Below are 144,179 nucleotides of genomic sequence, written 5' to 3' on the forward strand. Positions count from 1 at the left end.
CGAGGTAGGGGACTTTCCCCATATCTTCTTGAAGACCCTCAATTAGCTACTCACTAGGCTAGTTGAGACAAAAATAAATAAAAAGATAAAAAAATAAAAGTATATTATGTCCTCTTTGTGTGTAAATATTTCATTGTATATAGGGCCTAAATATAAAGCTTTTTTTCATAATTATTTTGGTATTTATTTAATGTTTCTACCTAGGTGTGCGTTATTTATGCTATGTATATTGACTCACCACTACCATAATTTTTCTTACCATTTTGCATACTCTTTATTCCATACAGAAAAAATTTCATGCAAGATTCTCTTATTTTTTTGGTAACTCCACTCCAATAAAAATCCAAAAAAACTAGTTTTATTTATATGTATATTTTTTCACTATTGTGATATTTTTCCTTTCTACATCTATTCTTTTCTACTCTCATAAACTAGAACACCAAAAATATTCATCTTTTTATGGTAGCCTCATAATGAGAAATTTACTTTTAAAGTTGATCCCTTTATATTTTTCCACCTATATTATTTATATTTTGACATGTACATATTTTCATGAGTACTCAATATTTGATTTCTTTAGTTGTACTATTCACTTATATCATGATCTCAACAATATCTTCAATTATAGAATTAAAAAATAAGGTCAAGGATATGTGGCATGCATGCATGCTTTATGGACGACTCACTCTTGGAGGCATTCAAAAGAAACATCCAAACATTAGGAAAAATATGGACTCTCCATGGGCCTTGTAAGAATCCCTAATTTCAAGGAAGCCTGCCAAGATTAAGGGGAACAAAGGCTTTGAATGGGGCTGCTTTGGTAGGGTCTCCTCTGTTGAGAGAGAAAGAGAGAGCACAAAAATAGAACCCCAAAGTGTGTGTAGAATACACACATGAGATGATATATATATAGAGGGGACCTGGGTGCCATATGTAGAGAAACCATATATTGAGTAGCTTCACATATAAGCTCAACACCCCAGCTCAAATAAGGGTCCCTAAATTTGGATGAAAAAACCCTTGGGGGATCAAGGGAAAAACCCAGAGCTCTATACACACCCACCGTTATATTATAAAAATTATTGAATGTACAAATATTCATAAGGAGCTACATCACTCCTTTTACAATGAATATTTTATGAGGAACTATATCACTCCTTTTACAATGAATGTTTTATGAAGAGTTACATTACTCCTATCCTATCAATTACAATAATGAATACAAAGGTTCAATAAAGAGGTGTAAAGGCTATCGATTAGCTCGTAATCAGAAGTGTCTCCGTGAATCTGTTGTGTAGCTTGTCATCAATATGGAATCACCAAACATGTCTTCATGTTGTCATAAATATGGCACATCAAACATGTCTTCATAAATCTTTTATTGTCACCAAGTTTGTCTTCATGAAATCAATTGTTTGATCAATTCTACATAGATCATAGACTCAAAAAATATAGTCATGAAAATTATTAACATCGTTATTGAAATAATTACATTCACAATGCCGTAAGAGATAGTTAGCGATGCCACTCTTTTGACGCATTTTACTTTTAAAATAATATTTATCTCGTCGATATCTGCACCCATTTTTGTGTGACGTGTTGTAGTGACCGAGCAAAGAACTCGCTTTTCTCCACTCTAGGACGATGTTGGGGGAAATCGTAGCATAACCTAATCAACCAAGAACAACAAGATTATCAATCCTAGGATCGCCAACCTGGCTAGGGCAAGCATCATTGGATGTATCGAATCAGAGTAATCAAGAGAATTCTCTTCCAATGCAAATAGAGATAAGACATCAATCACTAACTGTAATCACATCATCAATCAAGCATCACCTACACACATTAAGACCACCAAAGTCTGACTTTCCATAGACTAGAATCTCAATGAAAACTCACAAAAAACACACGCTAATTACAATGGTGTTGGCCTCTCCAATTACCACATGACAATCAAGGAACTTCATCAAAAGTTACACACACAAGGTGAATGGTGCTCGAGTTTCATTAAACCCATCCACACACAAGCAAACAATAGGGCACATACACTAATCACAAGATCAAGAACCAGCTTAATCAACCTAATTAGAATGGATACTCAATAATGAAGCCTCCTTGAATAAAGGCTTTTTTATAAAGGCTTACACTACAATCCTTTCTACTATGGGATTAAGTTTGAGCCCTCTAGCTAGCATATACAATTTGGGAACTCCCAATGAGCCCAAGACATTATACAATGTGGATAGGAAATATTGTGCACATCCATAGAAAATCCCTCGTTCGATGCATAATCGGTGTAACATGTGTTAGCCGTTGCTAACATTCCCCCCTTCCTAATTTGGCACACGTCCTCGTGTGCCGCTGAAGAAGAGCATGGTGACATGGGTGAAAACAAGTCCATGGAAGAATGTTGAGTTGCAAACCATAAGAAGAAGTAATGAGTATTAAAGGCCAACAAGGATAAATAAAACATGAAGTACATTGAACAATCATGCAAAGTGAATTTTTGCTTCTAAAAGATGGGTCAATCATAGTAAAAAACTAAAAGATGGGTCAATCATAGTAAGAAACTAAACAACATAAAGCAAAAAAACTTATATACTATTGTGAAGATGAAATTACTAAGAATTTCAGTTTTATGCATGAAACACAAGCAATCAATTATGACCCTGGGCTAATGCAAGTTCATAAACCTACTAGCCTAAAAGCTATATGATCAATCTTAATAAATCATCCAAGTCTATCATGTCTAAGGGCTATAAAAAAAATCTTGATCTATTAGGACATTGTCACAGCTTTTTGAAGCTTATGGAAGTTTGTTTTTGTCATTCATAGAACAAAGTAAAGCACAATACAAGGCTAGCACCCCAAGGCAAGTCTAGATACAACTCTCGGCTTCTTGAACCCTCAAGAAGGTGTTCCAAGCATCTACTATCCTACAAAGGCAATGGCTAACCCCTATCAGCCCTAGGGCATCAGTTTCCAGACTTGATCAAGCGATCCAAGGTGGTTCCCCTCCTCTACCAAGTGCCCATAGGGCGCTAGGCCTCGCAAAGACAAAATAGAACAATTTTTTTCATGTGTCTAGTAGCATTTTTGCTACTTTTTCTTGATAATTTTTTGCTTCATTGTTTAATTTTTTAGCACTTTTTTATTGCTTCCAACATGAGATGTTTTTGGCAAATAGAATAAGGGACTAACTCTTAATCATAGCCCTAGGTCATGTTTAAAATGAATGGAGTATTAAAACTATCACTAAGAGTCTAGGACTAATGAGAAATGGTCCTTCACTAACATAAGGTCAAGCCCAATTACCTATGATTAGAACACATAAAACCAATTTTTTAATGAGTTAATCTTCACAAAGCAAAGTGTTGAAACTTTAGTATGCATAGTTTTTGAAAATGAAATAACCATAACTTAGAATCAAATTAACTTAATCCAAGCATGCAAAGAGTGTAAAACAAAAGAGCAATATCATGGAAGGATTTCACCTATTCATGATCTTTTGAGTATCCTTGAGCGAGCATCCACTTTGGTAGAAGCCTCTTGATTCTTTTTATTTATATCTTGTTGAAGCTAAGTGTGAACACAAGCTCTAAATCCATTTATGGGTGAAAGCATGTTAACCTGTCATGCTTTTTCATGTCCCGGACAATGCTAACTAGCACAATTTTGACATATGCTAACTAGTACAATAACTTGAGCTACATCTCCAAGATCTATGACATATGATATATCAATAGAAAGCACTTGAAACAAGGAATCCAAATGTACAACCTCCGAAAAATTTTGATATTATTTGTAAAAAATTTACCGGACGCCCAACTTTTCGAAGATGTGCTAACTTGAAACTGCTAACTAGCACAAAAAGCGCGATAGGTTAACATGCTTCACCCTTATTGAAAGACAAAAATACACAAAAGAAACATTAATGAAATCCTAAAGCTAGGGTCTCAAATACCCAGATAAGCCAAAGGAAAAAAACCGTAGGGAAAAAAGTGCCTTTGGTTATGCACATGAGGCTCTTTAGTAGCAATTCTATGCATACACAAAAAAAATGAGAGAGATAATGCTTCTAAATAAGCAAATTTACAATTTCTACAACCTCTCATGTATGATTCAAAGCTGACTGATTACTAGCCCAAATTAAATTTTGCAATGTAGGTCATGCTAATGAAGTAGTGTTCATTTAACTTTTTAATAAAACAGTATGGCTCTTAAAAGGCAAATTTTACATTTCTAAAGCTCTCCAAAAAAGTTGATTGACACTAGCTCATGAAATATTACAATTTTAGAGAAAGCTATGAGCTAGAGATGACTACAACTTTTGATGGATGGAAAGTGAATGGCTCTTAATAGCCAAATTTTGTACTTGAAAGCTCTTAAAAAAATTGGGTAAGCTGAAAAAAATTTCACTTAGACCAAGCTATGAGCTAGCATGTATACAATTTTTAATCCAAAGAATTGGAATGGCTCTAAATAGCCAAGTTTTTCAATATTTAGCAATGATGACCCCTTCTTGGATCAATGAAAGTTCTTGTTGCCCACAACCCCTCAAAACAATTCAATCATTCATGCTCTTAAGCATATGATCATTCAAAACAAGCACTAAAAGTATGCACGAGAAACCACAAACCCAAATTTTATTGCTATCCCATGGTCATTCAAGAAGCCCAATCTTAGTGCTATGCAAGGATTTTGCATTTAGATTAATCACTAAAAATGTATCAGACAGTACCGAGGCCAAAATGTAATGCACGCTATCAACCAAGCATCAATTTAGTGTCAACGTAGCTTAGGATGATGCCCACATGCATGCTAAAAATAATTTTTCCTTATAGTGCAAAAAATTCAATCCAGCTAAGCACTTAAAAATCATGCTCAATCATAATTTCAACCTTTTGAATGCCTTCCATGCACAAAATATCAATGAATCATCATATCGGATGGCATAATATTGATGCTTGCCGGTACATATCATACATGGCATACATAGGAAAGAGAGCAAAAATCATATGATGACATAAATCTCATCTGTGCAAAGACAATCCACCCAAATTTTGTATCATTGATTAATAGTTCTACACAAGAGCTCAATGATTAGTACATGAAAGAATTTGGCATGAGAAATATGCACTAAAAGAGTCATATGTGTCGACAATCTAGTGCGTTTATGCACTAACATGCTCTCATGCATCAAGTTTTTGCATATGAAGCAAGAAATGAGAGAGAAAGTTGCATATAAATGCACACAAAGGACTATCTCCAAACCTCACGTGTTATTAAGACACATAGCTCAAAAGAAAAATTCATTCCTTCGCAAGGGACCGATTGAAGTAAGGGGATTTATCATTCTTTGCTCAATAGCATTTTCTTGAAGGTCAAACAAGTCTCCACTGGCAATTTTGAGGTTTCCAAACGGGATCCTATGGGAAGCATCCCCTATATCTTCTTTTTTTAATATTAAATCCGACTCATAGTGGTCTGTGTGTGACGACGAGGTCAGCATGAGATGGGGAGTAATTATAATGGAGTTTTTTTGTAGAAAAATATCAGTGGGGCGGAGTAGATGCGGGCCAACAGATTTGGCAGGTGAGCCAAGCCGACTTGGGTGGATGAAGGCCAAGGCGGGGCCACTGACTAGGGAAAGCATCAAAGATTCAAAGATCCGGAGATGGCGCTTGTGTGTGTGTGGGTGATTGATTTTGATCACAGCCATTAATGGGCAGCATGCAGGTTCAATAGTCATGGTGTGCACGGTGTGCAATATTCAAAATTCAAATGCTATGCAAGACTCAATGTGAGTGTTTGTTTATTTTTTTTAGAGAGTAGGAACTTGAAATTACAACTCACACTGACTCTTGATGGATAGCAATGAGCATATGTGTGTTCGTGTGTGGTGCCCACAGGTCGGCAGTAAGTAAAGTGGCTCGCAGCACTGAGCATGCTTAGCTCAATTGAGCAGGTTGTGTGTGTGTGTGTGTGTTGAGTCTTTATGCACCATAATCGGTAGGTTGTGTGTGTGTGTGTGTGTTGTGGAGTTATCATGAATAGCGAGAGATGTGGGCCTGCAAGCACGAGACAAAATAGGCGTGTGTATGCATGTGTTTGTGTGGCTTAATGCACCAAAATTCGCAATTGATCAAGTCAGCAAGATGCGGTGTGCAGAGACTGAGCATGGGCGTGGTGTAAGGGTCTGCAACTCGATCGAAACGGGCAAGTAAAACACGGGAGGACGTAGCACATGTAGGTGGGGCACTCCCTTTTGAGGCTCGGGTGTGTGTTTGTTTTGAAGTTATGCCAAGCCAAGCTAGTGCCATCAATGGGCAAATTGTGTGTGTGTGTGTTTAAATTGCTGCAGCAATTCAAGCAGGTGTGATGACTAGCTTTCAGAGAGGGTGGGCTAGAGTTTCTAGAAAGTAGCAAATAGCAGGTCAAGACGTGCGAGGGTAGCCAGATATGCCACGGCCACGTGGGGCCGAGGCATAGTGTGGATTTTGTTCTTTATTTGTTTTGGAAAAAATTCTTCATAAGAGGGGTTCCCACGAGCATAAGTGTGTTCAAATGATATTGACCAACGTGTGCCCAATTAAGAGAGAGGGAAGTATGAGAAGCAAGGGAAGATTCCCATGATGGCTTGTATTAAAAAGAAAGGGAGAGATATTCGCCTTCCTATTGAAAAATCAGGATCACAATAGCATTCATTGCATCATAAGTTTTTCATGTTCACCAATCACAATCATTAAAAGAAAATTGGATTTGTCCATTCGGGTTTGTGTAGACATTCATGCTCAATTTCGGTACCATGAAAGCACACAATCTAATGCAAAAATTACCATAATTGGCATGGTAATGGACACAAGTCATCTCTATTTTAATGTACTCAATTGGGTCATTAAAAAAACATTCAATGAGACACTTCACTCTAGGTCTTCTAATTCTTATGATTAGTGATAAACACCAACCATTCATTCATGATCAACTGATATGCGGTGCCATTGATTGTCATGAACCTAAATAGTTAAAAAATTAAGCACAATACACATCCACATGCTTTCAATTGGAATGCATAAATGATCAACTTTCTTATGTCAAGTTCAAATGTTGGCTGAAGTTACACTCAAGTGATCAATGTACGTTTGACATTTAATTTCACACATCCACTCCTCCAAAAAATGGAATCATTTTATCAATCATCGCATCTTGAATTACTCTTATCATTATTCACAATTATGCAAACCAAATTCGCACAAAACATTGGTCAATTCAAACCTAGTTTTTAATCGTCGTAAAATTAATTGCTCATATCTCAAAGCCCTAATAATCCAAATCAATTGCATTTGTCATTGTTGGGGGTCCCATCCTTGCAATAGCTCAAATGACCAACAATATTATCAATCCGGAGGGATGAGCTACCTGGCTAGGGCATGGAAACACTCATGTGATTAGTGAGCTAATCGTGGAAAACAAATGGTTGACTCTACGAGGTGAGCTTCTCGGCTGATGGAGGAGCTAAGCCGCAATGAAGGACAATCTCCATATCCACTTCTCTTCATCTAATCAACTCAAACACACACACTACGCACACAAGATGCACACAACACTAATCCTTCATGCAACACACTAATCGCAAGTACACACACATAGATATATCGAGCACCACACTCCAATCAAACCTACATGCACACAATCAAAAGAGGGGAATCACACAAGATTAGAGAGGAATTAACCACTAATTAGTTAAGATGTAATTAATCTAAGTATCTTGGGTAATCATAAGAAGCATGAGAGAGGCATAGTGAAAGAGATTAAGTCATTGATTAGTGTTAATCAAGTCTCATGAGAAAGGAGAAGCTCAAGGAATCCATAGCCACACACCTCAAGAGCTCTCACCAAAGGTTGCTCTCAACAAATGAGCTTGAGATCCCTAATTTCTTTTACACACTGTGTTATATAGTGATAGCCGTATTTTTTGGCTATCCAAATTTCCATAGTGATCTACCTCACCCTACCAAAATCACCCGAACTCTATGGCTATCCCTACCATTCCAATTTTCATAGACGTGTGCGAGGTAGGGGACTTTCCCCATATCTTCTTGAAGACCCTCAATTAGCTACTCACTAGGCTAGTTGAGACAAAAATAAATAAAAAGATAAAAAAATAAAAGTATATTATGTCCTCTTTGTGTGTAAATATTTCATTGTATATAGGGCCTAAATATAAAGCTTTTTTTCATAATTATTTTGGTATTTATTTAAATGTTTCTACCTAGGTGTGCGTTATTTATGCTATGTATATTGACTCACCACTACCATAATTTTTCTTACCATTTTGCATACTCTTTATTCCATACAGAAAAAATTTCATGCAAGATTCTCTTATTTTTTTGGTAACTCCACTCCAATAAAAATCCAAAAAAACTAGTTTTATTTATATGTATATTTTTTCACTATTGTGATATTTTTCCTTCCTACATCTATTCTTTTCTACTCTCATAAACTAGAACACCAAAAATATTCATCTTTTTATGGTAGCCTCATAATGAGAAATTTACTTTTAAAGTTGATCCCTTTATATTTTTCCACCTATATTATTTATATTTTGACATGTACATATTTTCATGACTCCTCAATATTTGATTTCTTTAGTTGTACTATTCACTTATATCATGATCTCAACAATATCTTCAATTATAGAATTAAAAAATAAGGTCAAGGATATGTGGCATGCATGCATGCTTTATGGAGGGCTCACTCTTGGAGGCATTCAAAAGAAACATCCAAACATTAGGAAAAATGTGGACTCTCCATGGGCCTTGTAAGAATCCCTAATTTCAAGGAAGCCTGCCAAGATTAAGGGGAACAAAGGCTTTGAATGGGGCTGCTTTGGTAGGGTCTCCTGTGTTGAGAGAGAAAGAGAGAGCACAAAAATAGAACCCCAAAGTGTGTGTAGAATAAACACATGAGATGATATATATATAGAGGGGACCTGGGTGCCATATGTAGAGAAACCATATATTGAGTAGCTTCACATATAAGCTCAACACCACAGCTCAAATAAGGGTCCCTAAATTTGGATGAAAAAACCCTTGGGGGATCAAGGGAAAAACCCAGAGCTCTATACACACCCACCGTTATATTATAAAAATCATTGAATGTACAAATATTCATAAGGAGCTACATCACTCCTTTTACAATGAATATTTTATGAGGAACTATATCACTCCTTTTACAATGAATGTTTTATGAAGAGTTACATTACTCCTATCCTATCAATTACAATAATGAATACAAAGGTTCAATAAAGAGGTGTAAAGGCTATCGATTAGCTCGTAATCAGAAGTGTCTCCGTGAATCTGCTGTGTAGCTTGTCATCAATATGGCATCACCAAACATGTCTTCATGTTGTCATAAATATGGCATCATCAAACATGTCTTCATAAATCTTTTATCGTCACCAAGTTTGTCTTCATGAAATCAATTCTTTGATCAATCCTACATAGATTATAGACTCAAAAAATATAGTCATGAAAGTTATTAGCATCGTTATTGAAATAATTACATTCACAATGCCGTAAGAGATGGTTAGCGATGCCACTCTTTTGACGACATATATACGCACGACAACATAAAAGTACAAGATGCGTGATTATGTGATGCAAATTATATGTGTATATACTACATAAAACGACATTTATCAACATAGTGATATCAATGAATATCATCAAAGTATTAACAAAACATCATCATTGTATCAATAAAAATGAATAAATCATCATGGTATCAACAAAAAGAATCATGATATCACCAGAGAATAATCATTGTATCAATGAAACAACATCATGGTATCACCGAGAATAACCATGGTATCAAAGAAACAACATCATGGTATCACCGATAATAACCATGGTATCAATGAAACAACATCGTGGTATCACAGAGAATAACCATGGCATCAACGAAATATCATCATGGTATCACTGAGGATAAACATGGTATCAACGAAACAACATCATGGTATCACCGAGAATAACCATGGAATAACCGAAATATTGTCATGGAATCACTGAGAATTACCATAGTATCAACGAAATATCATCATGGTATCAACGAAAATCACTATGACCAAAGTATTAACAAAACATTATCATGGTACCATCAAACTCACTATGGTATCAACGAGAGATTATCAATAAAACGAGGTAAACTATATCTCTAGAAGAATAATTATATGAGAATCAATGAACGAGTATATCATATAGCAAGAGATTATGTACCAACAGTAGCTCGATAGAATTTGGACGATCATCAACGGCTCCACTGAATCGAAACGATATGTAACTAGTTTCTGCAGCAAAGTTACGTCAGTAAGAAATATATGATCGATGAAGAGGAAATATAATTGAGAAGTTTTCAATTATGAGGAAAATCAAAATCAAAACTAAAATTTTGCTTTTCCCACATATTCGCAGTCCGAGAGCGATAACCCAAAATCGATGCAGAAATTAGAGAAACTTTCTTTTGCAAAGTTGTACATCACATCAATTTCGATGGCTCGAATGAATAGCTTCTGCAAAATCATTTCAATTAGGAGAAAAATAAAAAACCAGAAAACAAAAGGTGCTTTTCAAACATATTCGCAGTCAAAGAATGATAACCCAAAATCCCGCTAATGATAACTCATAATCCGTGCAAAATTTGAAAAAACTTTCGTTTGCAAAGTTATAGCCCACATCGATTCCGGTGTCCCACGCGAGCTGTTTCTGCAAAATTTTTTTGAATCAATAGAAAAATCAGAAACAAAAAGAGAAGTTACTTTTTAGGCATGTACGCAGTCTGCAAAAGATAACTCAAAATCGGTGCATAATTTGAAAAAGATTTCTTCTGCAAAGTTGTAGACCACATCGATTCCAGTGTTTAGAGTGGCTAGTTTCTGCAAAATTATTTTCAATCAGGAGAAAAGTAAAAAATAAAAAGCGAAATTGCTTTTCAGGTATGCACGCAGTCCGCGAACGATAACTCAAAATCGATGCAGAATTTGAAAAAACTTTCTTCTACAAAAGTGTAGACCCGATTGATTTTAGTTTCTTTAGTGGGTAGTTTTTGCAAAATCATTTTGAATCAATAGAAAAATCCAAAACAAAAAGTGAAATTGCTTTTGAGGCATGTATGCATGTACGCGTAGGGGGAAGGGGGCGGGGGTAAGCCATTTGAAAAGTAGGGGGGTAGGGGGGAGAATGCTATCTTGTCTCTCTAGCTTTTTGGCCAACTTGTAAGTGGCCTCTTAAATCTCCCATGCCACCTAAGTAAATCCGTGGGTCAAAGAGGTCAAAAAAGTGACTTTTTTCAAAAACTTTCAAATAAACCCTATTTACCCTTAAAAAGTGGCCCAACATATATACATATATATAAAAAAAAGCTAAACTACTCACAATTCAACATTTTTTGACTCCGTCCAAAACTTTTAAGAAATTCCCCCCAAAATTGACCACCTTCCCTCCTAATCTAAGCTCCTCTCCTACACCCATCCCCCTTGCAACTGCACCTGCTGCTGCACCTACACACCCATCTCCTTTCCATCTCTCCATCCTTCTCTCTCCATCTCTCCATCCTACAATGCCTCTTGACGACGTGACCAGTTTCCCTACAAGCTATTCATGCGGTAGGTATCCAGGGCTTTTCCTGCGCCTACCTCAAGAGTATGTTCCGACAAAGAAGACATGCTTGGGTACATTACCTTCAGCCAACGAACGCCACTCTCAAGGGGAGAAGAAGGTGGATCTCTGGACAGAGGGATGCTTGTACCCAAAGGATCCTTCTCTCAATGTCCATCCGCCTTTTACAAACCTTCCATCATTGTTGCAATATGTTGGAAATGGAGAGCAAGGTTTTTTGGGCTATTGCAAGAGACTCGACAGAGACACGAGATTGCTCGATCCGAGATCTACCTGCATCATTGGCAGTTGCTGAATGGGAGTTTCCACAATCTTCAAGATCATATGAAAAAAGCTACTAGTGCACTCGAGGAGGCAAAGAGAACCATCGCAACCAAGGAAAATGAAAGTAAAAAGCTTGAGGATACTCTCTCACACATGAAGAGTACTGCCATGGGAGGTAGGGTGAGGAAACAAAGTTGTTTGAAATTCAGACTCTTGCTCCAGGTGGTGGGGCAAGAAAACGAGGGGGTGACAGCTATGAGGTAAGATGTTCTGTCCCTCATGTTGTTCAAGTCTAGTACAACTCATCATTGTTGTTTTGGGTAGTAGGAACTTCGTCCAAGAAACATGTGGAGATGAGAATGCGTCAGCTCGGGCATCTTTACTTGGTTCTTGTTTCAGCAAAGAGGAATTTATTGGGATGCTTGATGATCCAGAGGAAAAACACTTGGAAGACTCAATCACTAAGAGAGTTCTTAGTGATTTTTTAAATATTTTCACTAACCTAGATGTTCAAGATATTTGTGATGCTGTTGGGATTAGTACGAAGGGATATCAAGCAATACATCAAGTGTTAAAAGATGCATTAAGAAGGTGAGGAGTCACGAAAAACCTATTCTTACTTCCTCACAGAGTGGAGATTGCCAAGAGGGTGTCAAATGAAGACGTTGTTCACCGATTAGGGGACTACTTGTATATTAAGGACACGATGCCTCTTCAGCCGCTCCGTAGAAAATCGCAAGGAAGGAAGGGCCGCGGGAAGGGAAGTAGTGTTGTTTCTAACAGTGTGTTGCAGACCGAAAGCTTTGTTTACACCAAATTCAACAATATCTTTGTGGACTTGATACGATTGCAGCAGTCCATGGATGTTTTCTACAATTTGAGTGATGCAGGGTAGTTTAGGGTTTCCTACATGCTCTATGATGTGTCATAACATGCATTCTGAGGCTTTATATTGTTGGCAGTTCTTGAAGGCAAGCTTGTGTTTGTGCTGAAGTTGGATGAGTGTGTAATTGTAAAAGGGAGAAAGTTGGAGATAATGAGCATCACGCTTATGAATGAAGCCCTAGCTTATGCCAAGCAATCTTGCAGTTTGAGTGAAGTGACAAAGCCGTCTTTTAGTGTGCAATCAGGGAAGGATATATGGTGGCTTGGTGCAATTGAAGTTCCGAAAGAGACACATGAAGTCCTTGCATGGATTTTTAGTAGAATCCCATGGGTCACAGAAGTCATTAAAGCTCAAATAAACGGTGAGAAGCTCACGGTTACAGGGCGTGGGGAGTTTGATGTTGAATGGCATTTAGGTGGTGTTCTAAAGACCATAAACTGCATGCTTGGATGCAAACAAGGTGCAAATTCTTTATTTTAATGCCCATTCTGTGTGAAAGGGCACAAGACAAGTCGAGCAACTCAAGTGGAAGGTCAGGACGAAGATAATGATGATCATATAAATAGGAAGTGGCAAACTTCAGTTCTTTCATGTGATATGCTAGAGGTGCCCGATAGGGATAGCAAAGATCCTGGGTGGAACCCCATAATTCCCTTCTCCCTCAACATTGTTCACTTTTGTACATTGCATGCGTTTATGCGAATATTTGATAGGATGCTAAAGCATCACATTGATTATGCTTTCACAATGAAGCCCCTTCAACGGTCAAAAGACTCCTTGCAGGGGGTGGAGACGCTCCTTAATGAGATTGGATGTCACCGATCAAGGGTGAACATTGTAGCAGAGACTTGTAGGGAGAAGACATATGAGGTGGCACAAAAGGTTTCCATGAATGGAGCCAAGGCACGTCGACTTTTCAAGAAGATGTCAAAGTCTCCAATGCAGGTACCCAAAGCAAGTGTCGATCTAGCAAGTGAGAAGCGGTGGGAGTTGTGGAAAGATTTGTGTTCATGCAGGACGGACAAAGATCCCAATGTGGAGGTTGCTAACCAACGCAAGCTAGTATGGTCATCCTTTCAAAAGGTTGTGCAATTGATGAATCTTTCAAGCACCACCGTTGAGCAACGAGAGGAGTTCAAGAAGGTGCTTTATGAGTTCACAAAGCCCGTTAAGGACAGATGGTCTGAAAGCAAAATTACACAATACATGGTTTGTTTTAACGAACTTAATAGATACACAATGTTTGAAAATGAAACTTTTTTATTGGCTTATCTCCTTTTTGGTTGTTTTAGCACATTCTCTATGCGCATGGTGCATACTTCATGGACCGCTATGGTTCGCTTGATATATGGAGTACACAAGGCATGGAGAAGTCCCACTATCGAGCCAAAGGAGTCTACTTCAAGAATACTCAGCATGGTGGTGGTGGTTCACACTCCAACTACCTCCATAGATGTTTAACTGGTTTTTTAGGCACACCTTTGGGAGAACTCGCACTACTGAGAAGGCAAGAGAGTCGGTGTTAGCAAAGAAGTTATGCAATACCTCCCGTACTACAACATCCTAGAAGTGGAAATGCTCGCAAGCGGCCCTGGGCCATGAGGCTTGGCATGCAACTAAGTATCGAAAAGGCAGCGTTTGGGTGTCGCATCAGCCGTCCGCATCATCCAAGTTTACTTGTTAAATTCAATTAATTTATTTGAATTTCACTTAATTGGCCGCATAGTGTGAAAGGGCCCAAATCCCAAAAAACCCTATTTAAAGGTTGAAGGTGCTCATTTTGTCATTTTCCATACTAGGTGCTACCATGGCAGAAACAAAACAAACGGCAAGGATTGTATATCCAGAGGGCCCGGATGGCCAACAAATCCAAGCTAGAGCAATAGAAGTTGGAACTTCACAAGGTCAAGGTGAGGTCCACACAGAAGAAGCTGGAGCTTCAAATCAACATGGTCAGTCCTATACAGAAGCAAAAGAGAGAAGTAAGCATCGCCTTGTTGTCTATTCATCGGACTCCAACAATTCTAAGGGCAACACGGCGGATGAGAGCGACCAAGGCAAAGAAACAAACAACCAAAAGCAGTCGTCAGAAGAGACGCAAATGGATGAAGATCCCCCATGGGTTGGCGTCAAAATACAAACTTATGCCGCTCATGCTCCAAAGAGACGCAAATGGATGAAGATCCCCCATGGGTTGGCGTCAAAATACAAACTTATGCCGCTCACATGTCTATTGGGGGTAAGACACTCCCTAAAGGGAGTGGACCCACACCATCAGATCTGCTCAATAGTGAAGAGCACAAATCAGATGAAGAGTGGGTGGAATCGGATTATGAGGTGTTGGAGGTGCCTGTGCGGCCCAAAAAGAGAAAGAGCATTGTCTACAAGAAGAGGAAGCAAGATGCCCCAACGCGTGCAACAAAAGCACCTCCTCGTCGAACTCAGAAGGTGCGTAAGCGTAGTCGTGCTTTTGTGGAGATTTGCCACTATCAAAAGAGCACAGAGCTCTTGATTCGGAGGGCCTCTTTTGCAAGGCTTTGCAGGGAGGTTTTGCACATGTACAACAGTGAGTTTCGGATGGGCGTCGTGGCCATAGAGGCTGCCCAAGAGGCAGCAGAGCAATATCTAACTAGCATATTTGAGGATGCGAACCTATGTGCCATCCATGCAAAGCGTGTAACGATTATGCCCAAGGATATGCAGCTTGCTCGCCATTTGCGTCATGAGCAATAGCTTGTAATTAGTCATCAAACCTTTTTTGTATTTACGGAACTTCCAAGATTGGGAAGAATTTGAATATAAGCGTCTTTTGATTGTATACCCCATTCTTTGTGCATTGTATTGCTTTAATTGTGTACCATGCGATGTAGTAGTGGTCCATGTTTTGTCTACCTTCTTTTGTATTTATGTAGCTTAAAGCTTGCCATTGGGAAAACTTGCCTACGTTAAGCACCCTGGCTAAGTCAAGCATGCACTTCCTGATGCATCCATGCCATGTGAAAGGGCTTGGAATTCCTTGGAAAGGTCTTGAAATCTATGTGAAAGGGCTTGGAATTCCCCTAAAGTGGCTACCACAAGGGCGCGCATTTCGTGCTTCCAAAGGCAGATGAATGGACAAAATGCGTGCCCTTGTGGCAGCCACTCTTAGGGCATTCCAAGCCCTTTCCAAGGCTTTCCAAAAAAATTTACCAAGCATTAGGGATACTTCCCTTGCTTCAATGCTTCACATAGCATGGATGCATCAGGAAGTGCATACCCCACTAAGTCCATTAGCATTGATTTTTTGAAGCATGGTTGTCTCTTGTGTTTGGGTTTTTCTCCAAAATGGGCTTGAGATGCTCCAAAATGGGCTACCACAAGGGCGCGCATTTGCCCTTTCCATAAGTTGATGGAAGACCCAAATGCGCTCCCTTGTGACAGCCCATTTTGGCTTGTGGCAACCCATTTTGGGGCCTCCCAAGCTCTTTAGTAGGCATATCACTAACTTTGGAAGCCAAACATATAACAAAGTAGGCATATCAATAATTTTGGGGCCTCCCAAAGCCCATTAGTAGGCATATCAATAATTTTGGTGCTTCTCATAAAAACATTGGAAGCCAAACATATAACAAATTCAAAAGCTTGCAAGTAAGACAAAGTTATAGACACCAAAAAGTAGTTTCATTAAAGAAATCAACGCTTTACATGATATCCGGATTTTACTTTAGGATCTTTCGAATTATAATTTTCTGGCACTTTGCCTTTTGGGGTGGCTACCTGTTAAGCAAAGTGGTTGTAATTTCTTGGGTGTCATTAACCCCTACATCTTGGTTCATGCCAACATGGGTGATGAGGCGCCTGCGAAAGTTGACACCGAAAATGAATATTGCAAAATCTTTCTTTACAAGCACTACAAGGTTGGCCAATTGGGCAAGGGTTGTTAAGCACAATGTCTTGGAGTGCGAACGGAGGGCAAAAATGTTGTAGTGTCCATTGGGGGAGTAGTCGGCATGCAAAAACACCATGTCACCAATCGGAAGTATGCCGAAGTAGTGAGCAAGTGTCACTTGAGGTTCGAACGACGTCCTTCTCCCCCCTGACCATTGCGCCCATGCGTCAACCTCCAAAACATCCTAAAACACATAGGTTTTGTGAGAAATATGGCAAAACATTAGTTATAACATTAACAAAATCATTTGTAACAATCAAATTTAAGTGAGAATCTATACCTCTTGTCTACAATCCTCCTCATCAGCATCCGGGTGCAAGTGAAGATCCACACTTGAATTCCCCTTTGGATCAAGCAAAACAGGTGTTGTAGCACGAGATGGTGAATCCACTTTTGTGCGTTCCGCCAAACACATGGCTTGCACGGCCACAAACTCCTCCTCAGAGACCTTTGCCTGCTTGGCCACTGCCACCTCGTCTTGTACAATCGCCATTGTGTCCGCCACAGTATTCCCCATGGGTAGTAGGAGATCATCATCATGGGAAGTGGTGGTATCAACGTTAAACTTTGCATGGGCATCGAGGATGGTGAAACACTTATCCATGCGAAGCTCAAAGGATTTCTCCAGATCATGCACAAACAGAAACTCCTCCCCACCCACCACAATGGAGGAGAAACGGGTAATCTCTACCTCAAGGATGGCATCCTGAGTGCTCGTTCCTTCTGGAAGCCCGGAGGACGAACCGACAGATGGAGAGGCCTCAAAGAAGCCTTGAATCCCTACAGGGTAGGTCAAGGCAAGCGTCCTCTCCTCTACGGATGTGTCAATGGGCGCAAGCTTGGGGTCCTTCACATCAGCCACGACCCCGTCGATCTGCAAGGTGGGCATACAAATCGCCCTGAGCTTCATGCATTTTTCATAACCCAACCCGATTTGGAAACCACCTTGACCCTCCACTCTCAATCTCTTGAGCACATCACTTCATACATTTGCACGTGCATGGGGAGATTCATTGTTGAGTTACCAAACCGGCAAGGGCAATGGGTCCCTGAGGGCCTTCTGCACCACATCTACAAAGGGGACAGACCATTTCATCAGCGGCTTGCACGGTTTGCCACCATAGAACAATCCGCCCGACAATATGTGCGGCTTGAAGATGATGATGTGCGAGCAATGCACAAGGGGAAGATCGGAAACACTTTTTTCTCTATCCAGGCCATAACGATCTTCCTCCTTCATGAGTGCCCAGCAGGCCCTGACGTAGCGCTACCGAGAGTAAAATAGATAACAGAAATGAAATGTACTTAGCTTAAAAATCGCATTGGCGTCCAGTCGAGAATGGTGATACACCAAAAAATTGTCGAAAAAAGTAGACAGTCGGACGGACGGTCTACGAGTAGGTCGAGTCCGCGGCGTCCAGTCTCTCATATCCCCAAAGCAGATAGCAGTGGCGGCCGGAAGAGAATTCCACAAATTATATTGGTAATTGACAATTCGTTGATATTTTTTTTATTATTATTAATACGACGATGACATGATCCTTGGCAGGTGCGGCTCAAGCTTGTTAATTGGTTTCAAATAGGGATCCACGACTTCAAGGAAAAAAAATTATATGCCAATGCCGGCCAATTGATGGGATCATAAGAGGAAAATTGATACCTTTTTAAGTTTCGTGGAGACTTAGACTTGCAGTCGGCGATTGAAGGAGGGTGACCAGAGTTTGTCGAGGGCCAAGGTTATGGAGAAAAGGAGTGGGCGAGTAGGCTCTTAACAAAAGTAGGCTTTTAAGATTCAAAAAGAAAAGGGTATTTTAAGCTTCAAGAATGTAGAAGACCGAATTCAAAGGCTCAAAAAGAAGTTGAAGCTAACTTTACTTTATGCTAACTTTTATGCATGACAAAGAAAAAAACACTGGCAGCGTGCAGTTTTGGAGAGTTCACAGTGCCATTGGAATTGAGGTGATGGCAAGCTGGAGAGTTTGAAATTGGTCTTGAAGCAGTAGACAAAAATGATCAGCAATGTATGGCGCTCCCTTTGATGCAATTCATATTGAATTTGAAGCAAGTCTATTATGAAGCTTAGTGTAAGTATAAGTAGAGGTTCCTGCGGTAGATTGCCAACAAGGTTAATGAGCTCTATTTTTTTGTATTGTTCATGCTCCGATCCATTATTGGTCATGCTTCGATTATTTGCAAACTCGGGTGTGTCGAATCGAGAATTTCCCTCCTTGAAATTGAAATCTGATTCCGATTCAATCGAACCTGTTGGCTCTGATACCACTGTTGGGAGAAAAGGGGGAGACCGGTTCTTAAAAAATTCTACCTTACTCACAGACATCTCCATCAACCTGTCAACCTCTTTTCCCAATTTCCAAGCACACACACACACCTAAACTATCACACACACACACGCACACACAAAGCATGGAAATGTACATAGACAAAACTGTAAGAGTGTGTAAGAGAATTGTAAGAGATAATGACTTGATTAGAGAGTACACAGGAAATTAAGCATAGCATAAGAGTGTAGAGAAGAGAATCTGCAAGAGAAAGGCCTAAATCTAGCCCCAAACTCCATGGCACCTCTCTTGTGGAGTTGGTATTTAATATATTATTTTGAGTTTAAGGTGCCAAAAATTGATGCCCCTCTTTTTACAACCACTTTACTTGCATGACCCATAAGGGGAGTTCCCACTACAACTATTTACAGAGCCATAGTGGCTTATTGAAATGACGTTCTAAGATACTGTGCAAATATAAAATGGCCAAGAGTAATTGCCGTCGCCTCTTCATCAACTCCCCGCATTCCACTCTACAAAATCATCATCAACTCAATTAGTAAAATAAATAGACAGCACATATTTAACCATTACGCCCAGCTATCCCAATTGCAACTAACCACTACAACAAGAGGGTGCCCGGTCTCATAACAGTTGTTTCCACAGTTGAGTTCTGTCTCTAACAAAGCCTCCTGCATAAACAGACAAAACCATGCATTGGACAAGGGACTCTACAGCCACCCCCACCCAGTAGGTTCCTTTGCCATATTTAGATGGATTCACCTTCCAGGTTTGGGGTATCCCAATAGAAGTACCCCCCAATCCCTTTTCATGTGGGGAGCAGTGCCAGAGGTTCTCTTTAGAGATAATAGAAATCCTTTGGGAGATCTCATCTCCAAGAGTTTTTATCTCTTGTAGTCCAATGATATCAACTGGAAAATCATTGATCCAGACCCTAATTTTCTTTGCTTTGAGAGGGTATGAACCCTTGATATTCCAAGAAACTACTTTCATCGGGGAGTGCATCTATCCTTGCGATTTTTTGACTGGGATCGAGGAGAGGCTTGTGACACTGAGGTGTGCCCCCTCTTGTTGTCCTTTTGAACTTCCATTGGGGCTGGCCCTACCTCAACATTGACCTTCTAGCTTGAGGCTACGTTTTCTTTGTTAGGGTCATTGCTTGTAGTCGCCTTGTTTTGGCTTGGTGCTACCGAATGGTCTGCTAGATTCACTTGCCTTTACAATCTTGTGGCAGAATCTTCTTCTTCCTCTGAGTCCGGTTCAATGGACTTTGCCACATCCAATTCCTCCCACTCTGGTAATGCAGTTAGAAGGGCGAATCTATTGGGACCCCTTGTTTTTCCCTTATCCATCTGAGTTTTGTGGGCCATTACTTTCTCTGGCTTGGGGGATTGTGGTGGGGAGACAAGCAGATGAATGCGAGATGCTTTTGTTCGGGGTAGCGTGAGGAGGGGCTTGGTCTGGTTTAGGGTTTTTCTTTGGGCATTCCCTAACAAAGTGCCCCTTCGTTCCGCAGTGGAAGCATGCATTCGGTAGGTATTTGTAGCTTATGGGTTGTTCGAAACACTCTCCGTCATTTAATGCAATAAGCATAGATTGGGTGATCTCAACTGAAATGTCCATATCAATGAGAGCCTATGGGCGCCATGCAGGGATGTAATCCCCTCTAGGTCTACCTCCTAGTACTTTGCCTAACTACACTCCTATGACTCTGAGGTGGATGTGATTAGTGAAGGGGGAGGTTTGGCAACTCCACCCAAACAGGAAAGTGATTGAGGGCATCGATCTCCGCTTTGTAATCCTTGTTCCATTTGAACAAGCAGAAGGGGGGTCGCTAGCAACAATCATTGCCCAGTGCTTACCACTTGGAATGCCATATCTGCAATTTTGAACACGAAGACGTATTGGTTTCTGGGTAACGCCTGTATAGTCTCAACTTCGGCCCCTATTCCCCCCCACTGGTTTCAAATCCACCCGCGTAGCACATCTGCTGGTGGGCAAGGGCCGGCGAGGAGCCCTATTAGGGCCCTGTTTTCCAAATCACTATGGGTTTTTCTAACATGAAGAGCAGGAAGAATAACATAGGGCTTACCGGTTCCATGTGGTTGATTGCCTCCTGCAGCAGTCTTGCCACTTCCTCCCTGTTGAATGCCCGGGGCAAGGCCATGGGTGGCTGGAGCGGTAGGGCCCTCAACAGGATCCGCAGGTAGGGTGAGATGGTTGCTGAGAGAAGAAGCGAAAATCATGGCGAAGGATCCTCGCGGCTTCAAACTTTTCAGCACTCCCGAGCAGAGGACTATGGTGATCAATGCCGTTGAGAAGTGCTACAGCTAGGGGGTTGTGAGGGGAGAATGAACTCGGGTCGAAGTCGTTGAGTCCACCGCCATGCAGGAGAGGGTAGTTATTTTTCACAAGCGCTTGATGGGGGCGCGCGCCAGTAGCCCAGATACTGGGGGGTCTCGCGCCAAAGCTTTGATGTGGTGAGATGATGGGAGATGTCATCTTGCATGGAGCTTGACAGGAGCCACCACCCAGACAGAGGCTAGAGCCTAAGGTTCCATTGCTAGAATCAAATTAAAGTCCAGGAACAAAAGTTTTTGCACAAATGTCTTTTTTGATTAGAGTGGCATTGGTGCCTGTAGGTCAGCATGACAAAACCAACCATATGGGTGTATCACAAGCACTCCCCACAAGCAACACAAGATCCTAAAGCATAGATTGTGTTGTCTTCATCCTTGATATGGGGCCTTCGAAATAATGTGAATCTTCTTCCTTCATTGATTTTTGCAATCATCATTCTGAAAAATTCACTCTGGACCTGAGCCTTTTCACACTCAGTCTCAAGGACATCACATTCCCTTTGCAGGTCACATATGGAAATGTCATGACAGTGAATATTAACAAAGTAATGTCCTAGAGAAAAGTAAACAGTAGCAAATGTAAATGTCAGAACAGTTACTAGTACTAAATAGCACATAGTACCAAATGTAACAAATAGTAAACTGTACCAAATGTTCAAAGTACCTAAAGGATCAACTAGTACCAAAGAACAATAATTTAATAAGCACTGAATAGTACCAAATAGAAAACAGTAACCAATATGGTAAGTAGAAAAACTAGAAGGAAATACCTAAAGTACCTGCTAAGTATATCATGCTCCTACTAGAGCACAATAGTCTAGTACACAATAAATAGTATATCAAATAAGTAGAAAAACAAGAAGGAAATACCTAAAGTACCTGCTAAGTATATCATGCTCCTACTAGAGCACAATAGTCTAGTACACAGTAAATAGTACCAAATGTTAAGTACCAAACAATAAATAGTACCAAAAAATCAATATGATAAGTTTCAAACAATAAGACGACCATCCAAACAATAAATAGTACCAAAAAAATCAATATGAAAAGTTCCAAATAATAAAACGACCAGATGCTAAGTACCCAAAGCACAACACTAAAATCCTAAAGTACCAAAAAGTACAAAATCAGGTCTCCAAAGTTCCCAAAAATATTGAAGTACCAAAAGTAAAGTACCTCAGGTCAAAACTTTGGTACTTAAAGACCTAATATGTACATCACGATTCATAGCACAGAGATATACATACGATGTTCCTACAAAAAGTACCAAAAGGACTCCAAAGTATCCATAAATATCGATTTTTTCAAGAAGTATCAAATGAAAGTACTCGTAGTCAAACCAAGGTACTTAAAAGCACCTAATATGAACATCTCCATACACAGATATAGATTTTATGTTCCAACAGAAGCACCAAACCTAAAGTACCAAATGTTCCTAAAAGAAGTACCAAATGCTCTTACAAGATGTACCAAATGTACATAAGAAATATTCAAGATGTACCAAAGGACACTTGTAGAACTAGCTATATACCAAAAATACCCAAATAGTTCAAATAGTACCCAAGTTTTTTCATGACATTGTACAAGAAGTATGAGATGTAAATAAAGACAAGTAGCAAAAGTTCCTATCAAGCATATGTCACTACATACAAGAACAATTAGAGAAAAATACCATATGTAAAAATACCTGTTCAATTTCCATTTGTAGAGCAAGATTCTTCATCTCCGTAGTGCCTTCGAGTCGATGTAGCATGTGTTTTGACGCATTTATATAAGTTTCCACATATTTTATCTCATCAACGTCACAAGGAACTTGCCGATGTAGTTCATTGAGGCGTTGCTGGAACAAAAGAATATCCTCCTTAATTTTCTTTGTGACAGCATTCAGGCCCTCAAACCTTAGTAAACTCTCTTTCTTTTGTTGGAGACTTGCCCTCAGCTCAGATAACCTGTTCAACTTCTGCATAGAGCTTGTCGAAACTCTATGAACAATGGCATCCAATAAAAAATTTAATCTACTGCCACTGTTTCAAAATGCAAAACTTTGTCCTCTTCAATATTAGAAATATTGCTGGCACCCTGTGTGTACTGCCTCTTGTTGTTGGACCCTAATAGACCAGCATGAAATTATCCACTAGCCCTCTTCCAATTTTCCACCTTCCTCTCCAATCCTCTAGGTTTACTACTGCACATGCCAAACACACTCTCCCCAAACCTTGCCCATGCAATTTTATGTCTTGGTGGGTCATTTTTAGCAGCTTGACATTTCTCAAAAGCATAGCACCTAGCAAACTTAGCTATGGTAGTAATCTCCCCACATGATGGGGGGTCCTGGTACACCTTATGAAAAAGAAGTTTGCAATCATCAATGAAAGAAGGCTGAAAATGGTGAAGGCAGACCTTTGCATTCTTCTGATACCGATATTGGAAAAAATTAAGACATTGATCATCTCGCAGATCATAATCAGATAAGTCCTTGGTACACCTTATGAAAAAGAAGTCAACAATCATCATCGAAAGAAGGCTGCAAATGGTGAAGGTAGACCTTTGCATTCTTCTGATACCGATATTGGAAAAGAGTAATACATTGATCATCTGGCAGATCATAGTCAGATAAGTCCTTATCAACCTTTCCTTCTATACTCAAACCATACTCCTCATGTAATTCTTCTGTAGTATAGCAGAATTGGTTGGGTATTGGGTACTCATCCATTCTATTTTTCCCTAAAATACAGCAAGAAAACACAGTTACACATGCCACTATAGTTCCAAATGATTAAAGTACTTAGCATGCAACCATGTTCATTCAACCATTATGTAGATAATGTCTTACAATACCTTAATTAACATGCAACCAAACCAAATGGTACAATACCAACCATGTAAATTAGCATTGCTTATCCCTCTTTCTTTGTTGTGGATCTGTTCACTTGTGCAACGGAGGATTTTCCCATGCTCTCTGTCACCTCTAATTGATCAATGTTTTCCTCTCTTTGAAGGCTGTATTACCACTGTTGTTGCGGTGCTCGTTATTGCTGGTATGAGGCTCATTGCGGCTGCTACTAGGAGTTTTGAATGAGCACCCTTTCTGTTGGAGCTATATATGGCTCACTCTACTCAACTTGGTCTCACCTATATATTTGTATCTTGTTCTCAATATGAATCAGTCTTTGGGAGCGTATATGGTGTGTCTCTTGTCTCGTCCCTCTCTCTTTCTCTCTACATCTCAACATGGTATCAGAGCAGTAACGATCATGCGCCGATTCAATTCATGGTGACAAAACAGTATGTGTATGCGATTTTCATGTAAGATTCAAAAATTGCTACAAATTTTATTTTTGAGCATTGATTCTTGTTAATTGTGGTTGTTTTGTGTTAAGAAGAATATGATTAGTGTTTTTTGTGACGTTTATTGCTAATCAATCTAATCGTTGATTACGTTTTCTTGTTGATGACACCCTGAACTTTATCTCAATTTTTCTTGCTGTTCTGCTCAAAGTTTGGAGAAACGGGAAAAGCGCAATGGCACTTTTCATCCAAAACTTGTTCGTCTCCTCGAGCTCTTCGATTTGAGTTCTAGGTTTGCGTCAATCGGAGTTCGCAGCAGAAAGTTATGCTATTTTTACTGCAATTGAGCTTGACGCAGCTTTCTTCGTCCTACTTCTTCGTGAAGCGTCCGCGATCGTTTTTCTTATTTTGGCGTTAACTTTTTTGAGAAGATTTAGCTTTTTGCTATTCATATTGTGGCCGTCAATCTTGCGTCTCACGCCACTCTATTTTGAGGACTCTTTTATTATTAACGTCTCCTTTACCCTGCCCTTTTTGGGTGACGTCTCTCACATTTTTGGAAGTTCCTTGAGCATCCTTCTTACGTTTATCGTTGACAGAACGCAGTCCTCATATCTCTCTCATTCTCAATTGCGACCTTCACCATATATGGTGTGCAAATTCTGCGATCTTATCTTATACGTCTTCTCGCAACAAGATATGGCTATGAATATTCTCGTCAACGGCTTTCCTTCTGGCCAGCGTTCTGTTCCTCCTTTCCAAGGTCAAGGTTTTCCAGGCTGGAAAGCAAAGATGTTGTTAATTCTTGAAGGTGATGAAATCTCCGATGTTGTTCTTGGAAATCGTGTTTGTCCGCCTCAGCCTGTTGATACGGATAATGATAACGTGCTTATCACTGAAGGAACTATATTTGAAGATTGGAATGTTGCCTATACAGATTGGCAACGACGTGATAAAGCAGCTCGTCGGTATATTCTTTCTACTCTTACTGATTCCCTTTTGCTTGATATGTACGAACTGCCTACTTCCCACGACGTATGGAAGTACCTTATTGCAAACTTTCAGAAGAAATCTGTCACAGAAATACTTTATTTGAGAGGGTTGCTTAACAAGTTACATTATGAAGTTGGTACTGCCATGATGGGACATATTGAATCTTTCAAATCTATTATTAATCAACTTGCTGCTGCCGGTGATCCTATTCCACAAAAGCAACTGATTACACTTCTCCTTGATACGGTGAAGGACTCTTCTTATGATAACATTGTTACTATTCTCTCTAATAAAGATGGTCTTGATTTCGACCAAGCCTGCATGTCTTTAATTGAATACTCTCAACGTCAAGAACATCGTAATGCTAGTCATGATACAGCTATGATTTCACACGAGGAGACTGAGTCACAACAAATGGAACGGGCTTTTTATGCTCGAAGGCATCCATTTCACCGAGGAAACCGCAGAGGTGGCTGTCGCGGTAATATTTCCTCTCGTCTCAAATTTCCTAATAAGCAATGTTCTTACTGCAACAGAAATGGCCATACTGAAGATGATTATTGGGCACATCAAGATGATGAAGAACACAATATTTCCACAAAACAACCACGTTTATCTAGAGACTCTTCTTCTTCTTCTTGTGAATATTGTGGACGATCTGATCATCCCACTCATATGTGCTATAAGCGTCGATTCGACACAGATCGGAATAGAGCATATGCTACTGAACATCGAAACAACATTGTACTAGAAACAAGCTGCGTCCTATGTTCAGTTGCTCCAGACAGAATACTTCATGTACGCGATGGATCACTTTTTATTGTTGATTCTGGTGATAGAGGAAATATGACATATCAGTCTAAGTGGCTCCATAACTATCATCCACTGCCAGTTCAACGTGTTGTTTATCTTGCTGATGATACTACTTGTCAAGTAAAGGGTATTGGAGACTTATATCTTGGTACCTTATCTTCTTCCACTCGAATTTTGCGAGTAGTATTACATGTACCAGATCTTCAACGTAATCTTCTTTCAGTTGCTAGACTTGTTGATCTTGGTCTGTTTGTTGGATTTGATCATACCAAATGACGAATTGAGAAAGCTGGAGAGACTATAGCCATTGCTCCTCGAAATGGTAATTTGTTTGAACTCTCTCTCAACGATGATGTAGCAAATGTTGTCACTACTCCAGGTGATCATGATTGCAAAGTATGGCATCACCGTTTTGTTCATGCTGATTTCTCAAAACTCCTTGATCTTCAACGTCGTGATCTTGTTCATGGCATGGATATTAAAGCCCATCCTCATATGGGAATTTGTGAATTTTGTGCTCTTGGGAAACACAATCGTAAACCCTTTCCTCTTTCAAATACAACTCATTCTCATGACATATTGGATCTTGTTCATACTGATATATGTGGACCTCAACCTTCTTCGAGATCACAATATCGCTACTTCATTACTTTCATTGGTCATTTCTCAAGGTATATGACTGTATTTCTACTTAGACAAAAATCTGAAGCCTTATCTGTTTTCAAACAATTCCACAAGGCTGCGAAACTTCAAACTGGTCGGCGCCTTAAGAAGCTTCGTAGTGACAATGGAGGCGAATATGTTTCTCGAGAGTTTGTGAGTTACTGTGCTGATAGTGGAATTCATCATGAACACACTATTCCATATTCGCCTCAACAGAACGGTGTTGTTGAACGAAAGAATCGCACTATTCTCAATGCTGTAAGATGTATGCTGATTCATTCTGGCTTATCTCGTGTTTTTTGGGCTGAAGCTACTTTGACAGCAATATTTATTCAGAATCATCTTCCTACTACTGCACCCTCTGGTAAGATACCCATCACAGCATGGACAGGTGACATTCCTTCTGTATCTCATTTTCGAACCTTTGGATGTATTGCTTATATTCATGTTCCCAAAGAAACACGAACAAAGCTTGATACTCTTGGTCTTAAATTTATTTTTATTGGATATTCTGACACTTCCAAAGGCTACAAATTCTATGAACCTTCCTCCAAGAAAGTAATTGTGAATCGTGATGCTACTTTTAACGAACAGCTTATGGGAGGCTCATGGTCCATGGATGATTCTGATGATACTAAATCATTGCTTCAAGCTTTTCCATTTCTTTCAGAAGATGAAACTCTTCCTATAGAGCAACTTTCCTCTTCACAACCATCCATTCCGAATGTCGCCAATGATGATATTGATATTTTTGTCGATCTGCCTATTGATTTTGAACATGGCTCATGTCATGTTTATGATGACGATATTGCTGATAATGCTTTTTCTACTTTCGAAGATCCCATTACTTATGATAAAGCTATCTCTTCACCACAAAAGGATCAATGGCAAGAGGCTATGGAAGCAGAGTACGATTCTCTTATCTCTAAAGGTACATGGATACTAACTGAATTACCTCCTGGTCGTACAGCTATTAAATGTAAGTGGGTGTATAAGACAAAAGTAAAAGCAGATGGATCTTTTGACAAGTTCAAGGCGCGTTTAGTTGCAAAAGGTTATTCCCAAGTAGCTGGTGTTGATTATCAAGAGACTTTTTCACCAGTTGTTCGCATTACAAGTGTTCGAGTTTTATTGGCATTTGCTGTTCAATTTGATTTAGAAGCTCATCAAATGGATGTGCGAACTGCTTTTCTTAATGGTGACTTGGAAGAGGAAATTTATATGGAACAACCAGAAGGGTTTGTTATTCCAGGTAAAGAAGACCTTGTTGCTCAACTCCATAAGGCACTATATGGTCTCAAACAAGCTTCGCGAGCCTCGTATACAAAATTTGATCTTTTTCTCACCTCTAAAGGATTCATCTCTTGCTCGTCAGACCCCAACTTATACATAAAACGCCAAGGTAGCAGTTTTGTGATTCTTGCTCTTTATGTGGATGATACCATCCTTGTTTCTAATGATTTGGGATTTCTTCAGCAAGTGAAAAAGTTATTGTCTTTTGCATTTGATATGGTGGATCTTGGAGAGATTCACTCGTGTCTTGGCATTCAAATCCAATGGAACCGTACAAAAGGTATTTTATTCCTTCGACAGTCAAAGTTTATTGCAGATAGTATTCAAAAATTTGGTATGGAATCTGCACATTCAGCCAACACACCTTGTCTTGCAAGCTCTACGAAGAACACTTCTAACAATGGCGGTCAACTTGTCACAAATCAACCTTATGCTAACTTGATTGGATGTCTTCAGTTTGTTGGCATGAACACTCGTCCTGATATTCTGTTTGCTGCTAATTATCTTGGACAACATCTTGCATGTCCTTCTCTTAAGCATTGGTCTGTCTCAAAGCGTGTGTTGAAATACTTGAAAGGCACTACAGATTTTGGTTTAGTCTATCGACGACAACTCACATCGGATTCTATGCAATCTCTTTCTCTTTTGGGTTACACAGATGCAGACTGGGCAAGCTCACATTTATCTATGCGATCTACTAGTGGAAATTGCTTCTTTATAAATGGTTGTCTTGTTTCTTGGACTAGCAAGAAACAACGTTGTGTTGCAGTTTCTACGACTGAGTCAGAATATGTTGCGGCATCACTTGCAGCTCGTGAGTTGATTTGGCTTCGACAAATGCTGGTTGATGTGCGCTCCTTGCCGCACTGTCTAAGCAAGGGACTTGCCAATACACCGTGTGCGAGCCACAAAAGGCTCCAAGCACACAACAAGCCTAAACTAGCAAGCTCAAGAGAGCAAAGGGTGTGTCACTCACCGCTCTACGCTCGCCTTCGTGGTGGATTCCTCGCCGCGATGAAGAAGAAGCTGCAGTCGTGCCGCGCTCAATTGCTTCGCCGCCGTCGTGCCTTCGTAATGCTCGATCGCACACACACTCTCCCTCTCTCTCTCTCTCACACACACACACACACACACGAGGAGGTGAAGAAGAAGAAGATGGAGATGGAGATAGAGCAAGAGCACTCTTCTATTGCACAAATGAGAGAATGAGTAAAAATTAGGTTTAGTTGGCTTTTATAGGAGCTCACCCCATTCACACTTGGGCGGCCATGCTTAGCCAACTAATCCCTTGAATGTCCCAGTTAGAGTGCGCCTCTCATCGGCGATCACTCTACCTTTCCCTATTGGTCCGACAAGCCCGGTACCTGACTCTAAATAATACAACGTTTATAGATCATAGGGTGTCCGTGTGCCGTGAGGGTTAACATGCCCCCCTTCCTGATGTAGATTCCGTCCTCGGAAGCTATTGAGTTGAAGCTGGGTCGTCGAGGTGGAAGAGCATTTGAGATGAATGTCCTTAGCCTTCTTCAGCCACTGCAAAATCAAACAACATTGGCACAGTAATTGCATTCTCTTAAAAAGCATATGCAGTTTTAGGTAGAAAAATTGATTGGTCAAAGAATTTCAAACAATTTGTTAGCAACGAACATTAAATTGCAATGTAATCAAATGCATAAATAGATGTAAAGGTAGAAAATTAAACAAGTCTGGGGTTGCTAATTTAACGGTCGAAAGGCACTAGAGATCGAATATTAATACCATGGGTAAGCTTCTTAATTATCTGTGGTCAATTAAGTTGTTTAATCGCGAGAGCCAAGTATTGATGTTCAAGGGCTGACTAGAGGCTATATCTAGAAAACCTTGTAGTTAAGCTACCATAAAAGGAATTTCTCATGAAATCGTCGCCTGACTGATTACTTTTTCTTTGACCCCCCAAAGTCTTTTCACATTGATTCAATTATGATGTGTGTGCTTATTTTGTATGCCTTGGGTTTTTTGCTTCTCAAGGAAAAGCGCCCACAGTGGGAACCTCTAGGGCTCTAGTACCATAGGCGATACATGTGAGTGAAGTACCAAATCAAAGTGAGATTCCTCTTCCAGCGTAAGATTTTACATTGTGGCACTTTGATTTTTTGTTTGTTCATTTTTAGAATTTTAATTTGTAACTTTGGGGGGTCATATAACACTGTTACCCTCCCCAGGCTCATCACATTAGTAAACTCCCTTTATAATACTTAAACTAAAGGTCAATAGGGTTAAGCCCACTAGAAAGCCCTAGTACATTTCACACAATGCTGCCTAGATCGGATTAAGAACCTAAGTAACCATTGCTTATTAGGAAGGCATTCCCCATGGTATTAAGAGAAGATTTCTAATATCTAGCTTGGTCAAACTAGCTTAGTCGGACTGCTTGATTTTTACCCCTAAACAAGTGATTATGACAAAACATTACATTGAATTAAATGTTTGATACTAAGCCAATGCGCTGAATATTATGCTACCAATCACAATCAAAGCAGACAAACATGGATGCAAAAAAGATAAGGGCAATGCTAATGGACAAGAAACACCTGTTTGTGTCGATGGTCGCGCTTGATTTGAAGTGTGAACGAGAGAAAGGTTCCATGAAGGTCCAAATCCTATCAATAGCAACACGCTCCTGTACACACTAGGAAACAAAAGGAATACCTCCAGGAGGCACATTAGTGGGAAAAGATAACTTCGCTAATCTCTCAACTCTAAAACAGAAACACTCCTATCGTACTAATCTTACCTTACCCTCCATCACTCAAGTGATGAGGATCGAAGGTGTTTTATGGCATAGGTTTCTGTTTCACTGTACCAGATGTGACATGTGTAGGTCTGAGTCAATGTTTTGACTTTTATTGTGCATACTCGTTTGCTAATTGCTCTTGCTCTTTATTTTTTTTTTATTTTTTTTTGTGAGTATAAAGCTTTATATGTACATTCCCTAAGATCGGAGATTAAGAGGTCAGGGAAAAAGGTTGAGAGGGAAGCAAGTGAATGATGACTGTCAGCAAACACTCCCCCCTTTCTTGGGTAGATCATACCGTTTGAAATGAGCTTGTCACCCTTTGAAACCAATTGTTCCAGTTGGTAATAGGTGAGGATTTTTGCCAGTAGTTTTCTATTACCCTAGGTGCCTCGTCAAGTTGCAAGGGTGGTAAGGTACTCTCCCAGGATCGAACTTGAAGTGGTTCATCAGGTGATTCTTGAACACTGGGAGGTGTGGATTCTTTTGTAGCTTCATGGAGGTCCACTACTATAGATGGAGGCTGTGTAGAATCTTTTACCTCTATGGATGTATTACATGAGGAGCTAGAATCTTCATGGGACTCCCCCCTTCCTGAGCTAGGTGGAACAAATTGTTCTTTCTTTGGTACCCAAACTAGCTCGGGAGCGGGTGTGTAGCATTCTGTGATTTTTTTCTTTCCACGATCATTGATTCGTTTTGGAGCTACGGGATTGGGCTCACTTGGGTCAGGTGATAGGTAAGAGCACAATCTACGTTTTGGCACCCAGATTTGATCATTTCCTTGATAGTAGCCTTGGGCTTCCAATAGTCGTTTAGGGATCCATCGCAACATTTTCTTACTTTTATTGGAGCGAGTGGTACGTTTCTTACAAGGCTTATGTTTTTTAGCACTAGCTATGGTCACTAAAGAAGCTTTAGGGACCCAATTGTATGTTTTCTTTGTTACCTTAGGATGAGTCTTGTCGGAAGCGATATGCATTGCTTGTAGCATATTTAAGGGTATAGGCATTTCATCCCCCTCAGGTGTTACCCAGGTCGTCCCCCTATTTCCACAAGTGTCTATGGTTGATGCTAGGTGGACCCAATCCACATTGTCCGACTCAGTCATCCCAGGTAGGATATCCATATAAGGAGAATCTTGGCCAATGTCTGTATCCTTCTTACAAGTGTAACAATATTGTAGTGGGGCCGAGTGAACTGTGGTGTCAGAGCGATGATCAATAATGGTTTTACTCCCTAAGGGGTGTACCTTACCAGTCACCAAATCCACTCTAAGGACAAAGTCTTGGAATTGCAAATAGACATGATTTTTAGACCAATCATGAACCATTTGTGCTTCCCTCATGAATGGTCGTCCTAAAATCATTTCATATGACATAAGGTGTTTAGAGAAATCCATTACAATGAACGTATGTCGTACCTTGTGTCCTAGAACTTTGATCTTAAGATCCTTGAGCATCCCCATAGGTTTGGCTATGGTACCATTTGCCATCTTTACCACAATGTTAGTAACACTGAGGCGGGGTTTTCCCATGGATTCCCAACAATCTTTTGTAACGATGCTAACTCCCGCACCACCATCAAGAATTCCCTTTATAGTTAATCCCTTGGTAGTGATGGGTAGGGTCGCATTAGACTCGTCGCCTTCAAAATACTGCCCTAATTCGTTAATGGGTACCTCGATCACAGACTCGTGTCCATCTAAGTCAAGTGATTACACATGATTTTCCTCATCAATCATAATCGAGTCAGGCCTATTTGGTTGCCCAAACTGCGGTAATCCCGTTCGTAGCTCTCCGTTAAGGAATGCTCGAAGTGCAAGGAATAACTCAGGATCTCCATACAGCTTTGCTATGATCGTGGTTCGGACCTCAAAAGACATGAAGTCCACTAGTTTGGCAACATTCATTGGCGTTTTGCAGGGTGTAGGTCCTTGACTAAGAACTGGTGAGGATGGAATCTCATATTCCTCAATGGGATCAGGTATTCCTTCGTTAAACATCCTTTCCAACAAGAAAGGTGTATGCTCACTTTCTGATGTCCCGTCCTCACTCCCTTCTTGGATGATACTAGATATGGCTAACGGTCTATGGTTCATGTGGGGTGGATGAACTTGCGTGGGAAACACTGTGTCATGAATTTTGACATGCATGGGTTCTGGTTCTAGTTTCCTTTGAGTCTCCTCCACTAAACCTCTTAGATGTTTCACCTGCTTAATCTCGTCTACTGGGTTTGGGTACGTCCCAATCTTCTTTCTACGATTTTTCCCTTTTTTCCCCTGCGGTTTATCTTGGGGGTCTTGGATTCGATTTGGAAACACTTGTGGTGTTTTTAGAGGCTCTTTATGGTTTTCTCTTATTCGGTTTTCATTTGGTTCCATGTTACGGTTTTCTTTGTCGGTCTTTCCCTTTGTGGTATTGGTTCTAGTCTCCATTGTCTCGACTGAATCTGAATCATCCTCGAGGTCATTCATATACACGGGGTCATCTCCTATTCCTATGTTTGTTTTGGAACTTGGCTTTGAATTTCCCGTATTCTGCGACTTCTTCCTTCGTGTCTTCTTTTTCTTTGCTTGGATAACTGAAATGGTATCTCTCTCTTCGAGGATATGGCCTGGCCCTTGAAGCATGGACCGTGTAATCGCATAAGCCGGTGCGACGGGTGGTATTGGCGATGTCACACTAGCAATTTCGACCAAATTTAGGGGTGTGATTTTAGGCGCATTTGGGTTATAGGGGCATTGGGCAATCAAGTGATCTATGCCACAACGATTACATGTGAGTATTGGCATTGCAGACGTGCTCCCTTGATTCATTTGCATCTGTGCAGCATTCTTTTGCAGCCTAATAGGGCACTCCGCTGCTCGATGTGGTCCACCACACTTGTAGCATTGAAGAGGTGGCCTCCTAGCCTGGGTGTTGATATTTTGACCTCTGGATGCGAGAGCAGCAGCTTGATAAACCGGCTTGACTTGCCCCCAACAATCTTCCATGTAGTATATAGGACACTCTTCCAATGTATCAAGTCCGTAGGAAATACTAGTGTCTATTTCCTCCTCACAGCCATCTGGATAAGCATTTGATGGCTCGCAACCCACTTGGTTCATAGGGGCGACTCTTGGATGCGGGGGCTGCGGTCCTAGCACAGGAGGTGGTAGCGGTGTAGCTTGTACAACATTTTGAGGTCTAGGGACCATGTGTTGCGGTAGTTGCTCAACAGGTGGAGCAGGCATCAATACAGGAGCTCGAGGTGCATCCGTCCAGGCTACAGGTGGTCTATTTGCCATCATACGTTTGATCATTAAACAATCCTTAGCTTGGTGACCATACCTACCACATGCGTTGCAAGTTCCATTAAATTTTACTCTAAACGTAGGGCACTCACTAGTGCTATGTGGACCTAAGCAAATGGAACACCATTGTTGCTCCCTTTTTGGATACATGTGACTATTTTGAGGGGGTCGATTATCCTTAAGAGACTCTTGGATTGCCTTGGTGAGGTCTGTCAAGAAGGTCTCAAATACCTTTGGCTCATTGGCAATGGGCTTTGCAGTCATGGGTTCATACTCAATGGCTTGTGAGCTAGTGGATCTCGTGTCAGTAGACACCCTCATGCCTGCTATCATCAAGTTGTCCTCTAATTGGATTGCATTGGCAGTGACATCTTCCCGGGTTGTGATACCTCTAATCACTAGTCCATTATAGATTCCTTCATTCCTCAACCCTCGAATGAATCGATCAAGCAGTTGGTTATTGTTGAAGCGCTCATTTACAGGGCAGCGAGAGTTTAAGTGCTTTAGACGACTAATGAAGTCCCTTACTGACTCTCCTTCCTTACGTTCGGCCTTCTGTAGCTGAGATGCTACACCCCAAAGCACACCTTCTCGTATGTACTCCTTTAGAAACAACCTTCAAAGGGTAGGGTAGATTGTTTTCTCGTCCACCCTTAGGGTTCTATACCAATCTCCAGCCTTCCCACTTAATGTCAAGCTTAAGGCATTGCACTTATGTAGTTCGTTGCGTTCCCCTAAGGAATCACATACTTGTTCAAACACTTCAATGTGTTTCCTAGCATCTTCATCCCCATTGACTTTTTCGTGAGTTTGGCAATTTGTACTGCCTTACTTCTAGGCTCTCTATCAGATGCATGACGCATATTTTCCGCGATAGATCGACCTATGGTTTGAGCAAACGCTGCCAAGTCACCTATGTGAGGAGGTAGGGCCGGTGGAGGTACTCTTGGAATCATATGTGGGAGAGGGACGGGTACCGGTCTTGGCATATGTGTGGATGATGCAGGATATGGAACATAACCGGGCATAGGTCCACTCGGATAAGAGCTAGGGAGCGGCACTCGAGGAGCATAAGCAAGTGGTACAATTGGAGGTGTGGGGGCCATGTGTGCATAAGGGGCTAGAGGCACATACGGTCGAGGCCCCATATTAGGTACTACGACACTAGGTAGTGGCACTGCGCTAACCGTAGATGTCATCGGTACATTCTCTGTCAGGCTTATCCCTGGAGTGAGCACTGGGTTTTCCTTAATAGAGGGTTGAGCCAAGTTAGGGAAGCTAAAGTTTTCGCTCGGAGGCTCAGATTGCATAGAGACCCCAGGTGAAATGACGTAAGATGGGTCCATGGGGCTCATTAGAGGAGTCTCCATTTGTGATAGAGTAGGCTGTTGAGCCTTGCTCGTATCCAGAAGTCTCATGGGGCCAGTTGAGAGTATATTTACCCCTCGGTTTTGCCTTTCTGATTGAATAATGCCATGGATAACATTACAGATCATTTTTTGTTGATCTTCAATGCTCGTGGCACTAGAGGTGGATTGTACAATCTCTATCCATCCTACATGGTAGGCGTGGCCAGAGTATAGATCCGTCAACACCTCAGTGTGGGGGTCGTATGTCCAATGATCATTAATGAACAATCCTTCTAGAGTCGACGTGTTAATGGTTTCTTGTGAGGTAGAAGCAATGTTGCTCCCCGTGGTTTTACTTGTCACCAACGGTACTCTAGAGGGAACTTCTGAAGGAGGCAGCTCAACAGGGCCTTCTTGGTAAGAAGTTGGTAGGATATCCACATGGACACTCTTTGGGGGTGTGGGGTCCACTTGCGATGTGAAAGGAGAGTCCACTTCCCCACCCCCTTCGTGTGCTTCATTTGCATCAGGTTCCGAGCGAGTAGCTCTACCTAATGTTTCCATGAAACGGCTAAACATACTAGTACTAGGCTGTGGAGCTTCGGGAGGTGCATGGCCTTCTCTCTCAGTGTTTTGGGTAGGGTATGCTTCCATGATTTCTGTGTCGGAGGAGGAATCACTAGCGGCTATTTTAGGGTCTTGGGTGGTGCTACCTTGTGTCCCCGCTGAGGGTCTAGAGCTTATCGTGGATGGGTAATCGGTGTCCGTATGAACAGAGGCACTACCAATGTGATCGTGCTCTAACACTCGTCCAGAGCGTAAGTGCATGTGCTTTTGATACCCTAAGGTGTCAAAAAGCTGCTCTAGGAGGCCTTGTGACTAGTTTTTAGCGTGTTTTTTGTTTGTTTTTTTTTGCTAGATTTTTTAGAGCGTGTCGTGGAATGGGCCGTGTGATAGCTCGAAACGAGCGTATCGGTCAGAGGGTCGTGCCGTGCTTTACAGCCCTCCGTTTGGTCACTTTATGCCCTCGGAATCCTTAAAACTGTCAATTTCCAGTAGGGAACTAGGCCTGAACTAGAAAGTCTAAGGGTGCAAGTGGGAAGAGAAAGGAGGAGAGTGGAGGACTTGTCCCACATGCTCTCATTCTCTCTTGAGGGAGTAGGGTATATATATATAAGAGTGAGTCTAGTATATATCATAGGACTGAGGCCTGGGCTTGGGCTTGGGCTTGGGCTTGGGCTTGGGGAAATGATCCCGATCCCGATCTATCTTTTATACAAACCAGCCCGTCCATTTTAAGAGTCACGTTTTTTATTTTCGAAAAATTTCATCGCCCGCTCACTCGCGTTTTTATTTTTCGAATTTTTTTTAATTTTTTTTTCCAAAAAAATAATTTATTTATTTTTTTATATAATGCAGAAATGCAGAAATTGCAGAAAATTGAAAACGCACAGAAATTGCAGAAATTGAAATGCAGAAAACGCAGAAATTGTAGAAATTAAAATGCAAGAAATGCAAAAAATTAAAAACGCACAGAAATTGCAGAAATTGAAAAAACGCAGAAAATTGAAAAAACACAGAAAATGCAGAAATTGCAGAAATTGGAACTTGACAGAAAATTTAACACAGAAAACGCAGAAAATTACAGAAATTGAAACTTGACAGAAAATGCAGAAAATGCAAAAACGCAAGAAATGCTAACTGTGCAGTGCAAACCAGAAAACATAGAAAACGCAAAAAACAGAAATCTCCACACAACTACACACCCTCATTCTCTGCCTTTCCTATGATAGAGATTGCACCACAAAAAAGCGTAAAGTGCTAACCGAGCTTAGTGTAGGGCATATCCCCGGGAGCGGCGCCAAAAATGTGCGCTCCTTGCCACACTGTCGAAGCAAGGGACTTGCCAATACACCGTGTGCGAGCCACAAAAGGCTCCAAGCACACAACAAGCCTAAACTAGCAAGCTCAAGAGAGCAAAGGGTGTGTCACTCACCGCTCTACGCTCGCCTTCGTGGTGGATTCCTCGCCGTGATGAAGAAGAAGCTGCAGTCGTGCCGCGCTCAACCGCTTCGCCGCCGTCGTGCCTTCGTAATGCTCGATCGCACACACACTCTCCCTCTCTCTCTCTCTCTCTCTCTCTCTCTCACACACACACACACACACACACACACGAGGAGGTGAAGAAGAAGAAGATGGAGATGGAGATAGAGCAAGAGCACTCTTCTATTGCACAAATGAGAGAATGAGTAAAAATTAGGTTTAGTTGGCTTTTATAGGAGCTCACCCCATTCACACTTGGGCGCCCATGCTTAGCCAACTAATCCCTTGAATGTCGCAGTTAGAGTGTGCCTCTCATCGGCGATCACTCTACCTTTCCCTATTGGTCCGACAAGCCCGGTACCTGACTCTAAATAATACAACGTTTATAGATCATAGGGTGTCCGTGTGCCGTGAGGGTTAACATTTGATATTGGTCACTCTCCTCTTTCTAGTACACCCTTGCGGTGTGACAACCAAAGTGCTATTAGTCTTGCAAAAGACTATGTTCAACATAATAAGTCAAAGCACATTGTTGTCCATTATCATTATGTCAGGTATGAAGTACGCAAAGGAACCATTATGGTTGAACACTGTCCAAGTGACCAGATGATTGCAGACATTTTGACCAAAGGCCTCAACGAGTCACGTTTCATCCTCTTGCGCTCGGAGCTTGGAGTTGCTTCGACCTCACTCTTTCTAGATTAGCTTCTTTGCTATTGTAATAGCTTTGTACATATGACATTGTAATCTTTTAGGTACCATGCACTATGCACACTCCACATGTGCTCATTGTGATCTCTAAGTCACTTGAATCTTTGTACATAGATGCACAATTCACTTTCACATCATCATCGCTGGCTCATATTTTCACATTGTATAGGGGCTTGGGTTTTTCCCTTGAACTCCCCAAGGGTTTTTTCATCCAAAGCTAGAGACCTTTGTTTGAGTGGGGGTGTTGGAGCTATATATGGCTCACTCTACTCAACTTGGTCTCACCTATATATTTGTATCTTGTCCTCAATATGAATCAGTCTTTGGGAGCGTATATGGTGTGTCTCTTGTCTCGTCCCTCTCTCTTTCTCTCTACATCTCAACACTTTCATCCTAGACTGATTCTCTTTAGAAGGATTGAGTGTGGCTCTAGGTGCACATTTGTTGGCTGGTGTCCTCATGTTGGCAGAGGGCAATGTAGGAAGGAAAGGTCACAAGGGGATCTATGGAAAAGGTGTTTGTGAATAACATGTAGAGTGCTCTCCCATGCGGTAGGGGGAGAGAGAGAGAGAGAGAGTTCAAATCAGTCCCAAACGTCTGACCACGATCACATACTATACCTTGCTAAACCATGATTGCACTCGGTCTTATAATGTTTGAATTGTATTTTTGAAATTGTAACCTTTAAAAAGTCCAAATGTAAGCTCCCTCCTCCTAGAGCCCTACAACTACCAAAGTGTGAACCAAATAGGTACAATTTTTGTACCACCAAACCCTGCTTTCAGCCAGGATGCTAGCAAGATATTTTCAGAAGCTTCAAAGAAAGTCGAGAGAGGGAAAATCTTTGCAAGCTATGGGTGCCAAGGGGAATAGCACCATGGATCAGCTTGAAAGTGAATTGCAAAAGGGAGATCTCATTGGAGAATCCTTTGCTGCATAGAACAAAAGAGCCCGGTTCGAGCTCATTTGAGGGCTCCATTTATGTATAACTGGTTCGAGAAAGAGAAAGAGGGTCCGGGTTCTTGACTAGACCTTGAAGTGTCTCCTTGCATGGGTGAGTGGAGAAGAAAGAGAGCAATCAAAGAATCAACGAGGCCCCTCATTGCGATTACAAAAAGGTGGAGTGATTCTCCTCAAAATTGAGTATGCATGTAGGTATGGTCACGCTTGAAGGTTGTCGGTGCTGAAACAAGAGCTTATGGGACTCATAAAGAGTGATCTCCCTTATTGCTTAGGGCCAAAAGGGTCAAGTTTTTATTGTAGTTGTGTTTGCTTATTGCGAAAGACCATGAGAGAAGTGCTTACGGTGGTGTCAAATGTTGATGCTAAAGTGTATTCTTATGGGACTCATAAAGAGTGAGCTCCCTTATTGCTTAGGGCCAAAAGGGTCAAGTTTTTATCGTAGTTGTGTTTGATTATTGCGAAAGACCATGAGAGAAGTGCTTACGGTGGTGTCAAATGTGGATGCTAAAGTGTATGCATCTAGCCTCCCTTTCCCCCATCACTGCCCCACGATCCACACTCTTCAAATAGGATGGGTAGTTGAAACCCATGATCGGCCAATCCATGAAAAGGACTCAACCATTTATCCAAGGTGCCCAAAGCCCTTTGTGTGATGAGGCTTTCAAAAATAGATATTTACGCTCTTTTTTGTAGGATGCACACACACAAACTTCTAATTAAAGCACTATTTTTTAGCTTTTTAATCTGTTTGGGGAGCTAATGGAACTCTAAATGCATACTCAGAGGATTTAGTGAAAGATTATTTAAAGGGCTTTGAGATGATGTAGCCAATGCAAATGGATTATCAACTCAAAAAAACCAATTGGACTTGTGCAAAACTATTGGAAATGATGCAAAAATTGCCAATACATGCACAAGGAATTAACTCTTTGTCTCACCTAATCACCATGGGTAGTGGAGCATGCACATATTCCAAGTGATGTGATCATATGGGATAGGAATTTAGTATTAATCTAAGAATGAAAATGCAAAGAGGCTAAATGCAAAAACTATGTTACTAATTGATGATATAATAGAGGAATTAATTAGGTTGAGCTATGAACCATCGCTTCTGATACCACATGAAATGAACCGGCTAAGGCAAAAATGCTAGTGAGTCATTCATGATGAGGTTTTTGTATTAACCACAACAGATGAGAGTGAGAGTGAGAGAGGAAATATGTGCCACCTATTGTGCGTAGATCTGGACGTGTCACGCGACCTCCTGATAGGTTTGTTCCATCTATGAACTATGTCATGTTGATTGATTGCAATGAGCCTTCATGTTACAAGGAAGCAGTGCAAATGAAGGACTCCGGAAATTGGCAATTGGCCATGCAGTCAAAGATGATAGCTCTGCATACAAACAAGACATGGAAGCTAGTTAAATTACCACAGGTCAAAAAGGCTCTACCTTGTAAATGGGTTTATAGGTATAAGATCACCGCTCATGATAGTTATCCAAAGTACAAAGCAAGGCTTGTTTCCAAGGGCTTTAAGCAAGAACAAGGCATTGACTTTGATGAAGTCTTCTCTCCGGTGGTCAAGATGACTACATTGAGATGCTTTCTTGCATTGGTTGCCATATTAGATTTGGTGTTGCACCAAATGGATGTCAAGACAGCGTTCTTGCATGGTGATTTAGATGTGGAAATTTACATGCAGCAGCCAGAAGGGTTTGTTGAGAAAGGCAAGGAAGATTGGGTATGCCAGTTGTTAAAGAGTCTTTATGGCTTAAAACAATCACCGAGGGCATGGTACCATAAATTCCACAAGTTTATGCTTTCTCAAGGCTACAAACGTAGTGAGTTCGATCACTGTCTATATACAAAGAAGGCTAAGGATGGTAGTTGGATAATCCTTATTTTGTATGTGGATGACATGTTGATTGCTGGCAAGCACTTGGAAGAAATTTCAGCTTTGAAGTCAAAGATGGAAAAATCGTTTGACATGAAAGACATGGGTGAGGCAAGTCATATACTTGGTATGCGCATTGAGAGAGACCGATCAAAGAAGTTGATTTGGTTATCTCAAACAGAGTATATTGACAAGGTTTTGCAACGTTTCAATATGGAGAAGGGAAAGGAACTGAGTGTTCCATTGCCACCATATGTGAAACTTAGCAAACAAGATTGTCCTGTGTCTGAGGAAGAACAGGCTGAAATGGATAAGATTCCATATGCGTCTGCAGTGAGTAGTTTGATGTATGCAATGATTGCTACTCGCCCAGATATTGCATTTGCAGTGGGAGTAGTAAGTCGATACATGTCAAACCCAGGAAAGAAACATTGGGAGGCAGTGAAAGGAATATTGAGATACCTAAAAGCTACAAAGAGTATGCGTATATGCTATGGGAGTCAGAAGCTAAGTGTAAAGGGTTTTACAGACTCAGATTATGCAGGTGACTTAGACAACCGAAGGTCTACGTCAGGGTATGTCTTTACATTGGCTGGTGGAGCAGTATCATGGCGTTCTAGATTACAAGATTGTGTTACTCAGTCTACTACAGAGGCTGAATATGTTGCAGCATCAGAGGCATGCAAAGAATCAATTTGGCTTAATCGACTAGTAACAGATTTGGGAATCAAAGAAGAGATTCCTGTGTTATATTGTGATAGTCAAAGTGCTATACAATTGGCTCGCAATCTAGTTTATCACTCAAAGACAAAGCATGTGGATGTGAAGTATCACTTCATCAGGGAAATGCTCGAGGATAAGCAACTTCAGCTTGTCAAAGTTCACACCACAGAAAATCCTGCTGATCTACTTACAAAAGGACTTCCCTCAGAGAGCTTTGCGCATTTTCGCAAGCAGTTAGGTGTAGGGTAGTACATCACTTCTCTACATCTCTTGTATATTAGCTTGTATAGTAGCTTCTCTCACACTTAAAGTACCACATTGGACTTTAAGTGGGAGGTTGTTGGGGTATAAAGCCCAATGTGGTCGCCCAGGTAAGTGGGCGGGCCGCCAGGTATGTACACATATTCTTTTGTAAAAACCTAATAAGAACTCACTATGCTCTACACATTACAGTAGAGCAAGTTCACCATATCGTTGTGCTCTTCTTCTCGCACTCTCTCTCGCGTCGCACTTCCGCTTGTCCGCTCGTACTCCTTCAGATGAGCGATTAGCTTTTGGTGATTTTAGTCACTTGAGTGTAACTTGAGCTAGATGGGAGTTATTAGTTGTTTTTCGAGAGATTGAGAACCTCTTGTAGCCTCTATGCACTAGTCGAGTCAGCTTCGTTTCATGGATTGATAATTTAATAGTGGTTCTCGCTAATCCTACAATAAGATAGGATGGTGAGGTTAGACATGCGTCTCATATTTGGTGCCGCTGCCAGGGACGAATAGACCTAAACTAGGGAAAACACGAGCGTCTTTTGTAGTTTTCCATTAACTTCCTCTAGGTTCACTTAGAGTAAACAAACTTTCCTTTTAGAAACCGCACAGCTTAAGATTGCCGTCTTTTGCTGTATAGAGGTAGCTTGGAGGTAAGTTGAACTTGTCGAATGCCTTTAAGATTGTAGGATTGTAGAGATAGAATAGAATTTTGAGAATGATTGATAAACAAGACAAGTCTTAAGATCAATGCTCAGGAAATCATAAAAAACAAGAAAACTAGTGTTTGTGGACACTTTTCACAATCCCTTTGCATGAGAATCTAGGAGTAGGGTAAGTAGGATCCAAGGTGGATTTCAAAACATTGCTCTCTCTGAAAGAATCAAGTGTGAGTTGTTATTGGAAGTTGCAGAATTTTCAGGTCTATGGCTAGAAATAGCACGAAAAGACTCCAAACCACTCAATCCGACTGGAGAGTAAGCTTAAGAGTTGTATGAACCAATGGGTAAGCTCAAGGACACTTTGAGGTTAAATTTTCAAGAGTTGTCCAAAACTCAGATTATTTACTTTTTCTTGATATTGTAGGCCATCATAGGCTCAAAATAGATCATGAAAAGACTGTCGAGTGAAAAAGTTTAAAAAAGTGTTAGTTTTGGGCCTAAAATTACTAGTCACAATTATTAACTTTCAGCTCATATTTGACCAAGGTTCATACAATTGACTCATTACATGAGTACAAACAACTTTTGTAAAGGCACAAAAGATTTGGATCCCCAAACTGGTAAAAAACTGGGTAAAAACTAAAGTTTGTACTGACTTTTTGAAACTTGAGTGTAAATTGGGAAACAATTTGTCTAAACTTGTTGAAATTTGATTCATAGGCTTATATTGATGTGATAAACATGTGTACATAATCACTTGATCCAAAAGATGCAAAAAGTTGCCAGTTGTAAATAATCGCGATTATTTACATATGCTCCATTTTTCAACTTTTTTGACCAAGTTGACGTACCACTAGTTTTACCATGGTGTAATAAGTCCACAAACCAAATTTTGTAAGATTTGAATCATTGGATTAAAAATTGTGACCAAATTTGCAAAGTTAGACTGTGGGTGGACAGAAAATTGATGAGCATTTGACCAAAAATAGTCCAAACTTGATGAAACTTGGCTAAAGACCTTAAGCTGAGGTGCTTAACAGATCTGTGTCAAGATTGGGACAAAAACTTGCAAAAAATTAGCTAGAGTAAATAATCATGATTATTTACATCTGCTCCAAAAATTGACAATCTTGCATATTTGAGCATACCACAAGGTCAAGCATAGCAAGTAGACCTCACAAATCAATTTTGGTGAAATTTGGATCACAGAAGTGAGACTTAACCCAGATTCTTAAAATCAGAGTCTAGGGACATGAAACAGTTGATAATATAAACTAGGATAAATCTTGTCCAAATTAAGTTTTGACTTAACTCACAGGCTTAAAACAGGTCATAAAAAGACTGTCCATTGAAAAATTTGGAAAAATTGATCATTTTAGGATTATTTAATTTTGGCTTAAAACTGATCAAGGTTGATACTAGAGACTCTATGCATGATTACAAACATCTTTTGTGAAGGCTCATAGAGTTTGGATCACAAAATAGGCCAAAAACTTGACAAAAAAATGAAATCTGTACTAATTGTTGAGGAATTGTGTCTGACTTGATGAATCTTGTTCAAATTAAGTTTTAACTTGACTCAGAGGCTCAAAATAGATTATAAAAAGACTATCTAGTGAAAAAGTTAAAAAAATTGTCCATTTTAGGTCAAAAGTAAATAATCGTGATTACAAACATGATTAAAAACATGATTACAAACATCTTTTGTGAAGGCTCATAGAGTTTGTATCATAAAATAGGCCAAACACTTGACAAAAACTGAAATCTGTACTTATTGTCGAGAAATTGTGTGTGACTTAGTAAATCTTGTTCAAATTCAGTGAAACTTGACTCATAGGCTTATATTGATGTGTTAAACAAGTGTACATGCTCAGTTGATCAAAATTATGCAAAAAATTACCAAAAGTAAATAATAGCGATTATTTACTTTTGAGGAGAAAAAAACCTTGTAGTAAATAATCGCGATTATTTACATTTGCTCCAGAATTTGAGAAATGTTGCACAACTAAATATACCACATGATCAAGCACATCAAGTAGACTCCACAAATCCAATTTGGTGAAATTTGGATCACAAAATGGAGACTTAAGCCAGATTCTTGGAATTAGAGTCTACGGACACTAAACAGTTGATAACTTGGACAAATCTTGATCAAACTCAACCAAACTTGTCCAGAGGCCACAACTAGATAATTACTTGGCAAAACAAGCCTAAAAAGTGTAGAAACTGAGAAAAGTAAATAATCGGGATTCTTTACTTTTGAGCCCCAGAAACAAGATTTTGGACTTGTGAGCTTGTACAATGCTAGAACAACATAATACAAGGCCACTCGTGAATTTTGGGTTCCATTGGATGCAAATTGGTACCTGTTAACTTAGTTTCAAGTTGCAGATTAGTCCTTTAGCTCCTTGCAAGGATAGAATTTGGAAATCTCATTTGCTGACTCACTTAGCTGAGATTGAAGAACCAGGTTACATGCAAAGAATTGGGAGCTTGACAAGAGCTAAATTCAAGTCAAGTGGAAAAAACGGATAACAATCTAATCTGCAGGTTAGGTTATTAAAGACCTAGATTTTCATCATTTCAAAGGCTGCAATCAATTCTGACACTTTCGAGCTAGAGTTAATAAACTCTTGTGAGTCAAAGAGAAATCAACTGCCAAAAGTAATTTGGCAAAAGAGGTCTTATCAAACCCGAGCAAAAAATTTCTTACTAATCAATACCAAAATCTTCTAGGAGACTATTTTTACAGAACCAGTCGACATGGACTCATCTCGCGCTGAGAGTTCAAGTACAATAGAGCAAGCCAGTAGCCGTGGTAACACAAGTACAAGTGAAACTGAGCAGATTTTACAACTATATGGCCACAATTGAGATAAAGTCTTATATGCAGATTCAGAAGGCCATCGATATTTAATGAGCAGCAAAAGCAACACAGGAGCCAAGATCTTATTGATCAAAGTAAAGCCAAATTTAGAGAACTCCCAGATGTTCACAGACTTCAGTGGAAAGGGTGAAAAGACATTTAGGTTTGCAAATGATTATGCATCCTTTGCCACAAGTGTGCAATCATTCACGATTCTAAGGGACACATCTCACAGAATGATGTTAGCTTTGTATGGTGTACATAATTCATATGCACACTATCTAGACCAAAAAGGAAAATTGTACAAAAAGGATCAACCTGTGTTTGAAAGACCCACATACCAGCTCATAGAAGTGCTTCCAGTGATAGATTAGAAAGGATGGTTCATTTCAGAGGAAAGAATATATTATAGCCCATCCTCTCTAGAGCCAAATCCTCCTCGTTAGAAATCAAGCTTCGATGTTGTGGCCAAACGAGCATATAATTTGATCAAAATAGTCATCGATATAGACAAAAGTCTAGCATCTATGATGCCTTGGGTCTTGAAACCATAGAAGCTTGTATCATAGGAGACCCATGGGATAGACAATATCAGGGTAAAGATAATGCTCTCTACAACTTGACTTGGGGAATAATTTTTCATGTTTCACGGAGATACATAGGAAACTATGCAGAAGGTTTACAAATTCCAAACATCAACAGTGCTACCCAACGTGTACCTTCACAATCCCAAAAGGCGAGACTTAACTAGAGCCAAGCAGTTTTGAGCTCTCACAATTAAGCAGGCTATAGTGATCACCCTAGGAAGGGGGGAGCTGCAAATTCATCAAGCTCAGCTCTAGTACCAAAAAATGCTACACCAGTTATAAGCCCAAGAACTTCTAGCCAACAAACCCCTTCAAATCAAAAACCATTGGAAGACCATATGGCTGCTGGAAGATTTCCATTGACCCAGAAACCATCAAAATCTGTAGAAAAATTCTTCTATGAAGATCATCGGGGACAAAAGTTTCAGTTGATCTCCACAATCAAAGTCAAAAGCCGAGAGATCCCCATATTGTTCAAACAGTTGCATGAGACCAAGCTCGCATATGCATATGAAGATGCACATGGTAACGAATATTAGCAAGATCTTGACCTTGTACAAACCCATGTGGATGGTACGACTGAAGTCAAAGACTATCGAAAGATGATGCAAACCCTTAAGTTGCCAGAACAGGTGACAGAAAAATCAAGATCCACAAAACTAAAGTCCAAAAAGATACACAAAGGTCACCACCAAAATCTCCTCCAAAGAGATAGATCATGCCAGAAAGTACAATGGATCTTCTAAGATCAAAAGTTACTCAAATGCAAACACACAATGCTCAAAAATTGCAAGAAAAAGGTGCAGTATTACAACAAAACAAGCCAGAATCAATTGAAGCAGGTGATCAAAGCAAAGAAGATGCAGATAAAGTTCAACCAAAGGACACTGCCACAACAAAAACAGTCAATAAAGAAAGAAATCCTAAGACGATCAAGTGCAACAATGTTGGTGAGAATGAAGAAAAGATTTCAAAATAAGTAAAGCTAGATTTTTAGCTAGATAAGAACCTCATGTCCTTTTGCGCTTGGAAAAGATGTGGTCAACCACAACTGGAAGATGCTCCTACATTTGTGAGCATATCAGGAATCAAATGAGCAAAATGCTGGGGAATCATCTCCACTACCATTGGAGTAGGTTCACAGATCATCATAGCTCAATTCTATGTGATTATAGCAAAAGATATACCAGACGACATCATAATGGGAATGCCGATGGCCCAGAAGATCTTAGAGATACCAGATGTAAACAGGATGCAGTCTTCAGAGAGAGTCCAAAGAATGAAAACCAAGACTGGTCACCCGCGGTGTTGTGCAGCTCCGATCCCATGCTAAAAAAGATACAAAAAAATTGCACGTCAAGCTTATTTGAAGCTTACTCAATTAATGGTCAGTGATCAGTGCTTGTTAACAGACCAAGTTGAATAATTAATGTATGCCAGATGCGACTTAAAAGGGCCAAGTAATGTCTTAATGATGCTAAAAAGTACTACTCTTGAAGTGAGTACAAATGGGATAATATGATCTAAAACTGATGTACTTGAAGTGCTCTACTCGCCTGTCTTTACGGCTCGTCGATTGGAGCTATAGTGAGAAAGTTATGTCAGTTTGAAGTTTGGGTCGATTGCAAATTTGTACCGGGTTGGGCAACTACAGGTGAGGGGAAAAAAATGAAGTGAATGCACGGGCCTGAAGTGCTCACTTTGTGGAGCACGTCGGTCTTTTTAGATCAGCGATCGAAGTTTCAGGTACCAGGTTATTGGCCGTTAAAGATGCACCACGGGACGGTTTCGTACTAGTCCGGTTCGCTCGATCAGAGTGCTATCTGGGTGTTTTGAGTTGCAGCTCGGGTTTCGGATGCAATAAAATAAGTGCTTGAGGTAGCAGTGCTTTGGTTGAGATGTATGCCGAATGTGATGCACTTCAGAGAGCATGATAAGTGCTTGAGTGGATTTTTTTTAAATGTCGTCTCTTGCTGTACATTTTACATAGCTACGGCGTGGAACTTTTGAGCTGCTTTAGCAGAATGCGAAATGAAGGCCTTTCTACAATGAATTTGCATGTGCTTGCACCTTGCTAGCTCGGGGCTATTGGAGAAAGTGGTGCTATGTAAATCCTAGGTCGAAATGTATGCCAAATGGGGTGTCCTTGATGGAAACCGGAGCAGACATGCTTGGCAATGCTTTGGTCAACATGAAGTTACACACGCCAAATGTGGTGCCATTACAAAGTGGCTAGGCTACTCAATTAAGCTAATGGCCGGAAGGGTTAGCGGCCGCCCACCAAATCAAAGACCATTCAAGAGATAGCCCAAGAAAAACAAGGCATGGCACAGCAGGCAGCAAATGCCGACAAGGGAAGAGGGTAAGGAGTTTGTGCAGGCCGCAGGGTTGCTCGGATGGCAACGGCCAGGAGACAAAAAATTATGGTCGTCGGGGCTGTTGGGGTATAGGCGCTTGTGCCTTGTCCGACCGCCCAGAGTTTGGGTGCCCACTGACTTGTATACCTTATACATAGCATAAGTGTATAGGGGGTTTCTCACTCTTTTGAGTCTCCCCACCCATATCTGTGTGTCGTGTGTCTCCTTATCTCTCTCACTCTCCGTGTGTGGTGCTCTCCGATCCCCTTCAATTGGTATCAGAGCGACAGGTGTGGGAGCGTAGATGGACGGCTTCGCGATGAACTCGTCGGCTATGGCGGAGTGGTCATAGATCTGAGCAAAGAAATAGAGGAGGCTTGTGGACAGCCATGAAGAGGCTTACGGGAGAGCTCCCACGAGCTTCCTAGTGCTCACAGATCAGTCCACAATTCCTCTACAGATCAGCCCATTGTGTATAGTATTTTCCCTCTTCTCGGCAAGCTTTGCAACGGGGGCTACATCGGCGACAGGTTGGAGCTTGGAGATTCCATAGGCATGGAAGCATTGTGAGATTGATGCATTCAGCTCACGCATCGAGGTGGGAAGTGATTTTGAGCCTTTCTATGAGCTCAAAGAAGCACAGAGGAATGTCGTTCAATTTTTAGCAGTTTGACAGCAATCTACTGTTTTGCTCATAACTTGAGCTACAAAGCTCCGATTCCAAAAAAATTTAGTTCAAAACTGAGCTGACTTCAAGCCCTACCACTTTGTAGAAGGAATCGTTCTCTGATTTGGAGTGCAGGTGGGTGTGAAATTGAAAACACAGAGACTGTTTTTCACGACAGTTTTGGGCTCTATTGTTTTCTTTGCTGCAGACAGCTTACCCGTGCACACTGCAGGAAGCAGGCACATATAAGGTGTTACAAGATCGGGTTTGACTCCCAGGTACATGTTGAGTCTAGTACTCCCATAGGTGTTTCCAGTTGCAGTTGAGTGGTTTTTCTCCAGTGTTGTGGCTTGCATACATGGTCTTTGAGCGGGCAATGCTCTATGTATGCTTATGTCGTGAGCAGTAGATCTTGTGAGCAAGTGCAGAGTATTGAGATCGTTGTGCACACAGTTGGGGCACGACTTGAGCAGTCACACAGAGAGGTGACAGAGTCAGAAATGCATGCTTTGCTAGTGACTGATCAAAGCAGAGAGTCAGTTGTGCGAGATACTTCTATGCAGGATAGACAAGCAGAGCGGTCTTGCTCTAGTGAGTCACAATAGGAGGAACTTGTGCAAGAGTCTATGCATAAGGAGTTAGAGCATGAGAGCTCTAGTGAGTCACAACAGATTGAGTGGTCATGTTTTCAATGGATGATTGCAGAGGAGGCTGAGATGTCAGCGATTATGCAGTCGTTCCTTTCTATGCAAGACAGTGAGCATGGGGATATAGTTGTGCAGGATATGTCTTCCAGCAGACACCTAGAGTAGCTGGTTTGCTCTGAGGTTGCACGACAGGTTGATGAGTTTTTTGCGGACAGTCAGGAGATGCATGTGGCTGATACGCCTTGTCAGTCAGAGATGCCTATTGCCAGGGATATATATGTTGATGCATGCTCCGTAGAGCTAGCAGGGCCCGCTAGCATTGCATCAGCATTTAGTGGTCTCATGTATGAGATATTGATCTTGAGACCGGATATCGTAGCTGCAGTGGGAGCATTTGCAGTTGGGGTTGCAGTCGTTTGTTGACTGATGATGGCATAGTGCACGAGGGAAATATGCAGGTATTGCGTACATACTTGCATTATGTGTGCGGTACGTCTTGTGGTGTATGGACTTACACGGGAGCAGGACAGCCGAATGCACACGATCACAGCCAGCCAGTGGGTATCGGTTGAGAGCGATTTTCTCTCGCCTTTTGTAGTCTTTAGACTAGGTTCCCTTTCTTAAAGACACATTCGCCTATAAGTGGGAGGTTGTTGGGGTATAGGTGCCTGTGCCTTGCCCGACCGCCCAAAGTCTGGGCGCCCACTGACTTGTATTCCTTATACATAGCATAAGTGTATAGGGGGATGCTCACTCTTTTGAGTCTCTCCACCCATATCTGTGTGTCGTGTGTCTCCTTCTCTCTTTCACTCTCCGTCTGTGGTGCTCTCCAATCCCCTTCAGTTGGTTATGGATGACATGTATGGTCACCTGTGGTACTCTTTGTGAGAATTTGTTGGACATAGGTTTCCAGAGCTTATGCATGTATGTTGAGTGTAGTTTGATGCACATTGATTTCTCATTGTATTAAGCTTGCAGGACGATGGTTATATTGTGTTGATAGCCATTGTGCGTTGAAACTCTGCCCAAATTTTCCCAAGAGTTTTATGCGCATCATTTATGCGATCTAGATAGAGATTGCGGGTTGCACTCAGTATTTGCGTGCGGTGTTCTCTGCAGGTGGGAGATTTGTGCGTGTGTATGCATCAATACCGGACAGTGTGAGCTTGGTGATTAGCTCACGGTTTGACAGGCGTACAGTTATCTTGGCACACTCACAGGAGTGAATATTGTGATGTATGCTTGTGTGGCTACGAGGTAGGTAGCCGGATTTGAGTTATATTGACTTGTGATTTTGTGCAAGGTTTTGCACGGTTATTGGTGCAATTTTGCATTAGGTTTTGAGCCATATTTGCAGACTTTTGTTGATGCAATTCGAGCCAGTTTAGGGTTGATTTGGTTGACATTTTCTAGTCATTGTTGGTTGCTCTTTTGCGAGGATTATGGTTGATTTTTCATTTGACTTCCAGCGTTATGGTCTGACACAGTTTGATGGTGCAGATTTTGTTGCTTGGAAGGAGCATATGCTTGTTGCATTGGCGGATTTGGGGCAAAATAAACCCTTGCGTGGTTTATCGGCGAAGCGCAAGTCTATGCGTGATGATGATTGGCACGATCTTGATGAGTTAGCCATGTCTACGATTCGTTTGCATCTGATTGAGTCTGTTTACTGGCAGGTCTCAAGGGAGACTACAACTCATGCTTTATGGAAGAGTTTACATTCTATGTACGCGACATCCATGTCTACAAGGGAGTCTAGTCCCACTTCTATGTCCATGGGAGAGATTGGTCCCACACACAAGTCTCGACGGCATAGAGACTTGACATGTTGGCATTGTGGACATGGAGGGAAAATTAGGCGTCGATGTTTCATGCGTTCGAGAAAACGGAGGCGACAGATGCGTGATGCAGATTTGGGCATGACAGATGCTAGTGGGATCAGTACGGTGTTTACTGAGTATTCTTGTGACGACGATGTCACATTTACATCTAGCTTGTCTTCAGACGATCTTATGTCTACGGATTGCATATCGGATTGCACGTTGTCTTCACATTGGTTACTAGATTTAGATGCTACTTTCCATGTCACGTCGCATCGTGAGTGGTTTAGCACGTTTTCTAGTGGGAGACTTGGTTGTGTGCACATGGCTGATGGTGTTGTGTATAACATTGAGGGTGCACGAGACGTATGTTTGTCCTTGCCCAGTGGTATGAGATTTACCCTACGTCATGTGCGTAATGTGACATATCTGAGACGGGATTTGATCTCAGTTAGACAGTTACGAGATAGTGGATGTCGGGTATCGCTGTTTGAGCGATCTTTTGCGTTGCATTTGGGTTCGCTAGTGATTGCGAGAGATGCTAGAGTTGGCACCTGGTACCAATTGTACGTAGTACTTGTGCGATATGGTCGAGTCTCAATCTTATTACAGCCATGTAGAGAGCAAGAGACCCGGACAGTCTCTTTTGATCATGGGTTACAGGGTGCTTTGCATGGAGTGTAGAGTAGTGAGCTCGTTTTGCACACAGTTGGGGCATGACTTGAGCAGTCACATAGAGAGGTGACAGAGTCAAACAGGCATGCTTTGCTAGTGACTGAGCAAAGTAGAGAGTCCGTTGTGCGAGATACTTCTATGCAGGATAGACAGGTAGAGCGGTCTTGCTCTAGTGAGTCACCATAGGAGGAAGCTGTGCAAGAGTCTAAGCATAAGGAGTTAGAGCATGAGAGCTCTAGTGAGTCATAGCACATTGAGTGGTCATGTTTGCAGAGGAGGCTCAGATGTCAGCGATTATTGTTGAGATGTAGAGAGAAAGAGAGAGAGGCGAGACAAGAGACACACCATATACGCTCCCAAAGATTGATTCATATTGAGGACAAGATACAAATATATAGGTGAGACCAAGTTGAGTAGAGTGAGCCATATATAGCTCCAACACCCCCACTCAAACAAAGGTCTCTAGCTTTGGATGAAAAAACCCTTGGGGAGTTCAAGTGAAAAAGTTATTGTGTTCTGCATTTGATATGGTGGATCTTGGAGAGATTCACTCGTGTCTTGGAATTCAAATCCAACGGAACCATACAAAAACTGGTGAAAAGTCTCTTGATAATCAACACCAACTACTTGGGAGTAACCTTTTGCAACTAAACGCGCCTTGAACTTGTCAAAAGATCCATCTGCTTTTACTTTTGTCTTATACACCCACTTACATTTAATAGCTGTACGACCAGGAGGTAATTCAATTAGTATCCATGTACCTTTAGAGATAAGAGAATCGTACTCTGATTCCATAGCCTCTTGCCATTGATCCTTTTGTGGTGAAGAGATAGCTTCATCATAAGTAATGGGATCTTCGGAAGTAGAAAAAGCATTATCAGCAATATCGTCATCATAAACATGACATGAGCCATGTTCAAAATCAATAGGCAGATCAACAAAAATATCAATATCATCATTGGCAACATTCGGAATGGATGGTTGTGAAGAGGAAAGTTGCTCTATAGGAAGAGTTTCATCTTCTGAAAGAAATGGAAAAGCCTGAAGCAATGATTTAGTATCATCAGAATCATCCATGGACCATGAGCCTCCCATAAGCTGTTCGTTAAAAGTAGCATCATGATTCACAATTACTTTCTTGGAGGAAGGGTCATAGAATTTGTAGCCTTTGGAAGTGTCAGAATATCCAATAAAAATAACTTTAAGACCAGGAGCATCAAGCTTTGTTCGTGTTTCTTTGGGAACATGAATATAAGCAATATATCCAAAGGTTTGAAAATGAGATACAGAAGGAATGTCACCTGTCCATGCTGTGATGGGTATCTTACCAGAGGGTGCAGTAGTAGGAAGATGATTCTGAATAAATACTGCTGTCAAAGTAGCTTCAGGCCAAAAAACACGAGATAAGCCAGAATGAATCAGCATACATCTTACAGCATTGAGAATAGTGCGATTCTTTCGTTCAGCAATACTGTTCAGTTGAGGCAAATATGGAATAGTGTGTTCATGATGAATTCCACTGTCAGCACAGTAACTCACAAACTCTCGAGAAACATATTCGCCTCCATTGTCACTACGAAGCTTCTTAAGGCGATGACCAGTTTGAAGTTCTGCAGCCTTGTGGAATTGTTTGAAAATAGATAAGGCGTATACCTTAGAAATCATCAATGAAAGTAATGAAGTAGCGATATTGTGATCTCGAAGAAGGTAGAGGTCCACATATATAAGTATGAACAAGATCCAATATGTCATGAGAATGAGTTGTATTTGAAAGAGGAAGGGGTTTGCGATTGTGTTTCCCAAGAGCACAAAATTCACAAATTCCCATATGGGGATGGGTTTTAAGATCCATGCCATGAACAAGATCACGACGTTGAAGATCAAGGAGTTTTGAGAAATCAGCATGAACAAAAGGGTAATGCCATACTTTGCAATCATGATCACCTGGAGCAGTGACAACATTTGCTACACCATCGTTGAGAGAGAGTTCAAACAAATTACCATTTCGAGGAGCAGTGGAAATTGATTTTTGTCTAAGTAGAAATACAGTCGTATACCTTGAGAAATCATCAATGAAATTAATGCAGTAGCGATATTGTGATCTCGAAGAAGATAGAGGTCCACATATATAAGTATGAACAAGATCCAATATGTCATGAGAATGAGTTGTATTTGAAAGAGGAAGGGGTTTGCGATTGTGTTTCCCAAGAGCACAAAATTCACAAATTCCCATATGGGGATGGGCTTTAAGATCCATGCCATGAACAAGATCACGACGTTGAAGATCAAGGAGTTTTGAGAAATTGGCATGAACCAAACGGTAATGCCATACTTTGCAATCATGATCACCTGGAGTAGTGACAACATTTGCTACACCATCGTTGAGAGAGAGTTCAAACAAATTACCATTTCGAGGAGCAGTGGCTATAGTCTGTCCATCTTTCTCAATTCGGCATTTGGTATGATCAAATCCAACAAACAGACCAAGATCAACAAGTCTTGCAGCTAAAAGAAGATTACGTTGAAGATCTGGTACATGTAATACTCCTCGCAAAATTTGAGTGGAAGAAGATAAGGTACCAAGATATAAGTTTCCAATACCCTTTACTTGACAAGTAGTATCATCAGCAAGATAAACAACACGTTGAACTGACAGTGGATGATAGTTATGGAGCCACTTAGACTGATATGTCATATTTCCTGTAGCACCAGAATCGACAATAAAAAGTGATCCATCGCATACATGAAGTATTCTGTCTGGAGCAGCTCAACATAGGACGCAACTTGTTTCTGGTACAATGTTGTTTCGATGTTCAGTAGCATATGCTCTTTTCCGATCTGTGTCGAATCGACGCTTATAGCACATATGAGTGGGATGATCAGATCGTCCACAATATTCACAAGAAGAAGAAGAAGAGTCTCTAGATAAACATGGTTGTTTTGTGGTAATATTGTGTTCTTCATCATATTGACGTGCCCAATAATCATCTTCAGTATGACCATTTCTGTTGCAGTAAGAACATTGCTTATTAGGAAATTTGAGACGAGAGAAAATATTACCGCGATGGCCACCTCTGCGGTTTCCTCGTTGAAATAGACGCCTTCGAGCATAAAAAGCCTGTTCCATCTGCTGTGACTCAATCTCCTCTTGTGAAATCATAGCTGTATCATGACTAGCATTACGACGTTCTTGACGTTGAGATTATTCAATTAAAGACATGCAGGCTTGGTCAAAATCAAGACCATCTTTAATAGAGAGAATAGTAACAATGTTATCATAAGAAGAGTCCTTCACTGTATCAAGGAGAAGTGTAATCAGTTGCTTTTGTGGAACCGGATCACCAGTAGCAGCAAATTGATTAATAATAGATTTGAAAGATTCAATATGTCCCGTCATGGAAGTACCAACTTCATATTGTAACTTGTTAAGCAACCCTCTCAAATAAAGTATTTATGTGACAGATTTCTTCTGAAAGTTTGCAATAAGGTACTTCCATACGCCGTGGGAAGTAGGCAGTTCATACATATCAAGCAAAAGGGAATCAGTAAGAGCAGAAAGAATATACCGACGAGCTGCTTTATCACGTCGTTGCCAATCCGTATAGGCAACATTCCAATCTTCAAATATAGGTCCTTCAGTGATAAGCACGTTATCATTATCCGTATCAACAGGCTGAGGCGGACAAACACGATTTCCAAGGACAACATCGGAGAGTTCATCGCCTTCAAGAATTAACGACATCTTTGCTTTTCAGCCTGGAAAACCTTGACCTTGGAAAGGAGGAACAGAACGCTGGCCAGAAGGAAAGCCGTTGACGAGAATATTCATAGCCATATCTTATTGCGAGAAGACGTATAAGATAAGATCGAAGAATTTGCACACCATATATGGTGAAGGCTGCAATTGAGAATGAGAGAGATATGAGGACTGCGTTCTGTCAACGATAAACGTAAGAAGGATGCTCAAGGAATGTCCAAAGATGTGAGAGACGTCACTCAAAAAAGGTAGGGTAAAGGAGACATTAATAATAAAAGAGTCCTCAAAATAGAGTGGCGTGAGACGCAAGATTGACGGCCACAATACGAATAGCAAAAAGCTAAATCTTCTCGAAAACGTTAATGCCAAAATAAGAAAAACGATTACGGACGCTTCACGAAGAAGTAGGACAAAGAAAGCTACGTCAAGCTCAATTGCAGTAAAAACAACATAACTTTCTGCTGTGAACTCCGATCGACGCAAACCTAGAACTCAAATCGAAGAGCTCGAGGAGACGAACAAGTTTTGGATGAAAAATGCTGTTGCGCTTTTCCCGTTTCTCCAAATTTTGAGCAGAACAGCAAGAAAAATTGAGATGAAGTTCAAGGTGTCATCAACAAGAAAACGTAATCAACGATTAGATTGATTAGCAATAAACGCCACACAAAACACTAATCATATTCTTCTTAACACAAAACAACCACAGTTAACAAGCATCAATGCTCAAAAATAAAATTTGTAGCAATTTTTGAATCTTACATGCAAATGGCATACACATACTGTTTTGTCACCATGAATTGAATCGGCGCGTGATCGTTACTGCTCTGATACCATGTTGAGATGTAGAGAGAAAGAGAGAGACAGAAGACAAGAAACACACCATATATGCTCCCAAAGACTGATTCATATTGAGGACAAGATACAAATATATAGGTGAGACCAAGTTGAGTAGAGTGAGCCATATATAGCTCCAACAATTATGCAGTCGTTCCTTTTTATGCTGGACAGTGAGCATGGGGATATAGTTGCGCAAGATATGTCTTCCAGTAGACACCTAGAGCAGCTGGTTTGCTCTGAGGTTGCACGAGAGGTTGATGCATCTATTACGAACAGCCAGGAGATGCATGTGGCTGACACACCTTGTCAATCAGAGATGCCTATTGCAAGGGATATATATGTTGATGCACGCTCCATAGAGCTAGCAGGGCCCGCTAGCATTGCATCGACATTCAGTGGTCTCATGTATGAGATGCTGATCTTGAGACCGGATATCGCAGCTGCAGTGGGAGCATTTGCAGTTGGGGTTGTCAATCGTTAGTTAACTAATGATGGCATAGTGCACGAGGGAGATATGCAGGTATTGCGTACATACTTGCAGTATGTGTGCAGTACGTCTGGTGGTGTATGGACTTACACGGGAGCAGGACAGCCGGATGCACACGATCACAGCCAGCCAGTGGGCATCGGTTGAGAGCGATTTTCTCTCGCCTTTTGTAGTCTTTAGACTAGGTTCCCTTTCTTAAAGGCACATTCTCCTTTACGTGAGAGGTTGTTGGGGTATAGGCGCCTGTGCCTTGCCCGACCGCCCAGAGTCTGGGCGCCCACTGACTTGTATACCTTATAGATAGCATAAGTGTATAGGTGGCTAGCCGCTCACTCTTTTGAGTCTCCCCACCCATATCTATGTGTCGTGTGTCTCCTTCTCTCTCTCACTCTTCGTCTGTGGTGCTCTCCGATCCCCTTCAAAGGCGAACCCATTCGGTCTAAGCTATAGTGAATTCCACTCAGGTCCGTTCGTCAGCTGCCACATCATTAGCGGCGGTTTATGCAAGGATGGCATCGTTGTTGCATAAGAAATATATAGTGGGCTCAGCAATAAGGAAAAAACGAGTTGCTTAGGGAAGGGAATAATAGGGTAACGAGGAAAAGCAAGAACGACGCCAAGGAGAAGAAAAAGAAGGGGGGAGGGCTCGGAGCAAGGACCAAAGATCCCTCTCTCTCCCTCTCACACTCTAAAAGCAAGCTCTCTCTCTCTCTCTCTCTCTCTCTCTCTCTCTCTCTCTTTGAAGCTTTCTTGCTGCGTTCTCGGATATTCTTGGGTAAGCAAAGCAAGCAAAGGAAGGGAGAAGAGGAGAACAGAACGAGGTGGAACGAGGGAAGGCGAGGAGGGGAGGGAAGGGAGAACTTCGGCAAGAAAACAAAGTGAGGGCTCTCATGTTGAAGGGCAAAGAGGACCTCTCTCTCGTGCCTAAGAATCAGGGCAAAGCAGAAAGGAAGTCTCTCACTCTTGTGCTTGAGACACAAAATCAAGGGGCTCTCTCTCAACATAAGCAAAGGAATCGACCTAACTAAAGAAGCAAGAGGAAAGCAAAAGGCAGGCCAAGCAAGGGTTAAGGGAATCAGAGCAAGTTAAGTAAAGGAGAATTTGAGGCTTGTGAATGGTCGATAAGGCAGTGCAAAGCGCACAAAGCAGGATAATTGACAACTATTGAAACTTGATGATCGAGGCAGTGAGCTCGATTGAAGCTTGCAAAATCCATGAGGCAATTGAAGCAGTTAAAGTGTTAGAAGAGAACTTTCATCACCAAAATTAGTCCGAAGGTTGATTAAGCCCTTGACGCCTACCCGACTCACGTTTTGAACACATATCCCCCAACATCTTTGGTGAACCCGACGCAAAACGAGCCAGGGTGGGAGGTAAAGATAGAGAATTTAGAGCAGATGATGAAAATGATTGCAAAGCTAAGTGCAAATGGTTTTGATGATAGTTCAACCGTTCCAGATTTTTTGAAGATGCTTCAATTGGTTCAAGGATCTCTGCTTGAAATGGAGACTGTAAAGAAGAAAAAACAAATTGATAAAGCTTTGAATGCAGCTTTAGATGTAGTATACGACGCGAGACGACTCTTTGATAGATACGATCCATAGGGCTACCTAGAGTGCTATGAGCTGGAGACCAAGGTAAGAGGGATACTAGAAGAGTTGATGATCAAATCTTTTGAGCAGTTAGTGAGTTCAGATGTGAAGGAGCAGATTCAAGAGGTTACCAAATTCTACAACGACGACTGGGAGTATTTCAAAGAAGCTATTGTACAGGTAAGTTATGAGTAGTATGAAAGCTATCAAGAACAGAGTTTAAGTCTACCAAACTACGCAGATATTCGAGGACAAGTACGATCAAGGTTAGAAGCTGTGATTGATGAGTTTATTGTACAGGATGCTACCTTCTAATAGGCTAATGATGAAGACATAGTGAAAGCTGTGTATGAAAAGTTGGGATTTGGAGATGCCTTGCATGAAGTAGAAGTCTTTGAGGGTGAGTCTCTACAGCCTCAAACTAGTATGGGGCAGTTAGCTAATGGTTGAGTGTGAAGTTGTTGTGTAGGGTTAGATTTAATGTGAAATGTATACATTTTTGCAATAGATAACGTCTATAATGTATTTTTTTGAATAAAATTTTCTAAAGTCAATACTTTATGTTTATTAGAAGTATTTTGGTTATGTATCTTTAGTGTAGCTCTTAGAGTACTTGAGAGAGAGAGAGAGAGAGAGAGAGAGAGAGAGAGAGAGAGAGAGAGAGAGAGAGAGAGTTGGAAAGAGATAACAACCCTTTAAATTAAATAAGGTCTCTTTTCTTTAGGTAATAGTATTTGTTAAAAGAAGAAGGATTTCCGGAAAAAACATTGTATCCATTTGGAGTAATCGATCTAAATTTCTTAATATAAAGTGTTTCTAAGTAATCTTCTTTGTCCTTTATTGTTGTTGAATCTATAATTCTGATCGTGAACTTTTTATTGAACGGCTTGTATTTGCTAATATCAGTTATCATCAATTTAGTAGGTTGTTTTTCATGTTGTAAAATCCTTCTTTTTACATTATTCGTTTGTCCAATATATATATTTTTATTTATTTTACATTGTAATTTATAAATAGAAATCTCACTTTTATTTTTTGGGGAGACTTTGTTTCTGTAAAAAAACAATTAGACTCTTTTAAATATTTTAAAATATAGATTGTTATTTTAAAGTAAACAATGGATTCACATTTGGGTGGAGAGAGAGAGAGAGAGAGAGAGAGAGAGAGAGAGAGAGAGAGATGTGAGAATGCATTATTTGACTATGTGGATAACTGCTTTAAAATGTTATTGAACTTGTTGGTATTTGAATAAAATATGAATTTTTGGAGTGATAATTCATTTAAACATAACATTGTGATCCATATGAATTACATAACATGTTATGTAATCCATATCTATAAACAATTTTATAGATATGGATATGGATTACATAACATTCCAAAAATTACATAACAATGTTTAAACAATGTGAATCTATAAACAATGTTATGTAAAAAAAAATTAGTTTGAAGAATATAATCATTTATAAATAGAGAAGAAATTATGATTCTATACCATTGCTTTGATTCATAGTAATGAAAAATTTGCAAGTAGTGCCGTATTGCCTTCGTGCAAATTCTATATCTAGTGATGTTGTAATGCTCTCCAAAGTGATTGGATCTTGTTTGTTTTTTACGTTGTATAGTTGCTCATACTCTTTTAGAATGATTGAAGCTAGTCTATTATCAAGAGTTTTCAAAGAGTCTAATGGAATGTTGTATCCAAAATGCAATAAGTTGATAGCATATGCTAAAATTCCATTTGTGTGTTTATCTAGTAAAGCTTGAGTTTCGTATCGCTCAAGCATTATATCCTCATTTGGTAAATCTTCTTTGAATATCTTAAGAATAATTCGTATTGTTAGACCTCACTACAAGAGGTTGTGTGCTCTTGTGACGCTGTTAGCGACGGAAATACACTAGGCTTTTATAACCCCCCGTGTCGCTAAAACCGTCGCTAATAGCGTCGCTACGAGAGCGTCGCTACATGCGTCGCTATAAGCGTTGCTATATAGAGACGCTCATAGTGACGCTCATAGCGACGGTCATAGCGACGTTTACACAGAAGTCTATAGCGACGCTACAGAGCCATAAATAGCGACGGTTATAGGGACGCCCAAGAGAATTTTTTTTTGGTGACAGGGCATTGAATGCACTGCCACCCATCAACCATATTGTACTTGATTCACTTTTTAAAAAAAGTGAAAGGGTAGATAATAGACCCAAAATAGTCACCCACAAGACACATTGTTTGCAAAATTGACAAGCGTAAAATTGACAATTGTACACATCATAGGCAAAATGAATTGATTGGCAAATGTAATAATGACAATTGTACAACATCATAGGCATAAAGAATTGATCGGCAAAATGAACTGCGGTGACAAATGTAATAATATACATGGTTCAAAAAGACGTATAAAATCCGTCTCATGATACATAAGCTATGAGAAACCCTAAACTAATGCTATCTAGCTACGGCTAAACTGACGTCGTCTAGTCAGACGTCTCATCGCGTCCAAGCAGCGTATCTCTCGGATTTTGCAAAAAAAGACAATAAGACAGCTTTCAGTAAGTATAAACATATAACGACATTTATAAAACAATACAAAAAATAGAAAAGAGTAAACCCTAATACTAACCATGCCGCCGTGAGAACTGAGAATGTCCATCAGGGCATTTAAGCCCTTCCTTACTGCGTACTCGCGCTCGTATGGTGTGGGATCACGTCCTGTCATCGACCACTGTCAAAACATACAAAGAATTCATTATGTTAGAATTAAAAAACTCATAAACCCTAAACTATCGAACATAAAGAGCAATGCAAAAACACTTACAAAATCGGCCTCAAATGATGCCCATCCACCGCTCCCCAAGTGGTGCGAGCTCCCTGCCTCTACTCGCGCTCTGGCTGCATCCTTTTGTTGCTTCCACTTGTCGGGATTCTCGCGCGCTGCTTTCTTCGCATTCTTCCAATCTTCTTTGGCCAACCAATCTGGCCTGTTCCACCCATGCTTGATTGATTTTTGCACTTTGGAACGCTTGTGTTTGCAGTATTCGCGCATTCGAATCTTCATCAGGTCTTCATTGAAGCGCTGATCCCGTGTTGGAACGGGAAACTCATCATGAAGTATGCTGATGACTCCCTTTTTTAAATCACTTGGTACTTCACTCCATTTGTTTAGTATGTAGTGTCTAAACAGCTGAGAGCAAAGACCACGCATGCGTGAGATCACCTTCTTGCCGTCATCATCCATGATGATGCCGCCGCTGAAGTCGACGGAGTAAGGCAAGCCCTCTGGCCGGTGACGCGTGAACCTGGGTGTCCCGGCAGGGGTCTCTAGCGGCGTGTCGATGGGGGTACGGACGTCAGGTGTCTCCACCGGCGTCTGGGCCCCGAAGCAAGGAGTGTCAAGTGGGGTGGCTCCTGGCGGAGTAGGTAGAGGTGTGTAGCTGCTAGGAACAGTCAGCCGTGCAAAACCTGGCGTAGATGGCGATGCTGTGGCTGGTGTGTGGCCGGGCAAAAAAGGGGAGGGTAAAGAGCCTCCTCGAACACGAGGCAGTGTGGAGGCATCGTTGGCGGAATCCCCACAACAACCGCCACTGCCACCACTAGAGCGCCGGTGTCTAGACGAGTGTGAAGCTCGTCTCGTCGACGCCGAAGCTTCGGAGCGCGCCGAATGCTCTGAAATAGAGGGAGATGTGGATGGAGTAGGAACGCGCGATGATGCGCCAGAGCGATGACGCTCCACGTACCACTGTCTCTGCTGCGGTGACAAAGAAGAAAGAAACTCCTCATCATCCATACCTGCATTAAACACACGAATATTTAAACTTAATATTGAATGAATAGAGTAGACAATGACGCAAAGACCATTAAATACAATGACGTAATGATGCATATAAATACAATGACGCAATGAATTGAGTGATAGAAGAGACAAGTCGAAAACTCAGAATTTTCAATCAAAAGATGTGAGGGCGAGTAGAAAAGAGCGTTATACACCATGGAAGGTACTTAGAGAGCCAGAGCTTTTACAACACGGAGCAAAATTGTTCAAATACAATATTTGTGGCTTTAAGAGATCTCTCTCTCATCCTCCCATGACTCAGCATAACTTCCTATATCTATATAGAGCTCTCCGTTTAAACACATATCCTCTGTTTCATTTTGTAGCTCCTCTGCATGCACCCCATATAGAGTAGTACATCTTGATGCTCGTCTGGCACCACCGCAGCGGCTTCTGATTGAGCATCTTCTCTGATCTCCTCCATTGATGCTATTGTGATTGGCACATGGTAGCCTTCATACGTCCTTGCACTACGAGGGGCTACCTCTATGACGTACCACCAGTTTGATGTAGACTTTGTAGGATGAAATATTACCTGCCAGAGTCACATAACTTACATGAGAGCTTTCAAGCACATAACTTGTAAAAGGGGGATGTTAACTATTTACATACTTACTTGTTCACAATGCTAGGGTAGTACGAAAGTGTCTCTTAGGTCAGTCCATTTCTTAGTAGAATCCACCTCAAGAAAAACAGACTCTCCTCTACGCACAGTAGCGTTGCGACCCTCCATGATTATCTTGAACCATTGCACGTCGAACAAGTCGACAAAAAATCCTCTGTAATCGATCCTCAAAATCTCTTGCAGCGTGCCGAAGTAAGTGAGTTCCGCCACCACAGGATCTGCATCAGAGGAACGTCGTCGACTAGACTGTTCAAATTTTGCCATGATTCCACAATCTTGAGTAAAACGCTTTTTGTCGATTCGTTCCACCCTAAAATGTTGGCCTTTATACCATGCTGCTGTGTATGACTTATACTACAACGAACAAAGATTATGAGTGGCCGTTCAAACGTTTAGAAATAAAGTCACTAGCTAGTCGTACATTGCAAACTTACCTTGGTCGCGCAACCCCGAGAGTACTCCCACTCTTCCTCAGTCACTTCATCACCGCATTGTTGTGCGCTTTTCAATTGGTTGTGCAACCATCTTAAGCTCATGAAGGTTGGTAGGCTCTCCAGAACCGTCGGATAGTGCATCGGTGGTCGTCTTCCCCGTCTCCACTCGATTCGTGCCCTTTGTCGCTCTTGCTTTGCATCCTCATATTGTGAAATCCACTTTTGCATCACTGGATTGTGAAGCATGCAAAATCGGTTGATTTTAGCCTCTAGATCTTCCGTCATCTTCTTCTCAACACCGAGATTGCACATGACAATCCCAGATATGCGCTCATCATCTATGGTTCGCCATAGCGTGTCCCGGGCTTTATCAAATCCGTCTAGCCACTCTCCAATGTACACTAGGGACTCTGATACCAACCAACCTTCTGCCATGCTACCCTCCGGACGTGCCTTTGGAAGCACATATCCCTTAAGCGTTTTCATGAAACGTTCTAAGAAGAACATCCATCTGGAATGAACTGTGCCAGCTATTTCCACCTCATCAACTATGTGAACAAGAAGATGCACCTGAATGGTTAGCATGGCAGTAGGAAAACGTTTCTCAAACATGCACACAAGCTCCGCAGCATTTAGTTTGGTGAATGGTATGGAGTCTACGTTGATCTCCTTTTGTGAGATCCATTGCACCAGCTTTGCAAGTTTGTAGATTGTGTTACGGATGTCGAAAGACAAACATCCCTCAATGGCAACCGGTAAAATAAACTGTAAAGTATGTGCAGTAATGATATTAAAGTCCACATTTTATGCAATGATATTAAAGTCCACTATGAACGTACTTGACACATTTTATGCCAATCGTGTGACTTCAAACCGGTAAGCTTTCCTTCTTTAGTAAAACACGTTCGGAGCGAGTGCATTACGCCAGTGGGCGTCCGCAAAGATTGAATGGTATCTTTTACTTTGCGTTCTTGGGCTCCTATGAAAATCCATGGTGCTTTAGGGAGTTTTATCGATCCATCAGACGCTGTTTGCGGCCAATATTTCTCCATACGATCCACATTTCTAAGGTCAACTCTAGCTCCCAAAGTATCTTTCTTACCGGTCAGATGGTCCCATAGTAGATTACCCACATTCTTGAATATGTGCATTGGATGGAGCAAGTGATTGATCATGAGTCGGGGCCAGTATGGTAACTCGTACCATAGAGATAGTCTCTTCATCCCTGGAGGCAATCCGTCATCGCACATCTCCTTCTGCTCTAACCATGCTTGTGCAGACATCCTTGGTGGCTCTCTTCCCAAAAATCCGTCGCATAACACATGATTCTCTGGAAGATACGCTTGATGACCTTCGTAGATTTGCTTCTTCAGTGAGGGCGCCCTACATGCATTCAGTCTAGGTCCACATGTGACACATGCTCTGTATCCGCTTGTTTGAAGCCCTGCATGTATACACATGATAATAGATCAACTATGGGAAAAAACAAGATTTACAGTGTCTGAGTGAGGAGTTTCAATAGATCACCTGAGCATTCTGTTAGCCCGGGATAGCCTTGCATGGTCCACATTAGAATGCCTCTGATCAAAGCATTCCGTCGTCCTGTGTGTCGGCTCATATCCACGACCTCTATGCCAATCCACAATTGTTGTAGCTCTTCCAATAGTGGACGAAGATACACATCCATATTCCCCACTTTATATCGCCCTGGCATAATCAAGCTTAGCCATAGGTGCCCCTTCTTCGTAGTCAACCACGGGGGAATGTTGTAGTTGACGATGACAACGGGCCATACACTGTAAGATGTTGATCTTTGACCAAATGGATTTACGCCATACATAGCCAGGCCTAAGCGCAAATTTCGAGCTTCCCTGGAAAAATCCGACCATGTTCCATCTATATGTTTCCAGGCTGCGCAATCTGCAGGAATTCGTAGCACACCATCCGAAGATTTATTCTCCTCATGCCATGATGCTAGGGCGGCCATGGACTTACATTCGAAGAAATGATTGATGCGAGGAAGCAGAGGAAAATGTCGCAAAACCTTTTGTGGAAATTTTGTCCCGTGGAGATCTACTCGATATCTTTCAGAATCACATTTCGGACACTTCTCCATGTCTATGTATTCCCCTTTGAAAAGAATGCAGTCATTAGGACAAGCGTGGATAGAATTGCAATCCATCCCCAAGTTTCGCAAAATCTTTCTTGCTTCATCTTGGGAATCTGGCATGACATTGTTAGCTGGTAGTATGTGCTCTTTAAGCAATCTACACAACATAAAAATACGATACAGTCGTGTAAAAATCTATCAGATTATTATACATTTAGAGTTTTATTAAAGTAAACTAATTGTAATAGATCACCTGAAAAGCGCTGTGACGCTAGTGTCACTCCATCCAAACTTTGTCTGCATGTTGAGAAGAACCAAGAGTGCTTTCAATCTAGACATACGTGCTCCATTATACAATGGCGTATCGGCTTCACTTTTCATATCATCATAGATAAGCCTTTCTGAATCCATGATCGTCTCAATCATTTCATCAATCTCGGGCTCAAACATTCCCTCGTTGGGAATGTGCTCTACATGATCATCCCCCGAGCTGTCAGAGGCTACATCTTGTGGCCTCACATATGCTGCTTGACCAAAGCGCCTGCGAACACGTCTATTGGGTTGCAAGATTGCTGCTTGTTGGCCAACGTCAGAGTCCGACGAGTTATAATTGGCAACAACTCGATATATAATAGATGGATCGAACTCGCCAAATTCGCGAACGTGCTGCAAAGAAACACGTCTTGTCCGTCGCACAGCATGCTTGCATTGATTACAAGGACATAAGACCCTCGTTGAGAGATAGGTGTTTTGGTTGGACGGTCCCACATCCTCGTCACTACTCATAATGAGGATAAAAGTCTTATAACCTGGACAAAAAATTTAATATTCTATTGGCATTCTTTGTCTTCTCTCTCTCTCTCTCTCTCTCTCTCTCTCTCTCTTTACCTCACATTCTCTGGTCATGTCCAATCCCCGCACACCTCGGTCTAGAGGTGCACGGAGATCAGAACCACCGGGTTATAATCTCGTCTTTATTGGTCAATACCTATATTTGTGGGTACAAGAAATCTACAGACCCACGTCTACATGATACTGCATGTAGTGGACAAAACCCCTTTGCCTCTTCTCTAGCTGTAGCACTTCACAACATCTTAACATCTTTTCACAGTAGATCTTTTCACTGTTCGTCTAACTCTAAACCCTAAACCGTAAGTAATTCTTGCGTGGACTCGATCTAACGTAAATAAACGTAAATCTAACTAAAAATAAACCTAAATCTAATTTAACGTAAGTCTACATCTAACCTAATCTTTAACGTCTTTTGGGATAGTTTCCTACGACGTTAAAACTCTCTTCTTCTTGTGTGTGTGTGTGTGTGTGTGTGTGGGTAAACCTAAATAAACCTAAGTCTAATCTAATATAACATAAATCTAAATCTAACGTAAATTATGTTATATTAAAAACAAAGAACTAAACTAACAGGGATTATAAGAACCTTAAAACTGATTTAACACATAATTTTTCACATAACTCGGCAAGAGTTGGCATTCTCATCACTAAAGATGTGAGAGTTAACTTCCGGCGGTGACGCTGCCTCATCTCCATCCACATCTGACGACAACAATTGGCCCTTTAGACCGTTCTTGCTCTTGTTACTAACTTTGAAGTTGCTGTTGAATGACTAGAGGTTGTCTAGATGGTCATTGTGTCGGGGATGTTGTGACTCTTGCCGCCCTGAAGATCCACTCTTGCCGCCCTGAAGATCCACCTTCTTCCCTATCTTCTGAAGACATTTCACCAGTACTTTTGGATCGACGGAGCCCACCATGAGTGAAGGCAACAATACCCTATATTCCATTGAGGGCTTTCTTCACCCGCTTCATACAGGCATTGCAGTCTATGGAGACCTAAATCTAATCTAATATAACATAAATCTAAATCTAGCGTAAATAAACGTAAATCTAATTAAAAATAAACCTAAATCTAATCTAGTTTAACTTAAATAAATCTGAATCTAATTTAACGTAAGTTTACATCTAACCTAATCTTTAACGTCTTTTAGGATAGTTTCCTACGACGTTATAACTCTCTTCTTCTTGTGTGTGTGCGCGTGTGTGGATGTGTGTGCCAATAAAAAGAGATAAATGGTATTACCTTTCTATCACCCATGCTAGTATGATAGATTGGTTATGCCATTTCCCTCTTGAATAATAGGTCTCGAGTTCAACTCCTCGTCGGCTAGATCTTTAGGTCTTTTAATTTTAATTAGTTTCCTACGACGTTAAATTAGTTTCTCTCTCTTTCTCTCTCACTGTGTGTGCGTTTTTTTGTTTATGCATGTTTTCTCTCTCTTTTCCTCTCTCAATGTGTGCGTTTTTTGTTTATGCATGTTCTCTCTCTCTTTTCCTCTCTCAATGTGTGCGTTTTTTGTTTATGTATGCTCTCTCTCTCTTTTCCTCTCTCAATGTGTGTGTGCATTCTTTGTTTATGTATGTGTGTGTGCGTTTTTGTTTATGTTTGTACTCTCTCTCTCTCTCTCTCTCTCTCTCTCTCTCTCTCAAAAACACTATGTGTGTGTGTGTGTGTGTGTATGTGTGTGTGTGTGAGAGAGAGAGAGGGAGAGAGAAAGAGGGGAAGGGAACATGAGAGTGAGGAGAGGGAAGGAGCATACTTGGCTCTCCTTCCTCTCCTCGTGTGTGTGTGTGTGTGTGTGTGTGTGGAGAAGAAAGAGAGAGAGAGAGAGAGAGAGGGAGAGCGTTACCTGCTCCTTGCTTGAGGGCGTCGAAAAACTCAGATCTGAGATCTGAGTTTTTGGGCGCTCTCTGTTATTTTTTTTAGCCCAGTCGGCGTCGCTATGAGCGTCGCAAATTTACAAATTATAGCGACGCTCAAAGCGACGCTCATAGCGACGCCGGGATTTTTTTTTTTGAGCATCGCTGTGTGAGCGTCGCTAATATGAATAGCCTCTTGTAGTGCCTGCAAAGTAATTTTATTTGAATTAATTATATTTCAAATTATGAATAATATAAGTAAATTTTTCAAAAAAAAATAAGTTGAATTATTTACCATCTGTAGGGAGCTATTTAGTAGTATGTGTTTTTTTCCATGTTTGAAACATGTTGTCGGTTGCGTCCATATATTGTTTTAGCTCATAAGATGGCCAACCATAAATGTAATTTATTGGATCACGTCCTGAGATATTTGCATATTTAAGTTGTTTGATTCTTAAGAAGAAGTTTTCTTTGTGTTGCCTTCTTTATTTTCGTTGCTCTTCTTGTTCTTTTTCTTGTAGGTCTATTGTGGCTTTTGCTTTAGCTTTGATAGAATTGAAGACCTAATATATTTTAACACAATCTATACATTTAAGGTTATAAATATTGAAGTATGTGATTAGAGATATAAGCTTACCTCCATATTGTTTAGCTTTCAATCTTAAAAAAATAAAATGAATTTATTAATAGTTTCTTTTATATCAATCTAGTAATAAATTATAGCACCTTATGTTTGATATAAAATAATTAAGCATACGTTACCTTTGTTTTAATCTTTGGAGTATACTTTTGTAAGTCAATAATCTTCATATATATAATGATTTATTACTTGTATCTAGAAATCGTCGATTGTAATTGAATTCAATATTTTTATGTTCTTTTGGTTAGTCGATCGAGACAACATGACATATAATAGTCGAGGAAAAAAACATTTTCAAACTATTAACAATGACTTACCAAAGATAGTACATCCTTGGGATTTATGTCCAGTCATTGCAGATGCTAGTGTTAGTGGAAAATATGTTTTATGATACCATGTTCCATTGTATGTTTTTTTTTAATATTTAGATCTTCTAATAGTCACATTTTGTTGTGTATGATTTACATGTATTATAAGTTTTGTTATAATAGATATCATATTGTTATATTTAATATCTACGACTGTCCCAAAAGTTTCATTAGCTATACCTATTGCTAGATCTATGTTTTGTGTAAACATTACTAATGCCCCTATTGCTACTTTGGATAGGGTATGAAATTATGTATCATTTATCCAATGTTGTAGTTCTGGTATATGATGTGTTGTAGCAATATCTATATTGAATATATTGGAATGGTTGAATATCTTTAATAAGATGAGGTCATTATAGTATATGAAATCTTTATTATGTGCCAGAAGAGCCTATAGAGTATGTAGCATGCATTAACTGCCATTGTGCACTCATTGTTGAGTTGCTTGACCAGGTATCCACTTAAGGGAAAGTCTTTTCTTAATAGTAGTTTTTTAGTGTTAAATATTTCTAGCATAGATAAATTATAAGCTTCTGAAATTTGGAGTATAATTGTATGTAATACTTTTGCTATCATCATTGAGAATTCATCAATTATAATTATATCAAAAGATCTTATTTTAATTGAATGGATATCATTTGGTTCTAAATTAGAACCAAATTATTGATTTTTATTAGGTAAACAAAAAAAATAATGTGAAGTACGTGCTAATCAACTAAGTCTTGTAGCTGCTACTCCTGTGGTTGTTGTAAGGAGGACTCCTATGTTTTTGGCTATATATTTAAATGTGATATATTGAATTAGAAACGTTTTCCCAGATCCAGGTGTTCCATTTATTATATGTAACCCACCCAATTTTTTGAAAATTTTATTGTATATTAGTTCTTGCTCTTTAGTCAAAGCTATATTTTCTATGTGTTTAAGCTCTTCTAGGTGTATTATTGGATCATATTGATTCTCTTCTATGGTTTTAATATTGGTCTGTTTTTATAAAATTATTTGATGTTAAATGTTCTTCTAAATTATGTATGGGATACATTTGCAGTATTTGATTTGTAATTTGTTGTCTAGATTCATCGATTAATAGATATAATTGAGAATAATTTCCAACTAGATAAGTAAGAATTTTCTATGTTGTTAATTGATATTAATTCTTTTTCATTGCAAAAATGTATATGTTTTAATAGAATAGTAAAAGAAAAAACTTCCATTTGATGGATAGGGTGAAAATCGTAAATCTTACTAATTGTTTATACTCTTCTATTTCATTTCCAAATAAATCATGCATTTTACATATCTTCTTTGTTGTATGCTTGAGTATTTTGTTAATTCTATAGTGAAAAAAGTATGAATAAAATGTTAATCTCTCCAATTCTTATGGTCCAATTCTTATCAAAGCTTGTCGTAGTTGATACATCATCAATAAGTATGGCTTGTATAAAGTGAATATTGAGAAGAATGAGGCTATTCTCATATTTTTAGATATGTATGAAATTTTAAAGCTCCATCATGAGCTCCATATCCTTATGGAAATAGGGCTTTCTCTATTTTAATATCTTCTAAATTAGATACTCCATCTAAACTTGCATATAAGTTAATCATTTTTTTGTTATTTAATCTTTCATACATAACCCCACCATTAGATCATTGTGATTTTAGTTGTGTGTTGTTTACTTGATCTAAGATACCTAAATAATTTGTATTGTGTGCTACTATCAGTAAGTCATAAGGAGAAGATGATGCATGTTTGTTTAGTAAAGTAGTAATTGCATTAGAAGGAATTATAGGAATTGCTAAAGTTTTTTGTGGTTGTTCATATATAGTATAGAATGTTTTTACTAATGGATTATTTTTTACTAAAAAGAGCAATAATATGTTTATGTCATGTGAGTTTTTTGTTAGAATATTTAATAAATCATTACTATTTTGATATGAAAATAGAGGATTATCTAATAATGATCTTTGTTGTATATTACCTATGGCTATAGATGCTATCTTTTTACTGATATTGAAAGAGATATCTAAAGTAGATAGCATTTGTACTTCATGTACATTCATTGTTAGTATTTTTTTAATATAAGTCAGGTGATAAGTATTCTTAAATATAACATACCTTGTGTTATAGTCAAATGTTAAGTTGCTTTGTAGATGTTGAAGAGATTCTTGTAAACTGGCAAAGGGTAAAACTTAAGAAGTTAAAATATAGAGTTACATATAATTTGATGCTAATTACCAAAGGAATTATAATCATATTTTTTAATGATTGTTTTGATTATAAGAACATAACATGCTATAAATGGAAGAAGTTGGGACTCAATTTTAATATAGCACGCTTGGATTTTTTGTGCAACTCTAAGCGAAGCATGATTTTGGCTAATTTTTTCTTATTACAAGATCTAGACGTTATTCATATAAATCGGCTCAAGTTTATAAGTATCACACACTACCACTAAGGATCACTTAACGAATACTTTAGCTTTTGTTTTCTCTTATGGTGTTAGGGTTATTTGAAAATATAAGGATAATCTTATCAAGGTATAACGACATAAAAGAATTCTAGAAAAACAGACGAGAGTTGTACTACGCCACAAATATAAACATAGTTTATTTCCAAAGAATTATACAAAATTTTATATATAAATTAGGGGTATCTTCAATTTTTTCACTATAACTCTTGTAAGCTAAAGAAAGAAGATGTCATGATTAGCAACAAGTACTAATCATAAATAAAGGATTTTTAAGAGTTTCTACTCATGGAGTAGCATGTCCTTTTCTATAAACATTGAATTCCTTTGGCATCTTTAAAAGCATAATCAGCAAATAGATCCATCCTAAGAGTGTTAGTTAGAGACTCTTTCAAAAAAACGTTGTGCTTCACAATATAAGTGAGATGAACACCAAATGAGGTGTATTCTTGGAGGCATGACATGTGTTTGACGAGATTTTTTTCTTCAAGCCATATCATCTCTAAGATATATCCAAGCAAGGGAAGGGTGGGGCAAAGGCAAAGCAAGGGCCTGTTTTAAAGTTGTCTCAAAAGCATGTGCCATTGTACGCAAAGTTGACATGAGCCAGAAGAAATCGATGAAAAGCCACGAGCTCTTGGAAAAAAGTATAATGCTTGGTAATGCTTGTTGAGATATATATAGAGATAACACTTTGGGGTTTGCATATCTGGAGTTGCCTTGCTCTCTCTCTCTCTCCCTCTCTCATCTCTTGTCTCAGTTTTCCTCCCTCGTCAACAATGCTTTCATCAACATGTATGCCAAATTTAGACTACTCTCAAAAGCACAAGCCATTGGCAAGCTTCCTCTGAGTTGCATTATTCGTTATTCGAGAGAAGTATAATATGCGAATAATGGGCGTATTATTCGTTTATCTAAATTATACGGCCGTATTATACGGTGCCACATCAGCATAAACGGCTAATCGTATAACTTCTTAATTTTTCGATCGAAAAACTTTTCGGTCGAAATTATTTTCGAACGAAAATTATAACGATCGAATATGTTAGTATATATAGCAGCACGCGACAGGCCTCACACCAGCTTTCACAGTCAGTGTTTTCCATGTGAGTACTCTCACCAAACGATCAAAAAAAGTAATTTGTAAAAAAATTAAAAAAATGAATTTAATAAAAATTAAAATTCAATAGAATTTTAAGTTTTGTGATTCAAATATATGAATTTGTTCTGAAAAACTTAGTAAATAGTTGAAAGTTTGTATTTTGTGAAGAGTTTAATCTCTCACCTGATACAAACTGTAATTATAAGAATCACTTGTCAATGTGTTCAATTAATTGACACTTGAAATTGAATAATAAAAAAAAGTAAGATATTATCGTTGTGTGTAGAGTGTACTTTCACATGAGATAATTAGTTTAAAAATATAATTACATAAAAATTAATTTTATGTAATTTAAAGTTGGATTTTGATCTGTAGAGATTTTCTCTCACTTCAAAATGAATATAATGAAGCAAAATTATATTTTTACATTTTGTGTAGAGCTATTCACACTGCTATGCTCTCACTAGAGTAAAAATTTAGGAAAAACATGTCCAAAAATATTGATATTCTCTTATCTTTATTTGGACTGCAAAATCTACCGTACTGTGTGAGAGCATACACATGCTCGCATTGTAGATAGATAATCGCTTAAAAATCTATGGTAAAGTGTAAGAACTTTTTGTTTGCACTTTACATAGATACGATAATTATCAAGTATTGTAAGTGATTATTGTTTTGACATTTAAAAAAGTCACTTATAGCTCTTGTATGTATAGCAATTTATAATGATAATCATTTTAATACTTGATTTAATCGTAATTATTTATTATCGTAATGTGTTAAAGCTACAAGCTTGCACTTTAGATAAATCGATGCAATTTATATGTAATCTAATGGTATTGTTTTTTATTATTGTATTTTTGTTCAATCATTGTTAGTTAAATTAATTTAATGTTTTAATTGATTTTGATTATGAAAATGATCATTGCCTTTGTTTTTACTAGCAAATTACTTTTGTGCATCATGGTGAAAGGACAAGAGTGGAGTTATGTGCATGAGTTGAAAGCTGGGAGAAATACATCTCGACTTAACACTAGGTTGGTAATAGGACACTTTTATGTCCTGTTAAGTGACCATTTTTCTTGAATTATGTCAAGAGTTTCAAAATGAATTTTGAGGTGCTATCTGTCTAAAAATTTGTCTCATGAGCTGAAAAAAACTCAACATTTTTTTGGAATATCAATTCCATCTTTACCCTTGTCCTTGCACAACATTTCACAACCTAAATTGTGTGAAAAAACGGGTCCTGTTTTTGGCTTTTTTCAACTTTTTGCAACTATACCACTCTAGAATTCATGTTTGTGAGGTCTATAATGCTAGAGAACTATATTTAGTAGTCCTCAACATGTCATGATGATTCTAGGGAGAAATAAATGTTAAAGTTGTAAGTTATGACCAAATTACAAAAATTGTCAAATCCTGTTTTTTAGCCAATTTTAGCTCTTTTATGATTTTTTTGGTGGCTTTCATGATATCCGAATACAGTTTTGATTTTCTATGTCACATATTCTAACATAAAGCGAATATTCCTTGAGTTTTGGGGCACCTAATACCCTATTTTGGATAGTAGACAATGATGGTTGATTTTCTCAATTATAGAAGAAAACAAAACATTCTAGTATATCAAGTATAGCTTTTTCAATATTGTTAGTTTCTTGTGACAACTACATGCATTTTGTAGGTAGTAACCATATCTAGTCATAAGGATCAAATTTGGCTAGATATTGAATACTTACTATGGGATTCTATAACTCATAATGTTGAAGCCAGTTTTTTCATGTTTGTTGTATTTAGCACTTCATCTTTGTCCCCAAGATTCCCCTTGGTAAGAGATGTATTATTCTTTTGACATGCTCCATGGCTCGTTATGAACCTAAAGGACAATAGGGAACTAAGAAAACATGCATATATTATTTGTATTGAGCGTGGCTATAGAAACTTTGATGATAGGTTTGCAGAATGGTAAAAATTCAACTTTTTTGTACCTATTTCTTTTGGCAAAACCAAAAATAGTGAGTGAGAAGCAATCATATGTTTTGATCACCAACCCATTGAAGTTAACTAGGGAATTTATCTCAAGTTCTACAAAAATCCCTAATCTCATTTTTATGCAACAAAGCATAAGAAATGACTGTTTTGATGAAAATGTACTCGCCCATCAACTTTGGAGGCTTGGTGTGACCAAAAGATGAGAAATTTTACAAGTTTCTTATTTTTTCCATGTGTAGTAGGCCTTGAACTATAACCTCATGAAAGTATTTTACAAAGTGAGTGGATCTACTATGGTTTTGGAGGTTTTTTTCAAAACCCTGAAAGGACACTTTTATGTCCTGTTAGGTTACCAACCTAGTGTTAAATGTAAATCCTGTGGCCACGAGTTCAGTGGTAATGCAACCAAAATTAAAGAGCATTTATTTACAGTCACTGGCAATGTTGAAAAGTGCGGGGCACCACCAAAAGATATTCATGAAAAATTTGCCATGTATTCTCGCAAAGTAAAGTTGATTCTTGCAGCTAAACATAACGGTGATGTTTCTAAAGATATTCATGCGAATATTGAACCATCCGTATGCAATGAGGCAACAGAAGAGGTGTGAACCACTCAAGTAAACGATCAAAGTTCTCAATTGAACCCTCTTCATGGACATGCTTCTACATCAGGAGGAGTTCCTAGCACAAGCAAATCTGGCAGAGCGTCATCCAATGGACAGACAATGCCTGAAGCATTAGGTAAACAATGGTTGCTTGAGTTGCATTTAAAATGGACACAAGCATTTGTTGCGTGTGGCATATCGTTCAATGCTATGTGCAATCCAATATTTCAAGATGCTTTGATGAGTACATTCAAAAAATGATTTGTGCTTCCTGACTATAACACACATATTCACTCACACTCAAATATAAACTGCCGATAATATCTTGTCGAATAAAAATTACATAAAGTCGATGTAGGTTTGAAATTACAACAAGGTTCTGGGAAATTACTCAAGCGAAAAGAGTTTGATATAATTTTGAGATTACAAAAAGCTTCTGAGTGACTTATGAGTTTGATAGATTTGCTATAAGTTCGTCTATGGTAAAATCTGTAATTCCTTGCTCACGGGATGGTTGAGCAACATCTTTATGTGAAGTGGTAGTATCATCTAGCAAAGGTCCATATCGTTGAAGCTTTGCTTGTGCATCACTTAACTCTATTTTAAGCTCAAGAATACGGCCACGAAGCATGTCCGGTGTTTCTCCTTGGCTGGCAAGGTCTTGTCCTTGGTTGGCTAATTCAGTCAGTGTTTCTGACTCTTCAGGAAGTAAAACAATAGGACACTTGCGAGGAGGCATTGGATGATTTGCATTGCTTGCTGCCACCTTTTCTGTAATGCATCCACGTCCAACGCCAGCGGTGCCTGGACGATCTGACCAATCCACTCTCTTCAGAAAAACATATCGAACATAGCATTGCTGGATAAAGTAAATTTCTACTTGGTTGTTGTTTGGTAGGCATCTCTCTTGTCATATAAAATTTTGCAGCAATACACGTGCCAGTCCTTTATGTTGCAAATCAGAGAGCTTTAACGGACCTGTATCTTTTGCATTGCCACTTATTTGAAATAGTTGATGGCGTACAAAGTGATTAGGGAAAAGCTTTTTGCACTCTTTAAGGGTAAATGGTTCGCCCTGCAGCTCAGATTCATCTTCTTCAATGTTGGCAATAGTAGAAAGATGTGCTTGTCCACATCTAACTTGTTCTTCTTTAAAATTTTCCTGAGCTTCAGCGTGGTTGAGTTCTTCTTCCATATCTACATATCAGGTGAACATGTCACTACTTTTAAATATCCATTCAATTAATTTGACATTGGACAGTATATCGAATGACAAACATAGATATTTTGTTCAATTAAACATACAATTAAATCTGACACCAAAAGTAAAACAATGATGAAATCATGAGACTGTGTTTTCATTAATCATCAGCTGGTCGTAAGCCAGATGTCATTACAATGTTGTAACTCACTCTATGGGAACCATTTAAACATAAGGAGAGATCAAAAGCATTAGGCCGGGTTTTGGGGTTTTGGCGCTTGCCGGCTTCAAGATGAGCAAGTACGTTACTCAAAAAATGTCTCTTGCTTTGTTCTTGGGACTCTGGTAAGCACTTCAAAATGTGTTTACATGTATGACACATGGAATAAATATCCGTAGCTTTGGTCAAGGAGGGAGGATTACTAGATATGCATTCGGGGGCTGCCCATGGATAATCTCTCTCATATTGTTTTCTAGTTTCTATCTGCATATTGCGTAGAGGAGGAAAACTGGCTATCGTATTTATTTTGGTGCATGAACCCCAATCCACAATGCCGGCGTAAACACCTTTTTCGCCAAAATGTAGCATCATATTCCGAGAGTGTAGATCATTGTGGAGGTAGTTATGCGTATGTATTTACTTTAGAGTTTGGAGGAGAGCATTGATGATCTGCAAAATATTCTCCTGGAATAGCTCTACTATTCTTGCAGTGAGTACGTAATCATGAATGACAGGCTAACTGCCGTCTGCAGTGCATTCTTTGATCCATTGCTCCACATGGCGGCCATTCCAAAAATCGTGAAATGAGCATTGGTCGCTCCACGTGGCACACCATGGCAAGAGGGTAGATAATACCTCGATGTGAAATATCCAAAATTGTTGCTTCGTCTTTGACCTGGTCCTCCATGGTGGGCCCATGTAAGTGCACTTTGAACACTTTTGCAGCATACACTTGATCTTTGAAAGCAGGATGTGTGACACCCACACGCTTCACATGTGCCCATCTTCCCTCTCCCAGCTGTGGAGCTTGGATATTGAAGACGGCTGTGTCGGGTAAAAGGTGTAAAATAGGTGGTAGCTGAGAGAGGTCTAATGTAGCAACGGATGACGTTGCAGGCTCTGTTCTAAGAATGATTACTGGTTCAACAACAGCTTCAGAAGAGGTGGCTTCCACTCTTTCACGCTTTGCTGCTCTTTCTAACTTTTCCTTGCTCTTGAACTCCGTGTAAAGCTGTTGCACAAGATGTATGCGCTCAGCTATGTTTAGCAAGGAAGTAATGACAGGATTTTTCAGTTCTTGAAAGGTTTTCATGATCTGTCCAATGGTTTGTTTGACCATGTTTACTAAAGCACCTGATGTCAGGAGGGCTATGTCAAAAATAGCTGGTGCAAACTCTGCCTACAGCTGCTCAAACACAGACTTGGTTAGAGTCTCTGTAAGCTGATAAAAATGCTCCGGAGGGATAGGGTTTAAACAATGCCTAATCTCTGCCTTTGACGTGTAATGGAAGTGTCTCACAATCACTTTGGAGACGAACTTTTGTTGATGTTTCGCTAGCTTCATGTCTGCCATATCTGTATGACAAAATTATAAATTAAGAATCTTACGAAAAGATTGTACACCATAGGAACATAGTTATTATATAATGAGTGTTAACCCTATATATATTAAATGATGATTCAAATTTATTAAAAAATATTAAATTATTGCAAATTAAAGAGAAAATCTTATGATTACAAAAACATTGTGCGAATCGACCATGAAAATTAAATTAGAGAGAGAGAGAGAGAGAGAGAGTGTGTCCATAGCAAACCACAAGTCACTACTTCCTCTAGAGTGCATAAGCGGCGAATGATGGTGGGAATGAATGGATTTCCCCAATGAGAAAGATATTGTGTACTACAACAGTCAGTAAGAGACCGAACGGACCACTACGAGATGATGTCCTAGTTGGAGGTAACTTCATTCTATGTAAAAAACAGAAGCAAAAAGGCTGTTTTCCACCCAGAAATGCGATTTTGAGGAGATAAAAACAGTTGTATCCATTGATTTTCAACGTGCTCGTACGCTCCCATTAGGGTCTAGAACAGTGTAGAGGGTGTAGGGATAGTGGGGAATCAGTGTTAGAGCTCCTAGTGGGCTGAAAACAGATACATAGCAGTGGAAGTATGGCTGAAATTTGATGATCTAAAGAGGAACATGATCGGCAAGGCCAGCCGGTGTCAAGTGGTAAGTGTCTGTCCACCCAATATGGAGGTTTTTTCTCTGGGAGTGTCAGAATCCCATATGCCATGAGTATGTCTATATCTTATGTGAACTCCTTTGATGAGTGCATAGGTGTGTCCATAGCAAAGTGCAAGTCACCACCTCCTCTCGAGTGCGCAACTGCCGAATTGTGGCTTGAATGAATGGATCTCCCCAATGACAAAGATACTGTGTATTGCAACAGTCACTGAGAGACCAAATGGACCACTTTGACATGATGTCATGGCTGGAGGTAACTTCATCATATGTAAAAAACACAAGAAAAAAGGCTGTTGTCCACCCAAAACCGCGATTGCGAGGTGATAAAAACCCTTCTGTCCATTGATATTCAGCGTGCTCGTACGCTCCCAGCAGGGTCCGGAACGGTGTAGAGGGTGTAGGGATGGTGGGGAATTAATGTTAGAGCCCCTTGTTTGCTGAAAATAGAGAAAGTAGCAATGGGAGTATAGCTGAAATCTGATGCTCTAAAGAGGAACAGAATCGGCAAGGCCAGCTGGTGTGGAAGGCAAGATTTAGGGTTGAAAAGCTGAGCGTTGCCTTCTTGTTGAGAAAACGATACAGTTGTCCAAAAACGCAGCTCCCTAAGTCCATGTAGATGCTCTTGTGTAAGCAAGTGATCTGATGTGTGAAGGTCAAGACTTGGTAAGTGTCAGAATCCTATATGCCATGAGCATGGTTATATCTCGTGTGCACTCCTTTGCTGAGTGCATAGGTGTGTCCATAGCAAACCACAAGTCACGACTTTCTTTGGAGTGTGCAACCGCCAAATGATGGTTGAAATGAATGATCTCCCAAGGACTCTACGCCCATATATGATCAAGCCGATGTCAAACATACTGTGTATTGCAACAGTCACTTAGAAAACGCACGAAGCACCACGAGATGGTGTCTTGGCAGGAAGTAAATTCATCCATTGTATAAGAAACTCTCAAGGTAGGAATCCAACTGATTAGGAGTGTAGAAGAACAATTGCACTACTATCTAAGCAAAAAGCGTTGGATGACTCCGAATGTAGTCATGAGATGCTTCATCTCCTGTATCTGGTAGGTAAACTCTTCTAGAGATTCCAAGCCATGAACTTTTCTAGGAAGAGATCAAAGATCCTCCCCGTATGTCCATGTAGATGATTCTATGTAAGCAAGTGATCTGACGTCTTGACGTAAAGTGGTAAGTGTCTGTCCACCCAATATGGAGGTGTTTTCTCTGGGAGCCAGAATCCCATATGCCATGAGCATGGCTATATCTTATGTCAACTCCTTTAATGAGTTCATAGGTGTGTCCATAGAAAATCACAAGTCACCACCTTCTCTGGAGTGCGCAACGATTGAATTATGGCTGAAATGAATTGATCTCTCCAATGACAAAGATACGGTGTACTGAAACAGTTATTGAGGGCCCGAACGGCAGACCACTACGAGATGGTGTCCTGGTTGGAGTTAACTTCATCCTATGTGAAAAAGACAAGCAAAAAGGCTGTTGTCCACCCAAAAACGCGATTGCGAGGTGATAAAAACACTTCTGTCCATTGATTTTTAGTGTGCTCGTACGCTCCTGGCAGGGTCTGGAATGGTTTAGAGGGTCTAGGGATGGTGGGGAATCAATGTCAAAATCCCTAGTGGACTGAAAACAGAGAAAGTGGTAGTGGAAGTAATCTGATGATCTGAAGAGGAACAAGATCGGCAAGGCGAGCTGGAGTGGAAGGCAAGATTTAGGGTTGAAAAGATGAGGGTTTCCTTCTTGTTGCGAAAACGATGCAGTTGTCCAAAAATGCAGCTTCGTAAGTGCATGTAAATGCTCTTGTGTAAGCAAGTGATCTGACGTGTTGAGGTCAAGTGGTAAGTGTCTGTCCTTCCAAGACGGTGGTGTTTTCTCTTGGAATGTCGGAGTCCCATATGCCATGAGCATGGCCATATCTCGTGTGCATTCCTTTGCTGCGTGCATAGGTGTGTCAATAGCAACCCACAAGTCACAATTCCTTTGGAGTGTGCAACCGTTGAATGATGGCTGGAATGAATGGATCTCCCAAGGACTCTACGCCCGTAGATGATGAAGCTGATGTCGAACATACGTTGTACTACAACAGTCACTTAGAAAATGCACGGACCACCACAAGATGGTGTCCTAGCAGGAAGTAACTTCATTCTTTGTGTAAAAAACTCTGAAGGTAGGAATTCAAATGATCAGGAGTGTAGAAGAGTAGCTACACTACCATCTAAGCCAAGCTCTGGATGACTCCGGATGCAGTCGTGGGATGCTTCATCTCCTGTAATAACTGGCGCGTTAACTCTTCAAGAGATTCCAAAGCACTAAAGTTCCACTATAGTCTCTAGATCTAAGCAATGAAGTTGTTTAGGAAGAGATCAAAGATCCTCTCCCTGAGTGCATTTAGATGCTCCTGTTGTGTAAGCAAGTGATCTGATGTGTCGAGGTCAAGTGGTAAGTGCGTGTCCACCCAAGATGGAGGTGTTTTCTCTGGGAATGTCAGAATCCCATATGTCATAAGCATGGCTATATCTTATGTGAACTCCTTTGATGAGTCCATAGGTGTGGCCATAGCACCCCACAAGTCACCACCCCTTCTCTAGAGTGCACAACTGCCGAATGATGGCTGGAATGAATGAATCTCCCAAGGATTGTGAGCCATAGATGATCAAGCCAATGTCAAAGATACTGTGTACTGCAACAGTCACTGAGAGACCGGACCACTATGACATGGTGTCCTGGCAAGATTGATCTAAGGTATGTTGGCAGGGATCTGATGTATAATAATGGGAGTCTAGGAGGTGGAACGACTACTCCTCAAGAATAATTATGTGGGAAATACCATGGGCTTGGTATGGGACCCGGGAAAAGGGGCTCAGTTTTGGATTGCAACTATAGTAAGAGAAAAGTGCAAAGTAATCACGATGTATAAGAAGTTGGAAGCAAGGAGGCATCCATGCGATTTTGGTCGAGGAAAGACCAGGAAGGGGAGATTGAATCAGCTTCCCTCGGCTTTGAAACACGTTATATATATATCCAAGCCAGTTTGAGGTGGAAGGCGACTGAGATTGGGACTTTTGCAGACCCTGGATGGTCGATAGATTCCCCCTCAATGAAGATGATGAGTCAACCTATGGGGATATCCAGCAATTGAGAAATATCCAGTTAATCTAGAGGGTATATCTACCTTAACTCGAGGAGCCACCACGGGCTCTACAATCCAAATTATAAGTGTTTGGAGCTCTAAGGTTCACACCTCTTCTGTCATATAAAAAATAGGGTTCATGTGACCCTCGCAAAGGACCAGCTTTAGCCTCAAAGGGTCAATGCGCTCTGGTCATACCTTTCCTTTAACGCCACCCGTGACACATGTACCCTCTCCTCCATAGCCGCACTCCGATTCTCTACCCAGCTTTCATCACAACCGTCATTAGCCAAAATGCAAACATCATCAACTAACTGGATTAGTATTGTACTTGTTTTCTCACCTAGGAATGTCCTGTCCAAAATGCATGTGTTTAAACGCCTTTGTTGCTAGCCCGTGTCCTAGATATTTAATTAGTACATTCTCTAACTCAATGTCATCCGTGTTGAGCTATATATAGTATCTCTATATATAGCACCCTGGTCCCCTCTATATAAACTTATCTCGTGTGATCAGTAGACATACTTTGGGGTTTGCATATGATGGTGTTGTCTCTCTCTCTTCTCGTCTACCTGCCCTCTCTCGCTCCAGTTCAACATGGTATCAGAGCAATGGTCGCATGGACACACTCGAAAATCTTAAAGATCTTCATCGCAAGGAGGATGAGTTTATGTTTATTTTATTGCAAAAACATATGATTTTCTGTTTCTTTTGTTCGCTGCTATTTTGAATGGAAAAAGAAAAGGTGAAGAAGCTAGACAGGATTAATTCAGCGGTGTTTTGTGTTTAGCTTTGAGAGTCCCCACTAGACACCCCCACTTTTGTCTGTCAGACCGTTTAGTGTCGTTGTCCTATTATATAAAACCTGCCACGCCCGAGAAGTTATTTCATGTTTTTGAAGGTTGCCTATTGAGCGTCTTCTTAGCTACATGCAAAAGAGGCGTTTGTAGATGCTTGCAGAGAGGTGAGTAAGGAGTAGCAAGAAATCACTAAGTCTGAGGCTGCAAGGTTTTTCGTTTGGAAGAGGTCGCATCCTTTTAGGCGGCTAGGATGTGGGCGTTAATATATGCAGGCAGATGCAAGCGTTATTAGCATGAAGCTATGAGATTCTACCTCTGTTGTAGGCATGAGTTGGCTACAAATAAAATAGAGGAAGCGACTGCAGAAACTAGTGTGTGTGCTTGGTGTTGACATGGCAGCAAAGTCTGTAGACTACAGCAATCCAAAAATTGCATATGTAAACATAGACTTGTCTGTAGCTCTATCGTGCTCCATAGCTCTTGTTGAGCGATACAGCTCTGTAGCAGTGAGAAGCGTGCAGTTGCGGCGCTTGCTTCTTATAATAGCTAGGCACTCAGCGTTTGCTTTTCGCGTTGCCCAAATTGCGTTATTTTAAGAACTGCTAAGCGTCTCTTAATTATAGAACTGCCAAGGCTCTGCTAGTGCCAACGAAAATTCTCTGTTAATTATAGGGGGCGCTAATTAACGTGCTGGACTGCTGACGGGTTTTTTTCACCCTTACTAGTGCACCTTTGCAAAAGCGAAGTTCATATTCATGAAAATCTTTTCCTGCACAATTTCATGCTGACTTTGTGGACTCGCTAGGCAGGAGCAATCTAATTCGGCTTTGAATTGCTTTATTTAAAATTCACATTGGAATGCTTTATTCGACGCGTAGTAGAAATATGCTTAGCGATGGCAGCAACTGCAACGATGTACAGGCCACTCCCAATCGCATGCCCCAACCTGCAGCAACACATACACACTACGTCTGGCAAGACCAGATAATGAGTCCCAGCGTTGCCTAATTGCAGGGGCCATAATCACTCTATTAATCTTGGCCGATTTGCACTCTTAGATGGGTTCGTTGCAGGACCGACTCAGATCCGGGTCATGAGGGCCACCCCCCTGAGAGGAGGAGGTAGAGTTCGTTCCAGGACCGAATCAGATCCGGGTCAACAGGGCCACCCCACTGAGAGGAGGTAGCATTGCTTGCAGGAGACGGCAAGTCGATTGGACTGCTTGCATGGCAGCACAAGTTTGCAGCAGCGAGGAGAATATATAGCCAAAAGCAATGGTAGCTGTTATGGCTTGCTAATGGCGGTAGATGGTGACGAGCCGCCATTAAGGTTTCTACCGCGAACTCAGGCCTCCCTGTGGGGCCGTGTTTCTGGTTACGAATCGTACTACATTATGTGAGTGGTAAAGCTGCATGAGCCCCGTCACCCCGAGTTAATCGTCATGCACTTTCCAAGGCTAGTCCACAAAAGATTTTTTTACTAAGCTTCGTTTATTTCACTGCTTTGGGATGCTCATATTAACTAAGAGGTCATACACTCGGATGCAACAGCTGAGTTATTCACAGTTTGGCATGAGTTTTTGCATCATTTTGATCGTTCTCTATTGCTGATTTATTCATTCAAAAGCTACACACCTTTGAACAAGCTTTGATCAATAGATTGGGCATGTAATTTGTTTCTACCTCAATCATAGCAGGGTCACACCATTTCATGCAAATCATGGCTTTGGTTCTTGATGCATGCTATTGCTCTCGTCACGATTGATTTGTCATAAATATACTTCACGTAATTTGATGATCATTTTATAATGGTATACTAACGTGATGATGGTTTTCATTAGAGTCATCAATGTAGAGATTGTTGGAGCTTTTACAGCCATTATCTACCGACTAGTCATTGTCTTGAGGTTTGGCAGATTTTGCACAAAACTAGCGTCTCTGATGCCATGGTACGTAAGGCCATGATGGTGATTACTATTTTACAATTTTTATTTGATTTGAAGAAAGCGTCTCTGATGCCATGGTACGTAAATCCATGATGATTTCTATTTTCAAAAATTTTCTGAGCGTCTCTAATACCATGGTGAATATCGTGATGCCATGGTACGTAAAGCCATGATGGGTACTGCTTCCTCAATGTTTTTATTCGTTGAAAGCGTCTCTGATGCCATGGTCTATAAATCCATGATGGTTATTCCTATTTCAAAGTTTTTCTAAGCGTCTCTAATGCCATGGTATGTAAAGCCATGATGATGATTGCTGTCAATTAAGATCTTGGGAGCCCCTTTTATATGTTTACTACATGCCGATTTTATATATATATATGTGAACATGTGATTACATTGATATTATGTTTTCTTTCTTTGTCATCTACACATGTGATTGCATCAGCATTATGTTTGTTTCTATGTCGTCTCCACAGCGGAGTCGCGAACCGTCTGTAAGGACAATGTGATGTGGTTATTTCTAACCTTCACGTTTCGATATGTTTCTTGAGCTGATATTGTTTACAGGATGAAAGTCACATCAAGCAATGTGTATAGAGGCTCAAAGGTATTCAAGCTACTCAAAGATTATGAAGGTTTTCAAAGATATTGAAGAGTTTGCATCAATTCAACCGCATATATTGTTAAAGACCCTTGAAAGGGCACATTGTAAAACAGGAGTGATGTAGCTCCTTTCAACATTGTAAATGTATATCTAATATGTTTTAATATAACGGTGGGTATATATAGAGCTGTGGGTTTTTCCCTTGAGCCCCCAAGGGTTTTTTCATCCACAGTTAGGGACCTTCATTTGAGTGGGGGTGTTGAGCGATATATAGTATCTCTATATATAGCACCCTGGTCCCCTCTATATAAACTTATCTCGTGTGATCAGTAGAAATACTTTGGGGTTTGCATATGATGGTGTTGTCTCTCTCTCCTCTCGTCTACCTACGCTCTCTTGCTCCAGTTCAACAATCCGCACATATCTCCAACTGAACATGGCGGACCTTATCTCCAGCTCTAGTGTTCTCATCAGATTATTCTTGAAAGTATGAGGCCATGATCTAGTGGAGAAAATGCAATACTTGTCTGCAAACTGGTGGAGGTAAGGGGGCTATCAGTGAAGGATCTAACAGCAAGTTCTCGTCCTTATGTCAAGCTCATCATTGGGCGCAAAAGAACAACCCAATGAAGGTGGTAGTTCCATGAGGGATTTGGGTCAGTCGGGAATGCATATGCATTGCCAACAAGGGTTGCTATCTATAACCAATTTGGAGGTGGCAAATGCGAGGGGGCAAAGTGAAGAGAGTAAATGTTGGGAAGATAGAATAGATTCTAAGGTTTTCAATGGCATCCGCACAAAATTCAACGGCTTTGATTTGTTCATACCATAGTAGCAGGGGACGCCCTTTTTCGGGCTTCCCGTCCCCACTTTCCGTCCCGCCCTCTTTTTTAACTGAAAATCCATTTGAGCACCATCCCCCGTTCCCCGTCTTGGAATGCGTCCCTTGTGACTATGGTTCATACATACTGGTCACTTTGCATTTCACTATACTTGTATCCGCGATCCAAACCCAAGACACGTTTCCCGGGTCCCATACTAGGCGATTATGACCATTGATTTTCTCGCATAACTGAGCTTGAGAATTGATTGTCTCAACTCCGAGACCCCTGCTACCACACGTCAAGTCCCTACTATCATATATCAAAATAGCCCCGCATACATCCACCATCGATGGGTCTCTCTCAGCCCTAATACATGCCCATTCTGTGAGCTTATGCGCAAAAAAGGGAACTGACTCTGGTTTCCATTCGGCATCCCGACAACACTCTATCTTCATACATGCCACAAGAGCTTTAAATTTACTCAAGGTCGAAAAGTGGCTCTTGGCCCGCTAGAGATCTCATTTTTGTCTTGCCAATTCCTCAGGGTCTCAAGTCCCCTAGTATCCAAATGGAGTTTTAACCAAATCTGGTCCTTCACTATGATACAATGGTTCTTCAGATCCTTGACTTCACCTTTAGCCATGCTTCTCGAACGTATCTGGCTCCAACATAGGAAAACAAGCCTTCCCGGGCTCCAAGTTCTATCGACCAAACCCGAAAAAACCATACATTATTAAGAGCTAAACACTACTAAATATCTTGGCACACCTCAACACCCGTTATACCTGCAAAATTACCACAAAAGGGAGTGTGGGGAGATTCATTCAATGCAACTGAAAAGAACATTATCCCTCAATCATTACGAACGAATGTTCAGAAGAGTAAAGAATCTACTTTAAGTACACTTTTTGAACTTTTACCATGAAAGGCCCACCTCTATTATTTGCCATATTTTCTAGAGAGAGAGTGCGAAAAATACATTTTCTTAGAAGGCCCTCCAAATGACCTCCGAAATTTCCTAATATATAGGAATTTATTAGTAATCTAACAATGAAAATGCAAAGAGACTAAATGCAAAAACTATGTTACTAATTGATGATATAATAGAGGAATTAATTAGGTTGAGCTATGAACCATCGCCTCTGATACCACATGAAATGAACTGGCTATGGAAAAAATGCTAGTTAGTCATTCATGATGAGGTTCATCTATTAAACACAACATATATAAAAATACCTGTTCAATTTCCATTTGTAGAGCAAGATTCTTCATCTCCGTAGTGCCTTCGAGTCGATGTAGCATGTGTTTTGATGCATTTATATTAGTTTCCACATATTTTATCTCATCAACATCACAAGGAACATGTCGATGTAGTTCATGGAGACGTTGCTGGAACAAAAGAATATCCTCCTTAATTTTCTTTGTGACAGCATTCAGGCCCTCAAACCTTAGTAAACTCTCTTTCTTTCGTTGGAGAATTGCCCTCAGCTCAGATAACCTGTTCAACTTCTGCATGGAGCTTGTCGAAACTCTATGAACAATGGCAAATAAAAAATGTAATCTACTGCCACTGTTTCAAATTGCAAAACTTTGTCCTCTTCAATATTAGAAATATTGTTGGCACCCTGTGTGTACTGCCTCTTCTTGTTGGACCCTAATAGACCAGCATGAAATTATCCACTAGCCCTCTTCCAATTTTCCACCTTCCTCTTCAATCCTCTAGGCTTACTACTGCACATGCCAAACACACTCTCCCCAAACCTTGCCCATGCAATTTTATGTCTTGGTGGGTCATTTTTAGCAGCTTGACATTTCTCAAAAGCATATCACCTAGCAAACTTATCTATGGTAGTAATCTCCCCACATGATGGGGGGTCCTGGTACACCTTATGAAAAAGAAGTTTGCAATCATCAATGAAAGAAGGCTGCAAATGGTGAAGGTAGACCTTTGCATTCTTCTGATACCGATATTGGAAAAAAGTAAGACATTGATCATCTCGTAGATCATAATCAGATAAGTCCTTATCAACCTTTCCTTCTATACTCAAACCATACTCCTCATGTAATTCTTTTGTAGTATAGCAGAATTGATTGAGTATTGGGTACTCATCCATTCTATTTTTCCCTAAAATATGTTGAGCTTATATGTGAAGTTACTCAATATATGGCTTCTCTATATATGGCACCCAGGTCCCCTCTATATAGACATCATCTCATGTGTGTATTCTACAAACTTTGGGGTTCTATTTCTGTGATCTCTCTTTCTCTCAACATGGTATCACAGCAGTATGTTTTTGTTTTTTGATTTTTCTCCTCATCAAAACCGATTTTGTAGAAACTACCCACAACTTTGCAGAAGGATGTTTTTTCAAATTCTGCACCAATTTTTGAGTTATTGTTCGCGGACAGCGTACATATCTGAAAAGCAACTTCCGCTTTTTGTTTTTGATTTTTCTGCTAATTGAAAACGATTTTGCAGAAACTACCCTTGAAAGAGACGGGAATCGATGTGGTCAAAAACTTTGTAAAAGGAAGTTTTTTCAAATTCTGCACCAATTTTGAGTTATCGTTCGCGGACTACGTACATACCTGAAAAGCAACTTTCGCTTTTCGGTTTTGATTTTTTTGCTAATTGAAAACGATTTTGCAGAAACTACTCGCGAGAGGGAGGGACTGGAATCGATGTGGTCTACAACTTTGCAGAAGAAAGTTTTTTCAAATTCTGCAACGATTTTGAGTTATCGTTCGCAGACTGCTTACATGTCCGAAAAGCAAGTTTTGTTTTATGTTTTTTATTTTTATTCTAATTGAAAACGATTTTGCAAAAACTACCCGCTGAAGGACCAGAATCAATATGGTCTACAACTTTGCAGAAGAAAGTTTTTTCAAATTATGCACTGATTTTGAGTTATCGTTCGCGGACTGCGTACATGTCCGAAAAGCAAGTTTTGTTTTACGTTTTTTATTTTTCTGCTAATTGAAAACAATTTTGCAGAAACTACCTACATAAGGGACCACAATCGATGTGGTCTACAACTTTGCAGCAGAAAGTTTTTTTTCAAATTCTTCAACCGATTTTGAGTTATCGTTCGCGGACGGCGTACATACCTGAAAAGCAAGTTTCGTTTTATGTTTTTTATTTTTCTGCTAATTGAAAACGATTTTGCAAAAACTAGCCGCTGCAGGCATCGGAATCGATGAGAAACTATTCGCTTGAGCCATCAGAATCGATGTGGTCTATAACTTTGGAGAAGAAAGTTTCTTTAAATTCTGCACCGATTTGGGTTATCGTCCGAGACTGCGAATATGTTTGAAAAGAAAAATTTTACTTTTGGCTTTTGATTTTTCTCATAATTGAAAACTTCTCAATTATATTTTTTCTTCATCAATCATATAGTTGTTACTGACGTAATTTTGCTGCAGAAGCCAGTTACATATCGTTCCGATTCAGTCGAGCCGTTGATGATCGTCCAAATTCTATCGAGCTGCTGTTGGTACATGATCTTTTGTTATATGATATACTCATTCATTGATTTTCGTATAATTATTCTTTTAGAGATATAGTTTACGTGGTTTTATTGATAATTTCTCGTCGCGATACCATAGTGATTTTGATGGTACCATGATGATGTTTTGTTAGTACTTTGGTCATGGTGATTTTCGTTGATACCATGATGATATTTCATTGATATCATGGTTATTCTCAGTGATGCCATGATGATATTTCGTTGATACTATGGTAATTCTCGGTGATTCCATGATGATATTTCGTTGAATATTCTATGGTGATTTTTGTTGATACCATGATGATGTGTCGTTGATACCATGGTTATTCTCGGTGATACCATGATTTTGTTTCGTTGATACCATGGTTATTCTCGGTGATACCATGATGTTGTTTCGTTGATACCATGGCTATTCTCAGTGATGCCATGATGTTGTTTCGTTGATACCATGATATCAATGGGTCTCTCTCAGCCCTAATACATGCCCATTCTGTGAGCTTATGCGCAAAAAAGGGAACTGACTCTGGTTTCCATTCGGCATCCCAACAACACTCTATCTTCATACATGCCACAAGAGCTTTAAATTTACTCAAGGTCGAAAAGTGGCTCTTGGCCCGCTAGAGATCTCATTTTTGTCTTGCCAATTCCTCGGGGTCTCAAGTCCCCTAGTATCCAAATGGAGTTTTAACCAAATCTGGTCCTTCACTATGATACAATGGTTCTTCAGATCCTTGACTTCACCTTTAGCCATGCTTCTCGAACGTATCTGGCTCCAACATAGGAAAACAAGCCTTTCCGGGCTCCAAGTTCTATCGACCAAACCCGAAAAAACCATACATTATTAAGAGCTAAACACTACTAAATATCTTGGCACACCTCAACACCCGTTATACCTGCAAAATTACCACAAAAGGGAGTGTGGGGAGATTCATTCAATGCAACTGAAAAGAACATTATCCCTCAATCATTACGAACGAATGTTCAGAAGAGTAAAGAATCTACTTTAAGTACACTTTTTGAACTTTTACCATGAAAGGCCCACCTCTATTATTTGCCATATTTTCTAGAGAGAGAGTGCGAAAAATAAATTTTCTTAGAAGGCCCTCCAAATGACCTCCGAAATTTCCTAATATATAGGAATTTATTAGTAATCTAACAATGAAAATGCAAAGAGACTAAATGCAAAAACTATGTTACTAATTGATGATATAATAGAGGAATTAATTAGGTTGAGCTATGAACCATCGCCTCTGATACCACATGAAATGAACTGGCTATGGCAAAAATGCTAGTTAGTCATTCATGATGAGGTTCATCTATTAAACACAACAGATGTGTGTGTGTGTGTGTGTGTGTGTGTGTGTGTGAGAGAGAGAGAGAGAGAGAGAGAGAGAGAGAGAGAGAGATTAACAATAATGAAAGTATAAGAATGTAAATTAAATTGATCTAACTAAATGAAAAAGATGAGCAAAAAATGGGTTCAAATGGTAGGAAAATGCTTGGATAAAAAGTGTTAGATTGGTCTTCTTTTGTAGAAATAGAGAGAAAGCATCTAGTGACATAAGTGATGATGTGAGATTTAGGCTTCCAAAGTAGAGAGGGTTTCCACATTGGTGGTGTAAATATCTCACACACCCCAACATAGTCATTGTCACTTGCAATTTTTTCTTCCTTTGTATCCTCAAAAGACAGTGTGGAATTGCACACATTCCCTTTCAATAATATTTTTGATAGGACATCTATTGAATGTATTCATTGTTTTTAATGTGTTTTCAGATTTCAATCGTAGATATCTAGAACAAAAAATTGCTATTTTTGAAGGGGAAACTTCTATAGAGGGTAGAATGGAATGAATGACAAGAAATACTATACGAGTAAATATATATAGATAAAGGGTAAGTCCTGCCATACTAATAAAGAAAATTGGGTGGATAGAAGGTGGGAGCAAGAGAAAGAAAATATAGTGTGATATGAAATGTTAAAAAGAAATTAGTTTTAAGAAAAGAGAAGAACTACCATGATAGGTAAGAAAGAACTTCGAAACTCATAGAGGGAGGGGAGGAGAACCATACTTTAGAAAGGATGTCACCAAACTAGAGGTAGCCACTATAATATCAATCTGCCATTGACAAGGTGACTACTCAAATGAGAGGCACACGATGACAAGCCTGTTGATTCTTTCTTTAAGGTTTGTAATCTGGCGGTTTCAAGACTCTTTCTTTTGGCATTATAGGAAAAAGGTTTCAAAACCTACTAAGGATATGATTCTCATTCATAGAATGAAAGCACGGAGTCCTCTTTTAAAATCGATAGCCGTTATTTAGCAAACCTATGGTCCATTAATGGTACAATCATCTACGAGTCCAAGAATCTTTATTACAAGATAAGCAATTAAACATTTCAAGTGCATCAAAACATGTGTAGATAGCTCTTGAAACGCCTAGTTGGGTAAAATAATGATAAGGTGGTACAACAACTAAGTTATTTAGTCAGGTCCTAAAAAAAATAAAGCGTATGGTGAAATTATTTCCAAACTATGTTTAGATTTTGTAGAGGCTATCTTTTTAGATTCTACTCATCAAGATCTTTCAAATAGTATATAGCATGATAGGGCATACCATGTGATGAACTCGAAACTAGACGCTATGAAGGAGTTAAGCTAGCTATGTCCAAGACAATAATCTTTTTGTTCTCCCCTTAAATCATGGCTGAGATACGGTCTACTACTCTCCTCACACATTAAAAGTACTTTTTCTAACAAATTACAGCGGTAAATCACAAGAATTTGATCATGAACTAGGAAAATTTTGGCACTTCTTAATGTGCAATAAAAGGATTAAAAACGTATGGCCACATATTAATGAACTTTAAAAAAGATACATAACAACTTGATCTTTGCCAGTCAAAAAATAAGTGCCAAACATGGAACCCTAGTGCTAGGTATCGTCAAACTGAAGATGTTGCGAGTCGTTCTGGCAAATGTTGGGCCAACCCGAGAGGCTCAATTACGCTTTGATGAATCATGGGGGGAATCATAGCCATCCTATAAAGGATTGTGTCCATCGAAGGAAGGTAGTGATCCATACCATTATGTGACTCGGATGCATGACCTCGAGAGACAAGAAATATCCACACGTCATCCACATACTTGCATTCAGCCTGTGAGAGCAAAGGGGGTCTTCCTAAAGCGACTTCAAGGTAAGATTTGGACGAGGAAGTGAGAGCTTCGGAGTGAGGTTCAAGACAATTCTCACTTGGAAAAGCATCCTGCAAGAAGGATACAAGAGAGTGGGACTCCATATTGGGGGCCAAGTCGATGCAAGTGGCACTCCAAATGACTAGGGTTCGAAACCATTCGTAGCTGGACATGATTGACAACGACGACGGCCCAAGTTGAAGAAGAGACGGGTTGGGCATATTGTCAGGGACTGACTCCAAGAGTATGGAGGCTGCTTGTGGGGAAACAAGCTGCAGGAAAGCAGCGGGTTTGGACGCCGTGCAGCAATGGCGGCAGAGGGACATCAGATCCTCGCCGAAGACTTCGAGGACGGCAGGCTGCAAGGCGCTTAAATGGGTGAGAATTTGAGCGAGAATGGGAGGCGAGCCTTGCAGCGAGCGCAGGGTGTCAACAAGGGTCCTGCGCAGGACATCCTGCAGATCGCCGATGCAGAGGAAGTGAGCGGCATGCAGGAGGGAGAAGGCGGTGGGGAGGTCGAGCGAGGTACTGCCGGCGATGGCGCCTGTGTAGATGAACTCCAGGACGGGAAGCAGAATAGGAGAAGGGATGAAACGAAGCTGGACGGAGCCTTGCTGCGTTTCTGCCATGCCATTGGAGAGCAAAGCGCGGAAGAAGCTGGAGCGAGTGCTGAGCAGGGATCGAAGCGCGTGCACCACAACGCCGTCATCGCAGAAGAGCTGCAGGTCGCTGCAGTCAGGATTGTTGAGAGTCGCACGCAGCGCCACGCGCAGCTCCGCCATCAGCTTTGAACTTGCACACCTGCTCTTGCACTCCGGCTCCTCATAGCCCACTCGCAGTTGCACACGAATGTCTTCCATTCTCCAACCGTTATCGCTGATCCTTCGCTAGCTAGACCATCGCCTGCCTTTTCCCATGTCCATAGTTTGAGTCAAGTAAACAAATTATGTCGTGAATGGTTAAAAAAACATATTCATTGCTACAAATGTACTCTATTTGGAGCTAGAGGAACAAAACTTTTTTTTTTCCCATAAAGGGCGAGAGCAGGTTTATATTAAAGGAGCGTAATTACAAAAAGCTACCGCAAAAGGTATTGTTCGGTCAATAGTTACAAAACAAACTTGGTGTTCAAAATCCCTTTCTACGCTGTCAAATTTTTCAGAAAATCATGCAGACAGTCAACTAGCCGGATTCCATTGCTATGTAGCCTTCTTAGTCTTTCAACATCTGCTCTGCATTCGTCCAACATCCTCTGTACAGGTGTGTATAGGAGCATCGAGAAGCACCTATTGCTGTTTGTTGATGTTGGCACTGTTGTAGTAGCTCATACAGTCCGTGAGTACCTTGAAGCTGGCTTCATACACTCAACATTGATCAAGCTTTAGCTGATTCACCTGTAGGGAAAAGCACTGAAAAAGTTCTCTCAGACTTTTAGTCTGGTAAGCTATGTTAAACAACCTTGTCATTTCGGTCAGACCAAATGATCCAGAAAAATTCCGCTCTTATTCTATTCCAAACCACTGAAAATAACGACACTGAATCCCCTAACGGTAGTTGTTTCCAATTTAACGTGCATCCTAGCCCATCATTCAGAGGTGACAGAATCTCTATACTTTTAGGGCAGTTCATGAATAGATGAGGGATGTTCTCCTCAACACTGTTGTATCACATGCAGAGCCCAATTCCTAACCTTGCAGTGCTCATTCTATGACCAGTCCAAACTGCTTTGTGCATGATTAACCAAAGTAGAATGGAATGTTTAACTGGGATTTCTCTATTCCAAATTGCCTAAAATTTGAATGCCCATTGCCAGCGATCTAGTGTAGTTTTCCATTTTCTGTTGAGTGAAGTGTGAAGTGGTTCCAATAGTTTTGGGGCTAGAGTGGGGGGGTTAGGCAGAGCACTTCCACTTGACCAATAAAAAGCCTTGGAGGAGGGGTCAAGGTCGCTTGAGAGAGTCCACTCTAGCTCTTTTGGGAAGAGGGACTTCCTGCTTTCAATCAATGATATTTCCCAAGGTTGTAGGTTGTATTGACTTGTGAGCTCGGTTAGGGAGAGCCACCTGTGCTCGAACTTGTGCCATAGATTTCTCCACGTTGCGAGGCATTTGTTGTGAATGCGCTTGTCTATCCTAATCTGTATCTGATTGAGGGGGGGAATCGGAGGCATTGACCACCATATAGATTCATGGACTCTTAGGTTAAGGCAGTTCTTGGAGTCCCAATTCACTCTTAAGTGATCTCTACATCTGTTCCAAGCTCCCCACAACGATTTAAGGAGGGGGGAGCCAATGGGAGTTATCTCGATAGGTCCAAAGAAGATTGAAATCCATGGAAGAGGGAGCATCCCATTGCTTCCTTTGATTTTGAATTTGTTGATGCTCCTGAACAACAATGAGGCCCACTCCTCTTTAGGATTTTCCAAAGCTCTGAGGATGAGTTTAACTGCAAGTTTGTCCGCCCATTTACTCAAGTTGGGAATTCCAAGTTCCCCTTGTGTCTTGGGGAGGCAGCATACTTCCCAACTGACCTTGGCTAGGCCTTTCCTCATAGGATCTCCTGACCAAAGGAAGTTTCTACAAGCCCTGGTTATGTCTTTCAGTTGGGAGTCGGGGGGTCTCCAACAAGAGAGAAAAAACAAGACGTAGCATGAGATAAAGTGCTTGATGACCAGTGTCTGCCGTGCAATATTGTCCTGGAAACCCTTCGAGCGGTTTAGTTTGGAGGAAAAACGCTCTAGTACCCATTGCCACCTCTGTGCCATGGATACCCTAAATCCAAAAGGGATACCTAAGAGTCTGAAGATGACCCCGTCTTGAAGAATTGTGCAACCTTGCTCTGCAATCCACCTTGGGAGTGGAGAGAGGGAAGCTCTGATTCCAGTCTTGGAATGGTTGATCCGAGATCCCTATGCTACGTAGAATGTCTTCAGACAGTTCTAGAAGCATTGAAGTGATTGTTCGTCATTGTTGAGAAGGCCATTGGTGTCATCAGCGAGTTGAGATAGGCATTGTTGTCTGCCATCTCGTAACAATATTCCTTTGAGAGTCCCTTCCTGCATTTTGGCTTTGACCGGCCAATTGAGAGAGTCTGCCGAGCTGGCAAAGAGTACGGGGGCAAGGGGGCATCCTTGCCGAACCGAGTGATTGAGAGGGAATGGCTCTGAGATGCCATTGTTGAGTGCTACTCTTTCCTGAGCATTCCCCTAAAGAGTCTTTACAAACGTGATCATACCAGGTCCGAACCCCATCATGGTCAGATAGTCGAGGATGAACATCCACTCCAATCTGTCATAGGCTTTGTCGAAGTTGACTTTGACAAAGACGAAGTCCTGGCATGAGTCTTCGGCATGTTCTATTCCCTCCCACATTGCAATGATAGCTTCCATGATTCTCCTTCATTTGATGAAGCCTTCTTGCTCTGTGCACAGCCACTCTGATAGAGCGGGGGAAATTCTAAGAGCTATGGCTTTGGCAAAGATTTTGTAGGGTGAATTTAACATGGTGCGTGGTCTCCAGTTTGAAATGATTTCTTTGGGCACTTTCTTATATAGAAATTTAATGACTCCCGTATTGAGTTGAACTGGTAAGGCTCCATGTTTGACTGATTCCTCCCATACTTTAAGGAGGATAGGAGCCAGCACTTCCTTGAAGGTCTGGTAAAATTCAGCCAGGAGCCCATCTATGCCAGGAGTCTTCTTCGGCTTTAAGGAATCAATTGCCCTTTTAATTTCCCATATTGTGAGGCCTGAATCAAGCTGGACTGTTATGTGGGAGGGGATCACCTTAGTCCTGCATTGTCTGATTTGTTCACGGGCTGCATTCACCTCCTCATTCAGTAGATCCTTAGGACTTAATAGCAAAGAGAAGTGTTTCCTCACTATTTCCAGATTTTCACATTCGTCACAGGCCTTGCCCTTAGGTCCCACTAAGAATGCGATGGCCTCTCTCATGTGTTTCTTCCTTAGATTTTGAAACATTTCTTTTGTAGGTTTATCTACTTGGCCTACCCACCATTCCCTAAAGAAGACTACAACATGTTTGAGGGTGAGGTCCTCCTTGACCCGAAGTTGTGACCTTAGAGTGGCTATCTTGTCCTGAGTGTCAGAATTAGGGCTTTTGCTATACTCCATCTCTCATAGTTCACTTCAAAGTTTGTCCTTGCGCTTCCTCCTGATTTGTTTTAATTTTTTCCTGAACATTATAAGAGTTTTTTGAGTGTTTGCTATTGCCAATGACCATGCCTTAGATGGAGTGAGTCCCTTTGAAAAAGATTGCACCCATATTGCCTTAATGCTACTCTGTACTTCTTCTAATTGAAACAATGAGGTGTCCGTGTGAAACCAGTGGCTCCTAATTTTCCTACATTTATTATCCAGGGTTATCACTAGAGGATAGTGGTCCAAGATACAAAACGTGATTCTGGGTTTGGCTTTAATTCTATTGAAGCTTCTGGCTATAGAAGTGCTTATGTAGCATCTATCTACTCTAGCTTTTCTAGCATTGAGGCTTTTTGAGTAGTTCTGCCATGTGAACTCTCTAGGAGATCCAACATCCCAAAGATCAAGGTGGTCCTTCAGCTGGTTCCATTCATGCAGCCCTGCTCTAGCGATTAAATTGCCTCGGTGAAGAAAATGGTCTTCTATGGTTTCTACCATATTGAAATCCCCAAGGAGAATGGTGGGCTCTTTTCGGGTTGTAGGTTGTTGTTGGGAGAAAAGGGGGAGACCAGTTCCTTAAAACATTCTACCTTGCTCACAGACATCACCATCAACCTGTCAACCTCTTTTCCCAATTTCCAAGCACACACACACTTAGACTATGACACACACACACACACAAAGCATGGAAATGGACATAGACAAAACTGTAAGAGTGTGTAAGAGAATTGTAAGAGATAATGACTTGATTAGAGAGTACACAGGAAATTAAGCATAGCATAAGAGTGTAAAGAAGAGAATTTGCAAGAGAAAGGCCTAAATCTAGCCCCAAAATCCATGGCAGCTGTCTTGTACAGTTGGTATTTAATATACTATTTTGAGTTTAAGGTGCCAAAAATTGAGGCCCCTCTTTTTACAACCACTTTACTTTTGCAAATGAGTGAAGCTCATTAGTTCTTGCATGACCCATAAGGGGAGTTCCCACTACAACTATTTACAGAGCCATAGTGGCTTATTTAAATGATGTTCTAAGATACTTTGCAAATATAAAATGGCCAAGAGTAATTGCCGTCACCTCTTCATCAACTCCCCGAATTCCACTCTACAAAATCATCATCAACTCAATTAGTAAAATAAATAGACAGCACATAATTAACCATTACGCCCAGCTATCCCAATTGCAGCTAACCACTACAACAGGAGGGTGCCCAGTCTTGTAACATCCCTCCCACCAGGGATAGCAACTGTCCGCAGTTGCTCAATAGAGAAATCAATTGAACCGTGAGTGATGGAAAGTGTGGAGAAGGTCGGGAAGTTGCGAAAAAACTTTATAGGCATCCATTTGGCATCCTCTCTAGGGTGGCCCTTGAAAGTCAAAAGGTAACGGTTATAAACCATTCCAGTGCGTGAAGTGGTGGTCTCATGGTCAACTATTTTATCAGGGATGAGTTGCTCTTCTTGGTCTACAAGTGAAGGTGGGTCTTCATAAATATGGTGTGTAGGTAGGGGTCCTCAGAATGGGCATAAAAGACTAATGTGAAAGGCATTGTGAATGTGCCAATGTGCAGGTAGTTCTAAACAAAAAGAAACATCATTAATGACAGCTGAAAGTTTGAAAGGTCCATAAAAACAAGGAGCAAGCTTAACAAAGACATTAGTATCAACGGTTTTGATCCCGCGTTTTTCGATGCGAAGTAAAACATGATCACCTTCTTTGAATTGGTGTGCCTTGCGGTGCTTTTTAACATGCTTGGTGTAAAGTTCTTGTGAGTGTTTAATGGCAGAATGCACACTTGCATAAATATCATGAAAGTCAGTAGTGAAATCATCAGCGGCGGCAGGCACAACATTAGAAAGACGTGAAGCACGAGTAGGGAGTGAGTGACCATAGACAATTTCAAATGGAGACTTACCCATGGCAGTGTGAGTGGTATTGTTGTAGGCAAATTGCAAAATATGAAGGTAATCATCCCATTTCTTAGGTTGAGAAGAAACATAAGCCTTTAACAAGTCAATAATAGTGCGGTTGGTGACTTCGGTTTGACCATTAGATTCAGGATGAAATGCAAAAGTGAAGTCAAGTGTAGTGCCAAGATTTTCAAACATAGTAGTCCAAAAAGCACTACAAAATTTTGAGTCTCGATCAGAAATAATCACTTTAGGCAAACCATGATGTGGGAAAACAGTCTTAAGAAACAAAAGTGCAGCTTGATGTGTTGTGAGTGTTTTCTTACACGGAACAAAATACACTTGTTTAGAGAAACAATCAATAATAGTCCATATCATGTCATGTTTGTGCGTTGTGAGTGGAAAACCAGTAACAAAATCCATTGAAATATGTTCCCAAGGTCTTTCAAGAATGGGGAGAGGGTGTAAAAGTCTCAATTTTTTACCTGTATAGCTGCTTTGATTTTTTGACAAATCAAACAACTTGAAACATACTGTTTAACATCCATTCTCATAGTAGGCCAATAGAAATCACGAGATAAATTTTGAAAAGTTGCAGCAAATCCTCTATGTCCAGCATAAGGTGGTTTGTGCAATTCTTCAATAATTAATGTACGGAAAGGTTGAGTCACACACAATTTTTGTTTGAAATAAAGGAAGTTTTTGTGTATTCGAGAAATGTGTGTACTGAATTATCAAGCATGTGCAACCATGTCGTTTTGAAATCATCATCATGTGCATAAGTGTCAGGCATAGTGTCAAATGAAGTTCTCGTAATGGTTGATAGATGATTAAGTGAGGGTCTTCTAGTCAATGCATCAGCTACAACGTTTTCTTTACCAGGTTGGTATTGAATGTTGGGCTGAAAACTTTGAATAAAAGCGGCCCACTTAATATGTCTATCATCTATTAAGGGCTGAGAAAGTAAACATTTGATACTTTGTTGATCAGTTTTACTGATCAAGTCAGTACCCATTACATAGTGTTTTCAAATTTTCAATGCATGTACCACATGCAGCAGTCAACTCTTTATCATAAGTACTGAACTTTGTTTCAGACGGTTTGAATTTACAACTTTCGAAAGCAATTGGATGGTTATCTTGCATGAGGAATGCACCGATACCTTTTCCACTAGCATCCGTGACTACCACAAAGAATGGTCTTTCAAAATCAGGCAAATGCAATACAGGTGCATTAGTCAAAGCATGTTTAAGTACATTAAATGAGCTTTCTTGCAAAGCAGTCCATTCATAAGGCGTGTTTTTCTTCAACAAGAGAGTCAAATACTGTGCTTTGTAAGCAAAATTACGAACAAATTTCCTGTAATAGCTACAAATACCAATAAAAGATCGTAGTTCATGCAAGTTTTTGGGTCTAGGCCATGATTGAATGGCTTCAATTTTCTTTGGATCAGCATGTATTCCTACCCGATACAATGTGTCCTAAATATTCAATTTCAGATTAGAAAAATAAACTCTTATTAGGATTCAAATACAAGTGATTTTGTGCAAGCAGATCAAATACACGTGTTAAATGTTGCCTATGCTCTTCTTCAGATTTACTGAATACCAAAATGTCATCAAAAAATACAATTACAAAATCTTGATGGTCAATGAAAATTCGATTCATCATGCGTGTGAATGTAGCTGGTGCAAACCAAATGGCATGACAAGAAATTCATAGTGTCCAGTTTGTGTTCTGAAAGCAGTTTTGTAGACACCATGTTCAAACATTATGACTTGGTGATACCCTGATTTAAGGTCAATTTTGCTAAAGATGTGTGTCCCTTTTAGTTTGTCAAGTAGATCATCCACTCTAGGAATAGGAAACCTATTCTTAATGGTGATCTTGTTTAAATCCCTGTAGTCGATACACATACGAAAGGTTCCATTTTTCTTCTTGACAAGAAGTACTGGAGCTCCGTATGGTGAACTACTAGGTCGGATTAGGCATCAGTCAAGTAAATCAATGATTTGAATTTGTGTTTCCCTGTGTGCGGTAGGATTTACACGATAAGGTGCTCTACAAGGAGGTTCACTATCCGGTATGATGTCAATTTTATGGTCTTCTGGGTGTGATGGTGGAATTCCAGGTGGCAGATCATGCATGAAAAAATCTTTAAATTGTGAGAGAAATTCATCGTGGGTGGAGTTACGTGAAGTTTCCGTTTCAGTGGAAATTTGATTTACCAACACTAGATATGTTTTCCCCTATTTTCGTATTGCTCGTTTGGCTTGAGTGTGAGAGAGGAGTGGAAATTTTTTATGTGCCAGTGGTACTTGGATGGAGAATTTTTTATTATTATGAGTGAGAGACATTGTATGTGTTTTATAATTAATCAACGGGTCAAATTCATGACGAAATGGAATTCCCAAAATCATATCAAGACCATGCAATGGTGCTACCAAAAATGTATGTGCTTGAGTGAACTCACCAATGCAAACTTCAACAGTGACTTGAGTTTTACAATTAAAACGTTGATTATTAAAAACAGTTTTGACCTTGTGAGGTGATGAGATTTCAGAGAGTGATAGTTGTTGTGCCAATCGTGTGGAAATGAAATCATGGCTACTACCATCATCTAATAGAACGGTGACATTTTCACCCTTAGCAGTGCCTTGCACTTTAAACAAAGTGTGAGGAGATATAGGAGTACCTGAGGATGGGTTGTCATCGTTATCATAACCAGGATCGTATCCCTCACCGTAGTCAACTCCCACTTCATTGTTGTCGGGTATAGCATCTTCGATGAGGTTAAGAGTAGCTACGTTGGGGCAGTTGTTGTTGAAGGGTTTCTGATTTGAATTCCTGTTGACTCCATTTGAATGGCCATTGGATTGACCATTGCCCTTAGCATGACCATTTGGGCACTTATCTGCATAGTGACCATACTCAAAGCATTTAAAAGACTTCACCTTTTTGTTACCATTAGAATTTGGAGGAGGACGCTGGTTGAAAGAATTTTTGTTGCCTCGTTGCTGGGTGTTGTTGTTGTTGTTGCTCGTATGAGGTTGAGCAGTTGTAGGAGAATTGTCGAATCTACGTCTTTTGAAAAAAGTACGGCTTTGGTGTTTGTTTCTATCAAAGTTAGTAGAGAAAGGAGGTCTCTTGTTGCGGTTAGTGTTAGCAGGTTGATCAGTGTGAGAGGAATGTCCACCTTTCTTCTTTTCTACGTTGAGAGCCAAATTAATAGCCTTTGACAGAGAATCTAGTTCGAACATATCTACCTCAGTACTAATTTGTAGTGTCAAGCTTGATATGTACTTTTGCTTCAATTTCCTGCGACTAACATGTTCAATGGCTTGCAATTGAATTAAACAATTCCAAAAACGGTTGGTGTAACCCTATACATCTTCATTTCTACCCTGTCGGATTAAATCCCACTAACGTCGTGATTTAGCTTTGTATTGTGTGGGTAAAAATTGGGGTAAAATCACTTTTTTAAATGCATGACAGGTGCGTGGTCTTCTTCCATGTTGTTTGGTGGTGTTCCACCACAATGCAGCACTGCTAGTGAGATGATTTGATGCACATTTTACCATTTCACGCTCGGGAAAGTCTTCATCATGAAAATAGTCATCTAGTTGACTAACCCATGCTATAACCGTGCTAGCATCTTTAGTGCCATCAAAATCCTTGAAAGTGAAGGCTTTTCTGCTAATTTTGTTTTTCTTGGGTGTCGGTGCAGATTCGGTACGTGCAAAATGCAATAATTTATCTTCAAGTTCTTGCCTTCGCATGCATTCATATGTGAGGGACTGTTGTAGATTTTGAAGTTGTTCCACAATCGCGGGTGCCTGAGGAAGATGTGCCATGATTGCGTGCTTTTTTTTTTCTTCTCGTTTTTTTTTTGATAGATAATAATGTTTAAAAGGGCTATTTGATGATATTTACAAATGCATTATGCGGAATAAACAAAAGATAGTAAAATAAATAGCAAAAATGAAATGTACTTAGCTTAAAAATCGCGTTGGCGTCCAGTCCAGAATGGCGATGCGCCAGAAAATTGCCGAAAAAAGTAGACGGTCGGACGGCCGGTCTGCGAGTAGGTTGAGTCCGCGGCGTCCAGTCTCCCGTATCCCCAAAGCAGATAGCAGTGGCGGTCGGAAGAGAATTCCGCAAATTATATTGGTAATTGACAATTCGTTGATTTTTTTTTTTAATTAATACGACGATGACATGATCCTTGGTAGGTGTGGCTCAAGCTTGTTAATCGGTTTCAAATAGGGATCGATGACGTCGAGGAAAAAAAAAATCTGCCAATGCCAGCCAATTGATGGGATAAGAGGCAAATTGATACCTTTTTAAGTTTCGTGGAGACTTAGACCTGCAGTCGGCAATTGAAAGAGGGTGACCAGAGTTGTCGAGGGCCAAGGTTACAGAGAAAAGGAGTGGGCGAGTAGGCTCTTAACAAAAGTAGGCTTTTAAGCTTCAAAAGGAAAAGGGTATTTTAAGCTTCAAGAATATAGACGACCAAATTCAAAGGCTCAAAAAGAAGTTGAAGCTAACTTTACTTTATGCTAACTTTTATGCATGACAAAAACAAAAACACTGGCAGCGTGCAGTTTTGGAGAGTTCACAGTGCCATTGGAATTGAGGTGATGGCAATCTTGAGAGTTTGAAATTGGTCTTGAAGCAGTAGACAAAAATGATCAGCAATGTATGGCGCTCCCTTTGATGCAATTCATATTGAATTTGAAGCAAGTTGATTATGAAGCTTAGTGTGTGTGTAACTAGAGGTTCCCACCGTGAATTGCCGACAAGGTCAATGAGCTCTATTTTTTTGTATTGATCACGCTCTGATCCATTATGAGGTTGTTGGAGAGGGTCGAACTTCACAAGCCTCGAGAATTTTCCTCAAAACTTCGAAGCCTTTGAATCGAATCTCATCGATTAATCCAATTAAGTGCTGTTGCTAATTCCAATTGAAATCTTTCGTTGCTTTTCCTATGCCAAAATTGACCTTCTCGGCCTCGTACGAATCCGCTACTTCTTATCTTCTTGGCCGATAATTTGCCAATTCCCGATAAAATTTAACCGGTGCTTGAAATTAAGAGATGCACATACCGATTCTGTTGCCGATGATCGACAATTTGTTGAATAATTTTCCGCTTAAGCTTCCCAATAACGACCAAGTAGATTTGACTTGCAAATTCGATTTTTTGCAGAATCGGGTGTGTCGAATCGAGAAGTTCCCTCCTTGAAATTGAAATCTAATGCCGATTCAATCGAACCTGTTGGCTCTGATACCACTTTTGGGAGAAAAGGGGGAGACCGGTTGCTTAAAACATTCTACCTTTCTCACAGACATCACCATCAACCTGTCAACCTCTTTTCCCAATTTCCAAGCACACACACACACACCTAGACTATGACACACACACACACACACACACACACAAATAATGGAAATGGACATAGACAAAACTGTAAGAGTGTGTAAGAGAATTGTAAGAGATAATGACTTGATTAGAGAGTACACAGGAAATTAAGCATAGCATAAGAGTGTAGAGAAGAGAATCTGCAAGAGAAAGGCCTAAATCTAGCCCCAAACTCCACAGTACCTCTCTTGTGGAGTTGGTATTTAATATATTATTTTGAGTTTAAGGTGCCAAAAATTGAGGCGCCTCTTTTTACAACCAATTTACTTTTGCAAATGAGTGAAGCTCATTAGTTCTTGCATGACCTATAAGGGGAGTTCCCACTACAACTATTTACAGAGCCATAGTGGCTTATTGAAATGATGTTCTAAGATACTGTGCAAATATAAAATGGCCAAGAGTAATTGCCGTCACCTCTTCATCAACTCCCCGCATTCCACTCTACAAAATCATCATCAACTCAATTAGTAAAATAAATAGACAGCACATAATTAACCATTACGCCCAGCTATCCCAATTGCAGCTAACCACTACAACAGGAGGGTGCCCAGTCTCGTAACAGTTGTTTCCACAGTTGAGTTCTGTCTCTGACAAAGCCTCCTGCATAAACAGACAAAACCATGCATTGGAGAGGGAACTCTACAGCTAACCCCACCCAGTAGGTTCCTTTGCCATATTTAGATGGATTCACCTTCCATGTTTGGGGTATGCCGATAGCAGTACCGCCCAATCTCTTTTCATGTGGGGAGCAGTGCCAGAGGTTCTCTTTAGAGATAACAGAAAGCCTTTGGGAGATCTCATCTCCAAGAGGTTTTATCTCTTGTAGTCCAATGATATCAACAGGAAAATCATTGATCCAGACCCTTATTTTCTTTGCTTTGAGAGGGTTTGAAAGACCCTTGATATTCCAAGAAACTACTTTCATCAAGGAGTGCATCTATCCTTGCGATTTTTGACTGGGATTGAGGAGAGGCTTGTGACATTGACGTGTGCCCCTCTTGTTGTCCTTCTGAACTTCCATTGGGGCTGGCCCTACCTCAACGTTGACCTCTAGCTTGAGGCTACGTTTTCTTTGTTCGGGTCATTGCCTGTAGTCGCCTTGTTTTGGCTTGCTGCTACCGAATGGTCCACCTGGTTCACTTGCCTTTTCAATCTTGTGTCAGCATCTTCTTCTTCCTCTGAGTCTGGTTCAATGGACTTTGCCACATCAAATTCCTCCCACTCTGGTAATGCAGTTAGAAGGGCGAATCTATTGGGACCCCTTGTTTTGCCCTTATCCATCTGAGTTTTGTGGGCCATTACTTTCTCTGGCTTGGGGGTTGCGGTGGGGAGACACTAGGCAGAGATGAATGCGAGCTGCTTTTGTTCGGGGTAGTGTTAGGAGGGGCTTGGTCTGGTTTAGGGTTTTTCTTTGGGCATCCCCTAACGAAGTTCCCCTTCGTTCCGCAGTGGAAACAAGCATTCGGTAGGTATTTGTAGCTTATGGGTTGTTAGAAACACTCTCCGTCATCTAATGCAATAAGCATAGATTGGGGGAGCTCAACTGAAATGTCCATATCAATGAGAGCCTATGGGCTCCATGCAGAGATGTAATCCCCTCTAGATCTACCTCCTAGTACTTTGCCTAACTGCACTCCTATGACTCTGAGGTGATTGTGATAGTGAAGGGGGAGGTTTGGCAACTCCACCCAAACAGGGAAGTGATTGAGGGCATCACTCTCCACTTTATAATCCTTGTTCCATTTGAACAAGCAAAGGGGGGTCGCTCGGAACAGTCATTGCCCAATGCTTAGCACTCGGAATGCCATATTTGCAATTTTGAACACGAAGACGTATTGGTTTCTGGGTAACGCTTGTATAGTCTCAACTTCATCCTCTATTGCCCCCCACTGGTTTCAAATCCACCCGCGTAGCACGTCTGCTGGTGGGCGAGGGCCGGCGAGGAGCCCTATCAGGGCCCTGTTTTCCAAATCACTCTGGGTTTTTCTAACATGAATAGCAGGCAAAATAACATAGGGCTTACCGGTTCCATGCGGTTGATTGCCTCCTACAGCAGTCTTGCCGCTTCCTCCCTGTTGAATGCCGTGGGCAAAGCCATGGGTGGCTGGAGAGGTAGGGCCCTTAGCAGGATCCGTAGGTCCACTTGCATGCTGAGAGTGATCCGCAGGTCCACTTGCATGATGAGGGTGAGCTGATTGCTGAGAGAAGAAGCAGAAATCATGGCAAAGGATCCTCGCAGCTTGAAGCTTTTCTGCACTCCCAAGCAGAAGACTATGGTGATCGATGCCGTTGAGCAGTGCTACAGCTAGGGGGTTGTGAGGGGAGAATGAACTCGGGTCAAAGTCATTGAGTCCACCGCCATGCAGGAGAGGGCAGTTATTTTGCACAAGCGCTTGATGGGGGCATGCGCCAGTAGCCCAGATATTGGGCGGTCTCGCGCCAAAGCTTTGATGTGGTGAGATGATGGGAGATGTCATCTCTTGCATGGAGCTTGAGGGGAGCCGCCACCGAGATAGAGGCTAGAGCCTGGCTAGGGTTCCATCGCTAGAATCTGATTAAAGCCTAGGAACAAAAGTTTTAAGTTGTGCTTGTTGCGTCCAGTTGTCTTTTTTTATTAGACTCGCAACGAAACAGAGAGGGTGGTATTGGTGCCTGTAGGTCAGCATGAAAGAACCAACCATATGGGTGGATCACAAGCACTCCCCACAAGCAACAAAAGATCCTAAAGCATAGATTGTGTTGTCTTCATCCTTGATATGGGGCCTTCGAAATAATGTGAATCTTCTTCCTTCGTTGATTTCTGCAATCATCATTCTGACAAATTCACTCTGGACCTGATCCTCTTCACACTCAGTCTCAACATCACATTCCCTCTGCAGGTCACATATGGAAATGTCATGACAGTGAATATTAACAAAGTAATGTCCTAGAGAAAAGTAAACAGTAGCAAATGTAAATGTCAGAACAGTTACTAGTACTAAATAGCACACAGTAGCAAATGTAACAAATAGTAAACTGTACCAAATGTTCAGAGTACCTAAAGGACCAACTAGTACCAAAGAACAATAATCTAATAAGCACTGAATAGTACCAAATAGAAAACGGTAACCAATATGGTAAGTAGAAAAAATAGCAAGAAATACCTAAAGTACCTGCTAAGTATATCATGCTCCTACTAGAGCACAATAGTCTAGTACACAATAAATAGTACCAAATGTTAAGTACCAAACAATAAATAGTACCAAAAAATCAATATGATAAGTTTCAAACAATAAGACGACCAGCGAAACAATAAATAGTACGAAAAAATCAATATGAAAATTTCCAAATAATAAAACGACCAGATGCTAAGTACCCAAAGCACGACACTAAAAATCTAAAGTACCAAAAAGTACAAAAGGAGGTCTCCAAAGTTCCCAAAAATATTGAAGTACCAAAAGTAAAGTACCTCAGGTCAAATCATGGTACTTAAAAGTATCCATAAATATCGAACTTTTCAAGAAGTATCAAATGAAAGTACTCGTGGTCATACCAAGGTACTTAAAAGCACCTAATATGAACATCTCCATACACAAATATAAATATTATGTTCCAACAGAAGTACCAAAAGCTCTTACAAGATGTACCAAATGTCCATAAGAAATATTCAAGATGTACCAAAGGACACTTGTAGAACTAGCTATATACCAAAAGTACCAAAACAGTTCAAATAGTACCCAAGTTTTTTCATGACATTGTACAAGAAGTATGAAATGTAAATCAAGACAAGTAGCAAAAGTTCCTATCAAGCATATGGCACTACATATAGTTGCATACAGCTACATGCAAGAATATGGGACTACATACAAGAACAATTAGAAAAAAATACCATATGTAAAAATACCTATTCAATTTCCATTTGTAGAGCAAGATTCTTCATCTCCGTAGTGCCTTCGAGTCGATGTAGCATGTGTTTTGATGCATTTATATCAGTTTCCACATATTTTATCTCATCAAAATCACAAGGAACTTGTCGATGTAGTTCATGGAGGCGTTGCTAGAACAAAAGAATATCCTCCTTAATTTTCTTTGTGACAGCATTCAGGCCCTCAAACCTTAGTAAACTCTCTTTCTTTTGCTGGAGAATTGCCCTCAGCTCAGATAACCTGTTCAACTTCTGCATAGAGCTTTTCGAAACTCTATGAACAATGGCAAATAAAAAATGTAATCTACTGCCACTGTTTCAAATTGCAAAACTTTGTCCTCTTCAATATTAGAAATATTGTTGGCACCCTGTGTGTACTGCCTCTTCTTGTTGGACCCTAATAGACCAGCATGAAATTATCCACTAGCCCTCTTCCAATTTTCCACCTTCCTCTCCAATCCTCTAGGTTTACTACTGCACATGCCAAACACACTCTCCCAAAACCTTGCCCATGCAATTTTATGTCTTGGTGGGTCATTTTTAGCAGCTTGACATTTCTCAAAAGCATAGCACCTAGCAAACTTAGCTATGGTAGTAATGTCCCCACATGATGGGGGGTCCTGGTACACCTTATGAAAAAGAAGTTTGCAATCATCAATGAAAGAAGGCTGCAAATGGTGAAGGTAGACCTTTGCATTCTTCTGATACTGATATTGGAAAAAAGTAAGACATTCATCATCTCGCAGATCATAATCAGATAAGTCCTTATCAACCTTTCCTTCTATACTCAAACCATACTCCTCATGTAATTCTTTTGTAGTATAGCAGAATTGATTGAGTATTGGGTACTCATCCATTCTATTTTTCCCTAAAATATGTTGAGCTTATATGTGAAGTTACTCAATATATGGCTTCTCTATATATGGCACCCAGGTCCCCTCTATATAGACATCATCTCATGTGTGTATTCTACAAACTTTGGGGTTCTATTTCTGTGATCTCTCTTTCTCTCAACATGGTATCAGAGCAGTATGTTTTTGTTTTTGGATTTTTCTCCTCATCAAAACCGATTTTGCAGAAACTACCCACAACTTTGCAGAAGGATGTTTTTTCAAATTCTGCACCAATTTTTGAGTTATTGTTTGCGGACTGCGTACATATCTGAAAAGCAACTTCCGCTTTTTGTTTTTGATTTTTCTGCTAATTGAAAACGATTTTGCAGAAACTACCCTTGAAAGAGACGGGAATCGATGTGGTCGACAACTTTGTAAAAGGAAGTTTTTTCAAATTCTGCACCAATTTTGAGTTATCATTCGCGGACTGCGTACATACCTGAAAAGCAACTTTCGCTTTTCGGTTTTGATTTTTTTGCTAATTGAAAACGATTTTGCAGAAACTACTCGCGAGAGGGAGGGACTGGAATCGATGTGGTCTACAACTTTGCAGAAGAAAGTTTTTTCAAATTCTGCAATGATTTTGAGTTATCGTTCGCAGACTGCGTACATGTCCGAAAAGCAAGTTTTGTTTTATGTTTTTTATTTTTCTTCTAATTGAAAACGATTTTGCAAAAACTACCCGCTGAAGGGACCAGAATCAATATAGTCTACAACTTTGCAGAAGAAAGTTTTTTCAAATTATGCACTGATTTTGAGTTATCGTTCGCGGACTGCGTACATGTCCGAAAAGCAAGTTTTGTTTTACGTTTTTTATTTTTTTGCTGATTGAAAATAATTTTGCAGAAACTACCCACGTGAGGGACCACAATCGATGTGGTCTACAACTTTGCAGGAGAAAGTTTTTTTTCAAATTCTTCAACCGATTTTGAGTTATCGTTCACGGACGGCGTACATACCTGAAAAGCAAGTTTCGTTTTATGTTTTTTATTTTTCTGCTAATTGAAAACGATTTCGCAGAAACTAGCCACTGCAGGCATCGGAATCAATAAGAAACTATTCGCTTGAGCCATCAGAATCGATGTGGTCTATAACTTTGGAGAAGAAAGTTTCTTTAAATTCTGCACCGATTTTGGGTTATCGTCCGAGACTGCGCATATGTTTGAAAAGAAAAATTTTACTTTTTGCTTTTGATTTTTCTCATAATTGAAAACTTCTCAATTATATTTTTTCTTCATCAATCATATAGTTATTACTGACGTAATTTTGCTGCAGAAGCCAGTTACATATCGTTCCGATTCAGTCGAGCCGTTGATGATCGTCCAAATTCTATCGAGCTGCTGTTGGTACATGATCTTTTGTTATATGATATACTCATTCATTGATTTTCGTATAATTATTCTTTTAGAGATATAGTTTACGTGGTTTTATTGATAATTTATCGTCACGATACCATAGTGATTTTGATGGTACCATGATGATGTTTTGTTAGTACTTTGGTCATGGTGATTTTCGTTGATACCATGATGATATTTCATTCATATCATGGTTATTCTCAGTGATGCCATGATGATATTTCGTTGATACTATGGTTATTCTCGGTGATTCCATGATGATATTTCGTTGAATATTCTATGGTGATTTTTGTTGATACCATGATGATGTTTCGTTGATACCATGGTTATTCTCTGTGATACCATGATGTTGTTTCGGTGATACCATGGTTATTCTCGGTGATACCATGATGTTGTTTCGTTGATACCATGGCTATTCTCAGTGATGCCATGATGTTGTTTCGTTGATACCATGATGATTTATTCATTTTTATTGATACAATGATGATGTTTTGTTAATACTTTGATGATATCCATTGATCACTACGTTGATAAATGTTGTTTTATGTAGTATATACACATATCATTTGCATCACGTAATCACACAACTTGTACTTTTACGTTCATACTTTATATACCATATGTTTTCGTGCATATATATGTCCTCAAAAGAGTGGCGTCGCGAACCATCTCTTATGGCATTGTGAGCGTAATTATTTCACTAACGATGCTAATAATTTTCATGACTATGTTTTTTTGAGTGATGATCTATGTAGGATTGATCAAAGCATTGGTTTTATGAAGACAAACTTGGTGACAATAAAAGATTTATAAAGATATGTTTGGTGATGCCATATTGATGACAACATGAAGACATGTTAGGTGATGCAATATTAATGACAAGCTACATAGCAGATTCACGGAGACACGTTTGATTACAAGCTAGTCAATAGCCTTTACACCTCTTTATTGAACCTTTGTATTCATTGTTGTATTTGATAGGATAGGAGTAATGTAACTCCTCATAAAACATTCATTGTAAAAGGAGTGATGTATCTCCTCATAAAATATTCATTGTAAAAGGAGTGATGTAGCTCCTCATAAAATATTCATTGTAAAAGGAGTGATGTAGCTCCTCGTTTATAATATAACGGTGGGTGTATATAGAGCTGTGGGTTTTTCCCTTGATCCCCCAAGGGTGGTTTTTTCATCCACAGTTAGGGACCCTTATTTGAGCGGGGGTGTTGAGCTTATATGTGAAGCTACTCAATATATGGCTTCTCTATATATGGCACCCAGGTCCCCTCTATATAGACATCAACTCATGTGTGTATTCTACACACTTTGGGGTTCTATTTATGTGCTCTCTCTTTCTCTCTCAACAAAATATAGCAAGAAAACACAGTTAGAAATGCCACTATAGTGCCAAATGATTAAAGTACTTAGCATTCAACCATCATGTAGATAATGTCTTACAATACCTTAATTAACATGCAACCAAACCAAATGGTACAATGCCAACCATGTAAATTAGCATTGCTTACCCCTCTTTCTTTATTGTGGATCTGTTCACTTGTGCAACGGAGGATTTTCCCATGCTCTCTGTCCCCTCTGATGGATCCATGTTTTCCTCTCTTTGAGGGTTGTATTACCACTGTTGTTGCGGTGCTCGTTCTTGCTAGTATGAGGCTCATTGCGGCTGCTACTAGGAGTTTTAAATGAGCACTCTTTCATCCTAGACTGCTTCTTGTTTAGAAGAATTGAGTTTGGCTCTAGGTGCACATTTGCTGGCTGGTGTCCTCATGTTGGCAGAGGGCAATGTAGGAAGGAAAGGTCACAAGGGGATCTATGGAAAAGGTGTTTGTGAATAACGTGTAGAGTGCTCTCGCATGCAGTAGGGAGAGAGAGAGAGAGAGAGACAGAGAGAGAGAGAGAGAGAGGGAGAGAGAGTTCAAATCAGTCCCAAACGTGTGACCACGATCACATACTATACCTTGCTAAAGCATGATTGCGCTCGATCTTATAGTGTTTGAATTGTACTTTTTAAAATGTAACCTTTAAAAAGTCCAAATGCAAGCTCCCTCCTCCAAGAACCCTACAACAACCAAAGTGTCAAACAACCAAATAGGTACAATTTTCGTACCACCAAACCCTGCTTTCAGCCAGGATGCTAGCAAGATATTTTCAAGTGACGCTAACTCTCCACAAGGTGGTCACAAGCTGCACATGCGGCCAAGAGACCACAATGCACTAGCCAGCTCCCAACTGCTGTAGCTTTGTGTGCGATCAGCCACTGAAACAAGGTGACTCGCCTCGGTTGTCTGGAGTCCCACAGCCTCTCCCAAAAAACTGCCAAGAACTCAGCTCTGAGCCCCTCCTCCTGCCAATGCGGTGCTGCAGCGGGGCGGGCCTCTTTTTGTGCTGCTAGTATATGACGTTGTCAAGAGTTTTTTGGAGTAAGGGATTGCCCATATGTACATACACATGCATGGTGCATCGAATAAAGGATTGCCCAATTTCCGTAGCCAGGTGGTTACGTGGGGCCCACGTGTGTATAGGTAGGACAGGGTGTACATAGTGCAGCGATTTTCACTATTACCAGTACCAGTGTGTTTTTTCTACAATAAGGAGGAGTTGGTAGCGCGTAAAAATTCTCGAGGAAGCTATCCGCGGGCCGACGACATCAGGTAAGCAGGTGCGTCAGATGGCATCTAGTGGTGTCAGGACGTTAAATGGGGTCAGTACTTGCACACGGAGAAGTACGGACACGACGTGGGTATTTTCTTGTGATACTTATGCAGAAAGGTCATCATGAGGACCACTTTTTGGGGCTAGTTCACGTGGTTTTGGGATGCATTATTGGGAAAAGCTGAGTGCCAGGTGTGCGGATGATGCAAAAAGGTGACAACTATGCACAGCGAGGTCAGTTTTTGCACTGTTCGGGGTTCGTTTGAGGTCATCTAAAAGGTCAAGGGTGCCCAACTAATAAAGCTAAGTGTGGGAACTGAAAAAAATGAGAGAAGATCAGAAAAAACGTGGAGAAGAGAGGAGGAACAACCACATGTGTGTTTTTGTTCATTTTGGAGCCTGTTTTGGCCGTAAACTGCTCATCTGAGGTCGGATTTGAGCACTTTGACATTGTAGACTGGGGTTTTGGGCCATTCCGGACGCGATGGCACTGTCCATTTTGCCAAATTCATCACTCTTTTTATACTATTTTGGATGTGTAAGTTTATCCTATGAGCGAAGCTTCTGCTCCAGTTTGTGATTGTATCTGGCTTATTTTACCCATATTGTGTGAGCTATTTGCCCCATTGGTGTTGGCCCAATCTCATTTGTATCTAAATATCAGAAATTCTCCTCTTTTGAGCTGAGTTTTTTGGGTGTGTGTGTGTGTGTGTGTGTATGTCTCTGTGTGGACTGGGTAAACGGATAGTCTCTCTTCTCTCACTCCATCGGTGTGTTCCCTGTCTCGGCCAGGTGGATTGTGTAAGCCGAGTGGTGCCCCATAGTGTGTGTGTGTATCTTCCCAAGAGTGTGTGTCGGGTTGTTATAGAGGCGTTCTGTGTGTTTTCTCCCGCTCACATTCTTTTGGCTCCCCCACGGAGGATCTTCTTCAAGTACCTTCTGCTTCAAGCTTCGAGCTTCGAGATTCGGGATTATAGGTTGCAGGTTGCAGATTACAGGTTACAGGTTATAGGTTACATGTACAGGGACATGTACACGTGATTCACACAGGTATAGATAGCTGGAGTACAGTGATATACTAGAAGTGGTGTCACTTGTAGTTGTTGTGGGTATGCATCACTTGACGCCTGTTTGAGCGCATTGTCTGCTGGATTGTACGTTACTTGTGGAAACTGTCATTGTACGCCTTTGTGGAGCCATATTTGGTTTTATTTGGCAGTCCTAGCTATTTTTGACTTGACTATACACGATTTTCATAAGCCTTCGTGTGAGGGTCGATAGCGTGAGGTTTTATTGAGCTGGGGGATTCTCAAATGTGGAGATCCTTTCAGTGATACAGGTAGCTTTGGGAGAATATACGTTGGAGAGTAGAGCTAAAGAAGCTGAGGACATATGAAGATGCACTAGAGGTAGCAAGGAACAAAGAGGGGAAGTTCAGGAAAATGAGCCAGTTAGGGGTGGAGTCTTTGCCCATGAGGTCTGAATTTCAGCCTATGGGCTCTTTGCAAGGTCGCATGCCAGGGGTTCATCATGAACCAGTGGTTTCTGTTCCTCCTCACGTTATGCCAGCAGTGGTCATTACATCGGTGCAAGATGATGGGCTAAGGAAAGACATGAGGCAAGTGGTCGATTTGATGAAGAATCTCGACCTAAACATGCTAGGTCAAGTGGAAAATAATCGAGGTCGAGGGAGGTTTTCAAATCAGCCAGGAGGTGAAGAAAGGCCTAGGAATGGTGTTGGACAAAGCAATGGTAGGTTTTGGAGGCAGACGTCCACATGTTATAATTGTGGAGAGTTGGGTCACATCAGCCCGCAATGTGATAAGCCACCAAGGATGGAGGGAGACATGTATCCATTGCCAAGACAGGTGCTAGCTAGGTCAAATAATTATGGCATCGAAATTAAGGGAGACGAAGGAACAAGTGGACTGACCCAGGAGGAAAAGGGAAAGACAAAAGTTCTAAGTGTAGTCACCTTGGAGAAGGCATCAAACCTAGAGGATACATTAGTGATGCCTATTGGAAAGAGGACCACAAAGGAAAAGCAAGGAAGAAGTGCCCCAGGTCCTAGTAAGAAGAAAGGAAAAAGCCATGAAGGCGAGGATGTCAAGGCCAAGAGGAAAAGGAGAGCTCGTCGAAAGTTTCATGTTTTAGATTTTCCACTAGGGGATGGGCAATTAAGCTATGACTTGAAGGAGGATTTGACGAGTAGGAAGGCAGATGTTACTTTTGGGAAGCTTATAGAGATGGTGCCTAAGCTAAAGTGACAGTGGAAGAGGATGGTTAACCCAATGGAGAAAGAGCCAGAGAGAGGTTCAGTAAAGGTGTTGGCAATGGATGAGCTACCAGACATTTGTCCAATAGTAGATGTGTGGCATAAAAGGAAAAATTTAAGACAAGGTTATGTGGATGGCGGAGCCCAAATATGCGTCATAACACACTCATACGTTGTCAGGAGTTTTTGGAGCAAGGGATTGCGCATATGTATATATACATGCATGGTGCATCAAATAAAGGATTGCCCATTTTCCTTAGCCAGGTGGTTATGTGGGGCCCACATGTGTACAGGTAGGACAGGGTGTACATAGTGCATCGATTTTCACTATTACCAGTACCACTGTGTTTTTCTACAATAATGAGGAGTTTATAGCGTGTAAAAATTCTCGAGGAAGCTATCCGCGGGCCGACGACATGAGGTCAGCAGGTGCGTCAGATGGCATCTAGTGGCGTCAGGAGGGCGAACGAGGTCAATATTTGCACGCAGATGAGGACGGACACAACGTGGGTGTTTTCTTGTGAGAGTTACGCAGAAAGGTCATCATTAGGACCACTTTTTGGGGCCACTTCACGTGATGGCGAGATGCATTATTGGAAAAAAGCTGAGTGCCAGGTGTGCGGATGATGCAAAAAGGTGACAACTATGCACTGCGAGGTCAGTTTTTGGCCTATTCGGGGTCCGTTTGAAGTCATCTAAAAGGCCAAGGATGCCCAAATAATAAATCTAAGTGTGGGAACTGAAAAAACGTGGAGAAGAGAGGAGGAACAACCGCAGGTGTGTTTTTGCTCATTTTGGAGCCTGTTTTGGCCGTAAACTGCTCATCCGAGGTCGGATTTGAGCACTTTGACATTGTAGACTGGGGTTTTGGGCCGTTCCGGACGCGATGGCGCTATCCATTTTGCCAAATTCCTCACTCTTTTCCTGCTGTTTTTTTGTGTAAGTTTCTCCTATGAGCGAAGTTTCTGCTCTAGTTTGTGATTGTATCTGGCTTATTTTACCTATATTGTGCTAGCTATTTGCCCCATTGGTGTTGGCCCAAGCTCAATTGTATGTAAACATCAGAAATTCTCCTCTTTTGAGCTGAGTTTTTTGGGTGTGTGTGTGTGTGTCTCTGTGTGGAGTGGGCAAGTGGATAGTCTCTCTCTTCTCACTCCATAGGTGTGTTTCCTGTCTCGGCCAGGGGTGTTGTGTAAGCCGAGTGGTGCCCCATAGTGTGTGTTTGTATCACTCCAAGAGTGTGTGTCGGATCGTTATAGAGGCGTTGTGTGTGTTTTCATCCCGCTCACATTCTTTTGGTGCCCCCACTGAGGATCTTCTTCGAGTACCTTCTGCTTCGAGCTTCGAGCTTCGAGCTTCGAGATTCGGGATTACAGGTTGCACATTACAGGTTACAGGTTATAGGTTACAGAGACAGGTACAGGTACAGGTGATTCACACAGGTACAGGTAGCTGGAGTACAGTGATATACTAGCAGTGATGTCACTTGCAGTTGTTGTGGGAATGCATCACTTGGCGCCTATTTGAGCGCATTGTCTACTGGATTGTACGTTACTTGTGGAAATTGCCATTGTACACATTTGTGGAGCCATACTTGGTTGTATTTGGCAGTCCCAGCCATTTCTGAGACTTGGTCTTGAAGATAGTCATTTCTGAGACTTGATTATATGCGATTTGCATTAGCCTTCGTGTGAGGGTCGATAGCGTGAGGTTTTTATTGAGCTGGGGGATTCTCAAATGTGGAGATCCTTTCGGTGATACAGGTAGCTGGAGCACCCTTTTTGTGACCTCGCCGTAGGCTATGTACTAGTGAGTCCTGCTTTATGCTCGGGTTCTATTGTTGACAGTTTATGCATACATATACAGTCTATATTTTGGGTTCCCACTGCTCTATTTCTGGGGAAACTCTGCCAAAATTTTTCCAAGTTATGATGGCTGGTTTTTTGGTATTTTGAGCCATTTATGCTGTTATGCTGCTGAAATTTTGGCAAAATCAGAGGTTGAGTCAGGTGTGCCTTCTTGGGAGCTTCATGGTTGGCTTTAATGGATGATCAAAATGGCCCTCAGTTCACTCCTTTTCATTTAACTCAAAGAATTCAGATTAATGTTCATGTGTCCAGGAAGATCTTTTTCCAGCAGCACATAGTCTTTATGTTTGGGCCAAGAAGATTGAGAGAGATCTTGGAATGTCCTTTGCCTGTTGTCATTCCGATGATTAACTATGAAAACTCATTTGATGTGCATGTGTTTGTCCTTATCTAAAGCTGAGCTCCATTGAAGTTTCTGGGGATTGGGTAGTGAAAAGTTTTGGGTTCTTGCACGTGTGTTCGAAGGGGTTCTCAAAGCATCATAATTAGGGTAGCCATGGCTTTCTCTTATCCGGAGTTTCATGGAAGAAGTGATGAAGATGTGGAAGAATTTTTGGAAAAGATGGAGGTTGCCTGCATTAGCAACCAGATTCATGACCCTACGCAAATGTTACGCCTTCTCCAAATTTGTTTGAAGAGTGATGCACGAGTTTGGTCTAAAGCATTTGAAGAGGAGTTGCGTGTGGATGATCCACCTGTAAGGTTGAGTTGGGACAATCTACGACATGGGTTGGAAGTGGAGTTTGTGAAGATAGAAGATCCTCACAAGGTGTGGCAAGAAGTACAGGCTTTGGTGCAAAAAGAAGGTGAGCCAGTAGATGCGTACATACGTAAGTTTTCATTGGCATGGGAGCGAATGTGCAAGGCTTTAGCACCACAGGTACCCCCGCCTGACATGATGAAGAAGGACAGGTTGTTAGCTGGTCTTTGGGAGAATATACGTTGGAGAGTGGAGCTAAAGAAGCCTAGGACATATGAAGATGCACTAGAGGTAGCAAGGAACAAAGAGTGGAAGCTGAGAAAAATGAGTCAGTTAGGGGTGGAGTCTTTGCCAATGAGGTCTGAATTTCAGCCTATAGAGTCTTTACAAGGTTGTATGTCAGGGGTTCATCATGAACCAGTGGTTCCTCTTACTACTCAGGTTATGCCAGCAGTGGTCACTACAGCAGTGCAAGATGATGGGCTAAGGCAAGACATGAGGCAAATGGTAGATTTGATGAAGAATCTCAGCCTAAACATGCTAGGTCAAGTGGGAAATAATCGAGGTCGAGGGAGGTTTGCAAATCAGCCAAGAGGTGAAGAAAGGCCTAGGAATGGTGCTGCACAAAGCAATGGTAGGTTTTGGATGCAGACGCCCACATGTTATAATTGTGGAGAGTTGGGTCACATCAGCCCGCAATGTGATAAGCCACCAAGGATGGGGGGAGACATGTATCCATTGCCAAGACAAGTGCTAACTAGGTCAAATGATTATGGCATCGAAATTAAGGGAGATGAAGGAACCAGTAGACTGACCCAGGAGGAAAAAGGAAAGACAAAAGTGCTAAGTGTAGTCACCTTGGAGAAGGCATCAAACCTAGAGGATACATTAGTGATGCCTATTGGGAAGAGAACCACAGAGGAAAAGGAAGGAAGAAGTGCCCCAGGTCCTAGTAAGAAGAAAGGAAAGAGCCATGAAGGCGAGGATGTCAAGGCCAAGAGGAAAAGGAGAGCTCGTCGAAAGTTTCATGTTTCAGATTTTCCACTAGGGGATGGGCAATTAAGCTATGACTTGAGGGAGGATCTAACGAGCAGGAAGGCAGATGTTACTTTTGGGCAGCTTATAGAGATGGTGCCTAAGCTAAAGTGACAGTGGAAGAGGATGGTTAACCCAATGGAGAAAGAGCCAGAGAGAGGTTCAGTAAAGGTGTTGGCAATGGATGAGCTACCAGACATTTGTCCAATAGTAGATGTGTGGCATAAAAGGAAATATTTGGGACAAGGTTGTGTGGATGGCGGAGCGCAAATATGCGTCATAACACACTCAAGCGTTGAGAAGATGGGTCTCACAGTGGCTGGGGTGTCAGGTTTCCGGATCAGATTGGCAAACCATCAGAAAGTAAAATGTTTGGGTGTTGTAAGGAGCTTAGAAGTGGAGGCATATGATGCAAAGGCAGTGGTTGATTTTCATGTGATGCCAGCAGGGTTGGGAGATTATCCTATTATACTGGGCAGACCATGGTTAGGTGTTGTGGGAGTTGTTCAAGATTGGCGACATGGTACGATTAGCCTCTATGGAAAGACAGGTACCAAGAAGCTTTATAATATGGACACAAGGAAACGATTAGAGGAGCTTTATGAAGATAAGGATGAGTCTAGTGATGAAGACTCTTCCATGGTGACAGATGAGGACAGTGATAGCACTACCAGCAGTGATGAGGATGCTGATGTTGCATTTCTTTTGATGGACAAAGAAATCCAGGAGATTGGTTTAGTTGCATTTGCGAATGAGGTTGAAGATGAAAGTGAAGGGCCTTATGAAGTGATTGAAGGGCTGATGCAAACCAAGGTTGAGTTGTCAAAGAAGCAGGAATTGATGACACAAATGATCAGTGGAGACCTCTCAGCTATGGAGAAGGATATATATTTGCACATGCTGGCTAGTTTTCCTGATTTGTTCATTACATCATATGAAGAGATCAGAGGATTCAAGGGCAAAGAGATGCATATAGAGCTGAAAGAAGGTGCTAAGCCAATGCGGCAAAGGCTAAGAAGGATGGGTCAAGAGCAAATGGAAGCCTTGCGGGCAGAGGTGGACAAGTTATTGAAGGCGGGGTTCATAGTTCCAGTGGAGACCACAGAATGGGTGAGTCCAGTTGTAGTCAGTCCAAAGAAGGATGGGAAGTGGAGAATTTGTGTGGATTTTAAACCCTTAAATGCAGCCACTAAGAAGAACTCATATCCTCTTCCATTCATCGATCAGATCTTGGATTCAGTGGCAGGTTATCAAAGGTACAGTGTGTGTGATGGTTTTTCAGGCTATTTTCAATTGAAGATTTCTCTTAAAGACCGCACAAAGACCACTTTTATTACGCCATGGGGCTGCTATTGCTACACAGTATTGCCGTTTGGGTTGTCAAATGGACCTTCCTTCTATCAAGAGAGAGCAAATTGGGTGTTGGAACCATTCATTGGTAGTTGTGTTAAAGCTTTTATGGATGACTTCTGTGTCTATAGCAGTAGGGCTGATCACCATGAGAAGCTGCAAATGGTATTGGCTCGATATGATGAATGTGGAGGACAACTAAATCCAAAGAAATGTCATCTAGCACAGCCAAGGGTGAAGTTATTGGGCCATATGGTGTCATAAAATGGCATTGAGGCTGATCCAGATAAGGTGAAGTCTATTATTCTTCTTCCATCACCTATGAGTACGAAGCAATTAGCAACCTTTATACACAAAGTGAAGTACATGGCACGGTTTATTCCATTGTCTTCGTAGCTTCTTTATCCATTACAGCAAGTGGCAAAGCATGATCCATTGCAATGGGATGACAAGTGTGAAGAAGTGTTTCAAGAGGTGTTAGGGGGGTTGTCAGCCATGCAGGCTCCTGATTGGGAGAAAGTTTTTTATGTAAATCCATCAGTAGGGGATGATGCCATTGGAGCTATGCTATTGCAAAAGGGGAAGGGCAGCCATTATATGAGGCCAGTGTATTGTGCAAGCCGAGTGAAGTTGGTAGCGGAGAGAAAGTTATCGGAAGTAGAGCTAGTGATGGCCAGTGTAATATTTGCTTGTCGACGATTTCGTCATTACTTGCTACCACGGCCTTTTGTTTTCTTGACGAGTTATGCCTTTTTTCCACAGTTAATTAATGGTACTAACATGTCAAATGTGGTGAAGAAATGGGTAATTGAGCTGCAAGAGTTTGAGTTCTCTTTTCTAGTGGAAGATAGTACAAGGGCTACCCTAGCTGATTTGTTGACCTACAAGGAGAATCCCCTTATTGTTAAGGAAGAGGTGGTGAGAAAGGTAGTTGAAGAAGTGCCACAGCTCAACAATGCACATGTGTTGTTCTTTGATGGTTCATACAGAAAGAGCCACGATGCAGCTTCAGGGGGTATAGCACTTTATGATCCAGAGGGGAAGCTAGTATGCAAGAGAGGGTTCAAATTGGATGCGCATAGTAACAATGAGGCTGAATATGCTACATTGGAAGCCGGATTACACATTTGTTTGAAGCATGGGGTTCGAAGGTTGAGCATAAAAGGTGATGCCTTGTTAGTGGTAAAGCAAGTGCTGGGTGTGTGGAAGAGCAAGAACACCTCATTGAAGGAAATGTGCTTCAGAATTAAAGGCCTGTTAAAAAAGTTTGAAGCATGGAGCATCAGACACATTGAACATGCTCGAAATGGAGAGGCACATGAAGCAGATCAAGGCATGATTGGGGATCTATTCGTATTGAGGACCAATTTACCTCTTTATCATGGCCGGGAAAGTTTGGCTCAAGAAGAGGAGTTTTTGCTAACAGGAATCATTCCAAAGGAGATTCAGAAGTCTAAGAAGTATGGCTTTGTGCGTAGAGCATACAGGTACAAATTGATTGGTGATGTCTTATACATGAAAGGGGCTGATCTCGTGTTGAGACGTGTACCTTGGAGGGAGGAGCTTTACAGAGTGTTGGAAGAGAATCATGAAGGTGCATGTGGCGGCCATTTTTCTCTAAAGATCACCTTGCATAAGATCTTGCAAGAGGGCTATGTATGGCCCAGTTTGTAGAAGGATGTTCACCATTGGTGTAGGTCTTACAATAGGTGTCAAGCATTTGGGAAGAGAGTGTTGAAGCCAGATCTACGAAAAACCATTATGGCGTTTGATGTGTTTGAAAAGTGGGGGATTGATGAGACAGGCCCGTTACCGATCACAAGGAGGGGCAAAAGCTATATTTTGACGGTAGTGGACTATCTCTCTAGATGGGCAGAGGCTATAGTAGTAAAACAGATCACTGCAAAGGATGTGGCAAAATTTGTGTATGATGAAATATGTTGCAAGTTTGGGGTGCCATTGGAGCTACTTTCAGATAAGGGGGCACGATTTAGAGCTAAACTGCTAGATTTTTTATGCGCGAAGATGAAGATTAGGCACTAGCATACCACTCCTTATTATCCGCAGTGTAATGGCTTGAATGAAAGATTCAATGGTGAGTTGGTACAAATTCTTTCAAAAGTGACAGAGCACCAAGGAAAGAATTGGGATTTGGAATTGCCTAGTGCACTATGGGCTTACCGTACGTCGGTGAAGATAGGTACAGGGTTTACTCCATTTCATTTGGTGTATGGAAAGGAAGCACTATTGCCTGTGGAAGTAGAGTTGCCTGCAGTCAAGATGTTAGAGAAGTTGCTTGGGCCGCCTAGTGATGCATTCGAAGAGAGGCTCTTACAGCTACAAGAGGTTCAACTGGATAGGATGAGTGCATTGGAACATTATGGGCAGATGCAAGATAGGGCTTTGTCAAAGATAAATGAAAAGATCAAAAGTAAGGGTATCAAGAAGCATGACTTGGTTTTGCGCTACAACAGTAAGCTGGACAACACCTTCCAAAAGAAGTTTCAAATTAAGTGGGAAGGCCCTTTCAAGGTAGTGGAGTGTTTCTCGAATGGTACATATCAGTTGGCTAGCCTGGATGGGTTTCGACATAATTCGAGGATAAATGGATTGCATCTTAAATTGTATCATGCCAAGTTGATGATGGTCAAGAAAGATGAGCTCTCTGTGGAGCAAGTGATGTCTGTGAGGGATGAGGAGACCTGTGATGAGGCGAGCTTCATATCTCTTTTTGCTACTGTTGATCATGAATGATCTAGCAGGCTAGGGGATGGGCAAATTATGTCAAGAGTTTTTTGGAGCAAGGGATTGCGCATATGTACATACACATGCATGGTGCATTGAATAAAGGATTGCCAAATTTCCGTAGCTAGGTGGTTACGTGGGGCCCACGTGTGTACAGGTAGGACAGGGTGTACATAGTACATTGATTTTCACTATTACCAGTACCAGTGTGTTTTTTCTACAATAAGGAGGAGTTGGTAGCGCGTAAAACTTCTTGAGGAAGCTATCCGTGGGCCGACGACATGAGGTAAGCAGGTGCGTCAGGACGTCGAATGGGGTCAGTACTTGCACGCGGAGAAGTACGGACACGATGTGGGTGTTTTCTTGTGATACTTATGCAGAAAGGTCATCATGAGGACCACTTTTTGGGGCTACTTCACGTGGTTGTGGGATGCATTATTGGGAAAAGCTGAGTGCCAGGTGTGCAGATGATGCAAAAAGGTGACAACTATGCACTACGAGGTCAGTTTTTTGGCCTGTTCCAGGTCCATTTGAGGTCATCTAAAATGCCAAGGGTGCCCAACTAATAAAGCTAAGTGTGGGAACTGAAAAAAATGAGAGAAGACCAAAAAAAACGTGGATAAGAGAGGAGGAATAGCCGCAGGTGTGTTTTTGTTCATTTTGGAGCCTGTTTTGGCCATAAACTGCTCATCTGAGGTCGGATTTGAGCACTTTGACATTGTAGACTGGGGTTTTGGGCCGTTCCGGACGCGATGGTGTTGTCCATTTTGCCAAATTCCTCACTCTTTTTCTGCTGTTTTGGCTGTGTAAGTTTCTCCTATGAGCGAAGCTTCTGCTCCAGTTTGTGATTGTATCTGGCTTATTTTACCCATATTGTGTGAGCTATTTGCCCCATTGGTGTTGGCCCAAGCTCATTTGTATCTAAATATCATAAATTCTCATCTTTTGAGCTGAGTTTTTTGGGTGTGTGTGTGTGTGTGTGTATGTCTCTGTGTGGAGTGGGTAAACGGATAGTCTCTCTTCTCTCACTCCATCGGTGTGTTCCCTATCTCGGCCAGGTGGATTGTGTAAGCCGAGTGGTGCCCTATAGTGTGTGTGTGTGTATCTTCCCAAGAGTGTGTTTCGGGTTGTTATAGAGGCGTTTTGTGTGTTTCCTCCCGCTCACAACGTCCCAGTAAAATAGTGTACTGAAAGAACCGGGCTCGTGGGTGGTCTGTAGAAGAGAAGGTATCCCTCCATAGCCACTCACCAGGATCCCACTCTACTCATGCAAGTTGACAACACTCCCAAGCCCACAACCTCCAGTGTCCAGTCTCAAGAGCTGCTGGGTCAGGGTCTATGATAACGGTCCTCCCACAGATGCCCACTACTCGGATCCTCTAAAAACTGCACTCTGCTACCTGCGGAGCCTCTACTGCAACTCACTGAAGGTGTCCCCTACCCTGAAGGTCGAAGGGACCGTCTCTGAGTAGGCCCTGACTGAGATGAGAACCTCCAGTCGTGTGAAGGGTCCCATCCACCCGGGTGCTATTGGCTCGATGGGTGTGAGCCACTCAGCTAGAACAGACACTAAGATGTCCTGGCACCTGCTCTGCACCCCCCTCATGCCCTGTAATTGAAGGCCCTGGACCTCCTCTGACAAACCTGTGAACTCTAGCCAATCACCTAATGAGCTCGTTGGACCTACTGCGATGGGACCCTAGGAAACATGAGGCCGACTACCAACCAAGTGGCCTCTCTGAGTGCTAACCATGGGGTTCCAGACGAGGGGCTGTCGTAGGCACTCCTCCGTACACGTAGGCTATCTTTGCTCCAGGACACGCCGCAAGTGCTCCCAAGATTGAAGCAAACTCATAGTGAAGCGGTCCTCCAGTCTCCTGCTCAGACCAAATCTGCGCATCTCTAAAAAGATCCATTTGGTCGAAGGCTGCCAAAGGCCTCCTGCCTGAGGCACCCTAGCACGTAGCCGCTATAGCAAGAACTCCTTCTAGGGCTCCTCACCTGGAAGAAGTCCTCTGACGATGAACTTCCCAAGAAGGGCTCTGCTCTGCTGTGCTGGATCAATGATCCCAAGCCCTCCCTGTGAACAAGGAAGAGTGATGACCTGCCAAGCCACCTGGGCTCGGGCTATCTGAGTGTCACGTCCTGACCAAAGGAAGTTCCTGATTAGCCTCTCTACCTGGCTGATACAAGAACTCAAGAAGGTCCAACAGGAAGTGATGTACCACATAGTCGCCAACAACACCTGGTTGGAAACTACTACTCTGCCATCCAAAGAAAGTCGTGATGAGCTCAAGTGTAACAACTTTCTCCTGATAGATAGGAGAAGGGGAGCAATCTGCTGCTCGGGAGACAAATCCAGACCAACTTGACAGCCCAAGTACCGAACTGCAGTCCCTGGGGGGATCCGTCTGAAACCCTCTCTTGGCATCCAATCTGGCACAGGAGCACGACCAACCAAGAAAGCCACTGTCTTTGTCTAGTTGATCAGTGTGCCAATGCACAACAGAAGGTCTCCAGAGCCTGATCACACCTGTGGAGGTTGGCCTCCTAGACATCTAAGTACAAGGCTGAGTCGTCGGCAAACTCATCATCCAATAGCTCATCTCCCCGAATAGGGAGTGCTAAGCCCCGTAGACCAATCTGTTGCGACACCAAAAACCTGATGATCGCCTCCACATAGGAGAGAAAGAGGAAAAGGGCAAGAGGACAGCCCTGTCTGATGGAGCGTGTAAGCATGAAGCGATCACCTCTCCCTCCTGCCAAGAGTACCTAACTATGAGCATGTCTGTATAAAGTTGACACCCCTATGATCCAAGCATTTGAGAAGCCCATCCTGCATAGAGTGCCCTCTAGAAAGTCCCAGTCAACTCTAACGTATGCCTTCTCAAAATCGAGAAGAAGGATCATGAGGTCCTCACCTCGGAGCCGTGACAGGGCAGAGGCCTCCCAAAAGGTAAAGATGTTGTCAAGGACACTGCGTTCCTTGACAAAACCTGTCTGAGTCCCATGTATTAGACTCTCCAGAAGTGGCTGAATCCTCAAACTCAGAGCCTTGGCAAGAATTTTGTAGGCTGAGTTGAGGATGGTGATGGGGCGCCACTGTCGAATCTCATCCAAGGAGCCACCCTCCTTGGGAATGAGGTAGATTAGTCCCTCACTCATGCTGTCAGGCATCACTCCTGTGTGCAAAATGTACTGAAAAGCACTGCAGAGATCTGGGCCAAGCAGGTCCCAGTACTCCAAGAAAAAACTGGGAGTCATTCCATCTTCACCTGGACAACTACCACGGGGTAGAGCCCTAAGAGCTGTGTGCAGCTCCTCAAGCTGAAGTGGCAGCTCAAGCCTTTGACGCATCTCCTCAGTCACAAGATAAGGCATCTATGCCCAAACCTACTCCCTGCATGCATACTGACACGTTGACTGGGACTCTGCAGATAGTAACTCACGGTAAAAGTCAGTAGCAACTGCACGCATATCCTTGGGCTCAGAAGCAACTGACCCATCCGGCCTCCTCAACTGACTGACCTTGGCATGCGAGTGCCAAGGTCCCACTGCCTCAAAGAAAGCACCAGTCACTCTGTCGCCCACCTGCGTCCACTGAGATGCCTGTTGGTGGAAAGAAAACTCATGTCGGCTAGCAAGCTCTTGTCAAGCTTGCTATAACTGCTCCTCCAACCAGGGGCTGTCTGGATGCTTTTCTTGCATCCTCTGTAACAAAGCAATGCCCCGTCTGAGACGCTGCTCCTCCTCTCTCGCAGCAGCCCTGCGAGCCAAAGACTCTTGAAGAAAAAAACGACTAATCTGTGCTAGGCCCGCGGCCACTCTGACAGCAAGAGACTCCTGCCTATCCAAGCCCTCTGTCTAGAGAGCCTCTACCCTCTCTCTGAGTGTTGAGTCCAACAAGACTCTCTCTGGGATGCGAAGCATCATGCTCCCACTCCTCTGCCTGTCTGCTACTGTGAGGATCATTGGTGCATGGTCCAAGAAGGAGGTCCTTGCCTAGATGCCCATTGTCCCTCCCAAGTCATTGAAGTGGTCACTAGTGTAGAAGCGATCTATCCGCGATAGATTCACTCCTCCCACTCTACGGTTCGATCGAGAGAAGGCAAGGCTGTCTGGGGGCCTCACAAAACCAGAGTGCTGCCATGCATCCGAGACCCTCAAAGTGATACAAAGCCTCTCCCAAGCTGCCAACTCAACTCCATGCACAGTAGCATGGCTACCACCAATCCAGTTAGAAGGGTCCTCCAGCATGTTGAAGTCCCCCCCTATGCACCAATGCTCTGTCTGCGGCGGCGGCAGAGACTCAACTATCTGTGACCAAAATGTTGCATGAGAACTCGCCACATTGGGCGCATAAATGTTCAGGAAACCCACTAGGCCACCCTGAACCTACATAGTAATCCACTGAGCCCCGCCTGGCACAATGATCCCTCTACCCACAATGGCCTGCTGCAAAGAGTCCGTAATAGTCATACATACCCCACCCTGGATGCCTCCAGGTCCAAAAGCAGCTGACCAAAAAGTATCATATTGTCTACGCAAGAGCTGACCACAACGTCTGATGCGGAACTCACACAGATGGTGCTCCTGAAGCATAAAGAGATCAATCTCTCCTCCCACAAGACAACGCTCAAGCTCCTGACGCAGTCGGCCCCACTGGCACTGAAACTGGGGCCCACCTAGTCCCTGCACGTTCCATGAGACGATCCTCATGGAGAACGAGAGAGAATAGATGCTGTCACAGCAGCTAGACGGGCTATCTTCGAGGCTGGCTTGGATGGGGAGTAATCCGCATCCGAGCGTCCTCTAGATAGGCATGACTGCAACGAGTGCCTGGCCCAAGCCCAATCAGAACGAGCCGTACGTAAAGCAGCCTCCTCCGTCTAGGAGTCCTCATGAATGTATACATAGCATGGCAAGCACTGTGTATCGGCAAAGAAGTAAACCACAATGTGTCTACACCCTGCAAAGAAGTAAACCACAATGTGTCTACACCCTGCTAAGTCTGGAGGTGTCACCGCAAACTTGGCCAATGGCCACAAAGTCTGGAGAAAATCTGTAACTCCTAGTTCTCCCATTTGGTGAGAGAACTCTAGTACCTGTGTGTGCAAACATCCCAGCACTGAGTCGAGAGTCCACTCTGCCTGGTCTCTGCCGCCGCAGAGTGGGAAAGAGACGCCAACCGCTGAGTCCAAGGTCTCTGTCCCCCTAGCGGCAAGGAACAAAATATGGATCTTGAAGCAGGCTGCCTCATGGTCTGCTGAGGGGTCACCGAGAAAATGAGTAAAGGCATAGTCAAAGAAGTCTCATTGGCGCCGGATGTCAATGCTCGTCACACCACGAGGGATAGCTGCAAGGGAAGATGTCTGTACCTGCAGAGGGGGCCGCAGGAAAGGCTGTCCCTCTCTTGCTAAGCGACTTGTGGCAAAGGCGTTGCCAAGAGATCTCCTAGCCGCAGGAGAAGGCCTTGACCCCTGGGTCGAGTGTGGAACTGTAGTAGGAGGGGGGGGAGAGGGAGATGGGGGGAGCGGAGGAGAAGAGGGGTGGGAAGGAGCGACAGAGGTAGAAGGGTGGGGGGAAGAGGCGGCGAGAGCAGAAGACGGGGGGGAGGATGAGGAAGATGGAGGGAACTGTGGGGGGGGAGGGGCTATCGAGGGTGAAGCTGGGGAAGGGGCTGGGGCAGGGACCTCTTCCTACTCAAGAGGACCAAAACGGTTCCCTGTGGGAACCCACTACTGCTGAGTAGGTGCCTGAGGACCACTTTGAGTGCTAGTGTGAAGCTGTGGCCCCTATCGATGTCTACCACAGACCTGCTGCCATCCCTCCTCCACTGGAGCCCCAGGATTAGAGGGTGGCTCTACCTATGTGCACTATGTATCTAGTTGTGTCTACTGGCCAGCCCTTGAAGGCTGGGGCTGAGGCTATGGTGTAGGTCGAGGCCTCCTCCGTGGACAGGCCTTCGCTAGATGGCCCATCTGTCGAAAAATAAAGCACTGGTTCGAGAGGCCCAAACACTCCACACTCTGTCTGAACCAACCCCCACACACCCGTGGCAGAAGGATAACCTTCGGGAGTGTGTGAGTGTCTCTTGAGGGAATGCCAGCCGCCTTGGCAGCTACTGAGGCTTCCGTGCGAGGTGTCTCCTGGACAGTCCCAATAGCTGAGCCTATCCTGGATAGAAGTGGTAAGTACTCCCTCCACAAACCCGGAAAGCAGACAAAGATGGGGATGTCTGCCTCCTCTACTAGAACATTCAAAGCAGGGTCGAAACCATGTCTCCACTGTCGAAAGTGGGCACGTGCTGCTCGGATGGTCAATGGACTCATGGCGATGACCTTGGACGCCATCTCGGAGGTCTCAAACTCGATCTAGTAGTAACCGCGTCCGAGTATCTATACGTCCAAGATCCCGCCCACCTCTATGAGAAGGTGGCCCTGGAGAAGGTCACACAACTCTCCTCTGCTAGGTGGGGTGCTGAGGATCTTACAGATGACAGAAGTCGCCTGCAAGCGCTCTACCTCTGCGGCTAGGATCGCTTGCTCTGTCGAAGAAAGAGCAAGTCGAATGGTGGGCTCAGCGGGGTCAGGAAAGGGGGCTTCGGGTGAGTCCCTCTAAGGTAGAGCGGGAGCCTCCATCTGTGTCTACTGCTGAAGCGAAGAAGCGGACGGTGAAGAAAATTTGCAACAGAGTACGCCGAGCACTGTCCGAAGAAGAAGTGCCACAGAGCGAGGCAAGAAAACCTTTGGGAATGACGAGGACGAGAGAGGGGGGAGAAGCGTCCAGGGAAGGGGGGTAGCAGACGGGTTGGGGGGCAGTGCGGGGCGAGGGCGGCGGGCAGCAATGCGTAAGGGGGGCGGGCTGGGCTGGGCAGCGCGAAGGTGGAAGGCAGCGTGAGGGTGACGGAGGTAGCGTGGGGGGGCGAGAGGCAGTGCAAGGGTGATAGGGGGGGGGGAGGGGCAGCGATGGCACAACAAGAGGGGGGAGCGTGCAACAGTCACACTGGACGATCTTACAACAGAGGTGGATGAGTACTACACTAGCACACTCTCTCTCTCTCTCTCTCTCTCTCTCTCTCTCTCTCTTTGTGCCACATTCCATGGGTATCCATTGCAATTCCAAAAGAATATTTTCAATTGTAACTCGGCCTCATAGGTCGTGCATCCCTATTTTCTTAAGAGACTAGCCTCCTCCTTGGGCACATTTTCTTCGTGAGGGATCTCCTTGTTTTTCTTATTCTTTTCCTCGTATGCCTTGTGACGCATATTTTTTTTCTTAATAGTGCAATCTTCACTTACAAAACATTTTGTATCCCTCAAAATCGATCCAACTATTATCAAGGATAATCTTTCGTTTGGTCTCATCCGGCATGGTGCATACAATTGGTCGTTCTCTCGAGCGAGGAGCTCCTTGCTTACCCACTCTATGTGGTCCATAGACCATAACTCCAAACATGCCAAAGTGGGTTTTGAAGAAATCTTTGATAACAATTTCAAGAGAAGGAGACCGAGGACGATGATATAATCTATCTATCTCTCTCTCTCTCTCTCTCTCTCTCTCTCTCTCTCTCTCTCTCAGTGCAACCGTTTTTTGACCTAGTAGACAGCAGTCCACTCTTTTGATTATAACTTCTTCATCCGAACTCCGATTTGGGTGATCTATAGCCTCAATCGAAGAGCACGAAGTCCTCTACGCATTGATGTAAAGACAGAAATTTTCAGAGTTATGGAAGGCATTTCTGTAGCAGCATTTCCGAAGTGAACAGGTTCAACAAAATTGATTCTCATCTCCTATTTTACATACAATGTCTTCCGGCACTCGCAAGGGTTCTTCTTCTTCAACAAGGTCCACAACCATTGTGGAAAATGATCCAAAATCTCCTAAGTGTGGAGATAGCAACACAACCACCCAACCAACGACATCGAAAACCATGATCATGGCGTACTTGGTATCATTGCAAGAGACCGTAAACAAACAAGGCGAAGACTTACGAGCACTTGCAATGGAGAATGGCACACTAAGGGTACTTGTGGTTGAGAATGAGAATCTCAAGAGGACAATTGAGATGCAAACAACACGTTTGATGCAACTTGAAGAGGAAGTCAAGGAATGTAAACGCTCTCTTGTGGACTTGAATGCTTTGAAGGAGCGGATGAGCAAAGTAGAGCATGACCATGTATTGAAAGAGGAGAAATTTGACACTATGAGCCGGGATGTATGCGACATGAAAAATGTATGCACAAACAAGTCTTGGGCTGATGTATGTGGTAGCAATGTGGTTTCTAATTCCTCACTCATGCAAGCTATGGTTCAAACAAAGAATGTTGAGAATGAAGATGTGGAGGAGTTGAAGGAACGGGAGCGACGTTCCAAGAACATTGTTATTCGTGGAATTCCCGAAGAGAAGTTAGAGACACCTCCTTCTCTTGCCATTGTTATTGAAGATTTATTCAAAACCCACTTTGGCATGTCCGGAGTTATGGTCTATGGAGCACATAGAGTGGGGAAGCAAGGAGCTCCTCGCTCAAGAGAACGGCCAATTGTATGCACCATGCCGGATGAGACCAAGCGAAAGATTATCCTTGATAATAGTTGGATCTATTTGAGGAATACAAAATGTTTTGTATGTGAAGATCGCACTATTAAGCAACAAAATATGCGTCGCAAGGCATATGAGAAAAAGAATAATAAAAACAAGGTAATCTCTCATGAAGAAAATGTGCCCAAGGAGGAGGCAAGTCTCTCAAGCAAATAGGGATGCGTGACCTATGAGACCGAGCTACAATTGAAAATATGCTTTTGGAATTGTAATGGATACCCATGGAATGCGGGGGTTGGCATTGATGAACTAACAAGCAAAGCCGATGTTGTACTTCTTGTTGAAACTTGGGAGCATGATACACAAAGGATTAACGGCTTGGAGGATTACAATGTACATTCATTGATGTGGTCAAAGAATCTCAAGCAACGAAGAGGACAAGGAGGGTTAGCATGTATGGTTAAGAAAGGATTGGAAGATTTTGTATCAATTGTGAAAGATGACAAGTACAAACGTTATGTATGGCTGAAAATTATGACACCAAAAAGAGCACCCATTTTTGTAGCCGGTTGCTACATTCCTCATCATGATTATCCCTTTTATGCTTGCATGGATAGAGATCAACCATTTTCTGATTTGGAAGAGGACATTGCTTATTTCAAAGGTGAAGGTGATGTTATTGTATTTGGGGATATGAATGCTCGCACAAAAACATTGCAACATGATACTCAACAATTTGATATGCCATACATTTCAAGGGAGTTGGAGGAAGTTCACTTGTATGATCGTACTTCAATGGATGAGAAAGAGCCGGATCACTATGGAAAGTTACTTTTACACATGTGTAATAGCATGGGTATGCTCATTGCCAATAGTGTATCTTTGTGGAGTGGAACCAATGGATTTACATGTAGAAGACATAATGGGGATAGTGTGATTGACTATATGCTACTCTCTGAAGCCATCATGTATCGCATAAAGAGTTTTATGTTTGGTCAATGGACCCCGGAATCCGACCATCGCACCTTATGTATTGACCTTTCATGTGGAGAAGCAACTAAGCATGATAATCTCAGCCAAAGGAAAGAGAAGTTATCACTATGTATGGATTTCAAACGGGCACCAATGTACATTGAAATGGTTGAGCAAAAATTATGGATGACAAAGCTTCAATGTGATGCACCATTGAAAACTAAATGGGAAGCTTTTAAGAAAGCTATTTGTTCTTGTGCGGAAGAATGCTTTGCCATAAAGCATCTCCATGGTATCAACAAAGATAGATCACACAAAAGGTGGTTTGATAAAGAATGTCAAGATGCTCGAAAGTCCTTGATAAAGCTTGATGCAACTATGGACAAAGACAACTATCAAAGTCATTTGCATACATACAAGGCATTGATTCAAAAGAAGAGAAGAAGATGGGAAGTAAAGCAACAAGAATTTCAAGTCCAAGAAAAGGCACATGCATGTGGAAGATTTTGGAGAAACTTGAGAGGCAAGCGGGTTGAGAATTTTGGTAACTTGAGTCTAGTGGATATGTACACACATTGTAGGCAATTATATGAGCAAGAAAATACTGAAAAATGCCATTTTATGGTTCACTCCCATGTATGCCGTCTTTTTTTACTATTGAGGATGTATGCGGTGGGCTTGAAAAGTTGGCCACTCGCAAAGCGGAAGATCTTCAAGGTATCAAGCCGAAGATGATCAAATGGACGGGAGATTTTACCCATGAGTGGATGTGTGATATGTTCAACCTTGCACTTCAACATGGTATGCCTTATGATTGGAGTACTAATTGGGTTAAGCCTTTGCATAAAGGAGGGGATGTAAAGAATGTAAGCAACTATCGGACTATAATGATTGGGTCTCTTATGGCAAAGTTATTTGGGTGCATAATGGAGATGAAATTGAGTGATTGGGCTGAAGAGAATGACAAGCGTGCAAAGGGACAAGCGGGTTTTCGTCGATGCCATAGCACCATTGATCATCTTGTCACTCTTCGTGTTCTCATGGAGGAAAGTCGGTTGAAAGGCAAGCGATTGTATTGTTGTTTTGTGGACTTTAAGAAAGCCTTTGATATGATTCCACGTAACAATTTGTGGAGAAAGATGGAAGAACTCCAAGTGCCAAGTGAGTTTATGCTTGCGGTTTCTCGAATCTATGAGAAGGTGATTTGTCAATTGCGCATGGGAAGAGAAATTTCAGAAATTTTTGTAAGCACTATTGGGGTTAAACAAGGATGTCCATTTTCACCAACTCTCTTTGGTCTATGCATCGATCAATTGGAACAAATGGTACTTGACTTTATGCAAGAAGAAGGCATTGAAGAGGTCACTATTTGCAATGCGGTAATCATGCTTTTGTTGTATGCGGATGATGTAGTGCTTCTAGCACACACTTTAGAAGATGCACAAAAGCTTATGGTTGTCCTTGAGAACTTTTGCTTGCATAGTGGGCTGATTGTAAATGAATCCAAAACAAAGGTTATGCTTGTGAAAACCAACCATAAGGAGAAGCCATGCATTGTGTACAACAACGAGACACTTGAAGTTGTTGAGAGCTTTAAGTACCTTGGCCTTGAGGTTCCATCCAATCACAAGTGGCATGAATGTGCTATGCGTCGTTTGGAAGCGGGAAAGAGAGCATATTATGCATTTGATAACATGTGTAATGCGGGAAACATCAAGTGTTGGGTTCTCAAGAAGTATCTTTTTGATGCATTGGTGACACTGGTTCTTCTTTATGGAGTTGAAGTGTGGGGTGGGAGCATCTCAAAGTCTACTTGGAAAGAGTTTGAGAATGTCCAAAAGCATTTTCTTACAAACTTTCTCCAAGTTAAGACACAAACACCATATATGCTCCTACTTCTTGAGTCGGGATCTCTTCCAATTGAGGTTATGGGCATGGAAAGGGTTGTGGAGTACATGATAAAGATGCGTCAAAACCCCTCACATCGACTTCCTACAATTGCATGGGAAGCAAGCAAAAAAGTTCAAAAGACGCATAAAAGCAAGATCTTGAGCACGGGATGGATGCAAGACATAAAGAAGTGGTTTGGGAGATGGGATGCATTACACTTGCTACATGATGCTTCAATTGACTCTCAAGTGAATGAAGATTTTCTACAACGCCAATGTATTACGGCTTGGGAGAAATCCGGTGGGTCACGCTTCATACATTACACCACCTACATTGCCCCCAACTACAAAACCATGTTCTTCGCTGAGAGAGGAAACCGTACTCACACTTACATGCTTGAGCCTATTCCCTTGTCCGCGATACGCACTATCGCAGCAATTCGGCTTAGCTCCCATTTCCTTCGATGCGAGATAGGGCGTTGGGGCAATGGAGAAGAGTCAAATCGATTGTGCACATTATGCTCACTGCAAGTTCGAGAGTCTGAGTACCACACACTACTAGAGTGCTCAGCTTTTGATCACATCCGAACTTGCTTCTCTCACATTTTCAGCCATAACTTAGACCTACACACTTTCCTCTCCCAGCCAAAGTGTGGGCTCTCCATTGCGACTCTCATCACTATAATTTTGGAGCATCGAGAGTCACTCATCAACCGTACACATACTACATCACATGTAACTTTGGTCCCATAGGTCATATTTGACCTTCGAGGACGATAATAAAATCTATCTATCTATCTATCTCTCTCTCTCTCTCTCTCTCTCTCTCTCTCTCTCTCTCTCTCTCTGTGCCACCGCCTTTGAGGTGGAGCTTGTGGCACAAAGAGAGAGAGAGAGAGAGAGAGAGAGAGAGAGAGAGAGAGAGAGATTTCCGAGGATTTGGAAATGAAAAGCATGAGCCTCACACATGCACCCCCCACCCACACACACACACACACACACACACACACACACACACACACACACACACACACACACGGGGGGATAGAGAACCATTACACTATGAGAGAGAGAGAGAGAGAGGGAGAGGGAGAGAGAGATTGTCCCACCACTAAATGTTTAGCCAATCCTTCTCTTCTCTTAAGCAAGAAATCTACGAACCTGGCGTTTTTCTCCAAGCAAAGCCCAACGTTTTTCAGTAGCATTCCATTGCCAATCAGACCCTCAGATCAACATTTTTTGAAGCAAGCATATCAACGGTTTTGGAAGCTAGCAGATCATCGTTTTTCAACCTACATTGGTAGCATTTTCCAACCCCCTTTGGGCAGTGTTTTGCAGCCATTAAACCAGCATTTTTCAGCCTCCATTGGTCCAGCATTTGCAGCCAAGATTAGCAGCAAATTCAATCATCTACACCAACGTTTTTTGCTAGGCTGTAGCAGCGTTTTTCTTAGCCCTAAAGCATCGTTTTTCATCAAGACATCAAGTACATAGATCAGCCCCAACTTGGTGCGACAGGGACTGATTCACAGTATTCAGATTTCAGCCTTAGCTTTGTCATGGTCGTTTGCACCATCGACTTCGACATAGCAACACGTAGACTCACAGCATCAGTAGCTTGCAACTACAATTGGCATGAGTATGGCATAAAAGCGCAAGAAGTCGATGGCTGAATGAATGGCTCACAAGATACCTCTATCGCGACTGATGGTCCTAATGATAATTTGCCAAATATAAAGGAGAAGAAAGTGGGGAAGCCGTCTCTTGGCCCTTAGAAGTCACGACAAGGACTGCAGTAGACAAGGAAGACAACAAAGTGGGGCAAATGGAATTCCGCTTTTCATCAAGCCAATCCCACAAATTGTACGCCATAAGAAAAACCATGATCTGCATCTTCCAAACGGTAAATTTGGAACCTTTAAGCTTTTGAAAAGAAGAGAGGATAGAAAGTCCAGCACCAGTAGCCATGTCTACAAAATATGAAGAGGGAAATCACCGAGAAAATCTCCAAGAAAGTGTCCGCGAAAGGAAGGTAAAGCCGAGGTAAAAAGTGGTTCAAAAGTAGTCGAATCCAGACAGAGAGGGGTGAAAACATCGTAGCAGAAAGATATGTCCACCAAGAATGCTATATATTGCAAATACACACTGCTGTCCACACCAGAAGGGACCGTACATGGGCTGTAAATTACTGGCTGAAGGTAAAAAACAACAGCTACAAGTCACTGAAAGTAGGTCGCATAATAGGTAGAAGATGGCTGAGAGTAGGGCCTGATTTTTGCCTCTGCGCGAAAAAAAGCAGCTCTTTGTAATGATGGAATAATTCTCGAAAAAAGTGTCCTAGGAAGTCGATCAGGTAGCTGGAATGGAGGTGCAAGACTACCCCCTTGGCGCCTATATCATACATCCTACATGAGCATGGGTGCTTCCACCTACATCAGCCACATATCAATTTTCGTGTTTCCAACCTCATGAAGGATGGCGTTTTTTGGTCTATTCTAGCCATGGCGTTTTTTCTATACACATCAGTCCATGTCATTTATAGCTTGGCGTTTTTAGCCTTGTTGCCTACATTAGCATGGCGATTTGCTCCATCTACATCTAGGCATGGCGTTACTTGCCTCCATATCATGCATCTACATCTAGGCGTTTCTGCCCACATCAGCCAGCATGGCGCTTTTAGCCATCTGCGCCATCATATACATCATGCAGCTTGGCGTTTCAGCCATATTGTCATGATGAGATCAATGAGAAACAAGTTGCAGCAAATTTCTTGAATGCCTAAGGCAAGCTAATGCAAAACATTAAGGATATGCAGGAGGAATTGGACTTTGAGGATTTTGACGTAGATGTTGTAAGTGATATGTTAAAAAATGTGGAGAAATGCTATAATCAAGCCTGTCGTGTCTGGAAACGCTTTCACAAGGGTGTAGACTATGCGATCAAAAAATTACTTGATTGTAAGAAAGATTGGAAGGAAGAGCTCTCCGCGCTCAAGAGATGGTTGAGGAATGAGAAGATGTCACCCACTGTACGCGAGAAGCTTATTCGCAAAAATAGGAAACGGGATTCAAGAGAACGAGGTGGATTTTCTTCAAATGCTATACATGAACGGCAAGGCAGGAAGGTGGAGGTCGATGCTAAATGTTTTAAAAGCACACAGCACTGGACGATCTTACATCAGAGGTGGATGAGTACTACACTAGCGACTTGGAGGATGATGTCTCAGACATGGAGACAATGTCTAATGATGACACATGTGAGAAGAATGGGGCAATCATCAAGCGGCCTCTTTTTCCCTCGGCCACTACGTTGGAGACGAGGCTCGAGGTACATGATAAAGTGCAAGAAAATAGGGATGATAACGAGGCGGATGATAGAAAAGAGAATGCACATATTAGATTTCAGCCTGTCTCGTTGTCCTTCTCATCGTCATCGACATCATCGGCAAGTCCAAGCATTGTAGAGATTTGTGGAATCAATAGTAGACCATTCTTCATCAATCCAAAATTTAATGTACTAATTACAATTCACATTAAAATTACATTTCAAAGTAAGTGTAAGATGAAATGAAACATACCTCTCTATTGTGATCTTTGCGACGCACAAGCTGTATAATTTATCCTGAGTGATTCCTACCATTTTTTTTTTCATGCCAATCCTTGTCAAATAGCATAGTAAAAAACTCTTCACCATGTGCAGGATTTGCAATAGAAAGGTACTTATATCTGCTATCTCTCATTTTTTCTTCTTCCTTGTTTAAAGCTTCATTAATCTTCTTCTTGAAATCCTCCCCAAGAAGACTAAAGCTCTAAGCCTTTTCTTTTCATCAGCCAAAAAGGATTCCCATCTCCCCTTCAAAACAACACAATAATTTAACAATGTTTTTCTATGAGCCATTAGCAACACAACACAAACAAATCCATGATTGCATAGGCTTCCCACAAGGGCACCATAACTCCATCCATAACTTGCCACCTCTACATAGGCTTCCCACGTGGGAATCTAGGGCATTATGTAGACCGTAATCCAATCCATAACATGACACCTTTGAATAGACTTCCCACATGAAAATTTAAGGCATATTTGAAAACATGGACTAATACATAACTTGTAACCTTCAACTAAGGCTCCCAAAGTAGCTGTAGTTTAAATTTTTTAGAGAAATGTATTTATTATCCCAAACAAGTTGAGAAATCAAAATGCATGGCATTGAGTACCATGGGACAATCCCTTGGTTATTTCTAGCCTCCAATTTAAGCTCAATCTCCATCCAAGATTTCCGCTCAGGAGTTAGATATTCCATTATTCTCGACTTGTTCGCAATACCAAACTTCTGAAACATAAATACTTCATGTGCCAAGTTGGGTGGAGCTGTAGCCCACGAGATTATAAAAGCAAGTGTTGACGGATAAGCTAAGGAAAAAGCACATTAAAACTAGAGAATTGAACATCAATTAACCAGCTAATTCTTACGTGTTTGTTGTATCAAGACTCAAAATCAATCCTGCTTCCTTCTTTTTATCGATCTCAATAAATTCACAACGAACTTGCACATGATATTTCTCATCCTCAGAGTGCTTTTAGGTTTCAATCTATCATAAGGAGGATATTTGGATCCACTCGCCTCAATGAAATCAATGCTTCAATTAATCCACTTATTCTACCTATGATAAAGTACGAATTAACAATGGATGTGTACATCTTCATTTTAATGTAATCAGATTTATAGTGTCAACAATCTTGTGCGGCCCGTAAGAGAAAAGTTTCTTTAAAAAAAAGAAAATTCAAAAAGTCTAAACAAAATGTCAAGTTCTTTTCCCACGTTCTATGCAAGAAATGGGGAAGATGCGCAAGAGTTTCTTGACAACTTGTTTGCGACAATGCTTTACAACATTTGCAATCACAGTTTGTCCTTGTTTTTTTATAAAAAAACACAATTGGATGGGCTAGGCCTCTACCACTTGGCTAGCTATAAGTTAGTAACTTATAAGAATAGATTGCAATAGACTCCATTTGAAACATAAAAACAACATCAATTCTATACTTAGAAGAAAGTATTTAGGCTTGTTTACTGGTAGAACCTCACTAATTTGACAGATAAATAACTCGATCAAGAAGTTTGTTTTTTAAGGGAATATACCACTCGGATTAGAAGGGAAAATCTATTACTTAGATTAGAAGAGATAATTAAACTTATAAACGAAAGGTTCTCTTTTACTAAGATACACTGTGGTTCTTAAAAAAATGATATATATAGATGATTTTACTGTGGACCTTGCTTGTAAAAGGTAAAAACGTTTTGTAAGACGAACATGGATAACAACTGGTATGGTCCATTGATACCTGTAAAACACATCCAAGGCTAACTGAATTGTTGTCTTGTTTGGATGGATGCAGGTAAGGACTCTATCTTATCTTGGAAGATTTTTTTGACTTTGGCAAGCTATCTTACATTGGAGGAAACACTCACTTATGATCTGGGAAGTTCTTTTACTATCTGTATACTGAAAGGGGATCTCTTTCCTACAATCGTTGTACTTAAATAATTTTGATACTGAATTGTTTTTGTACACACCTACTCTTTGTTCCATTGCCAACTGTCTTTTGAATGTAAAAATTCAATTATGTCTTATTATCTAAGATTAAATAGCTACACACACATCCTATACATAAGGTTTTTATTTCTAGAGAAACCGGGATCCTGGCTTTGGAAATTTTTGCTGAAATAGAGTTCTAGGTTGGACCCATAGTTTGTAATCCCTTGACTGGTTGACTGGTGTTAGGTGGTCCTTTGTAGACTTTATTTTTGGTCCCCTGCTCACGGCTACTATAGTCTTTGACTTTGTCGGTTTAAGGTTTGCAGGCCCAAAAAATAAAGTTACTGATTCTACTTTTATTTATGTTTATATTGTTCCCTTTTCAAGACCACATACCCTATAGAAAGACAGCCCGCATGAGTACTAATCACAACCCTGAGAATCATGCAAAGATTCTCGAAAAAATTAAGCTTTATCTTAAGGACCATAAACCAAAGAATGCTTTGGCAGCTAGAACTAAACCTTTCCTCTCTAGGAAAGCCAAAGATTGTATCACTTACTATGGTAAGTAATAGTTGACCTTACCACACTTTTTTGAAATATTGCACACTCTTGCTCTCACAAGGATTGGAGTTAACCTCCCCTCTCAGTGGCCACTTCTCTTGTGCTTAGATGTATTAGCAACTTGGATGCGTCTCAACTAATATATGACTCGGCTCTTACCTCTAACAAGAAACTATCTGTCCTACATATGCCGTCTTTTAATGATTGGGTCAAATTATTGGATACCCTGGATAAAGACTCCATGGAAGGAGTGAATTTAATTACCTAATACATAGACCAGCTTCCCCTACTTTCCTCACAATTACTAGCAAGAACTTGCCCTATTTTCTTCCTCTGGTGCTGATTTGTCTAACTTTTTAAGGAAGTTATGTGGTCTCAATCCCTCTTTTGTCTATACACCGGCTGCTCTGACTATTCCACAAACAGGTGGTATCTTTTGTCAAGATAGTGTAGCACTTGAAGCAGTTAACACTAGAATGGTAACATACACTTTTATGTCCTTGGACACTTTTGTGTCCTCTTAAGTGACCATTTTGCTTGAATTATTTGAAGAGTATGAAAATGAATTTCTAGGTGCTATATATCCACAAAGTTTCCTTATGAGCTGAAAAAAACTTAGAATTTTTTTTTTGAGTATCGATCTCACCATTAACCTTACTCTTGCACAACATTTTTGAACCTAAACTGTGTGAAAAAATGGGTCCTATTTTTGGTTTTTTTTCAAATTTTGGCAACTATACCACTCTAAACTTCATGTTTGTGATGTTTAGATGGCTAGAGGTTAGTCCTTCATAGTTCTCAACATGTTTTGATGCTTGTAGGGAGAGCTAAGTGTTAAAATTGAAAGTTATGACCAATTTACAAGAATTGCATAATCCTGTTTTTTGGCCAAAATTAGCACTTTTATGATTTTTTTGGTGGCTTTCTTGATATCCAAATTCAATTTTGATTGTGTAAGTGTAATGTATAACATAAAGCTAATCTTACTTGAGTTTTGGGGGACCTAATATGCTATATAGCATAGTATATGATGATGGTTGAGTTTTTTGTTGCTGAAGAATACGATACATTTTAGAGTAGCAAGTATAACTTTCTCAATATTGCTAGTTTCTTAGACCAATTGTGTGTATTTTGTAGGTAGTGACCATATCTAATCATAGACTACAATCTTGGCTAGATATTGAGTAGTTTCTATGGGTTTCTAGAGGTCATAATGCTAAACCCAGTTTTTTCATGTTTGCTGTATTTAGCACTTTATCATTGCCCCCAAGGTTCCAATTGTAAGAGATCCATTATCCTTTTGACATGCTCCATGGCTCCTTTTGAATCCAGAGGCCCAAAGGGAACTAAGAAAACATGTATATAGTATCTGTATTGAGCGTGACTATAGAAACTTTGATGATAGGTGCGCAGAATGGCAAAAATGCAACTTTTTCGTACCTATTTTTTTTGCCCAAAAAAGAATTAGTGAGGTAAAAGCAACCATATGTTTTGGTCACCAACCCATTGAAGTTAACAGGGTATTTTATCTTATGTCCTACAAAAATCTCCACTCTTATTTATATGCAATCAACCGTAAGAAATTGTTGTTTTGGGCAAAATGCACTGGTCCATAAACTTTGGAGGCTTGTAGTGACCAAGGGGTGAGAAAAATTACAAGTTTCTCATTTTTTCCATATGTAGTAGTTATTGAACTATAAGCTCATGAAAGGATTCTTCAAAATGAGTGGATCTACTATGGTTTTGGATTTTTTTCCCAAAACCCTGAAAGGACACTTTTATGTCCTGTTAGGTTACCATTCTAGTGTTAAAGAATTTCAGAGTAATCTTTGTTCTCTCAATGACTCTAACCTCCTGGAGATGGTCCCAAAAATATCCAAAGTTTTTCCTGTCCTACCTATTAGAAAAATTGAAATTGAATCCCTTGGGGTTGATCATCAACTTTGGGTCCTGCCCAACAAAGCATTTTTAGCACCAATTTTGAGTGAAACTTGGGTCTACCTTGCCAACCTACCTGCCGCTACTGTGGAAGACTGCAGACTCAAGATTTTAAAAGGAGGACAATTTTTGGACAAAGGGGAGCTTATTAAAGAACCTTTCAACCTCAATCTCATTGACCACTCCAAATGCCCCTCCAATACAGGCCTCTACATCCGTACTAAAGGAAACATGGAATTTACCAAGAGTAATCCAGAGTTTTACATTGAATCCATCTGGAACTTCTTTCGACCTTATGTAAAGTGTGCGTGCAGTTTTCTGGACCCTAAAGCCCCTTGTGAATCTAGCATCATGTGGTTCGATCATGCCATTTGGTTTATCCTCAACCATCTCGACTTACTTTTCCCAAAAAATCCTGTAGATTTTCACCTCTCCCTCATTTGCCCCTGGTTAGGTGGCGAGGCTAAGCAAATTGTAATTGTGCAGATTGCCTTTAACATCTTCCATGGGTTGATGTTGGATATCCTGAAGGAGTTAAAATCTGATGAACCTGGGATTTACCTAACTACTTATGCTAACTTTAAAGGTGTTAAGATCATCAATAGTTTACTTAAACCTTGTATTGAGGAGGATGATTCCCCTACTCTTAACACTAGGTTGGTAACCTAACA

General features: G+C 41.1%; 1 pseudogene; it reads right to left on the reverse strand.

Moving 5' to 3' along the window:
* Window positions 1-16,508: 16,508 nt before the first annotated feature.
* On the reverse strand, window positions 16,509-17,360 carry LOC147427326 (uncharacterized; annotated as a pseudogene).
* Window positions 17,361-144,179: the final 126,819 nt, after the last annotated feature.

The sequence above is a fragment of the Adiantum capillus-veneris genome, chromosome 23 (genome assembly GCF_014529385.1).
Source record: "Adiantum capillus-veneris isolate H3 chromosome 23, ASM1452938v2, whole genome shotgun sequence".
NCBI classification, from domain to species: Eukaryota; Viridiplantae; Streptophyta; class Polypodiopsida; order Polypodiales; family Pteridaceae; genus Adiantum; species Adiantum capillus-veneris.